Consider the following 129,946-nt stretch of genomic DNA (forward strand, 5'->3'; position numbering starts at 1 on the left):
TTGCACCCTGTACAGACAGGCACACACTGATAGGGAGACCCTCACCCAGGAAAAAAGGGTTTAACACAGAGACGGGACAGACTGCACTGGTCAGGAGCAGACAAGCATCCTGGCCAGCCCCTGCTTACCCTTAAAACCAAATTTTCCCACGCTTGTTCCTCCCCAGACCACTTCGCTCCCTCCTTATCCTCACCTTTGGATCCTCCTCAAAACCTCTCGTAATAAGTCTTGGGCAATCCCAACACGCTCATCCCCTGCACCTCATGATGAGTCGCCCACCCCTAAGCAGGGACCCCCTCGGTCTGTGTGATGTCCTGGAGATAGTCTGGGGAGGAGCCAGGGCAGGGAGTTTTTGGGTTCCTTCACTCGTGTATGTGGAGATGAGCCTTTTACCACCTAATCTAACAGGGCGGAGAGAGCAAGGGGTCAAAAACATGAGGGGAGAGGGAAAGGCGTAAGAAATTCTGGAGTTGACACCAATAAAACAGGGAAGAGCCCACTAGGCTGAGGTGATGAAGCTTTCAGGCCCACAGCCTCCTCCAGCAGCTAAGGGGAGCCAATGCAGCCTGTTGTAAAAAAGTCTAACGCTCACGACTGCGGAATTCGCATTGAGCCAGGGGATGTACTTCACTGTGCTGCACCATTTTCCCTTCAGTCCCCAGCCAGAACTCTCTGCATTCACCAGACTAGAAATGTTCCCTCCCTCCCTCCAGGGTTCCGTACCTCACCATTTTGCCAGCTTCTCACCCAAAAGCATCCCTGACAAACACCTGCAGAAACGAACAGCAGAGCATTGCAAATAAATGCTGTATAGCCTTAGAGGATAGTTCAGGCTTGCATAAAAAAGGCATCTTTCCCCAAGATACCACAATCATAGCAATTCCCTTTCCAAAGGCCAATTCTTTCAGCTCAGGTCTTCTCGAGTATCCCCTTGGATACACTCAGGCTCAAAATCGTGCTTCATTCTTCCTGGATCTGGAAATAAATGCCCTAAAACCAATTTCAAAATCAATCAGTAAAGATTTGAACTCCAGGCTCGGGTTTCCATCCCCTGGGTCTCTGCAGGGTGAAAGATCTCTGGGAGAGGATCCATACAGCGCCAAGCACCAACTTCCATCTCCACTAGGGGCTCTACGCCCTACTGTGGTTTGATAACGGTAACACTAGAGCAACAGAAGATTATATCCTAGCACTATAAAATCACTCTTCTTGATATGAGTGTGCTGATAATCCTCCAAGCCTATCTACAGTCTTTTTTCCGGTTCTTCCATCAGCAGCAGGACTAACAAAGCCCGGTTCCTTGTGTTCCCCAAGCCCTCTCGTGCAATACCTTCCCATGACCTTTTGCCCCTCTCCAGATCCCACCAAAATGTTCTGCCCCTTCTCTGTCTCTACCCTCCCACCCGGAGACTATACATGGCGTGACTGGTCGGAAGCCATGTGAATGCTGCTTGGGGAGGTCTGGAGACATCAAACAGACTCTGATGAATTTTCCCTCTAGTCCTCTATTCAGCTAATGGTTTTCAAAAATCTTAAAGAGCTGAAGCTGCTGAAACTTCTACCTCTCTGGGGAATTTGGCTAAAGGTGACAGAAAGTTCAAAACTTTTGGCAGAAAGCGGAATGGCTGGACGGATATAGCATGACTATATCCCTCAATTCTTTGGGAAACCAGATAATAAAACATACTGAGTTTCCAGAAGAGGCTATGAGAATACTCCTCCAAGAAGATGACTTCTTTTAAAATTTGGTCCAATCCCTCTGTAGGAGACAGTCTGTATGAAGGGAAAGGAGAGTGCCTGGTGCCTAACAGGTATAAGGGGCTGGAGAACGTGTAAGCAATGGGTGATGGCACTTGTGTCATTCTCAGCTGCCCTCCAATCCCAGCAAGCTGTGAGCGGCCAGCGTGCCTTACAGCAGCTCTTTAACTACGGGGGGGGGGCCAACAGCCGCGCTGCCCCCTCTCCTGGCCAGGTGTCACACAGATGGCTCTGCCATGGGTGCAGAAAACTGAGTGCAGTTGGGAACTTCAGCCTAAAATTACCGATGACTTATCCAGTTTCAGCCTTGCTCATAAACCAAAGCCACGCAGAGCCTCCTTTCCCATGCAGAGGGAACTCACAGTGAACAGGAAACTCTCCTGACCGAGAGGAAAAGAGATATGGACTCTCAGATCTCGACATCCCAGCCTGCTCCAGTTTGCACCCCTTTAGTCAGGAAGTTTGGGTGGAAGGTGCCTCGGACCCTCTTGTCTTCAAGGAGAGGATCCCATAAGTGCATCTCCTTTAAAATACAATTTTCAGTGGATTAGTGAATATTAGTTTACCCAGGCATGGTGATTAAACTAAGCCTGAATCAGTGATGCCTCCAGGGGAACCTAGAGAGAGGCTTATTTCTTCAGTTTTCTCCTCTTCCGTAAATTTCAGAGCAACCTCAGGAGAAATTAACACAAAAATACCTTCTCCTTATGTTCTGCTCTGTAGGGAAATACTTGGATTTCTGCAAGGTTTTTTTTCAAAAGATCTGTAAACAGATTTACCGCTGACCACAGCCAGATCTCTCTGTTGAAAAGCGAAAAACTAAAGACAGAAGGAGAGAAACCCAGGTGGGTCAGTTGGTGCAGCACGCCTCAGGTCAGCAACACTTCGCCCTGCCACGCACCAGTATAATCTTCTCGGAAACCTTCGTCCAGGCGACATCTTCACAGCACTTCAGATGTTTCACTTCTCCTTTTTTTTTTTAATTAACTACCTGTCTTTTAATTTTTTTTTCCTTGCTCTCAAGGATGCTGCACGATCCTATTTCCCTGCAGATTTGATGGAAACAGGGGCATACGCCACCTTCACATTTTCTGGATGAAGTGGAAGTGCGGCACCCAGCACCAGGCGGGGCACGGCAATACAAGTGTTTGGCTGCATATGAAATACATGTTCAGTAAAGAATGAGACTAATGAAGACGGCAGGACTCCGAGCGAGCACAAACCTTGCATGGTGTTGCCATCTTGGATTTTAAACCAAAATGTCAATTAAAGATTTGAATGAGGTCAACTGCAGTGACCGAGCTAACCGAGATGCAATCAATAGCAGGCTGACCTCTCCTACCCTTCTTCCCCCAAACCTCCTCTTCTTTTGTGTACACTTACTGCTCCTGGGGCGAAAAAGAAAAACGGAGATTAGCACTAATTAGTTCTTACTTAACACGGTTTTTAAATAGTTAACTCTTCTCTTTCCTGCTGGTTTTTAACATATGCACCACACCCTGTTTATGGTTGGTAGGGAAGGTTTTTAATGCTTTTAACATCCTCTTTTCGCAGGTCTTTTGCTAAAAGTTACAGAGAATGCCGTCTAAAGCAAGCTATAGGTGACACCATACAGTTAACGCTCACATGCAAGGAATACTCTTGAGGAAAGTTGTGATCCTGAAGGGCATCCCATGGGATATATTCTATAAATCAAATACGTCTAACAAAATCTATGGCTATTTTCTGCCTCCGTGCAACACACCATTCCCTAGAGAAGCTGGTACTCTGATGGCTGACAGCTAGGAGGAACAGGAATAACTGCAGGCTGCTGCCAACTCTGTCTCGGAAAGTCTGTAGGCTTTTACCACTGACTATCGGGAATATTTGCTTGATGGACAGTATGGGAATGGAACATAGAGAAATAAATGTTATATCCACTGATAAATACCAAAAACATCCATAAGCCAACAAAATGCTTTAAAAATGTGTAAATAAAATGCCTATGCGTTCGTGGTACTGTGTGCTGCTGTGCACATGCACGAATGTGTGTGTTGAATGCACACCCGGCAGTGAGGAGGATGCAGCTGAAGCTGAGTCTGTGTTGATCAGGGACTCTCTCTGCTGCCCGAGGAACTGGCTGCCAAATTACCTAGCTGCCCGTCACATAAACAAATGAATTTATATAAAAATAAATTTATATAGATGATATTTATAAGAGTAAGTTGAAGAGAAAGTCCTTATTGTTTGGCGGAGATGAGACGGTAGAGGCACACGGAGGAGCAAACCTGGCAACAGCCCTTCACGATGTAAACGGTGCAGGGATGGCAGGTGAGGTAGCGCCTGGGGACTGAAGGTGTTGCTGGGTGTAAGATAAACGCATTGCAGAGTGGAGCATTGGGCACACTGCTAAACACCAGGGATGGGTAACTACCCAGAGAACCAGAAAAATCATTTTCATAACAGCTTTATGGATTAGGATACTCTCAGGGGGTTTCAGGGTTGCCACTCTGTGCCCATTGTTGTGATCCTTGGGTTCTTCAATCCATCACAAAACATTTCCCCTACCTCCAAGCTCAGGCTTCATTTTAGTTTTTAAAACAGAACTCGGGTAAACGGAGCAACCTCACTCTCACCTCAGAATATTTTAGGTCTTGTCACGACCCCACAGACCAGCAGGAATCTTTGCGGAGGCAGATTTCAGCCCAGATTTTAAAATCGTTTACTTTGCTCCTGCTGCTTTTCATCTATTTTCTGTCCTCCTGGTGTGTATTTTTCTGTCCTGCTGGCTGTGGTGCTGCATACTAATCGAGCAATACTTGGCCCATCCCCAGAGGAAGTTGCGCGCAGGTTTACTGGGGAACAGAGGAGCGAGAAGGAATTTCAGCGCATCCAATCCCCCTCCCACCGATGGGATGCCTTCAGGTAACAGCAGATAATTTGACTCCAGCCATTTCCTATTGTACTGCTGCTGAAAGAGCACTACCGCCAAAGAAACATATCCAGCATCCTCTCTCTGATTATATATGTACTGCAAAAGCTTACAAAACTATAACGTTTGTGTGTTTCTTAAAGTGCTTAGAGATGGAGGCCTGTCCTGCTAAATCCCCTCTGCTTCTGATTCAGGCCGACAACCTGCAAATTTTGTCTCTTGCTGTAAACGCACGCGTGAGAAAGGCTGGGCTGATCTTCCAACGCAGATAGGAAGCGATTTCCTTCAGGAGGTGTAGGAAGAGTAGCAGGAGGTTATTTTCATTCTTCACGCGATTATTAGCCGCTCCTTAGCAGCACTAGTTTGGGGTTGCGTAGTACGCTTGGCGAGAGAAGCCTTTTGCCCCTCAATCATTTCCTTTCATTCCTCAGGCCGGTGCAAAGGTGATAAAGAGGCAGCCGCTCATATTCGGCTGAGCGGGCAAAGGAACGTATTTGGTGTTCCGGGTCAGATAACTACGAGCGGGTGGGTAAACCGCAAATTAGAAGCCGGTAAGGACTGTTCATTGTTATTTATCGTCGCCTCCCATGTCTCGGGGTGGGGAATCTTTCTCCCCCGGCTGGCAGCTCGGCGGGAGGAGCGGGAGCCGCCATCGGAGCGGCACTGCCGCCCTCTCTCGGCTCCGCGGGACGGAGAGACACTCCGAACCCTCCGCATTCCCAGCACAGGCAGCCACTGGCAAACAAACAAGGAAAAAACCAACCAACCAACCAAAACAAGCACAACAACAACGAAAAAGAATAAGAGAAAAAAGAGATGAAAGAAAGAAGAAAGAAGAAAGAAGAAAGAAGAAAGAAGAAAGAAGAAAGAAGAAAGAAGAAAGAAGGGAAGGGAAGGGAAGGGAAGGGAAGGGAAGGGAAGGGAAGGGAAGGGAAGGGAAGGGAAGGGAAGGGAAGGGAAGGGAAGGGGAAAAAGAGAAGGAAGAAGGAGAAGGAAGACAAATAAAAGAGAAGAAGAGCAGAAAAGAGAATAAAAGAAAAAAGAAGAAAAAAGAGAAAGGAGAAGGAGGAAGGAGAAGGAGGAATGGGAAGAAAGAAGAAAAAAGGGGGAGGGGGGAAAGAAAAAAAGGAAAAAGGGAAAAAAGAAGAAAATCAAGAAAAGAGAAAGAAGAAAAAAGGGGGGAAAAAAGGAAAAGAAAGAAAAAGAGTGTTATTCACTGAGGGGGTGGTCAAGCACTGGAACAAGCTCGCAGGGAAGTTGTCATGGCCCCATGCCTGTCGCTGTTCAATAAGCATTTGCACAACGCTCTTAGACACATGCTTTCACTCTTTGGTTGCCCTGTGCGGAGTCAGGAGTCGGACTCAATGACCGTCGTGGGTCCCCTTCAATTCAGCATATTCTACGATTCTAAGTACTAGTTCTAAAACTCAATTCAACTTCTAGTACTTGGAGGACAGGATCTCAAAGTACTATGCAAATGCTAACATTCAATTAAATGATAAAAGGAAAATATAAATTTGTCCTACCACAACCTTTCTCATTAGATATTTTTAAAGAGTATTACATTAAAACAAGGACAGGCTGTATTAACTACCAGCAACTAAATGGTATCAGACCTACCAATTCTTGCTTCTGGGGTGGGGAACATGTTATGCCATGCACTGTGCAATACGGCAACGTAGAAGACACGCAGGGAAGTGAAACAGAAAACATTATCTCCATTTCACAGGTTCAGAAGAGAGGCACAAGAAGACTAAAAAGAAGACACAAAGTCGCTTCTGCTCCGGACTGAGCTGGGGATATGGCACAAAACCATAAGCATTTTGATCTGCTCCAACACGGCATTTCAAAGAAGCAGGAGATGAGATGCGTCCAGATGTCTCTGTGCCATTATTGATGCAACATTTTGCCATTTGTACTGGTAGGGCTTCTGGAGGAACAAAGACTTTCCTCCTTCTGTCATAACTGCCCGGAGGTTCTCCTGACCTTTTTTTCCCCTTCCATTTTTCCAGGTGATTAAATTGCGCAGTCAGAAAGCATGACTATCATGCCAAGAAGCCAGCAATTTTAACACCACAAAAGGATAATTCCGTAATACTTCAGGCCATATTAGTTTCAGCACAGACTGACCCTCAGCCGGGGATGACAGAGCGCCAGCAGCTCCCAGCACAATGACTGACAGAACTGGGACATGGCAAATTGCACTTTCGAAGCCCCCAGCAGAACAAGAGCTAGGGGATAGGCTTTGCATTAAAAGCAGTCATGTACTATATCCTTAGTACAAGGGATAAAGTCGGACAGCCCATGACTACTTCCCTTATAAACCGTTTCGTTTGAAACATTTTCCACCCTCCTCTCATTCTTCCCCTTTGCTAGTCTGTAACAGACAGTTGTCTGTACTACCTGTGTAACATAACTTACATTCTTACACTATACTACAGATTTGTACTAAATTAAAGGCGTTTTGCTACCTGTGGATATCACATTAATTGAAAGAACAGCTTAGGGTGTGACATCTGTTGATGGGTGCGTAAAAAGGCTGCTTTCCCTCCCCTCAACTCCATGCTACAATTGACCCTCTGTACATCATTGTTGTATTGGAGGTCTCTGTACTGCATCCGTAAGGACTACGGCACAATTGAGGCACCCAAGCGTACAAGACTTTGACACCCCGCCGCTAAATCATTGCTCACATCTCAACTGACTGGTGCTTTGTAACTTTCCCAGCCTGTACATGCCTGGTGCTGCCCCAGCATGAGCAACTGGGACAGGTAAGATCCCATTCGGGAAAGAACCCAGGGTTAGCCAGAGCTTAGGTGAAACTTAGGTTGCCCCATGAGTTTTCCACCTGGGCAAAGAGGAACCTGCATTCCGTTTCTCAGCTTCAGGATGTTTCTGTATTTTTGCCAGCTACTATTTAGCTTTAAAAAAAAGACTAAGAAAAATAGTTGCTCCTGTACCCACAGGTCCCAGGAACTTCATGCTCTCTTCTCTGCTGCGTGGCTTCCCTATGCAGAGTTCCCCCATGGGATAATTCACAGCCTGAGGCAGAGAGGTCTCTCTTGGGAAGGAAGCTTGAACCCATCCAGAGCAAGAACTGAAGGGAGACCAACATTTCTTACTTTCCAGGACCTATAGGAAGCAACTGCTATTACAAAGACAGGTACGCTTATGCCTCCACCTTACAAAGTCTAGGGCAAGCTCCTAGTTTCAAGAGATCATTTATCTACTGAAGCGAATAGGCAATTTCCTCCTCTAGTCCCAAGTGAGCCCATCAGGAGAGGGGTGAAATACTTGACACCCAGCTTCCACCAGGCACTGTGGATATGACAGCAACACGTGGAATAGACGGCCTGGGTCTTCACTCCAGGAAATGAGGATTTGATAACCCAAACTCTCTTCTTCTGTCATTGCTATAGTGTGCTTGAGTGCTGGAGGCATGGTTAAACTCCGAGTTGTTGAATCCTGGTGACTCAGACTGTGTATGGTAAAACTAGTTTCCTGTTCCCATGTCCCGCTAAAAAAAAAAATCAGTACTCATTTCAGCTCATGCTGACAGCTGAGACTGTAAGTAATGTTAAACTATTTTTATTTTCAGAGTGTGCTTTGAACAGAGTAGCCTTAATTTAAGAATTATTTTAACAGTTCATTTCCTAAAAATAACTAAATCCCTCTTTCCAAACATTACATCCACACACAAGCTGACTCACAGCATGAAGTTTCACTGAAGCCGTGGCATGGTCACAGCTAATTCAATGCAGAAGTAATTATTTCAATTTACATAAAGACCACCCTCAGTGGGAAAAAAACACCAAAACCTACACAATAAAAATAAGGAAGAAAATTTGTAGGATTATCCAACAATCAGCCTAAAAGCATAGGCACTCTGGAGAAAGGATATTAATGTCTTTAATTCTTGAACGTCTGTAGAAAATTCTATAGCAGGGATGGAATTTTCTATTCCATTACATAGGATGATTGAAAATATATAAAGGTAATTTCAAAACTTATACTGGGTTTTGCTTACAGCATGGTCAAAAGAGACTATGATTTAACTGAGACTAGAATTTCAGACATACTTTTACATGTTTTTGTTGTTGCTCCCTGCAGGTCCACGCTGTATAGATCAGGTTATTTACAGATTAAGTGCCTGGAAACAGGAGGTTACAATATGTTCAAATATGTTCAAACGTGTTCAAAGTACGTTCAAAAACCTGGGATTAATTTTTTAACTTTTGCTAAGAGAATTAGTAAGACAGAGCACAATTTGCCCAACATCTATGGATCTGCTTGTAATTACTACTTTCTACTACAACTTCCAGTCTCCCATATGGGTTTCCATTGATCCACGACAATGGAAATGTCACTCCGGCTCAATACTGTTAAATGCCATTTTCAGAATAGGAAACGCAAGCTTTGAAGTGACCAATGAAATAGAGGAGTTATGTAGTTCAATATTTGATTTGCAGTTTGAGAGAACTGTTACAAATTCCTTTAAGCACTACAAAATGGGAAATACCGTGCACAAGGTGTAAGTTAATTTAAACCAGCTTTGCCATAATTATGTTACGCAGTTGACAAAGTTTTGATAGAATCAGTGATATAAAGGTCCCAAAGTAAAAAATAAAATAGTCACTACATAAATGATCACTTTAAAGTATGAGTTACACACTGTAAGAATCCTAGTATATCCATGATCATATATCGCTAAAGCATAACTTGATAAAGTTCTTTCATACATTCCTTGCCTCTCCTTTTCATCACAATGCCAAGCCTCCATTAGCTGTGCCTGCACTAACAGAGCCAGGAGACAGCGCAGGAGAAGCAATCAAGATTGGAGTAACAATAAAGGCACCAGATGCCACTGATGCCTCTTCCACACTTCAGTCCTCAGGCACCACAGCAGAACCAGGAACTCTCCTGAAACCAAGGTTTACTAGGAAAGACAGATTTGAAGAGGCACAGCCGCTCCCCTCAGTGATAAAAATAAAATGCTGCTACGTTATATTGTCAAATAAGCCTGTCAGATCAGAATTACATAGTGTTAATGTTAAGTTATTTTATTCTAGTTATACAGTCCTTTGGACAGACCACCTTCAAGTGTTCATTTAGCCTAGCACAGTTCTCGCTTAATTAATCCATAGAGTAAGTTCCTTACCAACAACTGTTTTAATGCAGTGTTAATGCAGGCCCCTAATTTAAGCTTCTGCCCCTCCATTTAAAAAATTATTTTTAAATATCATCGAAAGACAGCACTTGGATAACAAAAAGAACTCCCTACCCCCATACACACAGAAAGGATATAAAAACATGACAAATAAAGTTTTGGAATAGATTTTACTTGTAGAAAAGCAACATTCTAGCATCATTTCACAATAAAAAGGTAAGATCTGTTTGGCGTTATACAGACATCAACGCAGAGTGCAACAGGTAAAGGATACTGTAATAATCAGTATGAAAGGTATGAGATACACTGTTGTATTTAGCCAATTACACCTGGTGCCTCTTTGTGGATACTTTCTTAATTGCAGGTCCTGTCTGCTTCATACATGTCAGCAGTATATTTTGGAATATAAAAACTGGAAGTGTTAAAACACACCGAAATGTGTCTGCAAAAATCAAACCCAGGACCAATTTCTCATGAAATAATAATACCTCTACCAGATCACTGAAACAAATGGCACCCTGTATGTAAACTGTTTGTCCCATCATTCTACCCCCCTTCATATAAAAAAAGGAAAAAAATTGTCTTGATATAGAATATTGTTCCACCTTCTTGCTTCTGCATTCATGCAACTTCATTATCAGGTTTCCTTATCCAGGTATTAAACTGTAAAATGAACAGTTACTTATCGTGGGGCTTTTCCACCATCTTCAGTGCTAATCTTCCAACCATTAGCAAACTGTATATGGGGAAAAACACAGAATTAAACAACAATAAGAATAATTTGTCAATTCATTTTCAAATACTTCCCATGTAACAGGTGTACAGAAACAAAGCATATACACAAAATATGACTGATTCTATCTCATTTTAATTAAGCAAATAAGAAATCACACATATGAGGTTAAAAAAAAGAAGTGTATCGTGTTGTACCTGACACCAGCAATTAGCCCTGCAGGCATGAATTTTCCAGAGTTGTAAAATCTTGTTCCCATGACGGCAGTCAGTGTTCCAGATGTAACTTAAATGAGAGATTATACGGTCCAGTCAGCAGAGATTCATGTGAGTGAGAGAGATGTTACAATTCAAAACTAACAGAACAGAGAGAAGATGTAGTAACAAATAAAAGCGAAGTAAAAAGTGAAACAAGGTTATTTCATAAGATGGACTAAAAGAGTCAATAAATTGTGTAAACTTCGGAATGCCTCAGTATGTGAAGACTAAGTATTCTATATCAAGTTCTATCAGGCAATGCACTCCATATGGTTCTGCACAGACTGTTCTCAAATTTCTTTGTCAAAATGCTCTTCTTTGCCGTCTGGAAATAATCTATGCTACACAGCTCTGGAACTCACTCCTTCCCTGTGCACAGGCAAATCACTAAACCTGTGCACCTTCTCATAACGTTCTGAGAATTAACTAATTTGTGTTTGAAAGAGACTTTGAAAGGCAAGTGTGCTATATGTAAGTGCTAAGCATTACCAAGCCACTTCAGCCCTGCATCACCTTCATTAAGATCACAGAGTTAAAACTATTCACCCTGACCACTTGACATAGAGGCAGGAGCCACGCAGTTTCACCGAGCCAGTAAAATAGAAAGGGCAATCCCTGGAACACTGTATCTCAAAGAAAGACGGAATACCAAGAGAAAACATAGAAGAAAACATACTAATTAAATCCTTAGCCTTAGCATGCATCTGCTACTCAGTGGTAACAGCTACACATGAACATGTTCCAACCACTCCTACTTTCTACCATTGCTTCTGTGTGACGGCTGGTCCTGCAGGACCCAGCTCATCTTCAATCCTAGCCATGGCATCCTTTCTCCCGAACACCACCCTAAATATTGTCCTTAACAACGTCTAATAGTCTCATATAAGTAGATATGTAAAAGACTGAGACCATAGTCTAATACACAACACTTCAGTATTCAAATATATCAAGCTCTAATCAGTATCCAGTCTTCAAAATATGCACACACCACTAAATGTAATTTCGTCTAAGACAGCAGTAAAGCACGCCTCCTCCAAAAACTTTAAAGCTTGAAAAGGAGGAGGAAAAGACCCCATATGCTACTGAATTATAGAAACGTATCTGTCTCCTATTTGGGAAAATACTTGGTCTCACTCCAGCTAAGCTTTCTGTATTTGCAGTTGATCCCAGTTACTTAGGCTTGACCATGCATAGCTTTTGACCTCTCCAGTAGATACGCAAGCGAAAGTGGACTGCACTGTAGACAATGCTGAAATGCAGAGAAACACTGTGCCTTCCCCTTTCACTTCTGACTTTCGCATATCTAAGAGCTGTTACTGCTTCAGTGAACAAATGCTATAGTCAGCGGCAGCTCTTTAAGCACTGACCAAGCAGTGACTCTCCACAGTTAGCTTTAGGCATGTACAGGTTAAAGTGATAGGGGATAATCCTCCTAACTTGATCACAACCCTGAGCTCTATATAGTAAAAGGCAGAAAGATAAGACAAAAATTGCATTTTGGAGATTCGCACCATACTAAATACAAGTTTTTAAACACGAAATGCTTATTTGATTATTTTTTTTTGCTGAAGGATGTAAATTAATTGTATTTGGTTTATTTATTTCTTTTTAAACCATATAAGTTTCACTTTATCCTAACACACATATTCCTTCACAACCTGCAGGTTTTTTGATGTTCAGAAGACAAACCCTAACAATAAATAACAGGTATTTTTCTCTCCTGTTGTAGCAGAGGAACAAAACTGTAAGTTTGAACTATCACCCAAAGCACTTTATACGTCTTGCAAAAGGGAAGCAAGAACACAGTGAGAAATCGCTGAGTAAGACACATCAAAACAAGCAGTCTTTCATATGCATTCTCAATACATTATTTACAAAAATAATTAAATCATGCTAAAAATTCACATTCCAGGGAGAACACTGGAATTCAGCCACTAACAGAGATTTTCACTGAAACACAAGTTTAAAGACTGGATTAAAAATAGATTTATAACACCATCAGTTTACCTCTTCTGCAAAGACTTTCAGGGACTCATTTTAAGTATCCAGGGTTTTTTTTTTAGGGTAAATATAACCCTTTCTAATTAAAATTGTAAATTACTTACTCAGGGAAATCCAAATATTATTCGGATTCTGCGAAAGCTGATAGGCACCCAGTCCAGCCAAACTCCCAAAGAAAAGGCCGGCAGCTAGCGATGGCACACTACCTGAATAAGTAAAAGATAACACATTTATTAGAAGCTCATAAATAAACTTGCTCATTAGCTTATCTGTTTTGAAAAACACCAACAGTAACGAAAAATGGTCATTCATTGTTATAAGGCAGAATAGAGAAGATTTTTTTCTTTTAAGGTATTAAAACCACGCTGATCTGAACCAAGAGATGTGTTTAAATACTCTTTACAAGATACAAATAGCATTAGTATCTAATGCTTTAACTGCAAAGCCATTAACATATTTACGATGGAAAGAATAGAGAGAAAAACAAAAGAATTGGTGTTTTCTTTGTGCAGACCAAAGCATGTTGTTTCAACACAGCAATTCCAGAATTTCTTGAGAGGCAGTAAAGTAAAGGGATTAAATAGTAAGGGTTTAAGATTAGAATGAAAAAGGACATGTGAACTGAACTGGGCAGAAGAGCATTTAGACAAATAAGTAGTTGCCAAAGAAGAGAGAGGGCTCAAATAAGGGAGAGCATATCTCTTAAGCACACCTGAGATCTGATCCAAAGGTAACTGCAGACTTTGGAAGAAGATTCCCTGGACTTGCCTAATGTTGGGTCAAGTCCTCAGTATAAATGATAATCCCAAACTACCAGAAGATAAAGGATACTGCATCCAAATTGGTGATTTACAGATGACATCAAGTATCGAAGTGGCATGACCACTGCGAGTGGTGAATGCCCTCAATAAGGCTAATGGAGAATTCAGGACTTAATGCTACTGAGGGTGGTTCTTTATATATTCCATTTTTTAGGTCACGTTTAAAAGGACTTGAGATTGCAAAACTAAGCTGATAAAGATCTCTCAGTGTTACAGGAGGATAGCATATTGCTACCATAAAGTAATCAGTTTTCAGTCATCAACAAGGCAGCTGTAACATTGCTTCAGATCCTGCTTTTGGTATAAAAAGCAAGAGCTGAAGATGGTAGAAAGCACCAGATATTCTTGTACGTGTGCAAGGAAAAGATACACAGTCTAGTAAGTGGCTGCTCTGGACAGAATACACTTTAGTAACCAATATGTGGTAGCTACAATTCTTTGCACAAGGCTGAGAGCCAAGAAATGGCAATCATATCCTTGAATTTTACCTTAAGGCATTTTTTAAGCACATACTAGGACAACTACATCACCTCTGGTTCAGGAAGTTGCTGAGTCTCAAAACACTGAGACCCAGAGAACTCACTAAATAAAGAGAGAATATAAATAAATAAATCAATTTTTGCTTGCCCTGTTCTCATACTCTTCCAAAGGCACCTACTGCTGACCGCTGTCTGTGTGGGTAAACAGACCTGGTTGTAAAAGAACAGATCACCGCCTTAGCTTTATGGGTGAGAGTTCCATTTTCTTTCAGTTTCTCCACATTATTAGTAGGGATATGATTGCTTTTTTTTTTTTTAAATTTCCCTTAAGTCACCATACAAGTTCCTGTTCCCCTTCAAAAATCCTGTGACCTGGATTCCCTTGCCTCAGCATGACCATGTCCTCCCATCTGGGAACGGAGGATGAGAAAGATACCTACTATTTCACCATGGCTGCAGAGAAATGCGGATGCAATTAGTTACTTAAGTTCTCATTATGGTCCCTCCTGTCCTAAACTCCACTCACACCCCAAAGGATAAAGAAAGCCAGTAGAAAGCAGATAAGAACAGGCATTAGCATCTATGTAGTCAAATGCATTGGTAAGATTACTACCGACATCAGCAATGCCGGAATACACCTTCTTATCACAAATGCTAAGATGGCTTAGGGATTTTTGAAGCTGAAAGAGACAGTATTGCAGCAGGGATGAATCCACAATTCTGTCCGGAGGAGGGCAAACTCAGAAAAATGAAAGCACTAGGTCAGAGGGTAAGCTTATGATGCAGACACCAGAAAAGGAACAAGCTTAAAAACTGATTTGCATTATTCAGCTTGACTTGGAGAAAGGATCCTTCTGCAGCTTGCTGTATACTGTTACCATCAAACATTGAGAATAAATCTCCAAGGGAAAAAAAAAGATGACTTATGTCATTTGAACGTACAGAACACGTATTTAAAATAACAGGGGAAAAGCCCTTCTGAAGGAGACTTGCATCACTTCACCCAAAGAGCACAACACGGAGGCAGGATACCAGCACCCATCAGAAAGCAGACTGTGGGCTTATCAACCCAAAACAGCAGCTCAACGCAAAAAGCGCCACACCTCGACAGGAGCAAATTTATCAGCACATGGCACAAACTGATAAACTTTACATCTGCATGAACTCCGAGACAGGAGGCGTTCGTAAAAAGCTGCCCAGCTCACACAAACTTATTGGGGGGTGGGAGGGAAGCGAAGGATCTGCAAGCCCCTTCCCGTACCGTACCTGCTTTGGCATAGCCAATGATCCCTCCCGATGCCACCAGGGCGGCGTAGCCAAAGCCCAGCCAGTCCACGGCCATGCTGAAAACTGAAAGAGAAATCGGGGTGACCGTCGGTACCTCCGAATTTTTTAGGGAAAAATAACATTTTGCCGCGGGGGGGGGGGGGCTTTTCCACGAGGAAGGCCTCCCTAAAGTCTAAGCCCTAAACCCGCTAAACCCACTCCAAGAGATGAAACCCGATTTGTTGGGAATGCAGCCCTGGGGACGGCCCTCGGCGTCATCCGCCCGGGGAGGGTACCGGAGGGTACCCGCCCGGCACTCACCTGCGCCGCGGCCCCGCTCCACAGCAGCCCGGGGCGGAGCAGGCTGCGGAAGGGGAGGCGAGGGAGCAACGCGCCGCCCAAAGCTTCCCTTTTCCGGCTGTTCGGAGGGAAGAGAAAAAAACAAACCTCAAACAAACAACAACAACAACAACAAAAAACCCCAGCAGGCAGGGTAGGGTGCGTCCCGCAGCCCGGGGCTGGGGAGGAGAAAGCGTTGGTGCCTTCCCATCTCCCTGCGGGGTAACTCGCCCAGCCCCGGCGGGGGGCATCGGGGATGCACGGGCAAACCCGGGTGCCTACAGATCGGGAGAGGCTTCGGTGCTGGCGAGTTTTTGTGTGCTTGTTTTCAGTGAGGGACAAAGCTCCCTCATAACTGCATTCGTATGCACTCAATTCATCCTAATCCTTTACCAGAAGTGGGGGGATGTGGTGCACTTGAGAATTTGGGGTTGGTTTTTTTTGCGTGGCACGAGCTATAAGTTTGGGCAGCCGACAGGCTGCTTCTAGCTTTGATCGGTAATTCCAGTATAGCCCTTTTATGGAAGATGTAGAGGATTTTTATAATCTTCAAATTACAAGCACAGCTAGTGCAACAGAAAAAGGAGTCTTCTGCTGTAGAAATTACACAACAGTGGGAGCTGCAAAACATCTTGTAAAGAAATTGTTTTGCTTTTTTTTAATTGGGAAAAATGCAGAGAGATGTTTGTAACTGTCTACAAATAGAAACTCTTTCTTTTTTCAAGTGTTTTCTTCATTTAAATGGTGCTGCATGATTTATTCCAGTTGGCTATGCACTTACTTTCCACGGACATTTAATCATAGAGAAAGAACCAGCACTCCTCCAGCCAGGTCCCTGAGCTGAAGGGCTTCAGCATCTCTCCATAACACAAGGCACCAAACATAGGAGGCCTGTGCTTTCTGCAAAATGGAGCTTTCTCTAGCTGCATTTTGAATTTTCCCATCTTTATGAATTAGCCTAACAGTGAGAAAGTGGAGAGCAGCTTAATTCCCTTGTTGGCCTAAGTGGTATTTAAACCTATCTCCCTGAAAAGTGCCACAACCGACATGAATCTAAGCTATACTGGATGGAGTTCCCTTTTCTGTTCAAGCTGTGTAATGGCTATGAAGTTCCAGTTTCACTGGGCTCTGTTTTGTAATCCAGCACTGTGGTTCCCCAAGAGGGCAAGGAGGAAGAAGTCCGCAGCTGCCGGCGCTACAGAACTCACCTGGGGCCCAGCCGAGATGCTGCTTGCTGGCCTGTCCTTTCTTGCAGCTATGGCTCCGTCTACTCTACAGGTTTCAAGCATGCTCACCCTTCCTGACACACAAGAGCTTTCTCTCTGCTGACATCTCCTCTCTATCCGCACTGCTGCCTCTCCTCTATCATTCTAAGCAGTTCCCTAAGAACCAGAAGGAAAAATGTTCCGAAAAGGAAGATGTGCACAAGGAAATAACAAAAAAAAATTTGCCAAGTACTGCTTAGTAGCTGAGCATTCACTCAAGGTATAGAAAATATGAGTTCTCTCTGGACTTTTTTTGTATTTCACCTTAAAAGCTGTTAGGATTTGTCTTCTCTGTCTCCAGTTCACAAATTGTTCTGAGTCTTATGACATGCATAATTCTTTGTTACTGCACAGGAAGTTTAGATTTGTACAAATGTTGAATATTTACTTCTAAGTCTAAAACTTTGAACCAAAATTCCATGGAATTTCTTTTTAATTCTTAAAATTATGTGCAGACTGGATTTTTCCTGGTGCTCATGACAGCTTGCTTCTTTAATTATGATATTCTTGGCCATGAGCTCATGTATTTAAAAATTCAAACAATAAAAAGTGTTTTAGTAGTGGCAGCCGTTTTGTCGAGGACGTATGATAAGCACTATGAAAAGACATAACATTTATAAGTGAAAACACTTCACATGATTCCCTTATTTAAGCTTATACTTTGCAAGTCCTATATTTACCATAGGAGCCTGGTTATCAATTAAAAATCTGATTCGGTACCTTTCCTGACAAGTCTACAAACCATTTTCGGTCCTATATTATTTGCCTGTTTGTGTACACACACATTCAGGGTATTATTGAAGTTAAAAGCTGTGTAAGTTCAAAGTACAATTGAAATCCCTTGAATGTTGAATTAAACTGAGCTCGTATAAATCAACTATACTGAATATTCAGACAAGGCGTTGTGATCATTTATCTAAATAAGGGAAACAGTTACAGAAGATAAATACAGACACCCACCTCCAAGAGAATACTGCCACTGCCCCATGAACAATCTCATAACAGCACCAAGGATGCTCACACTGTTTCAGTGTCAGAACATACACAGAGATGATCTGGAGTTCTATCCTATTTTATATCCCTAAGACAGCCTGCATTCCTACCTCCAGATTTGGCTCAATCTTTTTGTATTTTCTCTGCCTTTCTCTTGCTACACAAATAAGAAGGAACCGATTATTACTAAAGTGAATCAGAATGAAGCATAATCCAATTACTCTTTGAAAACAGAAGAAATAATGACTATTGCAGTAGTGCAGAAAACAACATTAAAATGCCTTACTTTAAAAGAAATAAAGAGAACATTTAGTACAGCTATTTGACCTTGTTCTCTCCAGCTCAACTTTTTCTCCACTGTATATTTGCAGTTAAGACTTATGATAAAATCCTGTTCCCACTGACTGAGAACATCAGGAATTCAATTTTTGTTTAAGTGCAAAACAGATGGGTGACATTTTGTCAGCATGACAAACATTTCAAATGTTAGACTTTTTTCTTCTTTAACAATACAGCTCAGATCAAGAACTTGAAAAAATACTATGGGAAGAGGAAAGAGAAGGTAAAATCTTGTTGATACAAACTCTTCCACCTAAAAATATGTATCATATTCTGAACAAAGGATTTTTTCTGTTCTTTTACTGTAGATTTCAATCTTAAAAGCAAATGCTTTAAAAGGAATTAAATGCATGAAGCATGGACAAGGTAAAAAAACCCCAAACATTTTGCTTACAAAATCTACGTGTAACTCCATGTCAAGAACTAGAAAGTATGATTTTCTGCGAATGTATGAACTGAATGTGATCATCATATTTTAAGTAATTTAAACATATTCCTTCTTACAGTAAGAAAAGGCATCATGATAAAGGCAGATCATATTTTGAGTCAAATGAACAACTTTTCCACACTAAAATGAAGTGTACATATTTTTAATATGCATTTATGTGAGACAAAAATGTAACAGACAGATGCAGCTATTTTTATAATTTTATCTTGCTTTTTCAGAGCCAGTTAAAAGTGTATGCTATTGTTAATAGAAAAATATAAACATTACATGTTATGAATTTATTTTTGCCTCATTCAATTAGGAAAAGTTGCCATCTCTTTTGCTGCTTCCCAGAATAATCAGTTTATTAGGGTAAAAACATTCATTACTTTTAAACAACAGATCAGTTCGTAGGTATTTGTCCTGTCAGAGGTTTACATCGTTATAAAAACTACAGCAACACCGGTATTTACTTTTTATTCAGAAGAGAAAGTGACTGCCTTCATGCTGAGCTATTCTGTTTCTTTTTCTTCTTTTGCAATGGAGCTTCCAACTTTTGCTTCTTTGGAGTAATTTTTCTCTTTCTTTTTGCCATTTTATCACTTTTATCAGTCCAACAAACTTTGGTTTTCCTGAGTATTGATGATATTTCATCTTCATTTGCTGAAAAAAAGCAAGAAATTATTCACCCTGATATTTATGTCCAGTCTTTGTAGTCTAAAATGGCACAGAGACTTATTTGTATCTCATTTTAAAAAATGGGTTATAAATGATTTTTTTATTTACAGTGGAATGTACCATTTATGCTTGTTTTGTCTGTGATACAAAAATATCTAAAGATAAGTATGTAAATAGATTATAATACAGGAAAAAAACAGAAAAAAATATACTAAGCCAGACTAAGTTTGATACCTAATTTTGTTTATAGAAAACAGGACATGCAGTTCTATCAAACTGCTTATTCTTTTCTATCTGTCTCAAAAGCTTCACAGTGTCTTCCTCAGTATGTTATTCCAGTCGAGAGAAACAAAACTTTCATATAATAAAGAGAGGCTTATGTCCTCCAACATACATTCAGCCTTGAGGTACTACCAGGTTGGTAAGGATACCTGTATCACTTGCCAGTGTTATATCCACAGTTCTTCAAGATACCAAAACTTTTTCCAATCCATACAGTAAAAACCTCTCGCTTAGTATATTCCATTTCACAGTCACATCAACAACCGATAACACAGACAGTTCTATTACCTTGAGATGATGTTGCAGCTTTATCAGAATTTTGTTTCACTTCTGAAGCTTGGTCAAGCCATACTGCAAGACACGTCAGTCTAGCTTTGGTATTGACTTCACACAGTAAAGACGGCACACCTTTAATCTGAAGATAATATAGAAAAAGTATAATTAAACATTATTTTATTTCTGAAGTATATGAAGTGAGAAAGCATCTTACTGCCCACCTTTCACTTCATTTCTGGTGCCCAACAATGTTTAGAACCAGAGGCTGTATACAGGTTAGTGGTCACATTGTTTCAGTCCTGTTCCTGATACCATTCCTCAGCAGTGGTTTTACAAAAAAACTTCCAATAGCTTTAAGAACCTATATTGATAAGCAAGATCAGTGGGTTTCAGGCACATGGGGCTAACTTTAACCTGAGGAATAACTAGATGAATAATAGAGCCACAAAAAAAAATAAAAATTAATGGTTTCAGAAGTTTCTCCAGAGTAATAGGTATTTTTTGGTACAGCCAAAATAATTTCAATTCAGTTACTGCATCAGATTCCTTTTCTCTCTCATAAAGACAAGGCTACTGATTAAAAGTAATCTCTTCAGAGTGCGTTTCAAATTGCTTAACTGCAATTGTATCACTCGGCTCTGGGAATACTTGAGCAACTATCTTATTAGAGATATCAGGGTGTCCTGGTTTCAGATGGGATAGTTAATTTTCTCTCCACTGGCTGCTGTGTTTCAAATTTCGTATGGAAGGAACGTCAGTAATGCATATTGTTTTAGTTGTTGCTAGCTGATGTTTATACTATCCAAGGACTTTTTTCAGCTTCCCATAGAAGCTGAGTAGAAGCATAGACAGAACAATGGCAGGGCCAATGGAATATTCCGTACCATAGACATCATGCTCAGTATGTAAGTGGGGGTTGGCTGGGGAACAAGAATGCGCGACCACTGCTCAGGATGGGCTGGGCAACTGGTTCACCAGGTGGTGAGAGTGACTTGGGTTGTGTTAATTTATCTTGCATATTCTTTTACATTATTATTATTATTATTGTTGTTGTTATTTTGCTTTTTCTGTTATTGTTCTATTAAACTGTCTTTATCTCAACTCATGAAGTTTTTTTCCTTTCCTTTCCTGTCCTTTTCTCCCTCTTCTCCCTGCCCTTCTGGGGGAAAAGGGGAAGAACTGTGTGACTGGCTGCATGGTCCCAGCTGACGGCTGGGGTTAAACCACAACACAGGGGATAAAGTGTCACAAAAACATGTGCAGCATACCAGCATCAACTCATCAGAAACTACTTGTATTAGGATATTCTACCTCACAGAGCTGGACACAGCCGCCCACAGAGTTATACAAAGTTTTACAAAATTTTGCCTGCACAGGAAGAAAATCATACATTTGGTCAAAATAAAGACAATGTTACAGAAAAAGGTAAAGAGTTCCCTGATCACTATGTCAATCATGTGCAAGACAAACAGAAATTTGAGATGAATGCAAAAGAGGGATTTTCACTAATCAGTGGGGGTGAAATTAAAATGGGCAAATACAGATGAGATATATAAAGTGTATAAATGTTGAGAGATATTTATTTGAACTATTCCAAGATACTTGCAGTGGAATATTACTAGGCATTAAATTTAAAAAAATCTAATTGTGATTTTAAAAGACAAACCCCAGAGCAAACAATAAACATGGGAAACTTTAAAGGCAAGACGTGATTCCTTGTTGAACCGTGCTACTCAGAACTGTTTGAAAATACAGGAAATAAAAGTACCCAGTACTTTGTGTTCTAATTTTTCAGAAGGACAACTCTTTCTGCCTAGGTGAACAACCGCCCCACCCCCCAAACCATACAGTTTGTATTTTTAAGAGAGTAGCAACAGTCATCAACATTACAAAAATTAGCAGTCCTTACAACATATATAACTGATTAAAACAGTCATAAGTCTGGCCAGGTAGGTCTGAAGGGAAGCATGACTTTACATAAAGAGGAGATGAAATCTCCGTAACATCATCAGATTTTATAGTTTGTTTAAAAAAAAACACTACAAAGAGAAAAATATACAAGTGCACAAAAATATGTGCATAGACATATACATCTCTACTGCACATAACATAAGGAAAATCAAAACATCCAGATTTCAAGTAAAATTAATCCTTTATAAAAGAATTGTCTGCAGTTTTGGTTGTCTGATATTTTTCCATAAATGTAACAAGCAGTTTAATAGACCAACCTTATTAAGATCCAGATTCCACATTTTAATATAACCATCACTGGATGCAGTAACAATAACATTTTGTCCATCTCTTTCAAAACTATAGATATCTTTTATTCTGTGAAGAAAATGTAATACTTAATTACTTTACAGCATGGCAGTTCACTTCAGAACAGTAAGCTGACAGAAATTAAAGATGAATAGGCAACAGTCTAAAAATCAGTTTGAACAGAAAACCCACAAATGACAGGCAGGAACTTGGAACAGTAATCTATTTTGTGTGCTGTCATTTACAGTAAGAACACTTGCCTTTGCTAGGCTTGTTAGGATTCAATTCAGAATACTTTAATACTTTTAAGCACACACTATTAACCACATCAATGACATTTTAGCTAATGCTTTTGTGTTTGGATGAATTAAAAGCAGCATTTGGACAAATATTTGGTATTCCACAACAACAGAGAATATGTGATTACTCTCCTGTTGTCTGGACTGAGTACAATTGGTTTGTTTTATGTAAGCATTCTAAAAAGTCAGAATCTGTAAAAACTGGTTAAGCATTCTTTAGATGGTCTTTGCAGGAAAATACTGGTACCCAATTTCAGAAATGCACAGACCCATGAAGTGTGTACCTCTGTGTGTGTGTCTATTTTTACACACAGATATACACACTCTCTCTCTCATAAATTTAGAACTGTAATATTTCCAATTCTACCCCCTTGTTTCTATAACGTGCATGGACAGCACAGTACTTGTGCTCCTACTAAAAGCAAACAAGTCTGCCCCAAATTGTGACTTTAGTACATATATAAATGGCCTTTCACAATAAATTTCACTTTTTCACAAACCAAGACCAATAGTAAAATATGCTGAACATCACAACTCATTGAACTTCACTGAGTACTCAGCATTGCCATAAATATTTTAATAGTAAACAAATATAGAATACCTGTTTTCATGAGCTTTAAATTCACACAGGCATTTTTGAGAGTCACAGCTGTAGAACCTTATAATTTCATCATCTCCAGCTATGGCAAGGATAGAATTCTTGGAATGGGAAAAAAAAATGCAAGTGTGATTAATTTCACGTGTTTCAAACCAGTAAATTTCCCAGCACCTTTCTTTTTTGTACTTACTGTAATAAATCTAAGTGAAGAAATTCTCTTCTCTGTTGTGATAGTGCCAATGATTGAAGCTGTGTCAAGTTTGTAGATATCCACTTTATTCGTTATCACGGTCACATACTTCTCTCCATCGGGGGACCATTTAACTATGTGGGCATCTGTACACATTGATACATTTGTATCCACACGTACACAGGTTTTTTGCACTCTATATTGCATGAGAATCTAAAAGTAAGAATCTTTATAAGCTGTTAGACAGTGTTTTCTACCTGAACCTGAGAAAAATTCAGGAAATAATCCAATAACCTAGAATAAGCAAGTAAAACTATGCTCTTAAATGTTTAAAGGTATATAAAGAAAAACAAAACAAAACACATTTATTTAAATGTCCTGACAGCAAATTTCAAGGAAAAAAAAATCTTTAGTGTCACTATGTCTTCCTTTTGATAAATTATTATGGATATAAGCTTACATAGGCTTGCCTACGTGTGTAAAAAAGACATTGTGAAAGTTGCTTGCAATTAACTGACTTGTTGATTAATTCAGTCTACTTTTCTTTACAGAAAAAAATAAAACTATCTAATTTCACTTTTTTAGTGGATTTAAGCTGATCAACTCACTTTGCTTCAGGTTTTTGATAAAGGCTGATCGTCCTTCTACAAGATTCCAAGTTCTGAAAGACAACAATAGATAATGTGCATTCTGGTTAAAAACAGCACAGTGAAACTGAAGTCCTATGTGCTGACATGAGGCATCCAAAGAAAGCTTTTAAGCATCTCTATGAATTTTACTGCATTCTTAATGCAAGAGAAAATGATGACTTTATATATCGCTTGTTGAATTTGTGCTATTTAATTTATAAACCACTGTTTGCAATGCAGAGCTCAATACCAATTTGTGCTCTTAAAACAGCGTTTTTATATATTTGAAACATATATACAGCAACGTATACACACTCCAGTGAAAAATTACTTTTCTCACACTAAACAAAACCTGACAGCTTTCCGAAGTTTAAACAAATTGTGTTCCAAAATGCAAATGTATTTATACATCTACAATTGACTAAAGAGTCAGAGCACAACAATAAGCTAGGAACAGCAAGGACTATTTTTTAAATACTTTAAAATATTGCCGATACCTAGAACTTAAAAGACAAACCAATGGATCTTTGAACCATTTGATGTCCAAATAAGTTTATCAGTGTTACATGATCTAGTCTTAACACAGAACTGATGTTTGAACAATTTACTAAGAGTTACTGAATTACGATTCTCAGCATTGCTTCATCAGTTTCGACTCACCTTAATGTTTTATCTGTTCCTACCGACAAAGCTAATTTCCCAGAAGGATGAATAGAAAGAGATGTCACGTGCCCCCTGACAAAAATAAAACATCGTATTAGCCACATATATTATTTACAAGGAAAACAAACAGCAAAATGTACGTGAATATGCAGATTTAAGAAACTCACTTATGTGCCTTAATGGATTTCAGGCATTCCCATCTCTTTGTGTTCCAGATACAAATTAGTCCATCTTCAGCCCCACTTAGTAGATGCGAAGTACCATAGAACTCCAAACATGTTATTGTACCTAGAAACACAAACTAGAGCTATTAGCAATGTTGTACATTCTGAACAGTTATCACTGAGAGAACATACGAATTAACAAAGAAGCTTCTAGATAAAACATGCCAGCTACTATCCTAGCCTTGGGGAAATCCAAATTATTTCTTAAGCATTTCTTCACAAAACCCCCGAACTTTCTTGTTATATTCATTCACTGATGTGTTCTATCAGCCGCCCTATAGCCATACACGTCTGAACTCCATCTGGTCTGTTCCCTGAAATGGCAGTATTCCACCACTGTGGCACAGGTAACACAGAGCTTCTATCAGTGATAAGGAATGTTCCTATGTCAAAGCCCTGCTCTTGACACACAGATGAATTTAGTGCACGTGCTGCTTCCCACAAGCAATAGATTTATCATACGTGAGTTGAAGGCAGGTACCACGTTCAGTCTAGCTCCGGGTACTTCTTGGTTATCAGGAGAAAAAGGACAATTGGGGCTGAGCTACAAATGACCCCGCACGTTTATCTGGATGGCCATTAACCAACGTATTACACAGCTGTAATTCAGAAGGCACATAAAATGGTCATTGTACAAGGTTAACTCTTCTGGCAGCAGCAACCTGCTCTCACACACAAACTACCTCTTGTGTGGCCCATCAACATCTGTTACAGGACAAGGACATTGGGAAAGATGGTTGTTGGGAGTCAGCATGGTCTAGATAAACTGTTCTAGTAGAACAAAAATGGCTCACGAGCCATTTGTGGGCTGTAAGTTCTGAAACAGTTAAAACTAAAAATAATCAAAAGATGCAGCTATATTTGTGGGCTAACATTCCAAATTAATTTTGGATATTTATGCTCGAAAGCTTACCTTGATTGTAGCATCAGACCATCATGGCTGCAACAGCATCACTATTAAAGACTTATTAAAAAAATTTTCAATTTTCTTCTTGTGGCAAGGGCCAGTTTTTCTTTCAGCTATAAGTTTCCATCACTAATGCATTTTACAAAGAAAAGCTCCCTTACCATTGTGCTGCAGCAGGGCCCCATGTTCTATCTTCTTTTTCATGTCATAGATTTGGATTGTCTCATCCCTGCTCCCAGTGACCACATATCTGTTATTCACTGCTACTGCTGACAATGAGGCAGAGTGGGCATGATGTGTAAAATCAGGGACAACCGTCCAGGACTGTAAATGAAATGCAAAATAAACATTCAGCTTCGTCATCCTGTAATTTTATTTTATTTTTTTAATAAAGCAAAACTTGAAAAAGTAGAATGTGTGAAATGAAAGGAGTTATACTTAGCTAGAAGTTTAATGGGATCTTATTGAGTTAATGTGCTGTTAGGAGATTAGTCCGAACGATTTAAGTGTGCAAACCGCCTCTTGTAATCGGTGTTGGGGCTTAGATGAAGCCGTATGTGAGCAAGTACCAGCACAGAGAGAAACCTCATGGACAACGTAGGCGGATTCTCCCTTTTTCCACCATTGCAGGCTGGAGACACGCCTTCCACCTGGCTCCGGCCCCCCTCCCCCCGAAACAATGTGGCATCCATCCCCTGCGCAGCTGTTTATTCTCCGCTCCGCGCTGACCGTCTGAGAGAAACGAGCTGGCACCACAGCCCCCTCCCCCGCGCCCCGCTTCCCGGACCTCCAAGGATCCGCAGCTCCCGGTGGGCCCTTCCCGCCTGCCCGTCCCGGGGCAGCGGGGTGTCGGTGGGCTGCGCCGGCAGCGAGGGGCCGAGCCTGAGGCTGCGGGAGGCTGCCCCGCCCCCGCCGCGCTTTAAAAGCCCACCCGCCGCCCAGCCCCCGCCGCCAGCGCGGGGAGACGAGTCGGTGAGTACCGGGGCGCGCTCCTCTTCCTTTCAGGGCGGGCGGGCGTTAGGGTGCCGTTAACGGCCGCCGCGCGCATATTCCCTCCTTCCCTCGTTACCTCAGCGGGCCGAGCGGCGAACCCGAAGAGAACCTGCTCGTAGCAGCCCGCTACCAGCTCCATCCGCCCCGCCACGCACGGCGCCAGCTCGGGGGCCCTGCCGTCGTCCGTCCTCCGCCTTGCCTGCGCCGAAGCCCGCCGCGCTGGGTTGGGCTGGCTCCGCGGCTGGCGAGCGGCAGCGAACCTTCTCGGGGAGAGCCTGCGGCCTCCGCCGGGGAAGGAGGGACCGGCGGGGAAGGGGGTCGGCGAGGGCGCGGGCTCCGCGGGTCAGGCGCCGCGCCGGTCAGCCCGGGCGGGGGGGTCCTCACCAGGGCGGAAGCGGGGCTGGCGCCGCTGCTTATGGCGACGGGGAGGGTGAGAGGCGTTAGTGCCGGGCTCGGGGCGGTGGTGGGGGGGAATGGCGGTGACTGAGGCCGCGGTGTGGGCTCTGCCAGCGAGAAAGGGGGGTCTGAATCTGTTTACGGCGCAACGGGAGTGAAGGGGGGCCTGCCTTCTACCGGAGCCGCCGCCTCACGGGCGGTTGGGCCTGCGGGGCGGGGCGGCCGTTGGGCCGAAGCGCCCCCGCGCCCGGTGAGCCGTTGGTCAACGGCTCACCGGACGCGGGGGTGCTTCGGTCCAACGTCCCCGCTGCCGGCCGGGCGCCGAGGCCCTCAGGGCGCCTGCGGCCTTGTTTTATTTCGTCGTGTTTTTTTTTAATTTTTTTTTGGCCCTTATCGCGTAGTACAATAAACGGGAAGCGAGGCCTCGGCGCCAGCGCGGCCGCCGCGGAGGGCCGCGGCCGGGCGGGGCGCACTTCTTGCTGGGCGCCGTGGCTTTTCCCGTCGTGCCGAGTGGCTGATAAAAAAAAAAATAAAAATGCGTCACGGCGCGGTGTGGTTGCGGCTCGGGCCTTGAGGGCCTGATGGGCGGCTCGGCCGGGGTCACCGCGCCGGGAGATTTCCCCCAGCCCACCGGCCTGACCCGGCTCCTCTTGACAGCCTAGTTAATGCAGAAAGGGGGCGGCTTGTCCTGTGCTTGGGTTCGCGCGGGCGATTTTATTCGCAAATAGCTTACACCACTTGTGGGGGTTTTTTTGCCAGTACAAACATAATAATAAAAACATGGAATAAGCGGGTTGGTAAAATGCACGTGTAATCTAATTAAGGGGGTGTTTGAATTCCAGAGGTTAAAGGTGCCCCACTGCTTAAATGATAAACCAGCTGGGACTGTAGCTACACTTAAGGCAAGTGTGTGTGTAAAAAAAAAAAAAAAAAAAGTTGATATGTGATGTTCTAACTGCTTTTTAAATATTTTTTCTTTTCCTAGTGAAAACATCAAGAGGTGACAGTCAACATCAGATGGTGAAAGAGTATAAAAAGGCAGTTTCACATAGAAGTCTGTGATAACTGTGATTGAGAAACAGTTGCATCACTTGCCTTCTGATTGTTTCTTGCAATAAAACTGCTTTGTAGTGCATGCCATCTTCTGTTAAATCCGCACAAATACAGAGCGGTAAGTTTAAAAAAAAAAGCATTATGCATCTGTAAGCTCAAGAATTAGTATTTCAGTGCTTAGAGCACAGAGGAGTTTATGGTTATGGAAGAATTAATTTCCTCTTAAGGAAAGTAATGGTTGACTTGAACATCACTATGGATATTTCTATTAATAATGACCTCATTTAACAGGAAAAAATTGCTGCTGATAATTCTTTATAATGAGCACAGTTAGGTTTAATAAAAGGGCATATGCTAACCTTACTGATATATGCCTGTATTTAAGGGCTTGTTTGTACTTGACTACCTTTGTGGCTTCAGAATGAGCGTGGGGATGAAGTGCATAGTTATCCTGAATAACACCATGCATGGATGCTCTAATTATGGTATATGGCTCTCCTGTGTTAGGTTAGTCTAATCCATTTTCAGAAGTAGTGCTCTGAACTGTTCCCCTGTGTGGGCAAGCCTTTAAGGCATTACCAACACTCTGTATTTATTGTATTATGTGAATGTGGATTTGACTAGCCAGTATGTAAAACATTACATAAATTCTTGTATGGAAATGAGGATTAAAACTTCAGCACTAAGTGTGTGCATAAAAGGAGCAATGCTGGATGTAAAAAGTCAGCAGTGGTGAATGAACAGCTGCGTATAGGAGTAGATGTAAAATATTTTGCAAGTGAAGCTTTTCTGCACTGACTTATGTTGGTTGGATGACTAGGGGAAAAAAAGCTTAAAGTATATGAGACTTAACAAAGAGGTACATACCTCTTCAGGAAAGTGTGTCCGCTGATTTAGTGATAGCAGTAAAAGGTCGTTCGTTGTTGCTAACTCACTGGTAGTGAGGGAAACGTGTCTATGGAAGAGGCAAAAGAGTTCTCTTTTGAGAGAACCTAAGAAAAGATGCAGAGAAAGATCACATTTACTGTACATTCTTCCCCTTTTATTTCTCTTCTTTAGCACAGAGGAAGTACCACTGCTTGTTTTCAGCTGTGTAATCTGTGGTACATGCAAATCAACTTTCAATTTGGTTAAAAGGGGAGAAAGTAAGGGGTTGTACAAAACATACTGAGGCCTGTATCTTTGCCTTGTTTTTAACTATTTTGGAACATGGATCTTCTCAATTACTATGTAATGTGTAGGTATTTCAGAAATAAGTATAAGGTATAGATGACTTAAAAGCTCTCTGTAATTTTCTGGTGCTTTGGACAGTGGGAAAGCTTGTGGACTATTGAAGTTTAAGAAAGCGAAGATGACTTCTAATCATAATCCCATTGGCTATATGTCCTTTTTATCTCCATTGCTTTAGTAGTGACAAGTCAGAACTTAAATTTCTAAGATCTGAATTAATAATGTTAAAAACCTAAGGTAGGGTGAACATCTTTGAAAGTAACTAATCTCAAGGTTAAGATTCTTTATCTTCTTGTTCCTCCCCCACATCTTTCAGCTGAAGGAGTGCAATAAACTCAACCTGTGCAGCTGTCGTCTTCAAGAAAGACAGAAGAGAGTTTGAAGCATGGCAAGCCAGGTAAGATAATTTGGTCAGAAACTCAGGCTTGCAGTGCCTAAATGGATTCCAGAACCATACTCAGAATTCCTAGTAAATGTAAAGCTGAAATAGCTAGCTTTCTCTGAGTTGGGTATTCTTTTAGTCCTATGATTTCTTCCGGTAATGTGGTAATTGGTGGCTGTCCTCTGGACACTTAATTGTATCAACTGAAGCAGGTTGGGGGCATAACATTAAGCTTTGCAGTTTGGATTATTTGAGCATGAGTTCTTCTGAAGGACCTTGCACGTAACACTCTCTATAAGATGTATGTAGAGGTGTTCTAGAGGAAGAACATTAAAGCCTGCGTAAGTAAAAAATACTGCGAAATGCCATTCTTATTTTTGGAAATCCTCGTTCTTCAGAATCTTAAGTGAGGGAGGCAACCTGTGTTAATACAGCTGTTGTTTCCCTCCTCTTTTGTGTAGTTGACCCACTTCCTTTTTTCATGGTGTTTTTTGGGATTTTGGTTTTTCTTCTGTTTTTTTTTTTTTTGAGAGGCACTTTTTATGCCTCTCTTCCTGGCCTTCTGTCTGGGTGTGAGTTTTCCCTCAGCCAAGCTCTAGTGCCTGTTCCTGGTCTGCTTTCTCCTTATGTTCCATTAATCGGCCTCCTGTTGTTGTTCCTGGCCTGGGAGAGTGACTCACAGCTGGGTAGTGAGGAGAGGCATCTCACATAGGAGAAGAAGAATTCCTAGGTGAGGGGAGATAGGGACAGCTGAGATCCCCTCTAGGCAAGAGTGGTGATTTCCCTGCCTCTTCATCACTTGCACCGTGCTGCGGCAGGGTTTTTTTGAGTCCTGGAGCTCAAGTGGAACACAGTCCCATCATGAAGATAACTAACATCTAGGATTGGCCAACATCGAAGGGCTGTCTGCTTTTTCCCTAATTCCAAGAGGAAGCTGTCAATCCTTTAGCCAGCTTGACAAGTCAGGGGAATATGGCTGTTCATACAATCCTTTGGCTCTGTTATTTTTGCCAGGCGTTTTCCCCAGAGGCTGCTTTCCCTCATGGGAGGCGGAGGGAGAAATGGGACCCCAGGCTTCTTTCAAGGGCAAGGTGAATATGGGGAAATCACCTGTGGTGATGGGGAGTGGGAGGGAGGAATGTAAATGAGGCTAAATACTATAAAGGTGATTTTTTTTCTCCCAACAGGACTTAATGGCGAAAAAAAGAGAATGTCTCCAGGCCTACAGCTGGTGGAGAACACCACAGAAGAAACGGAAGAAAAAGAACAAAATAAAACCAGGAAGAATAGAGTTTGTCCCTAGTAGTAGCTCAGCCAGGTAAAGATCTTTTGGAAAGAGAAGCTCTGATGCCTTATCTGTTTAAGTTGATAGTGACCAGTGAGTGCCATGACTTACTTTTAAAATCCTGAAATAGCACGTCTGGTGCTTATACACTAAGTATCGCTTATGGAAATGTATTGCCAGTAGAGTAATGAAGGTCATTTTTGTAGTTCATCTCTCCCATAATCACTGAGAAGTGGTGGCAAGATATTGAACCGTGGCTGGAACTTGAGTTAATAGTTTTTGTTGGTATTCTTGTGCCCCATGCTCACCCCCCTGCCCTTCCCCTCCCCTCCGACAATTACTTATTTTAAAAAAACAACTTCTAAAAGTGTGGGGTTTTTTTTTTTATAAAATGGGTCTTTGAAATGCTTTTTTTACAAAAGTAATAGAATGGACCCAGAGAAATTGAGAACTTTATGCTGGATTGATGGCATTGCAGTTCTGTACATTACTTGCGCAGTTTTGCAGTTAGTAACTCTCTTCAGATTTCATCTCCTTATTTATACAGTGATAACTATCTCCTTATGTTAGGTATCTTACTATTGCAGTCAGCTACCTTAGTCTCAAACTTGACAATTGCTCTCTTTCATCTTTTTAAAGACCAGATTATTCAATATTTGTTGGGGAGCTTACTCCAGAAGTGGATGATTTCCAGCTCTATGACTATTTCCTAAAGAGGTACCCCTCATGTATTGACTGCAAAATAGCAACAGACCTGCTGGGATATTCCAGGTAATGCCTGTGAAAATTTGTAATGCTGTCAATATATTTGCTTCTATAAGTAATATATATAAGAGCTTGTGTTGGAATAGTTTCTGTATCTTCTTCAGAGGCAGGAAGAGAGATTAGTCTCTAGCATTACTTTTTTTTTAACAACACAAATCCTTGCATTTCTAAAACTTTCTGGTTAGTTAAGCAGTTAATGTGATAAGCTTCAATTTAGTCATATGCATATCTGCATGTAAGAAGTTAGACAGTGGGAGAAGGGAGTGCTGTGCACTAAAATCTGTGCTGCTGTGCTTACTTACAGCAGCATGTCCACTTAGTCATCTGCATTACTGAAGACAAAATAATTCCCTTTTTACATGTGTGAGAAAAGCAATAAGGCGTGGGAAGTCTTAGGGGGGTCAGGAGACTGAACCTATTAATACAAGTAAACAAAGCCTTGCAGAAGTTGCACTGGCAAGGCAGTGAGTCAAGCAGGGATGAGCAAGTTTGCTGTTCAAACAATACTGGCTGTCATAGACTAATTTGAGAAACTTAAAACGAGTATAAAAAGAATGTTAGTGCCAAACAGTGGTAGGAGTGGGTTGATACTAACTGATAAATTAACTGCTGTAAATGCAGAAATACGGAATCTGATGTCCCTGCCCATGGCAGGGGGGTTGGAAGTAGATGATCTTTAAGGTCCTTTCCAACCCTGACAATTCTATGATACTTAAGCAGATAGCCATTAAAATGTATTGTCTTGCTGTCTCTCAGCAAGTTACATCTTAGTGCTTATTAAAGAATGAGGTTTTGTGCTTCTGGCCCAAGTTTTTAATTTGGTGAAAACATCTTCCGTGCGTTTGCACATGCCAGAGAGGTTGCTTAGGTAATAGAAGCTATAGTAGCTGCTATCTTCTATTTTTGTAGAAGACAGAAATTGAATTCATTAGCTTTGTAACTGTTATGCATACTAGAATTTGTTTTTTCCCTTTTGAAAATTGTAGAGGGTATGCCTTTGTCAGATTTGGTGAGCAAGGTGATCAGATGAGGGCACTGCAAGACTGCCAGAATGCACCAGGTCTGGGGGGAAAACGAATCCGTCTGAGCATAGGAATTTCTAAAAGGTAACAAATGAGTTGTGCATTGATTCAGTAATTCTAAATAAATCAGATTCTTGTAGCTTTGCCTTTGTAAAGTCTGTGGCCCTTGCTAATAATGGCTGTACACACGATGCATTCTACAAAACCAAAAATACAGAAGCATTATGTTTTGACTCCCTGGATTCATCAACCTCTTTCAGGATTGCTGGCGGGAATCCAACTCTTGAGTCTAGCCAGAGAATGTAATTTGGGCTTAGCTGCTGTTGTAACCAGCCTTAATTCTTATAGTAGCCAAGCTGAGTGCATTCATAAATATTTTCCAGGATTGGGCCTGAAGAGACGGTAGAAGGGACAACAAGTGGGTTTGTATGCTAGGGAGCTTTTCTTCTAGACCTTTCTCTCTAGTTCAGGCAAGGTAGCACATAGCTAGTTTTACAGTAGGCTGGTGGAGGAGGAAAAGCCAAAGGAGATGTTACTGGGACAGTTTTAGAGTACAATTCTTTGCTTTTCAACATATTGGTGCAGCAGGCAATTCAAAGTTGATTGGCTTTGAGAGGGTTTTTTACTCTGCCGGCTCAGTTCCTTCAGTTATTTAAGGTAATTCAAGTCTCTGAACTTCAATCCCAAATTTCATAAACTCTGATCCAGGATACAGAAAAAATAGAACTTTAGATAAAACAATTTCAGTGTATTCATGAGGCTAGCTTGTATGGTCTGTTAAATAGTAAAAATAACAGCTTTTGTTTCTCTTTACCCTATATAATTCTGCAGATGTTGCCTCTCTGATTTAGAATGGAAATGCTCTTACCCAAGAGAGCACTGTCCAGAATTGCTCTAAATTATTTTGAAAACAAGAAGAGGTCACAAAGAAACAGGTTTCCTCACTTCTGCTACCAAGAAGGATGTAAACAGTATTTTCAGATTTTTCTTTTCTACAGAGATGTATGTAGGAGAGAAGTTGGAAGCAGGTGGCTTTGAGATGTCTAGTCATTTGTTTACTACAGTAGCAAGACAATAGAATACCTATTTACTAGAATATATGTGTAGCTTTACAGTAATAAAACAAATGGAATGTAGGTATTAAAATACACATCAGTAATCTATCTGTTTCTGAATGGCTGAGTACTACGCTCTCCTAGTGTCAAAACACCCAGCTGTCAGAGTAGTTAGTCACCAAGTTGTTTATATTGGAAACTCTATTTCTGAGCTCCTTCAGTTTGTGTTCTTGACAAAAAAGCTTAGATCTGACTTTTCTGTAATGAAGTGGAGGTGCAGACAAATCGGACTCTTGCAAACACAGGAGGTCTGCCTGTACATGATCAGTGTAGAAATGTCTAAGCATAGAGGATTTTTTGGAACGTGCAGCTGGGTTATATGAATGTATTTCATGTAGCGTATCTCTGTTTTAGTACAGATAACACTTGTGCATTGACTCTTGTCCTTCGTGTGAAGTTTTCCCTGAAAAAATCTACTCAGGAGAGGGAAGGTAGTGGAAACTAATCAACTGGCCCTTTGGTCTTAAGAACCAATGACTTTTGTCATTTTCCTACTGATTGGGCTTCATACTGAGTTATGGCAGTGCTGACTTCACCTGACAGCTATACTCTTGACAACTGTTGAATGCTTCATTGACTAAAAATATAGCAGGTGCAGGTAGACATGGCGAACTGGCAGGCAGTGTCAGATGCTCCTCTGAAACAGACAATCTGACTTCACTCTCTTGTTTCTGGAAATAAGGTTTCATATTAACCAAACAAATGATAGAAGGGATAATTAAGACTGAATGCATCTTTAAAGCAGCTGTGCTCGATAAATGTCTCTGGTCTTAATACATCTTTGTGCTCTGCTAAAAACTAATTTATCAGTAGCTTGCTTATACAGATAGCAAAACCACTCGAATACAGGCGCCATGGCTCAGGTTTAATCCAGAAATAGTTACTTTTGGTATTGGCCCAGGTGAGAGCATTTGCTTCTGTATAAACATGAGATCTTGTGCTTGACTTTGACTGTTGCTTAGGCAACTACTTAGAAAATCTTCCTTTTAAACTTTGAAGTGTGTAAACTGTCAAGTTGTTTAACTTCAGAACTGGGTTTACAGTTTATTGTACTCAAACTAACTGTATATAACTTTTCATGTTTCAGACTTAAAGCAGAATTCCAGCGGTACCAGTCGTACAACTATAATGATTATTACCAAGATTATCAGAACTACTACTCACAGTGGGGTTATGATCCTTATGCTGAGTACAACTACAGCTCCTATGCTCCCTATGACAGCATGCAAGCTGTTGGAGACTGCTCTTTAGGAGATGCTGTTATGGCTCCAGCTGTTTTTGAGGTAAAGATACTACACACTTCCTTTAAAGGAAAAAGGAACAGGGAACTACTGGAGTACTGTGTCCAGTTCTGGGCTCCCCAGTTCAAGAGGGACAGGGAACTACTGGAGCGAGTCCAGCGAAGGGCAACCAAGATGATTATGGGACTGGAGCACCTCCCTTATGAGGAAAGGCTGAAAGAGCTGGGACTCTTTAGCCTGGAGAAGAGAAGGTTGAGGGGGGACCTGATTAATGTTTACAAGTATCTAAAGGGTGGGTTTAAGGAGGACGGAGCCAGGCTCTTTTCAATGGTTCCCAGCGACAGGACAAGGGGCAATGGGCACAAGCTAGAACATAGGAAGTTCCGTTCAAATACACAGAAAAACTTCTTTGCAGTGAGGGTGACAGAGCACTGGAACAGGCTGCCCAGGGAGGTTGTGGAGTCCCCTTCTCTGGAGATTTTCAAGACCCGCCTGGATGCAGCCCTGAGGGATGTGCTTTAGGCAGTCCTGCTGTAGCAGGGGAGTTGGACTAGATGATTTCTAGAGGTCCCTTCCAACTCTGAAGATTCCGTGGGAAAAAAAAAAATCACAAATAATAAGTTATACAAGTCTCGTAAGTCAGAGCAAAAAGATGTCCTAAAACTGAAATCATGCTTTCTGCTTAGTGTGGAGGTTAGAATAGCAGGCTTCATTCAGAGGTATCTTTGATTTAAGTGCTTAAGTAGCGCCTCTGTAGAATTACAGGTTTATACACCATTATTTGTTCATATATGCCAAATTACAGTTTTGACAGCATAATTGTGTAGGCTTCCTCTCTTCCTGTTTTTCTGCTGTACTTTGCTTCAAGCAAATTAAAAAATTAGTGTAAGATAGTCTTATCTTAGATCACCCAACTTACAGATTGCAACTTCCAGAAGTCCCTTCCAACCTGAACTATACTACAATTTTCTTAAAAACAACCAACCAAAAGAACCCCCCCAAAACCACCACAACAACAAACCAAAAGACCCAACACAACCAACAAATAAACCCTCCCTGACAAACACAAAAATCCCCTCTCTTTTATGTAGTTGTGGGAGGAGGGAATGATTTGGGACTACAGACTTATTTTGGATTTGTGATGCTTTCTGAAATGGATTATGATGACACTTACAAGACTTTCTTTTCTCTTTGTTTTTTCCTCAGGAAACTGCAGCTATGACTGAAATCAATGATGACCTAATAACTGAAGGTAATGTTTCTATCCTGCAACTTGAATTTAGCCATACTTGTGTCCTTTAACAATACAAGCCAATGACTATTGGATGAAGGATATCTTGGAAATTCAGCTGATGTATTGGGATTCTCTATGGGTTACAGCTGAGATGAGACAGGATTTTAAAGCTGATAGTGTACACCATGTCAAGTAGAATGGGACACGCTTCACAGTAGGTTTCTTGTAACTCTGCCTTCATTCTCATTCCAAAATTTTCTAATACAGGATTTTTCATATCTTTTGTATTGATCCTGCTAAGCATATTCAGTGTTAAAGTCATTAATAGGCAAAAGCTTCATTTTCCAAACCCTGAGGTAAACGCTTATGTTGCGGATCCTAAAAGGAAGATTCAAGTTGTGCTGAATTGTTTGGCCTGGAAGGTTTGCAGATAGGTCCTTGCATAGAGACATCTCTTGTTAGTGTTCAGAAACATTATCCCGCATAACACGAATTGTAGTAAAAATGAATTAAATGTAATTTGGGAGAGTTTCATGGTTAGTTATTGTTAAATCTGCTCTTTATCTTGAAATACTAATATAATCCTAGCATTCTAATACACAAATTCCAAAAGAAGCAGGACTTTTCTGGTTTGTTAAAATTCTAGGTGAATAAACATCTTATTACATTTACTATTAAATCTATTAAATTTAGTTAAAACACATTTTATTAGTCATTTATGGCAGGTTTTTGTGTGCATGCCTCAAGACCTGACACTTGTACTTACCAGGCTTTTATTTTCAGATCCACAGCTTTACTTGGATGTTGATGAAATGAACAGACAATTTATGGAGACAAGTGAAGAACTCTATGATTCCCTCATGAATTGTCACTGGCAACCTCTGGATACGGTCACTTCTGACATCCCCCCTGCTATTTAAGTGTCTTATATAGCATGACCGTTATGACCAAGGTGCTAAAACTACATTTCTTCTACATTACTCTAGATCATAAGTTTTAAAGCACAATGATAGGTTGGATTTTTTTGCTATGCTTTTGACAGTTTCTGTAATCTTTTTTTTTTTGATCATCACTCTACTCTTGGAGCATCTTGAAATCATGTAAATATTCTAGAAATGTAAAGAGTTCAATGGGGTCTAAAGATAGACTTGCCTGTGTAAATAAAACTTTGTTTCTGCAAACCTGCCAGCAAGGGATTTTACTTACATATGTGAAGCATGTTCTCTTCTGGCTTGTGGAATTCAGCTGAGGCAGTAGGGGTATTTCATCTGTCTTTGGTATGGGCATCAGGAGAGTAGCGAAAACTAGCTCTCGTGGATTTCCAAGTTACCTAGGTAATCTTTTGCTCTCTTGGTATGCTTGCTTAGATTATCTGTGTACTTGGGAGAGACTCATGGGGTTTGTTATAGGAACGCTTGGGCCCACTCTTTCTCCTGCAGTCATCTGGTGCTAACTGTACTACTGTTGATCTGCTAGGTCAGCTAGAATTGCTTTATCAGTACGTTATTTTAAACACTTTCAGCTGCCATAGCTGCAAGCATTCCAAAGATTAAGGTTGATCCCTACTGACAATTTTATTCCTGCCCTTCTTACTGTTAGTCTTCTCAACAGACACTTTACAGCAAAGAAACCGGTGTAACATAATATGTGTTCTTAAACCTTAAACTCTTGTAAAAATAAATTTCTGGTTCAAAGGAGGAAAAATAACTCATCAGGAACAAAAAAAAAACTATCTTAGTAACAACTCTTCAACTAAGTTACGTCTCTAATTTGTTCACTCTTTGTGTTCAGGTGTTTTATGATGATGTTATAAAATTTCAGTAGGATGACAGTTTTCAGTATTAAAGGAGCTAGGGGAGATGGCAGTGTGGGAAGTTCTGCTTTAAGCTAGCAACTTCTGAGTGACTTCCTCTAAACTGTTCTCATCTTGAAAGGGTGATAGCATTTTTTCAGTCATAGGAACTACTTAAGCCCATGTGTATGAAAAAGTATTTACTACTTCATGTACATAATGATAAAATAAGTGAGGCTGGAAATGGAAAAATACTCTTCCAAGGAAAATAGCAGGACTTATCATAGCTAATAGCTGTGGAAGCTACTAAAGCTGGTCAAAACACTTTGGTACTGCCATGTGTGTTCTGGGGCCAATCTGAACCATAATTGCTATGATGGCAGATAGGAATAAAGTTCTCTGGCTCTTTTATGACTTAATGTAATTAAAGTGGTGATCATAACCTATATGCTATTCTTAAATTTAAAACAAATACTGTATTGCAGAGTGATGACTCGGCACCAGCAGGTCACTTCTGGCTGCTGACCAGAATCTCCCTCTTTTCTCTTCGCAGTGTAGTTTCAGATAGGAATATTTTCAAAGTTCCACCCATGAAATGCAGATGCTCTAAAACAGAAAAAGCTTTTGGAGTACTATAGGAAGTTCATTCTTCCTGGATTTTGTGCAGATGTACATGTAGGAAGAGATAGAAAGAAAACAACCCCCTCATCTAGGTGGGGGGAGTAGCATCATAGTTTTAGCAACTGTTCCCCTGCTTTGGGGAGAGCTAGTTGCAGGGCAGTTAGAAACATGGATTTCTTGGGTGAATGTTTCCCTTGTGTGAACTGGTGGGTCTTTGGAGGGTGATGATAGGGAGATTATTAATGTGAATGTGACAGACAGTGGAATAAATGAAGCAAATAAAATCTGGGTGGGAAAGGGGGTACCTGTGTGTATGTATGTAATTCTTTCAGGGGACTGCAGTAGGGAGAAAAATCAAGATACTAGATGCAGGCCCCTTGAATTTGGATGGGAGTGTTAATGCTTTGGAACTGTATGGGATTTGATGCCACTTCAGTTGTAGTGCATAGCTCAGGTGCTTGGTAGTACAAACTGGTCTGCTGAGCAAAGGGTTTTGTATCTAGCAAGTACCATCACTGCAAGCAGCAAGACAGCTTCCAGGTCTGTGCCTGGGTTATATCCTGCTCTGAAGTGGCTTGCATAGCATCACCTAACACTGTACTTAAGTTGCAGCAAGGAATTTGTGGAAACCTTTTGCTGTGTTATCAGTTAAAAATGTTATGCTAAGGATGGGCGTTGGCTCAGCAGAAATACTGTGGACTATCTGCTGATTTTTGGCATTCAGGAGGTTGATCAATGTGTGAAGTGTGTAATGAGGGGCCCATGTAGCTGTGTTTTCACTTAGTCTGACACTATTATCACCATGGTACATAAACCTCAAAAAAGCCACAGTCTGTAGCCACCCCATTTATGCAGATTTTACCTATTAACAAGGTCTTTGCATTGGAGGCTGTGTTCCCAACAGGCATGCACCTTCTGTTTTGGGCTTTAAAGTGCCTATGTATAGGGAAAACACTGTTTATGTAATGCAATGGAAGAGGTTGTTTGGGCCATTAGTTCTCCAAACCTGAGAAACATTGGGGGTGTATTTTCTTCCAGTCAATATACAAGAAAAACGAGGGAAGAGAGTGTGTTGATTGCGGCCCATGTGACACTTCTAAAATAGCTCTCTGACCTCTTTTTTCTGTCTCCTGAGCCTTACTAGCCAATTCCTCTTCCCAGTTAGGAGGGCATATGTGCGATCAAGGTGATGTGCACGTTCTTTACTGTGAAGGGATACCGACTGCAGGATTTCTTCCTATCGGTGTGTTCCCCGTGAATGCCAAATACAGGAGAAAGTGCGTGCATCAGAACTGTTAGAATGCATTGCTGAGGCTTTTTACTGAGTACTTAACAGTTGTTCTACAACTATCAGCCTGCATTAGCTAGCTTATGCAAAGATCTGAACGCATCATGCAGGTGCCTGCTGTCAGTTCTACAAAGGTCCGATTGCAGTGGGAGCATTTAAAAAAAAAAAAAGTCTTAGAAGCAACTTTTTCAACAAAATGATATTTCACTTTTTCCAGTTGTTTTGTCTCTGTTTTACCCAGCTGAAATGTAGTTGGTTTTTGGTTTTGTTTTTTTTTTTTTAAGCTTGATGAAGGTTTTTTTGCAAGAATATCTAGTATTGGTTTTAGAAACTCTTCATTGTGCCTAGCTGCAATAGATAGTGCCTTTACTCAAAACCTGATAATTTCTTCAAGAGTAGTAGTGGTTTTGTTTTCTATCACCTCTCTAAACAGAAAGGCTTTAGTAGGGTGGTATGAGGTGCTACTAATCCTGCAGTCAGTGAACAGGGAGAAAGAAACAGGCCAAAAAGGGTAGGGAGTACTTAAAAGGGTACAAAAAGGTTAAATAGTACTTAAGCCATGAATGTTTCTTTTTGCAGGGATGCTCTTGGACCAACAGCTTCTTTCTAGCGCTACCTCAAAGTAACTTGCAGATATAACTCACAGGGAAGATTGATCAAATGGTGATGATCCCTATCATTCTGCTGGATATATATATATTTGCCTTTTGTTTTGTCTCATTCTTAATAACATTTATTTAACTTCAGTGACTCATGTCAGTAGATGTTGTTTGACTACATCGACAAGTATTTCTGAGTCATGAGTGTCATTAAAGGCATGTCACCATATGGAAATTGTTCTAAATAAGTAAAATGGAAGTAAAATAAGTAAATAAAGCAGCACTTGAATTTACAGAGCAAACATAGTGTAGCTGCCTTTGACGCATACATTGAAGAAAAAATCATGTTTACAGGTTACCTTGATATCCTTAGCATGCATCAGAAAGAAGGTATCTTGTTTAAAATTTGCCCAGCTCTTACGTATCCAGTGCAGGAGTCATTTTAAATTTGCCCAGCTCTTATGTATCCAGTGCAGGAGCAATTTTAGTTCTCCACACAGGTGCTGTTTCAGAAGGCAGCATTATTACTGATGAATGAATGTTACCAAAGGGCATGGTTTATATCCCTTTCGAAGTTTTGCTCTTCCCATGATGGAAATACATCATGATACCCTTCTTTTCCCTCCCCTAAGGTGAAACTTAGCATGATTAGTTGTTTCTTGGACAGAGAGTTACCAGGTCAGGCTAAAATACTATTTTTCGTGTATTTTGAGTATTATATTGATGTAGATTTCTTTCGACAAGCATGTTGTAGAAACACAGCCTCACCCTAAAATTGGTCTGCAGATGTAACACACCAGCATATTACACAAGATGAGGTGGTTCCTGCAGGTGACTCCTAAATCCATGTGTTCCACATCCTGGAAGGGATCATCTATCACTGCAAGTCAGCCCACTGCATGAAAAGCTCTATTCACGGGGGTAGGGTAGGAGAGGAAGAGACTGTGGGAGTTCTGAAGGTGTGCAGTTCATGGGGAGAAATGCCTGGAAAGCAATTCCACTCTTCTGGGATTTTGGAAATGGTTATCTCCTTTAGATAACTATGAAAGCAGGACTAAGAAGTTGAGCAGGAGCAAGTCATGTAGGAGAGCTGGGAAGATACCAATGAGGTTAAAAAAAGCCATCATGAAACAAAGACTTGGCAGTACAATACTCCCCAGTAAAATTCCTTCTAAAAGCTGTTCCCTCTCCACTGTTCCTGCTGGTTTGCATTTCTTCGGGCCTTTAGAATCGTCCTTCCTGGTTTGAGTTCCCCCAAGCCCCTGTGCTTGATATACTCTTCCTTCAGATGCATGCTGTGACACGCTTTTATTTTTGGTGGAAGAAGTGCACGCTACATCACAGCTCTACCTACATCTCATTCTAATTAGTAATTTTTTAGTACATTGTTTTGGTTTTTTTAGGGTGAACATTTTTAATGACTTTACACAGGGAAGGTGGTTGTGAGTTTGTGGTCTGCTCCCATCATTCCCAGGGCAGATCAATGCTCTATGCAAGATGTAGAACCATAGATTTTTCTCAACTGTACTTCTAGTAGAATAATAATAAAAAGAGTCTAGAGAAACTTAAATACTTTACATTTCTAAAATTTGTAATAGTAATGCCCCCTTCCTCTTTGAGGAAGGAGCATCTATGTCGAAGCCTTTTTTCCCCCCACCTGCTACCCATCTGCCCAGAATGAGCGATGGCAAGTCCCTCAGGCCGTCGTTCCCAGCGCTTACGCAGCCCCAAAGTAGGGCTGCGACCCCAGGGCCGCTCTCCAGCTTTCCCGCCGCCATCCCCCACGCTGCCCCTCCCCGGCAGGGACGAGGGAACCCCCATCCCTCGGGGGGAGGGGACGACTCCCGTTACGCCCGGCACGGCGTAGGTAAGTCGTGCCTCCGGGGTCAGCGGAGCGCCCCAGGGAGGAGGCAGAGGAGCCCAGGGCCGTCACCGGCGCTCAACCCGGCGCGGCCTCCACCGTCACAAACCTCTGCTCCCGACCTTCCAGCCCGCACCGAGCCGCGCTCGCTTGCGGCCTCCCGGGGGCGGGTTTTTCCGCCCCCACGCCCGTCCCTTGGCGGGTGCCGGCCCTGCCCGCCGGGGGCCGCGGCCGCCTCAGCGTCGCCTCGCGGCCTGCTCCTGTCCCGCTTCCCCCCAGCGGGCGGTGCCCAAGCGCGCGGGGGCTGCCGGGAGGTCCCCGCTCTTCTGACGCAGCTCGCGCTCTTTAGTGACGCGCGGCCGCCCGGGCGGGCGCCGTGTGGTTGGTTGGCCGGCCGTGAGAGAGAGAGAGAGGGAGGGGGGGGAGGGGTGCGGCGGCTCGGCCGCGAGCGAGCTGAGCGGGCGGGCAGCGCGAGCGGGACTGGCCGGCGGGCGCCAGCCGGGAGCGGGCGGAGAGGGGACGTGAGAAGCAGCGCGCGCGCCCGCCCGCGAGAAAGAGGGAAAGAGCGCGAGCGAGCGCGCGCGCGGGGGGGGTGGCGGCGGCGGCGCGGCGGGGAGGGGCAGGCCGCGGAGCCCCCGCTCCAGGCCGCGCCGCGCGTGGCGGGCGGGAGGGAGCGGCGAGGAGGCCGGGCCGGGCCGGGCCCGGGACAGGCCGGACCCATCCCCGCGGGGGCAGCTGAAGGGCCGGATCCCAGCATGGCCTCGGGAGGCGGCGACGGTGGTGGCGGGGGGGGGGGTCGGCGGCGGGAAGATCCGGACCCGGCGGTACCACCTTGGCACCGCGAAGCCTCCCTATGCCCGGAGCAAGCAGGTGAGGCGCGGCGGCGGGAGGCTGCGGGTCACCCCCGGGCGGGCGGGAAGCCCTTTACTCGGTGCTCCCCCTCCTTCCTTTGGCGCCCCCTCAGCGGCGGGAGGCGGAGCCGCCCCTTCCCCCTCCCCCCCTCCACGTGCGAGGTTCTGGGCCGGGGTTTCCCGGTAGAACGGCCCGGGGGGGTTGGAAGGGTTTCCCGCCGGGGCCGTGGGGATTGTGGGATTTCCGGGAGCTCGCCCCGCTCCCGCCCCCGCCGGCAGTCCTGGGCCGCGGGGGGCTCCTCGCCTCCCTTTTGTCTCCCCCGCTCGGCAGGGAGCAAAGGCGGGAGGAGGAGGAGGCGGCAGGGAAGGGGTCGGTTCCCCTTCCCCCGCCGTGCGCCTCGCCGCCCCGCCGGTGGGGTGGGCCGGCTCCCTCGCCGCGGGGTGGTCGTTTTGTGTCTGGGCTGTCCCATCCCTTAAGGACCCCGGGGCCAGCACCAGAAAGAGCAATCTGTGCTGGCTGTCTGCATGCAGCCCTCTCGGGACCGCCCCCCCCCCGGTTAAATTGATGATGCTGGGTTGCCAAGTGTGAGTTACTCTTCGTATTTAAGTGCATCGCATCGAATATTTTGCTTTTCTTGACAAGTCTCAAATTGAAAGTGAGTTGGTGAGGGTGCTGTGTAAGTTTGGCATCTTCGATTGTTTGCTTTGTGTGTGGGGGTTTTTTTTGTTTGTTTGTTTGGTTGGTTTTTTTTTTTTTTTTTTGTATGATGCTGCATGCAGAACCCTCAGGTCTGCGTCTGGTAGTTTCTTCAGTCGCTTGCCCGTGCCTAAATGTGCTGATGCAGTGCAAGCGAAATGTAATTCATAAGGCGTTTGTTCTCCTTCATATTGTAGGATAGAGTAGATGCGTGACAAAAAAAAAAAACAAGCCAGTTTGTAAATTTCGACACAAAAATCCCATGCCGTTTACAGTGGCTGGAGGGAAAGAAGAAGAGATCTTTCCCAATTACTGTTTGCTAAAAAATTTCAAGGTGCCCAGAGACAGTGCTCTGGAAATGCCTTCCACGTGTATTTATGAACCTGAAGCTGACTGTTCAGCCAAAACCTGTACAATATTAAATTGGTAACATAAGCTAGGGGTTTGAATAGTATATGCAAAACTGAGGGAGTGTTACACATGAGTTGTTGCTCAATTAGTTTTTATTATTTTGGAAGTGCTATGCTTAGTCTTTTATATAGCATACTGATCAGTAGTGTTGTCCTTGTATAGCTAGCACAGTGATGCTTCATACAAAGGATCACTGCACTTAGAGAGCAAATGTTGAAAGCTCTTATGCGAATGGTAGAATAATGTTGAAATTACCACATTGCTTGTGTTCATACTGTGTAGATAACTGAAACCTTACACGTGAATTTAAAATAATTAGTGTAGATGGTTTTCTCACTCCTCTATTGTCTGTTGTCTCTGTGCGTTTTCCAGTAGGTTTATTTAAACAATGTGCCAAAGCAAACACGTGCTTGGGGATATCTGTGGGATTCTGCACAGAGAATGGATGCTGCAAATCGTAGATCAAATTAACAGTAATATATTGGGGAAAAATTGTAATGATTAAAAAAGTAGGTGAACTGACAGATGTCAGGCATGTGCATTTGTCATAATGGATAGCTTTTTAACCCTCTGCAGCTCTCTAACTTGCATTACATAAAAAGATGAGCTCTGGGTAGATAGCTAACTTCAATTGGAATTAATTGACAGGTGTTCATGTTTTCTCTATAATGTCCACTCTGCAGAAGTATTCTGTGGTTTGGTGTTAATTATCTCTCAGTAATGAGTTAGGAAAGACATGAAAATGCTTGGTACAATCCTGACATGAGGTTATACCTCTGATTCTGATCCCTCTCTCCCCTAACTATTATCAGTAAGTAGGTTCATAGAAGTATTTAAATAGAACTGTTCTAGGTGCTTGCGGTCAAAACTGAGGTCCTGAAAACACTCGGTCTCTTATCATCAAGCTCTGAAGGTGTCTAAGCACTGTACCCAGTGTAGCTAATAGCTTTAAAGATCCTAGGATATCAGATTTTTTTTTTTTTTCAATTTACATGAGAGGTGATTAACATGATGCCTGGCTCACGATTGTCTGCTTTCTGGATGTTGTTATTTTGCCACAGTCTCCTGGGGAGTTCAGTCAGGTGAGAATTCTCCAGTCACGCCCAATGTGTGCTGCAGAGTCAGTCTTCTATAAAGTACAGCGACAGCATTAGAAGACAGTTGGAAGAGGAGGTGCTGGTCCTGCTGCCGTTTAACAACTATTAGCTAAAGCATTTATCCAGAATGTGGTAGACCCTGCTTCAGATTCCTTTTTTTGCCTGGATGGATCAACCTACATCTTCCACTTTCCGCGCGAATATCCTAGTCTCCAAGCTGTGTGTTGTCTTCAGTTCTCCTGTCTGAAACTGTGTTACTATCCAGAAAAAGAATGCATGATTCACTTAGCCAGAAAGAGGATGTAGAAGAAGAAGATGCCCTCCAGGACTGGAGACATGCAGGCTCTGATCCTTGATTTCAGAAGTTACTTGGTTTATGTTAGATATTCCTTGGAGCAAACACGGAAAGCCTAATATTTCCTGCCCTTTTCTCCCCAAGTGCCTGATCATAACACTTTAAAGCCATGCTTCAATAGGTTTGTGTGTGTGGTTTTTTTTAAATCTAGAGCCTTTTTTTAAACCAGACTCAAATAGGAGAGGTGAACAGACGCTGTCTGGAAGAGAAGACTGATTTGCAGCTTGCATATTCTTCTGGAAGATGGAGGTATGGGTACAGATTCCCACACTAGTGAAGGAACTAAACCCTGGTATTTTCCCTTCTGAGCTACCATCCTGCCTTACAGAAAGCGCGCTGTCAGCAGCTATGTTATAAAACAAACTAACAAATAAAAAGTAGCAGCACTGCTAAGTAAAGATGGTGTAGACTCACCCATCATGAAGGTTTGTGGGTGGGAATCCTCAGAAAGAAAAGAGCTTTTTTGTATCTCTAGGTTGGGCATCCCGGGATTAGAATTGAGGAGTCCCTGCCCATTGACTGTGCTTTCCTGGTGGCTCAGCGTTGACAGGTCCACACTGAATGTGTTGACTTTAGATTATGCTGAGCTTAGCACGCTACCTGTTTACTCAGCTATCTCTTGGTGAAATACCTAGCCTCCTTCTGTACTGTGTAAGGAGCTTAGGCACTTGGGTTAAAATTACAGCTTCGAGAGCTAAGCACATGCAAGTGAGGGAGTTGTTGTGGCCAGCATCTGGGTTTCATCTCCTGGATGCGGCCCCAGTGCTTCTAAATGCTGGTTTGTCCTAGTCATTTAGGTAGACTGATGATTGGAATTACTAGTGTGGATGTGTTAATGGATGAGTGTTTACATTGTTGACTTATTAAACAGCTTGTAGTATAGTACCTGTATGTTCCTATTGTTAATTTTATGTTTAGTTTTGCGCTTGCGTGTGCACGCACGTGCTGGTTTGGCCTGGAATAGTGCTCTTCTCATCCAGGTAACATAGATATTTCAAAGATTCTGAATGTGACTTATAGGAGAAGAGAGTAAAATAACTTTTTTGGTTATTTTTTATTTGATAATTAACCATTCAAATGAAAGTGTCAGAGAACTTTGACCTTCCTGTACTTTTAAACTCATACAAGCAGGTTTAATCATGAGAAAAAACAATTATCTGAAAAGTCTTTATAACCTTCCCATAAACCTATATGTTTATGTTAAGCTTCCGCTTAGAGCTGTTTGATATAAGATATAATATTTGTAGATTGAAACTTCTGCTGGGGAGCGATACATTTTTGTTTTTTCTTACACTTGGACGTGCCTGTGCATATTTATAATGTAGATGTGCTACACTGATATACAAGGAAACAGTCCAAAGATGTTTTCCTTGATGAAACCAGCGTAAGTTTCTGCATGTTTGTAGTTGGTCTTGTGCTGATGTAGTTAGGATATTACCTGAAAGAGGGGACCAGAAGGCACATTGAAAGGCACATTTGCTGGTCCTGGTCATGAAAGCTCCTTTTGGATTGGTGAGTTTCACAAAGTCACTTGAGACATCAGGTAAGATTCTTCCCGGATGCAATAGCTACAGGATTGGGAACTTAAACTGTATGCAGCAATGCCTAAATCCTTACTTTGTCACCTGCTACTGTCTTGAAGGTAGGCCAATTGTAAACTATTTTTTGATGTATGCATGGGATTTTCTTGGTGGGCAGTGATTGCAGGCAGCAGGCAGAAGAAATCTTAAAAATCACCAGGTTTATTGTGGGAGGAAATTTTGAAACTCTCATGATAAAGAGTTCCTAGAGTATCATACTGAGTAATGTAAACTAGGTAATGTTTCATAAACCTAAAATGGGAAAATATTAATTAAAACCAATCTTTATTAAGAGTGTCTGTAGAGACCTTCACAAGTATAACTGTATTGGTTTAACTCCTGTAAATAGGATTGCACCTTGAAGCATGCTTAGGTGGTTGTATTTATACTTGTATGCGTTTCTGTGCTTGTTTTGGTTTAGTAGTAGGCTAGCACATTGAGCTAAAATGAATAGATTTGAGGAAATGCTTCATGTGTATTTAAAAATTTGTTTTAAAAGAATGGGCTAGTAGTTAACATCAGAGGTTCTGTCTCTGTCCCAGCAATATGAAAATGTCTTGGCAAAACAGATGTTTAAACGTGGTACTTGTCTTTCTACTGCTACTGTAAACAAAAACGTATGCTAGTTGGGAAGAACTTTTTAAAAGGAGATATTGACAGTTTTCTCTCGTTTAGGCTAACAGTACTGTCAGTGGTACAACAAATTGTAGAGGATGATTGCTATAGCATTTTATTAATATTTTGGGTTTTGTCTTTCAAAGTGTTGTCATGACAGCCTTGGAGGCTGTGAAGTATTGGAGAAAAACAATATTAGTGAGCGGTATCTTAGGAGAAGAAAAAAGCAGATGAAATAATTGACTGTGTTAGCTGGGACACTGCAAATTGCCTTTGGTTGCTGGCAGCACATCACTTCCTGAGAGTTATTTATTCCTCCAGTCAGTAATTAGAACCGGTTCGTGCTCCCCTGCCGCGGAGGAACTGAGCTGCTGCTGATTCTAAGGACTGTGAGAGGACAGAGTTCAAAATCTCTTTTGCATGCCTACGAAAATTTGAGCAGAGCTATTTCAGATCGGTGCAGGTGCGGGCTACCGTAGCATTGTGTAACAAATTCATAACACAGTGGGATGGCTGTCTCTGTGGGCAGCAGTGGGTGTTGTTTACCTGGGCTTTAGCAAGGCCCTCAACGCGGTCTCCCGTGTTATTCCCGTAGTCCAGTTGGTGAAATACGGACTTGTCACGTGGTCTGTAAAGTGGTTCGAAAATTAGCGGGACCGTTGGTCTCAAAGGGTTGTGATCAGCAGTACAAAGTTCCAGTGGTAGCTGATTGCTGATAGAGGCGCTCAGGGGTTGATATTTGGGCTGGTAATACTGTTACTTTTAATACTTTTACCAACAACCTGGGATGAAGGAATGGCATGCATCCTCAACAGGTTGCCAGATGATACCAGACTGGGGGAATGTCCACCCTATCGTATTATGAAGGATAGGGCTGCCATTGAGGCATCTTGACAGAAATGGGCTGCTAGGAACCTCTTAGTATTTGTCTTTATCAAACTTCAGGTCCTTCATCTGTGACAAAACAACCCCATGGACCTGCTGGACAGTAATCTGAACCTGAGTCAGCAGCATGCCCGTGAGGTGAAGAAGGCCAACTTCATACTGGGCGGTATTAGTAAGAATGTGGGAAGGATGTTGAGTGAGGTGGGTTTTCCCACTCTGTTCAGCACTTCTAGGCCTACATCTGGAGTGTTGTGTCAAATTTTGGCCTCTTCAATACAAAAATGTGTTGACATACTGGAGTGAGTCTAGTTGAGGGCCACCAAAATGATTAGGGGGCTGAGGCACGTGACTGAGAGAGCTGGATGTGTTCAGCTTAAGAAGAGCAAATACCTAACAAGAGTATAGAGAAGGTATAGTAAGGCTTTTCTGTCAATAGGAAAAGAGACAATGGACTCAAGTTGCAAAGATCGAAATTCCGATTTCATGTAACTGTGAGGATAGCCAACACGCTGGAAGAACCGCCCAGAGATGTCTCCATCCCCGGAGGTGCTCAAAACCCAGGTTGACACAGCCATGGGTAACCTGCTGTTCTTGGCGCTTCTCTGAGCAGGAGGTTGTAATAGGTGACTTCTTTGTGTGTGTGCGGTTCTGTCAGTGCTGCTGTTGGACCACAGAGCAGGCACAGACATGTGGTTTCAGCGTAAATGCCAATGTTACTCGAAGTTGGTAATCCTTTTGTCAGTCTATCCTCTTAATTCTGTCTTCAGGGCTGTGATGCTTTTTGAGGGAAGAAATAATGCTTCCATCTCACTGTTGCATTTTACCTAGAGTAAATTGCAAGGTTGCCTTGAAGAAAAGAATAGCTGAGAGGCTTTTCTCTAGGGGTGCTGTTTCCCAGACCATTTTTTAAAATGTTCTGGTTTTTTAGTGGTAGGTCATGTGATATGCTTTTCCATTTTTCTGATGTTAAATTGGAAAAATTCTGGATTTTTTGCTTTTTAATGTTCTGTGTAATCAATCCAGTATTTATTATATAGCTATTGTACATCTACAATATGTTGGTGATATTTATGCAGTCATGAGAGAAGGGGGAGATGTTCCTCAGTATACATTTCTTGGTATGTACTACTACCACGATATAATGAAAACTCTCCTCTGTGCTCTTTGTAACGTTCAGTATTAGTCCTCAACACCGAAGAATTATTAAGTGCCCACAATATTTTTTTAATTAAGAATTCTAGCCATTAAGCAGATTTTTTTTATTACTTGTTAGGGTATTAAATTACTTATCTGTGTGGTTTCATGAACTACCCTAAATTTGGCCATATTTCTTGTTTTCCCTTGTACAGATACCTTGTGCCAGGTATCTTCCCTTCTTGCCGCTACATTCCTTTATTATTTATTTTTTTATTTATTTTTATTTATAGTGCTGCTTAAAGGTCTTGACTTGCTTTGTCCTTATGCCTAAATGCTACAGGTATTATCTGCCTGTTACAGCTGTCTAATTGAAGGTACAATTTAAATGCACGTTTTAAGCCAAGGAGATGTTAATTTTGCTGACAGTTGAGCCACTTGAAGGTAGTGGTATTCACAGCTATTTGTCACCACCTCTGGTGGGAGACTGTTATACCGCAGCTTTGTTGGTGGAAGGGACAGGGTAAGTACTCTCTAAACGCCTATAAGCCAAGTCAGTTGGACCATCTTAAAATCGAGCGAAGGCAAGTATGAACTAGCTTGTTTGACTTTGCCTGAAGCAGAAGCAGTTTTGCAACTTGCTGATACAGTATTTGTCATTGTGGCTATTGTGGATTACTGTACAAAAATACTTATTAATTAAAAGATCTTGTCTATACTATGAGATTTGCTTTTCTTTGTTTTTGTTGGAAAGTTTGCAAATACATTCTCCTTCTTTTGACAAGAAAAGCCTTTAAATGTTTTTCCTTCCCTTTGTCTAGGAAACACACAGCACTAAAGCTTTCCTATCAGGGCAGTAATACTAATATTGCTGAGGGAGGAGTTTTCCTTTGAGTTTCTATAACTCATCTCATAATTGCATTTTGCATTTAATTACAGTGCCTTTGTGTGGGTTTGGCTTGGTTGTGACCACCATGGTTTTTTAAAGTAAGCATAAGCTCATCTTTATACTCACCTTTGCTGGGAAAAAATGTGTATGCCAGCACATGGGCACCAACATGCACTGAAGTTGTACAGCTACGGTTTTAGCACACACGCTAGCTTTGCAAATACCTGTGCCAGTAGAAAATTTTCTTTCTCCTTGCTGAAGTTGTTTATTATTGTCTCCATAGTTCAACTCTTGGAAGGAGTTGTGTGAGTGTGTCCTGGGGAACGCTGGCTGACTGTGGCTTTAGTTATGATTGTATTTTGAATCAGACTTTTTTTTTTTTTGAAGTAGGTGAGTCTCATGACTCCTTCCCCTGTTAGAGCTCAAGGTCTGGTGATCTCTGAGACTAAAGTAAACCAAGCAAAGAGTTAAACTGTTGAACTGGCGTTTTCTTTGAGACTGGATTACAGGTCTAGTGGGCACTGAAATATTTACGCTAACAAAATATTAAATTGGTGAGAGAAAACTATACCAGTATGCACAAGCCTGTAATACAGGTGCATTTGTAGTTCAAGTCATCCTGAGCTACGCAGATGTAAACAAGGTTTAAACTGCTTTAAATGTAACTGTATTAGGGAATTAACTGTGGTGCAACTAGATACTTGTTAAATTTAGCTATAATAGTGCACCTGTTCGAATGTCAGCCCTTAGTATTTGCTATTAAACTGACTTTACAGAGTTGTAGAATATATACAGATGTGTAGATGCCATTACCTTCAATCAAAAATAATCTCTGTGTGCAATGGTCATTTTTCATGTTACTGGTAAGAGAACAGTGTTTGGAGATATTGGTTATATGTTTGTGAGATGCTCTGGGTTCTGTCAGTTGAGCTGTGATGAAAAAATACGGCCAGGAAGACGCTGCTGCCTCTTTGTGACTGAAGACTACACCCTGCAGCGGAGGTTAGCCTACCTCGGCTTTATGGTTTCAGAATATTACCTTAAAATACCAAAGAGTATAACTATAGCCACTGCTGCTGCAGCTAAAGCAGCTGTGCCCGGGAGTCAGTGTTTACGTTTCTCATAGGCACCGATTCTTACTTTTTTTTTTTTTTTTTTAAATCAAGTCAAGAAGTGTGTGCAGCAGCATTAAATGTGTCCTATTTAAAATAATTGAGATTCTGCTGGTTTAGATGAATTGTGAGCTTAACTTTTATAGGCTGCACATTGTCTATGTATGACACTTAAAAAGTACGAAGGCTTTGAGTTTTGCTGGAATACCAGATCATCACAGAGAATAACTAAAGGTGATTCTTTGGTTACTTCATTTTAATTTACGTGTTCAAGACTGTGAATAAGATAACATTGAATGTGCAACAGGACTGACATGTATTTACAGTTTGTAGATCAGCATGGATAGAAAAGATATTTCAGAGGGATCATGAGAGTATTTTGCTATCTTTAAACATTTAATTCCACTCTTCTTGTTTGAAGATTGTGATTTACTTTGGAGTGCCGCTCCAAAGTGGCAGGAATGAAATTTTGTAGCAGTAAGTACTTAATTTTGTGAAATATGCTTGAAGTTATCTATAAAGCCTTGTTTACACTAGAAAGCATTGGACAGCGGGATGGACGTTGGCAAGCTGTGGGTTGCCCTTGAATGGTATTTAACCATTGCTCAGGAATTGTTGCAGAATTTGGCCTGCCCTTGCTTCTGTTTTACATACATACAATCTATAGCACTACTATGTGCTATAGATTAGCCTGTGACACCATGTTTGTTTGTGAGTGCTTTTAGGCAAAGTGGCACTGAAAATGTTTAGTTCATTGCTAGGAGTGTAGTATGTTATAGGAGGCAGCAAATTTGTAGTATGGGGTATGATACACCGAAGGCCTTTTTATGCAGAAAGTTCTTATTCGCCTTAAATGCAGGAGAGAGGAAGAGTTTTCCATTTCTATTATCAGTTAGGTTTGGTGATGCTGAAATACTGTAACAAATTGGGTCTTACTCTGGAGAGTATACCTGTAAATAAGACAGACAATTTTATGCCTAAACTGTGTCTTTAAATCCTAAATAAAAAAAAGTATGCTATCATGCTTTGCTAAATCTGATAACTTGTACTAATGGCCTTGGAAAGATCTGGTGCTATGGAAAACATATTTCTTGATCATTCTAATTTTGAAAACTTTAAACTTCTTGTCCATGCAGTTATGTCAGTTTGTTATCCTGATGCCATGTGGTTTTTTAGCTATTGTACTTAAGTAAAAATAATCGGTTTTGACTATAGGGTTCCCTTATAGGAGAAGAAAAATAGTCTGAGTAGCACTACAATTTATGTAATTCTACATACTGTCTATGAAACTTAGCTGCAGGCACACTGCCTGAGTGCGGCAGTCTTTCAATAAAAAATACTAACTGTACTTAAAGAGTCCCTTCTTAGATTAAGAAAGAACTCCCTTAAAACTGCTTGCAAGGTTGTAAGTGAAAGTAGTCTCCTTAATCTTAAGCTTTTTTGGTTTGGATGCTGATAGATTTCTGTCTCAAAAGTGTAACACTGAACGTGTGCTCAGTGATTTACGGCGCTGATCGCTGATGAGGATTAACTGGAGCCTAATGTAATGCTTCCTACAAGCAAGGAAGAAAGCTGCCTTGTGCTTCGTGTTCTCTTTTGTAATCTTGTCGCTGTATCAACTAAAGGTGTGGGCAAAACTTGAGATAAAACCATTCAGCATCGCAAGGATTTAACCTAGTAGGTTAGACACCGATTATTGGAGCATACGCTGGCTTTTTGCACGTAGATGGAAGTGATAATGATGGGTACAGATCTGCAAACAGTGCCAAGATGTAAAACAGCACCTGCATTTCCCGGGGATGTTTATTCTAAAGCTAACTAGACTAAGGAAAATAAGGCTCACTTCAAGCAATAAGAAGGAAATACACTGGCATCTGGAATCATAATCCCTTCTTCGTGATTTTTAGAAATAAATCTGAACTAGTTCACTTGCCTTAAATAAAACTGTTGTTTTTCAAATGTTACATAATTAATGACATTCTTGTAACATATTGTTCATATTAAGTCACAAGTTTTATTGTCTTTTTTCCTAAATGAAATATCAAGCTCTGCTGTCCTACGTCCAAACTGAAACCACTCCCTAAATAGCAAAAGCAGAGTTGGTTTATGCCAGTCTGAGTCTGTGCCGCTGCAAGAGACAATCATGTCGTGTTTCCATTTCTATCCCTGCTTTTTAATCAGCACCCGTGCAGCAACGTGGTGAGCTGGACCAGCGACCTGATGCCCCTGAAGGGGTAGTCCTCACTGTCACAGTCTATAGACAAATTTTTGGCTGGATCTATTTGATAGAGCCCTGATACAGTTAGTCACTTGGCTGCGCGTATGTTCTGGCGGCAGCACAGGGGAAGGGTGAGGTGGAGAGGAGACAGGGACAGTCTAATGGCAGTGCGGACACACAGAAGTTCTGTTTTTTCTGCCTCTCGTCCTGGCTGCCTGATCTTGCTCTCTCTCGGGCCAGTTCTGGTGCACTGAGCCAGTTGAACTCATTAGTCCAGCAGAGAAACATGTACTTTTTGCCAGATTAATGAATTCAGCTAGTACAGAGAGTAGCCTGCTACGCGCCAGAGCTGGCATGAGGTAGCTGTGGGGGACAGAGAAGAGCACAAAAATGCCTTTTTGATGGTTGGAAGTGGTCTGATTGATCTCCACTGTCTCGGTGAACTTCACCATTAGGTGCAGGTTTTCTTTTTAAGGACTTTACGGTTTCATATGTTTTAATAACCTGAACTTTGAAATGGGAAGCAAAGAAATGTCTGAGAGGCCTGGAGGTAAAACCTTGATGCTCTTCAGAGGTGTGCATACAGTGAAGTGGAAATCAGCTCTTTTATCCAGTTGTGTACTTTGCATCTCTGGCAAATTCATGTTGGTGTGTGACCTTTATATAATTTATATATCTAATTTTTTTTAGTATGCCCTGTGTTGTATAGTGGGATTTACTTAAGCCTCTCAGACTGAAATAAACTCAATTACAAAAATAGATCTTTTCCAGTAATGCAGCATTGCTGAGAAGTCTTGCCAACACATTTCCCCCCATGCTATGTGAAAGACCCTTAGGAGCTGGGAAAACTGTCCTATTCTGTAAATGTTTTTGGCCAAGAAATAGCCTGCTTCTAAGTTTGGAAGTCAAACTGTGACCATAATCTATTGATTTTTCTTTCTTTGAATAAATGGTATTTTAAAGTAGTAAATTACAACACGTGTTTGTTTACTGGTTAGTATTTCTATCCACGTATCTTTTGCTTAGAGTTGCATCTCAAGGCAATATGCCTTGAGTAACTGTAGTTACTGTTGCTGTGGTGTTTGTATACATAGACTTAGACATACCTAGCAGAGCTGCAGATACTTAGGACGATGCACAGAATTTGAAAAACTGTTGTAAATACCTATTCCTAAGCTACTGGATCTTTTCAGTGGAGTTTTGTTTTGTTCTGCTTTCCTGTTGATGTTTTAGGATGAGAATGGAATATGAGTGCATTTAAGATGAGCAGACAACTATCGGTACTGACAGCAGCTCTGAAACTGCTGAAATCAGTCAGTTAAGGACTAAAACACATTCACTGGCTAAAACGCTGCTACATGCAGTCAGGATTGCCTTGTGGCATCTTCTGCCCTTTCACAACAGCAAGTTTGGTGCCTCTGTGGCCTGTGGAAATGAGGAGTCAGGAGTGTTAAAGCTGCCTGCCAGCGCTGCTTCCTCTGCTCCCAACCTGGAGTTGGGAACTATAAGAGTTTTTGTCAGTAGTGTGTTCGGTGTATCTGTAGTGAATGAAGGTGTTCAGGAAGGGACTGGTACGTAATTGTGGCATGGGGAGATTGGGATCTGAGCAGTCTGCACAGATTTTGCTGGAGGAAATAAGCCTGTTAGAGTTGTCTTGTGCCGTGTCTTCTGTATTTCACCTCTGAAGATCTGTTTGCATCAATGAGAAGCGTGGGTATCCTCGTCAGCCTTCTGGAAGGATTAATGATGCCTGTGTGGGGAGATGGTAGCACCAGGGAACCTGGGATGGACAAGATACGGAGCTGGTGGTACAGGAGCAGTATAGGGAGAGAGTTCTGCTGCTGGCCGCATGGGCTTGCGTTGCACATACAGGGAGAGGAAAAGAGTGTTCAAACACCTGTGCTGAAGCTAAAGAATTAGAAAACTGGAAGTTAGTGTAAGATCACAGTGCGAGCTTTAAAGACAGTGTAAGGCATGACACTTTGCTGAAATGCCCTGGCAAGAATACAGCGTGTGCATGTTTAAAAGTGTAGTTGGTCAGTGGTACCTTAACTACCTGACTTGGACAGGACTCCAGCCATGGTGTTTTATTTATTGTCTTCCAGCTGTGATGGGCAGGTAGAAGATACCATGAGGAAACTTTCATTTTCTTGATCCCCACCCCCCTGGGTGAATGCATACCTGGAGTGTGGGGTTTACTTTAGGGGAGAGGTGTTTTTTCTTAGCAAGACCTCTGTTTGATGATGGCTCATTCATAATGCCTGTTCACAGTGCCTTTAATCAATATTTTCATTTTGCAGACAGAAAATGGAGGTGCATTTCTGTGTATTTTGCGTTTCCTTGCTTTGTCACTAAGCCAGCGGTATTCAGGAGCGTAAAACTCTGCTTCTTGTCTTCCACTGTGCCAAAGCCAGATGGAGCAGGCTATTAGTACTTGCTACAGTAGGGCTGCGCTGAGTGAGTTCCAGCTCCTGGATTGGTTTGGGAAGTTGTTACCCTGTGTTACCCAGCTTAATCTGAAAGTGCTGATGATGTGGAGAATGCTGGCAAGGCTGCCATATGCAAGAAATGGTCAAACCAGTCTGATTTTAGATATGGATGGTAAAATGTCATCTTGGTTAATTATTAGTCTAGCTAGATTCTCCAGTTAATCATTTGGATTACTAATGATTGGGTGTTTACTCTTGATGCCTGTGACTTCTTCCATCTTGAGTCTCGGGTGGCTTTCAGTCCTGGGAGGATTTCTTTAGAAGCGAATCATACAGGCCTGTTTTACAGCCAATAATATTTATTCTCTGATGAAAAAACTCTCTAGCAATACTGAACGCAGTAGTGCTTAGCTTTTTGGAAAGAGCATTGCCTTGGATGCAGTTTGTGTCCTGACCATTTGCTTATTTTGGCAAATTTTAACTCCTGTGAGTTCCTGATATGCCTTTATTCATAGCAGCAAAATATTTGCCCCAAAAAAGGGGGACAGTGTGCACAGGGAAAGGTGGAAATGAGGTGCTGGGGACAGAGTGAGCACTGCCCCTTTGCTTGTACCGTGCACTGAACTGCTAGTGAACTCTGGTATTGCATGCGGTTAGTAGTTTTTGTTGGAAAGCTGAGGCTTGGTAATGATGTAGAATAGCAGCAACATCCTGAGCATGGTGTACTTGTGTGCATCTTAGTGTGGTAATTGTGATGGATGTGTTTATTACGCTGTATTCTGTCTGGTTTAAGCTGTCCCTGGATATTTATTCTGTCTTTGTGCAAGTAGAAGATTAAATTACAGATCATTACAAAAAATGTCAAATTGTAAATTAAGATGACTTTCTTTCTGTAAACAGACTTTTTGTCTTCTACCTTCCCTTCCTTCTCTTTCCCCGCCCCTCTCTTAACTCGAGATTCAAGAGTGTCTAATCTGTTTGTAACTCCTGTAAGTTGGTGTTTGCATTATCGTGTATGAAGGACTTCAATAAGTGATACGGGCTTCTATTTTCATTTATGCGCTAATTTTTTAAAGAAAGTTGAATACAGCAGAGTTCTTGTTTCAGAATTGTTTACTAGACTGTAACTATTACATGTTCAAATAATATTCTCAATTTTCTACACCTGAGTGATAATTTTGACTAGAAAATTTTGTTGCCTAAACCTGGTACCTTGCCAGAGCCTTTGGTACATTTGTCAGCAACTGACAATGGAGTTCAACAAAAGTCTGTTTAACTCCTGTTACTTTGCAGTTTCCAAAGTATTGAAATTGCTGAGTTAGCTTTCAGGTTGCCTTGCAGCTCGCAGAGTTTAGCAGCTGGTTCCGTGGCTGCAGTCAGCGTAAGAGGGCTGGAGCTCCGTGCTGCAAGCGATCTGCTGCACAGGGTTGAGATTTGACAGGAAGGTGTGTTGAAATTTTGAGGTGCGTGGGGTTGTGATTTGACAGGAAGGTGTGTTGAAATTTTGAGGGCATGATGGGGAACAAGTGACTGCGTAGAACAAAATGGTAAATAAATATTTCTTAAACGTAGAATGTAAGCATTGCAGATGATTGGTAAATGTCAAAAGGGAAATGGCTTTTATGCATTCAGTAATTGCAGAATATTAAGGTTTGGAGATCCAAAACTTCAATACACCGTGAAATGAAATTTGATCAAAATAAATATATTTAATAGTCCTGTAGTGAGATGTCTGTTATTCAACTATAGCTGTTTCTTCCAGGATTTCTTTCAGGATACCCTGACTGTTCAGAGCATAACAGTGGGGTTTTTGATGCACATTGTCATTGCAGTTCAGCATTAGAAAAAATAGAAATATTTCAGTTCACTGATTTTAGCAGCTATTATGGTCATCACTGTCACTGTAGATAATTGCTGAGCTTCTGCTTTTGATGGTTTTTCAAGTGAAGGTGTTTAGAGCAAGAGTCCTCAAAAAAAGTACATACATTGGGAGTTATTTAGAAATAGAATTTCCTGATGACCTTGTGACTTGACAAGACTCTGGTGAACTTTGGCTGAAATTTCAGAATTTTGAACATTGCCAAGGTCACTGGACGGTGCAGAAACGGATAGGTTAGTAGTAAATCAATGTTAGGTGAGTTTTTTTGTCATGTGTGTCCCAGAAGTATAGAGATCCTATGTCAAGGATCAGCCCCCTCTGTCTTATTCTTGTACGGAATATTTGCTATCTAATGTCTGTCTTCAAGGTCTGTGTAAGGTTGCATCCCAGCAATGCTGTTGACTGTGTTTTGGTAATTAACAAGTGTTTTTTCTTTTAAGCAGGGAATCATTAGCAGAGTTACAGAATCAGTGAAAAACATTGTACCGGGATGGTTACAGAAGTATTTCAATAGAAGTGAAGATGAATGTGTAGATACAAATGAATCTACAAACCAGGAAGAGAGTCCAGTAAACTATCACCATGATTATGCAAATGAAGATACCATAGTGATTGATGGGAGAGTCACGCCTGAATCAGCAAGAATTAATTTAGAAGGTATGTGAAAAATTGTTTAGTTTTCTGGCCATCTGTATTTATTCACAGATTTCTAGTTTTGAATCTGAATTTCTAAGGGAAGCTGGAAGGAGCGTTTTGACAGAATTAAAAAGAAAAAAAAACCCAAAAAAACAACAAATCCCATAACCAAAAGACACCCCCCTCCCAAAACAAAATCAAAATGCCCCCCTCCCCCCTACCCCAACCAAACAAGAACTCCCCCAATAACTGTTTGTGAAACGTCTTAGCTTTAAACTGTAAACATAATTGTGAAAAATACTGGAGGTTGTCTTACAGCTCTTGGAAGTCATCAGTTAACTTCAGGTAGTCAATTAGCCAGGTGCAAAATATTGATAATATTAATTTGCAAATGTGCTGGGTTATGCTTTCTTTTTAAAAGGTCTGGAAAGAAAGTCTAACTAATTGCCTAAGGTAATAAAAACATTCATTTGTTTTGTTGTCCTCAAAACAAAAGACCAGATGCTGGAATGCCAGAGGAAAATTCCTTCTCATGTCCTGATTATTTTTTTTTTCCCCTTTGGGCTTCTTCAATCAATTTACAGTTTAATGGAGAACTGGGGAACTTTAGTTTATGATGTTATTCTTCTTGAAATATTTGGTAACATTAAGGTGTGTGCATGGCTAGTGTGGGGTCTTTGAAAACCTATTTGGACCCTTGTCAGAGAAGTTTGCAACCCCTTACTTAACTGTATAAAAGGTGAATCTGTGTTTTATATCTGTGCCTCTCACTGTTTCTGTTGTTCTCCCCTGTAAATTTACATATGCTCTCATTTGAGTTTCTTTTAAAGTAGCAGGTTTGCAGAATTTAATTTTTAATAACGAGAGAAGTTTTGTCTGAGCAGACGTACGTAACCATCTGTGTGGAAAGTCATTTGCTTGTGTTCTTGGCAGAATGAAAAGTAATGAGCAAATACCTTTGTCACCAATGTCATCTAATTGTAAATAAGGAGCTTTATTGCTTTCTGTGTAGCTGTAGCTTGAGAATCAGTTTGGATAAAGGAATAGAGAAGGTCTTCATGAACGAGGAACACATGTTGGCTTTCCTGAAGAACTGTGTGAAAGGACCTTTCAGTAAGAACAGCTGCACAGCAAACTTTCTAGCTCCAAGAAATCGGGAGCAGATGGGCACCCTAGAACCTTTAGTAGCTTGTGTTGCAGTCTGTGGCTATTGCAGACAATCTTTCTTGCTATAGCTAATAATAATTTTTTATTATTATTATTACTATTACAATTTTAGAAAGCCTGTTTCTTCAGCTCTGAGGTACCTATGTGCTATAGCCTATATTCCTTTGCTTGCCTGGACTTCAGCTTGATAACAGTTCTCTTTATCAAGAGAGTTCTGAAAATCTACCAGTGCTTTGGAGAACTAATTACTAGTACTGCAGTGGTTATGAAGATTGAACTAGCTAGTTTAATCTTCAGTGCAAATATCAAGAAGATAGTGACTCAAAATCATGTTCGTACCCGGAATCCCCGGGAGAGACTATGGACTTATGTGGTTATCAGGCAAGGTACCCATTAATAGCTGTTCTGTTTGTGTGGCAAGTTGGAGCTGTGAGACCACCTCTTGCAGGACACTGGCAACGTTTGCAGACCCTTTGGTTCAAAAGGAAGAAATGCCCATTTTGCAACTGAGGCTACGATGCTTACTTGTCCCTTGTGCCAAAATCTCAAAAGTTAATGGATAGGAAATAATGTTTTGCCTATAGCATGACCTGATATGATAGAATTTGGGAGGGGGGGACACGACACCAAAACAGACAAAAACCCCCCAAAATCTCTGCAAATACACATTTTTCATGTTATGTATTCATTTTACCATAATTTTTGATAGAAGATTATATAAACTGCAGAGTTGTCTGTAACTTGCCATGTAATCTCAAATTTTGGAAAGCTTATTGCAAGCCTTATCTACAGAAGACAGAATTTATAGATGTTTGATTTAGTGAAAGAGACAGTGTTAGAGCACTTGAGCATGGGGGTCAGAATTTGGTGTTCTAAAACCTCATAGTTAACTACTTCTTAATGCAACATTAATACGTAGTATTGCAAGCAGTGTTGCTGTTGTAATGAGTTAGATGAAACCCTATCTGGGTGAGGAAGAAGTTAAATTCGGCTTCTCTATTTTTGTGCTTAGAACTTGGCAATAGCCTGAGTGTTGATAGAAAACAGGTTTTGGCTTCTGTGAGCTTGCCTATTGGAAAGCTAATTGTCTCCCTGTTCTTGTTTAGAACCATCCACGAGTAGGTCTGCATTGAACTTCTCAGATGTGTTAACAAGGCCCTCTCTTCATCGGAGCCATTTGAACTGTACCATGTTGGATTCCACCGTACCACATTGTCAGCCCTCTACATCATCTTCACTTGGCATTGGCAGTCCTGGACTGTCTCTTGTAAAAGAAATAAAAGATTCTACCTCTCAGCATGATGATGATAACATCTCAACAACCAGTGGCTTCTCCTCTAGAGCATCTGATAAAGGTAACTTTCATGTTGTCTAATTGATTTTTTTCGATAACATGAAGTACTTTGATGCTTGAATATTCCACATTATCTTAGTAAATAAAGTAGGTGAATGTCAGCTTTGGATCTTAGAATTAAATTTCATTTTAGTATTTTAGAAGTATATAATCCTGTCACCTTTTTTGATATAACTGTGCTTTGGAATACATTTATGAGACCCTGATGTTACAAAGATTTGCTGCTGATAAACATACTTTTAGCTATAGGTTATCTGTAAATCTTGACCTGGGATAGTAGAAACTGAAGATGACTTGCTGTAGCTTGACAGCCAGGTTGAGAAGGAAGAGTGACTCGGAATATCTAACTGACAGCTAGTTAAATGTGAATAAATACAGGCAACAAATAGAAACAGAAGATGTTTTCGTGTGTTTTCACTAGGAGTCAATAAAGGAACTATTTTGACTGAACAAGTTTTGGGCTCATTTTTGGGCCTTTCTTGGTAGAAGGCAGCAGTTGTTAATACTGCCATGTCTTTTGCTGAATCCAGTAAGGAATGTACACCATTTTAAAGTAAAAAAAATAAATAAATAAACATCATATTGATGTAGATGGGGACCTAGGTGATCTCACCGAGAAAGGGCAAACAGAAGGTTTGCGTCTTTTTCTAGTCCCTCATACAATCAGAGATGGAGGCGTGCTCAGCAAGTTCTCTGGAGAACATATTTTTACAATTCAGAATGGCTATTGCCAGGGTTTGCAATATAACCTGACTTTTAACTAGAGTTTTCTGGTGTGTCTCCATAAAACATACATGGAAAATGGGTCATAAACTCTCTTAGTTCAGCCTTTGGGGAATTTTTCAGGTTTAAAACCTGTGCAATTTTGACCTATGCTGGCTTCCAGCCCTTTGCTGGTATAGGAAAAACTTTGTATCATTATAGATGCACTGGTGTTTATGCAGTTCCATTTTATTTTACCATGAAAGAAGAAAAAATAAAATTGCTCTTCATTGAAAGCACACTAACTTGTTGTGCATGCTTTGGAAAGATTACAGAAAGGTAATGTATTTGCAGTTCTGTGAACAGATTTCAAGTTCGGGGTTGATACTTGTTTTTCATACCATATGTGAAATTGATCTGTTTGAAGAACTCTAGAGTGCTGGAGAAATGAGTGTTAGGGGACTTTTTCATTCTGTGAGACTTATTTTTTTGGTATTAACTCTGGAGTTAGCGTGATCTTTAATGTTGAAGTTCCCTATGTACACAAGCCATTTACATATGGTGTGTGTCATTTTGGCAGATATCACAGTTTCAAAAAATACTTCAGCACCACTGCTCTGGTCCACAGAGGCTGAAAGATCTCATTCCCTCTCGCAGCATCCTGCAACTAGCTCTAAAAAACCTGCATTCAATTTATCTGCTTTTGGATCTCCCTCTCCTGTAAGTACTGCACAGTATGAATTTTAATCAATTTGAATGTGTAGCCATTTTACTAACCACTTATCATAATACCTTTCTGTAGTCACTTGGAAACACTTCTGTCTTTAAGACAAGCCAGCTTGGGGATTCTCCATTTTACCCTGGAAAGACCACTTATGGCGGTGCAGCTGCAGCAGCAAGGGAGACGAAAGCGCGAATTGCTCCTTATCAGGTATGAGAACAGTAGTGCAATGTGAGGGGAAAATGTAATTGAAATACAGAAGGGGTAGCACTGCCAAAAGAGCTATGAGCAGGGAGCTGAAAATGTGGCAACAGTTCCTATTTTGCCCTCTCAGCCAACAGCAGTAGAAAAGAACAATTTCTATTTAAATTCTTTTTTAACAGTTTATGTAGAAATACTTGTCATAATGCAGAAGAATGACAGTAGCATCCTAGAGTCTGGCTAGTTGTTTGTACTTGGGATTTCCTCTGTTGTCAAGTCTTTCAAAAAATTCAATCTTTCTGCTATTCCTTGCCTCCTCTTGACTGTATTATGTCAAAATAGCATGAATAAAAACAATGATGGCATAACTTTGAAAATTTGTATTTATAGTAGCAAAAGCTACCTGCCTGATGCTTGTCTGTAGATCTTACATGAGCATGTCTACACTCATGCTCTGAATACATTGTATAAAATGGTGCACGCTTTACTATAGTAGTATCTAAAAGGCAACTTTGCTGATCCTTTGCTCTTCTGTTACCTAGAGGGAGGCATGCAGTCCTAAATGCAATCTCAAGATAAACAATAAAATGCTTTCTATTTTAATATCATTCAGATAGCTCTTGAAAAGAGTTACTTGCCCCTAAGGGTTCTTCATGTTCTAAAATGAACCAGCAAATGAAAAATGCTGACAACTCTCAGTAGCTAGAGTTGAATCTAAAAGGCGGTCAATAAAATCTGGTTTGGTTGGAATGTGTTTAAATTAAAATGACCTTTAATAAAAAAAAATAAAAATCAAAAGTCAGAAGGAACTTTATTTAAGGCACTGGAAATGAGAGTTTGCTGGACCTATTCTGTCAGTCCATTTCCACCATGGAACAAGGGGAGCTACAAGTTCCTGAATTAGGGGAAGCGTTGAAAACTTGTGGTTTGTTCTGACTTGGCATTAAATCAAACTTCAGAACACTCAAAACTTCCTGTAAGCTAAGAGCCCTCTTTGGTCAGCTATTTTTATTTTTTACAAAATAAATGTGGATTATACTGAAAAGAGGAACCAAAATACTAGGCTTTTGAAGGAGAGACTAGCTTGTTTGTTGCTGCATGCTGTGGATTACAGTGAGTATTGCTTGTGTTTTTTACATGCTATATGCTCTGCTTCCTGTCTTCACATGGCAGCGTGGTAAGCGTGATGTGGTTACGTGAGGGGTTTAACAAAATAGAAAAAAAAGTCACACTGAAAGAAGTTTATTTGAATTATATTCAAGGTCATGTAGTGCAAATAAAACAGTTTAATTTTTCAGTGTAATATGCTTAGATCAGTTACAGTTCAGATCAGATATTTATCTTTTTAAGCAGAGTAAAAAAAATCTGCAGTCAACTGTAATCTTGGGGGAAGGGAGGAAATGAGAGAAGTAAAACTAGAAATTCCTGATGATGATGGTATACATTGGTTTTAAGATGGTACGCTAACACCATCATGAAACTCTGAAATCTGTTTTGCTACTGAAGGTACTTTCTGCAGCACAAGCCTTTGCTTCAGTTCTGTCTTCCTGATTACTGCTTCAGACACTCTACAGGCCTAACATCTTCCCTTTTATGACCTTTTACACTTAAGAGTTTCTTTTGTTACTTTATCCCGTGTGCAAGATGTGTGGGGCCCCACTTAAACTTCTATTAAGTCAGCAGAGTATATCATCTTCTTCATGGCTTGAATGCCCAGTGCATGCATTTTACACTGTCATCATGAGAGTACTGGTTATATCATCAGTGTGTAGCCATAGGGCACAAAATACATGCATGTTTAAATCAAAATCAAGCATCCAACATTTGCAATGCTAATTTTTCAGCCCCCAGTAAGAAGACAAATGAAAGCTAAACAAGCAAGTGTGCAATCCTATGGTGTGACAAGTTCCACAGCGCGACGCATCTTGCAGTCATTGGAGAAGATGTCAAGTCCTTTGGCGGTAAATGGCACTCTTTCTAATCTGTTTTATTTCGTGTGTTTGAAAAACATAGTAAATGTGCCAGTGTAGGATGAAGATCTTCCTTATGTAGTCTCCAGTTTGACTTTTATTTTTGCACTGTTTTTTCAACAGGATGCTAAAAGGATTCCGTCTTCTGTTTCTAGTCCAGTGTCTTCTGTAAGTTGATCACAAAACCCCTACCTTTTTCTGGGATGAAACCCTCTCTTAGGAAAAAAAATCATCCTCTAATATTTAGGCTTTTTTTCCCCCCTTAGCCTGTGGACAGGAGCGTGCTGAATATTACTAGCTTCCAATCCAGACGAAAACAGGTAAGAACCAGTAACATCTTAAGCTGAGATAGATAACTTTCTATGCTTTATACCTATTAGAAGAAGTGTCACAAACCTCAATGCAGCATACGTGTGAATTCAAGTTAATATTAGCATCATGTGAATTGTGGCTGCCTTGGCTGTGTGGAAATTGCTGAAAATATCTTTTCTACCCACACTAGATGAAGGACTGTGACGATTACTCAGGCTAAGAATTATATTATCTTTATGTGGTGGTGTCTTCATATGTCAATCAAGAACAACAACTCTAGAACACACAAAGTAGTTTTATCTTGTTCCGCAACTTGGGATTAAGTTGCACGTTAATCTTTCTGTTTAAGAAAGCTTTCTCTTGCAGAAATGATCAGAAATAGGACCATTTTGATTGAGTTATAGTACAGACCGCATGCAGATTTCCGTGTTCATTTTAAGCACAAAAAGAATACTTATGGTTTTTATTACTGCTAAAAGTAACGAGAAGGAAAATTGTTAAATGCTGTCACTTCTGTAACCTTATGTTCCTAAATTCCTGTTTGGAGGTAGCACTGAATTGGTGATAATGCTGTGGTAAATCATTATTTCCTTCATATTTGTTAAAAAAATCAAAACTAGTGATGTTCTTTAAAATAATTTTAATTTGGGCTATCAGTGAGTTTATTAAATTGTAAAACCCACAGATCAGGCAACCAAAGGAATAAAAATGTGGTTTTTCTTCCATGCAAACTTTTCATCTGCTGCTTTAATGAGAAAATAGAATGTTTCAAGAAGTTTCTATGCTAATCCCTTAATTGGAAATATAATTAATTTTACAGTCAATTCAGAGTTTACAAACATCTTGGATTTCCTGTACCATCTTTTGCCATATGCTAAATTACAAGAATGTTGAAAAGTAGAGCATATAATTCCTTTACCATAAATATTATCCAAATAATTGAAAACAAAGCTGGTATGGATTCTCAGTTAAATTGTGGAACTACACCTGTGATGAGGCATTAAGAATGATCTACCAGATTTGCAGTGCTGAGCCTGACGTCAGTCAGAAAGCGAATGTTGCACACAGCTGTCGCTGGGTAAAAAGTAGAGAAATTGTCTATTCATAATACTAGAATTCATAAAGTTTGGCAGGGGAGGATAGCCCTTGATGAGAAGGGGAGGGTTGTGTGTGCCAAGGAGAGGGTTGTGTGTTTTCCTGCTAAAGCCAAACGTATGTTTGACAGAACAGTTGAGCACTGAGACAAAACTTTTGCAGGTATTTTTTGTTGTACTTTTCTTGTTTCAAGGATCTACCAGACAGAATGGCTCTTAGTGTATTAAATATCTAACTGGATGACTTATTTTTTTCATTGTATGTTCCTGTCTAACTGATTTGATACCCTTCTACGATAGGGTCACCTGCCTAGTGGGTGAAGGGAAGGCGGCGGATGTAGTTTTCTAGATTTTAGTAAGGCTTTTGATACTGTCCGTCGCAGCATCCTTCTGGACAGCTTGTCCAGCTGTAGAATGAGCAGGTACACGGTGTGCTGGGTGAATAACTGACTGAACAGCAGGACACAAAGGGTTGTAGTTAATGGGGCTACATCTAGCTGGTGACCAGTCACCAGCGGTGTTCCTCAGGGATCGATTCTAGGGCCAGTCCTATTCAATATTTTTATCAATGATCTGGATGCAGGAGTTGAATGTAGCGTTAGCAAGTTTGCTGATGATACAAAACTGGGAGGTGCTGTTGACTCTCTCAAGGGACAAGAGGCCTCGCACAGAGATCTAGATAAATTGGAGCATTGGGCAATAATCAATGGCATGAAATCGTACAAGAACAAATGCCAGATATTCATCAATGACATAGACAGTGGGATCGAGTGCACCCTCAGCAGATTTGTAGACAACACCAAGTTGAGTGGTGTGGTTGACAGGCCTGAGGGACAGGATGCCGTACAGGGGGACCTGAACAAGCTCAAGAAGTGGGCCCATGTAAACCTCATGAGGTTCAACAAAGCCAAGTGCAAGGTCCTGCAGCTGGGTCAAGGCAACCCGCGGTATCAGTACAGGCTGGGCGGATGAAGGGATTGAGAGCAGCTCTGCAGAGAAGGACTTGGGTGTACTGGTGGATAAAAACCTGGGCATGAGCCAGCAATGTACGCTCACAGCCCAGAAAGCCAACCATATTTTGAGTTGTGTAACAAGAAAAGTGGTCAGCAGGTTGAGGGAGGTGATTCTGCCCCCCTACTCTGCTCTGGTGAGACCCCACCTGAAGTACTACGTCCAGCCTCTGGAGCCCCCAGCTCAAGAAAGATAGAGGCCTGGTGGAGCGGCTCCAGAGGAGGGGACACGAAGATGATCAGAGGGATGGAGCACCTCTCCTGTGAAGACAGGCTGAGGGAGGTGGGGTCGTTCAGCCGGGAGAAGAGAAGATGGGGAGACCTTATAGTGGCCTTCCAGTATCTGAAGGGGATAGCTGGAAGAGGGACAAGAAAGCTGGAGAGGGACTTTTTACAAGCTGTGGATGGCTCATCCCTGGAAGAGTGTTCAAGGCCAGGCTGGATGGGGGTTTGAGCAACCTGGTCAAGTGGGAGGTGTCTCTGCCCATGGCAGGGAGGTTGGAACTACATGATCTTTATGGTCGCTTCCAACCTAAACCATTCTATGATTCTTTACTGAGAGCATGGTCAAACACTGGAACAGACTTTCTAGAGAGGTGGTCGATGCTCCAAGCCTGTCAGTGTTTAAGAGGCATTTGGACAACGCCCTTAATACCATGCTTTATCTTTTGGTCAGCCCTGAAGTGGTCAGGCAGTTGGACTAGAAGATTGTTGTAGGTCCCTTCCAACTCAATTATTCTATTCCAGTTCCATTCTGTTTACATTTAAAAACAGCAGTGGGCCATCCTTCGCTCAGAATGGGTTTGTGAACTTAAATAAACCACATTTTACTCAAGATTTCAAACGAGTATAATAATTTTTAGAAAGAAGTACTTTTAGTCACTTTATAGATAAGTACAGCATGAATTTTATTACCGAGTTACCAAGATACCGTGAAATTAAAGCTGCATTGGAAACAGAGGTTTCTGTTGATGCTAACTTAAATAATAGCACGTATCGTAAGTCTGAGTCTTCTGCTCCTTAAGACTGCAGATGAAGCCTTTGGTAAATCTTGTAGCCTTTTAGTGTCTGTCTTGTTTCACCATTCAGTTAAGTCAGTTTTACAGAATGTACGGTGCTTTCTGTTAAAAATTAACTCTTGTCTGTGAAAATACTTTGACAAGGAAAGTTAAACCAAGAGTTTTAAGTCCATCTAATGCAAATCTAAACCATTAGAACATATTGTAATGAATGGAACTATTTTAAAATTATTGAACAACTTTTTTTTCTTTCTTTTTTTTTAAAATGTAACTTCAAAGGAGGAAAATGTAGGAAAAATGAAATCCAGAAGCCTATATAATTAGCTGCTTAACGCTTTGAATGTTAAATTAATGGGTTAAGCTAGTAAAAAAAAAAATAAAAATCACAATGTGGGCAGAGGAGAGGAAAAGATGTGAGCATATTATAGTAACATGAGTTATTTTGACATTATTAACATGAGTTATTTTGTCTATGAAGTTAACTGCCAAATTTTGAAAGAGGATTCAGTCAGACTTTGGCTACTTCTTTTGCTTTTTGGATTTCATAACTGGTTTTCTGGTGATGTCCCTCTGCAAGCTAAATGCTTTCAACACTTCCAAATCGTTTTCACCGGGTGCTGAGACTGATGGGAGGCTTATAGTTCTGTTACTTTTTTTTCATCAGTAAATGCTGTGGTAATTTGGGCGGGTTCAAGAATAAATTGTTTGCTACTTCGCTTTCAAAGATGGAATCGCAGCATCCACCTGTCCAGAAACTCGTGACACCAAAGGCAATCTCTCTGTCAGCGAGTCGGACCCAATATTTTAAACCATCTCTGACTCCAGCTACTGATTCCAGCAAAATTCAACAGAGGGTAGACATAAAGCACAAGGTAAATACATTTTCTGGTCCTTATCTGCCTGCTTTTTACAAGCTTGTAATGTCTCTAACCAATTATTCTACTAAGGTGCTCTTTCTTGGCAGAGTATCTATAGTATGTTTGAGGCAAGCATTAAGACATTGGGAATGATTGTGAAAGAGATACTTTGAGGTTTTATGGATCTAATTGTATTTTTGGAACAGTAAGTGGCTGGTGGTTATTTTCAGAACATGATGATGTGCTATTGGGTCAGGCTGTTCTCAGTGAAAGAATGTTAAAATACAGAAACAACATTTTCCTTTTCATATGCTCCTGAATGCAAAGCTGTTGCTGATGGAACAGGCTGATGTTGTGTATAAACTCTTTCAGGTGCGCTATGGGCTCCAAGTGAGATTTCTGGTAATACGCTTTATTACCTATTCTCATCATTTTGGTGTAGATGGAGTCCCTGATACGCTTTCCTTAAAACAATATTGGCATCTCTTTCAAAAAAAAAAAAAAAAAGAAAAAAAAAAAGAATAAAGTCACCCATGGTTCCAGTATCAATCTGAAAATAAAAATGACAGGTGTTAAATCTATGGGCTTTTTAGGCCGGAACTCAAAGTGGATAGTCATAGTAGTTAGGGAACAAGCTTAAGTAGACAAGGTATGTTTAGTGGTATAAATAAAAAAAACCCAACATAAAACATGAGTGGTTGTTTGTCTTTGCTTTATGTATAGTATTTAAATGCATTCAGATAAACGTTGAAGTAAATCAAACTTAACTTTGCAGGGCACGAGAGAGAAGAGTTTTCCTGCAGAACAGCAAGTAAAACCATCTGAAAGGTATGACAAATCTATTAATTTAAAACACTTGAAAGAAGAAAGCTCTCTCCTTTGTCACTACATTCTGCCTATCTGTCTTCTTTTGGAAGGACAGTAATGGTTCTCAGTAAAGGGAATGGAAAATATAGCGAAAAATTGTATTACGAGAGAGTTTAACCATTTATGCATCTTGATGTTCATTAGCGGGGCAGCTATTAGTTTCAGCTCTTTATTTAGTTGCTCGGAGTCTGAGAGCTTTGTCCTAAAGGAATTATTCTTTCTGAAAGATTCTGTATAAAGTGAAGTGGCTTACAGTTCAGGAGTGTATTTAGGTTTGTTTTTTTTTTTTTTAAAAAGAAAAAACCTGAAGGAAGGTAATTTTTTTAATGCTCCTTTCGTTGAGAAGTCACTTGTCTGCTCTGTGGGTTTGCATGAAAAACAGGAGTCCTTTAGAATCATCTGAGGCCAAATGCCAACTTGTCTCTAAAACACAAAATTCCAGGAGAGTTAATAATTGTATTTCTTCTTGAGGAGATTGTCTTGCTGTTACACTGCTTGCTTGGCATAGGTAGAATGACCTCACCTCCAGATAGTATTGATGGCTCTTCCTTTCTGGGCAACTAGTCTTTTGGGTGTGCTTGAATTAAAACACTTTGCATTCAAAAGATACCTTTTTTGGAGGATCCATCCTTTTCAAAGAACAGTAGCATGGAATTGTATTTTGTTGTCTCTGTGTTCATTTTCCAAGCAATTCTTATGTTGCCGTGGGCATTCTCTGGCTTGCAAAAAAAACCTCAAACCAACTCTTTGTTTTGGCATTTAATAGTTTGTCATCACAGCAACTACCTTTTCAGGGCTGTAAGAGATTGGGTCTAAGGTTTTTGGCATAGGTGCAAACAGATGTTAGGTTTTAATTGTGGGTTTTCAAACTGTTCTAAATTTTCTTTAGTAGAACTCCTTTCTTCTCCTGCATGTAGAAAGGAGATCCAGAAAACTGATTTTTATTTGGTTCACAAGTTTTATTGCCATGTTCTACTTCTGTCTGTAGAGTAGATGGTCCTTTTTTTAAAATTCTTTTATAAAGCCAGTCTCTGGTGCCGTGTTCTGGAGCAGGAACACAACATTGATAAGGGGCAGCTGGCCAGAGCGCCTTTGTGCAGTTAACGTGCAGTACTTGGGTACATCTCTGTTCAGCCTTCCAACGCTATTTAGTTTTTAAACCTGGGTCAGATTTGTAGGTTGGACTTACTTGCTTGAAGACAGAAGACTGTCTTTGCCTCTTAGAAGCTGACAGGTGTTAGCAGAAAAGAGGAATATGGGCTATTATAGGCAGTCTATAATTGTCTGAATACAGCTCTATTTTGACATAAGATTTTTTTTCAGAATTCAAATTGATTGTCAGTTTGGATTAGAGAAAAGTTTGAGCATATGGCCTTAAGGATCTGGCTTCCTCTCAGTGGTTACAGTGCTAAGCAGACTGTTTGCAAGTATCTGACAAGTTTAGACCAATTCTCTTCCTCAGTCTTCTGGAAACTTGACCTGGTGTCTTCCAGTGTGAACAAATGTACTTTTGTAATGGCTGACTGCTTGGCTGCAGGATAAGCTTTGATATGGTAATTTTTTCCAGGGATGCTTCATTTTGATGCCACGCTGCTTTTTATTGTTGTTATTCCTTTTTGTCTTGTTCACTTTTGTGTCAGGTGCGGTGTGGGTTTTTTTTGGGGGGGAGGTGTTTGTTTGTTTGAGGGTTTTGGTTTTTTTTTTTCTTTTTCTTTTCCCTTCCCACTTGGATTAGGAAATCTTTCTGGTTTGGATCTAGGCTTTTGTAATGAACAGAGAAATGCCTTTGTATGCCTTACAAAAGGGATCTGTGTTCATGTCTGAAAAGAGTTCTGGAATGTTGGCACACCCAAACACCTCTGCTGCTTCTGCTGATGGCCCCAGGAAAGCCAGAGCTGCTTCTGAAGCTTTTACTGTATTATCTTGCCACAGGAGTTTAAGCTTCTCTATTCCATAAGAGCTGTTGGCAGCATTTCATGTGCGCACACACACATGCTCGTGCTCTCTCTCTCTCCATATATATTTTTAGTTCTTCTTTTAGATCCCCTCAAAGATACATGCTCATCACAGAATCAGAGAACTGGCAGTCGAAATTTCCACTGTCTGGACTATTAAAAGGGAACATCAGAAAATAACAGTCTAAATCAGTTCTTCTATTTCAGTTCTTCTGGCTGAGTCATCATTCCTTTATGGATGTTGTGACTGTTTCTTATGTATGTCCTTCTCATTGCTGCTCTTATTAATGCAGCTTTTGCTGTTTAGAACATCAGATATTTACCAGCATTTAGCAACTCGTGAAACAGTTTTTTCTGATTCTGATTAGAAGGTCTCAGTTCTAGGACTAATAATGGCTATAAATAGCTTGAAACAGTTGATAAGTTGACTTTTTTATTTTTCCTTTTCTTTTTTTTTTTCCCCCCTTGCTCAACCTGTGTATTGTTGTTCTGTGCCAGCAATTTGACCTACCCTAAATTCGGTACTCCTGCATCCAATGGTCTGTCTTCAGGAGGAGTGGGTGTTGGCGGCGGCAAGATGAGAAGGGAAAGAGGAGTGCACTATGTATCAAAACCTGGACAAGAACAACAGGTAAGGGACTCAGGTTAATTGCTGTTACTGAGATTACTGAGGTAACGAGCTAAGTGTACAAATTTTATTGCTTCAGAGTAATTTATAATAACGCCACTTTGGTTCTGTGGGATTTTTGTTGTGGGTTTCAGGGCAGGCTCCAGTTTATTTATCTGTTTAAATGCCTCAACTTTGGTTTTATATTTTTGAAATCTAGTCATATTATCTTGGAGATGCTTCATACTGTGAAGTTTCTCAATAGCAGCTGAATGAATGAATTTTGGTGGAGGTTTGTAGAGATTTTATAAAGGAATGATGTTAGAAACAAGTGCCAAGTGAGTAAACCAAGTTATTTAATTTGTTATTTTATATTTAAGTCGTGTAGAAAGATACAGGCCAAGAGTCTGAAGCAGAAGACAGTGTTTTGCATGTCTGCTAATGATCATTCACAATTTTTGGCGCTTAATCAAACTCATTGTGAGAAGGGTTTTTTTCCTTGTTTTAATGGAAAAAGTCCATTTAATGAAACTATGGTCATGACTATGCCAAAGATTATTTTTCTGATTGGATGTTATGTAAGCTACCTATTGCTGGATCTTAAATACAGAAATTTTAAATCAGTCTTCTGGCTGATGCAAAGTGAAGAAATAGTAAATACTGGAAAATGTTTCTGTAACACAAATGGTCTGAATGTCAAGGTCCAATAGACTCTTCAAATCAAAACCGTGAAATAGATGTAAGCTGTAGGTTACATTAAATCTCTCTAGTACCAACTTTGGTCTCTGCTTAGGCACTTTGGGGTAGATCTTGGTACTACTGTGCAAATTGTGATTAGATTGGCAATTCCCATTTAAACCCTGACTAGTCTAATCTCGGTAATCAAATAGTTAAAGGGCAACAATAAGACCATAAGTTTTTAAGGTATACTGGCTTCTGAGTTTTAAATTTGCATCCTGATACATGACATAGACTAGATTTACCAGGGTATGATCTTTTATACTGCTAGTCAGGCTTGCTTTCTTGGCATTTTTTGGTTTGGGGTTTTTGGTACTCTAAGGAACCCACATACTTGAAACTTTTTTTTTTTTTCCAAGTTCACTGCAGTAGTGAGTTCAGAAACTTTGGCAATTGTCCTGCCTAAATTTTTAAAAGGAACGCTTTCCCATTTGTCTTGAGAGTGTACTCTTAGAAGGGATGAGAGAATAATTAGAAAGGATGATACTTCTCTAGACATTTAGTAACTAAAGTACAGAAAACAAAAATATATCTGATCTGTACCCCTCTGTTCTGCACAGGTAATGATCTTGAAGTAACTTTCAGTATTCTTACTGGGCAGGTGGTAAATGTAATATCATACAGAAACAGGCCTACCATAAATTAAAATAACCTGCAGACTGGGGTGGGGAGGTTGGGATTCCTTTTGAAAACTTGCTTTGTCTTAATCTATAGATATCTCTGTTATATTTAACTTAAGAAATTAAGGATGGGACAGGGTAGGAAAGTAGTAAGTCTTGTAAAAGAGAAAAACTAAAATTTACCACTTTTTTAAAGAAAGAGAAAAATTAAAATTTACAACAATTAAAATTTACACCTAGGAGGTGGAGGAACCAGTACTACCGAAAGTACCCCTACCCATCAGTACTGCATCGCTGCCTTCGTTCAACTTTAGTTTTCTTGGCAGTAGTTCTGTCTCATCATCACCAAGCACTGTTTCAACAGCAGTGATGAACAAGGTAAATCTTTGTTGTATATTGTGAATACGTTTTTAGGGTGAGTATACGTCTGCTTTGTTGCATGTGAACTTCTTCCCTGGTGCTCACCAAACTACCCAATGTTAGTTCATATCCCACTGAATAAATCAGTGTTGTATTCCAATGTGGAGGTGAGGGGAGGCAAAGTTTTTCACTCTGCCTCTGTCCATCTTATACATTGCAAACTTCTGGTTACATAATTGTATAACTGCTTCAAACGCTATGGAATTTTTGTCGGGATTTTATGCCAAGTTAAGTTATTAAATTAGAGGTAGCATTAATGGTCATATAAGCCTGGTGTAGAATGTGAGCCTAGGGTGCAGTAGTTGGAATATTATTGCAGTAAAATAAACATTCATTTGTTCCAGAGTACTTCAAATATTTTTGCATGTTTTGAAGTAATTATTTGCTTTAACTTGATGAGGTATATACTGAAGCTCTGACTACAATTGAGCCGAGTTAGTTTAAGGTTATTAAGATGCCTGGTCGGCTCTTCCATATATTTAATATATTTAGATCTAAGTAGCATCTCCAGTTTTATCTCTTGGTTTATGGGATTTGGTTTTGATGATACTGTACTACATGGTCGATCAGCAAGCTTCATTTTCTTTTATTGTAACTCTTATGTGTGGATTAGAAATAAATATCAAACATCAGATTTCCCAACTTCATCAGATTTCCCAACTTCACTGCAGAACGTCTGTTAGATAGTGAATTAGGTATTGTTTCACCAGGATGTTTTTCTTTTAGATACAAACCTTCATTCTTTTGAAAATACAGGTACAACCAGCAAGTAATGTTGGCAGTCCTGTGTTCAGATTTTCATCTCCAATTGTGAAATCTACTGAGGCGGAAGTGCTACCTCCGTTGTCTGTAAGTAAAATAAATAAAGCTCAACCTTTTTGCAAGCCTTTAGTAGAATATTGCAGAATAAAGCAGAATTGGCCCTGATAATGGGGAAAACGAATATATAGGTTTCTGGTTTACAGTTGTCATCCAGCACATATACCAAAAGTTTGAAGACTGGATTTCAGATTTTTATTTGTGCTTGAAATTTCATTATCAAAGTTTCTTTAGTTTCAGAATCTGAAAAATCTCTCTTTTTCGTAGCAGATTGGGTTTACATTTAGTGTTCCTGTTGTAAAATCAGCAGAGCTTTCTGGATCCAGTGATACACCAGTGACGTCCTTACTCACTCTAGGTAACAGAGATTTTAGCATTTCAGATCCGAAGTGCTGATTTTCTTTTTTGTATATTAAATAGTAAATCTGTCCTTTCTGAGCATATTAGCAATTCCAGGCAAAGTGTGTTTGTGACAGTTCTGCTTTTAACCAAATTGTAATTATAAACTGTTGTAAACAAAGTAGAATTTTGAAGGTTCTTACCTAAGAAGCATGAAAGTTCGAAATTCTTGTTTCTAGCAAATATATTCAAGTGTATTACTCTGTGAAAGGTGTTTTTTGTTTTGTGTTTAAAGATACCACCACTGTAAACAGCACCAGCAATAAGAAGGAAGAAAAAGAAGAATATGACGGCCTCTCCAAACCTGCAAAGGTCTTAAAGGAAGGAAGTGTGTTAGACATTCTAAAAAGCCCTGGTGAGATAATGAACTCCTTTTTAAAAGATATTGTGAAAAATACGCTAGCATATATCTACATTGATTTTTAAAAAACACTCCACCGCAACAACAAAAAATCCACTTTGTGTCATGGTTAATGCACTGCTGTAGCATTTTCTTTAGTATTTCCATATTGGTGGTTCTTGTTTTCTGTTAAAACTGGCACCTTTAAATAAGGAGTTGGCCTGTGTCCAGTGCATTTTGCACAAAGATTATAGATAATAATTGTTCTGTTGTCTTTATTTTTATTACTTAATACTCTGTCTGTGGGGAATACAATGTGGATTGCTGCTCCGAGTACCAACTGCTGTACAGCTACTAAAGTAAATGTGAGTCATCTACTATGGCAGAAATAGCTTTAGAAATTCGATTCGATTGGGCATGGTGTCTTAAAATGAAATTGGATTATTTCTAGTCCGTGATGGGTAGTCAGCTTTCAGTACTGTTTTTTTCACACTTGTATCTACCAGCGAAGATTTGTATTTAAAACTTTTTTGGAAATGAAGAGTTAAATCAAGCTTTAAATAAACGTTCTGTTGCGTCCCAGTGCAGCATATGAAATTTCATCCCTTTAGATAAGATTTCCATGGACTTCCTCTTGCAGTTAGTAGGAGTGTATAGTTGTAACCATTGGCACTTGGTTTAAATTTATGCTGTCTAGTATTATAAGTAACTTACGTGTAGTGAGGGTACTTCTTTATCAGTAACATCTCTTCCTGTTTATTTCTTTCCTAGGCTTCATGTCTGTGAAAACACACTCCTCTACATCTGCACAGCCTGTTACAAGCACAGTGGTCTATACGAGGCCTGCAATAAGTAGTTTTTCTGCAGGCAAAGACGCCTCTAAACAAGTATCCTCATTTTGGCAGTCTGACACACATGACCCATGTCTGCAAAACAAAACCACAGATGGCAAATGTGTAACATGTCAAGCTGCTAAAGTGTCAACAGTTGAGAGTACGAAACAGACGATAAGCTCGAGTCAATGTGTCACCTCAAAGGCAGCAGTCCCTGCAGCTGGGACGTTGGGCTTTGAAGACAAATTTAAAACAGCACCCAACACATGGGACTGTGACACCTGTCTGGTCCAAAACAAACCTGAAGCTACGAAATGTATAGCCTGTGAGACACCAAAGCCTGGAACAGGAGTAATGCCCGCTCTGACGTTGCCAGTGGTCACAGACAGCTCCGTGACAGTGACATCCTCCTCCAGCAGCACTGACACAACAGTCACTCTGGGGTTTGGAGACAAATTTAAGAAGCCAAAAGGCTCTTGGGACTGTGCAGTGTGCCTTGTATCAAATAAGGCAGAAGACAGCAAATGTGTAGCTTGTCAGTCTGAGAAACCAGGTGTGTTCTTCTCTTCTCTTTTTCTTATTTCAATCTCAGCCTCTGTGTGTTATTTACAGACTAAAATACATTGCATATAAAAAATACTTTCAGCAGCATGGCTGTATGCCAGACAGGATGGATTAGTGCCTGTCTGCAGGAATGGTTACAGGCACTTTAGAGGTTTCAGCCCAGATTCCAGCCTGTCACATGAATTGAACTGATTGTGAAATGTATTAGTACAGAGCTGAACTGAAGCAAACGTACCCTGCTTTGCAGATGGTGAGGAAAGATGACTAAACTGGATGCCTTAATTAACTTAAAACCAATTTGCTTATTTTTATTGGGGAAAAATGTAAACTCCGTAGAAAGAGTTAAAAATTACTGGTTTTTTCTGTTTCAAAACATAAGTCGAAACGGCATTTACAGAACAGGGCCAAAAATGTCTCCACTCAGCATTTGTGTGTAATTGAGCAGAGGTATGAAGCCAGATTTCAAGACAGTGCAGTCTTTAGTCATCTTAAGCTAAAACAGAACTGTATGTTCAGCTATAGCTATGGAGACCAGTGGTAGGTATCGTTCCAGAACGTGGAGAGGTGGGCACCTCCTTCAGTGCAGCGCTGGGTTGTTTCCCATTATATGTGATTGTAATTGATTTTGAGTGTGGTGACTGTATTGTTTTTAAAACACAAATAATTATTTCAGTGTTCATTTTCATTGGCTTTTAACATAATTTAATATACTATTATGTCAAAAAACACCGTTGCAAATGTATTCCCGGGGGGGGGGGGGGCGAATCCAAGATGGACTAGATTGTGCTTTTGTAATAATTCTGTACAATAGGAGTGAAATTTCTTCAGGTAAGATAATGCATTTCAGAGGGAGCTTATTCTCATGAACTTTCAACCTCAGAGTTGAAAAGTGCCAGATCAGCTGATACCTTTGAGACTCTAGCTGTTGTTGCAAGGAGGAATTTTGGAAATGTGAGAGGTTTGCCATGACCATCATGGTACAAAGAATTGCAGTTACATTACATCTGCCAAGGTGAAGAGTGAGGCAAGTAAAATGGAAGGACAAAAATTTTCTGGATGTGCTGTGGAAGAGAAGACCCATTCCTGTCTTTACATTTTTGCATTTGAGACATTATCTTCTGCCTCTTTCTTAAATGCCACTCTCAGTAGTTTAAAACTGTAGGTGAACGTGACAATTATGTGATGCCTTTGTGCCTTCTGGATGTCCACTTCAGTCCTCATGCTTACAGAGCTGAAGTTTTCTGTTGGGGTGCAGCATCAAGTGACATCTCTTCCTTTACCAGGGAGAAAAATCAGAAGGCAAGCGTTGTCTTTTGGGCCTTCTTATGGATATGCTTATATGCTGCTATTGAAGACAGCGTAGCTTGTAGTGAGCACAGAGTTGTGGGTTTAGAAGCTTTGAGTTCCCCTTGTTTGTTTTTATGTCACAATGTAGTTTTGAACGTGTCTGTCTTTGGGATTTGGTGATGAATCATTCTGGTACATTCTCAGCCTCACGTCACTTGACAGTGATCTTTAACTTAAGTGGTGCTAACTTTGACTACCGGTTACTTGTGTCACCGGAAATTCTTTTAGTAGTTTTAGTTGAGTATAGTACCTTTAATTTACGTCAGAATTAGGCTACATTGCTGTATTGTATGACCTGCAGTTGCTGTTTAAATGTCACTGGTTCAATTTGTGTGTAAAATCATGTGTAGATTATGGAGAAGAATCTAGGTGTTTTCTAGTTCACATTCTCAGATTGAGTTTGACTGAAATTAACTTGTAGTTTGATGGTTTGTTACTGTTACACTTGTCCACTTTGTAATTTAGTGAGCGTTTAAGAGTTTCTTAAGAAGTTCATGTTCGCTTTATCATTTAAGCAGGATGATTAACTATCTTGCTTATTTCTCAGGGAGTTCAGTGCCTGTGACCAGTAGCAGTGTTTCTACATTTTCTGCTTCTTCAGGAGGATTTCTGGATTTAGACAAATTCAAGAAGCCTGAAGGAAGCTGGGATTGTGAGGTCTGCTTGGTCCAAAACAAAGCAGAAGCCACAAAATGTGTAGCCTGTGAAAGTGCAAAGCCAGGCACAAAAGCAGAGCTCAAAGGTAATACTTACTGAGAAAAACAAGGGTGTGCATTCTGCAATTTATTTTTTGTGTTTTTTGTTTTTTAAGTACAATTGTTTTTCCTTTGAGGTATGGCAAAATTGTTCATTTTTCCTCTAGGAACATTGCTTACGTAAGGTAATGATGCGTCTGTGTTTCCACACCCTTTCCCCAGAAAAAGATTATGCTTTTTAGAGAAAAGCTTGTATTAATGACATAGCTGTGTTGTTCACTTGGAGTTTAGACTAAAAGCACGATCTTTCAAAGAAGCGAGCAGTATACTTTTCAAAGCCAGGTGGTGGATGGAAGAATACCATTGCAAAAAGGTGTATGTAGAGAGGAAGTGTGGAGTTTCCTTGCTTGTTTTGTCGTTTGTTTTGTTTGGGGTTTTTTTGAACAGTTTTGACTATGGGAAGTTCAGGACTAGAATCCAAGCCATGTAGCTAAAGCCTACAGGTATTACATCATACATTGCAAACTTAACGTTATTACTTGTTTCTGCAGGTTTTGGTACTCCTACTGGGTCCACAAATGCTGCAATGCCATCATTTACATTTGGTGTCCAGTCGTCCTCCTCTGAATCTTCTCATACATTAGGTAGCACAGGAAATTTTAAATTTGGAGAACAAGGAAGCTTCAAGTTCGGCGTTGCATCTGAACCTGCATCCTCCAACACTGTGACTGGGGGTTTTAAGTTTCCTACTAGTTCAGGGGACTTCAAATTTGGAGTTTCTTCCTCAGACTCTAAATCAGAAGACAGTAAAAAAGAAGGTAAAAGTAACAGTTTTACCTTTGGACTTCCATCTACAAGCAGTCAGGCTCCTTCAACATTTCAGTTTGGGACAGCGAGCCTGGGACAGCAGGAAAAGAAAGAGGAACAAGTTTTGGGAGGCTTTGGTTTTGGCACGAGTTCTACTTCTTCCGTAACTACCAATGAGAATAAAACCGGAGTCAGCAGCGGCTTCACTTTTGGAACTGTGGCAGAAAAGGAGGTAGCATCACCGGCTCTTGCATTTAAGAAGTCAGATGAGAAAAAGGATGAAACTCTTCCAACAAAGGGAGGCTTCTCTTTTGGCAGTGTGGAGTCTGCGCCTGCCTCACAGTTTGTTTTGGGAAGGACAGAAGAGAAACAGGACTCGGTCACTTCTGCGGCTCCATTGGCGTTTGGAAAGAAAGCTGACGATGAAGAGTTAAAGGCACAACCTATCTTTTCAGCTGGGACGGCTGAGCATACCAAAGAGGAGAGCACAGCAAAACCTATGTTCAATTTTAGTTTCGTCAAACCATCAGAGAAGGAAACAGAGCAGGCAAAGCCGTCTTTTACATTTGGGGCACAAACCAGTACTTCAGGTAGATGGAACATCTTTTGTCTTCTTTTGTCTGCTCGTGTCCATCGAATAATATCTCTGAAGCCATACTGCACAAAAATCAATGGGATCAGACACATTTATGTACTAGAACTTTAGAAAAGGCTTAATTACTACCTGCAGCCTGTCTTTAGTTCTAGTTGCTGGCGTGTAGACAATATGTAGCGAGTCCTTTTTACATTTCAATGAGTTTTAACACTAGGTCTAGACAAAAAAATCGCCACACCTTAAGGAACCTGTGTCGCTTCTCCTATGAGCATAGAAGTTGTATTGTCTCAGTGGTACCAGCACAGGTGGCGATAAAATCTGTGGTATGGTGGAGTATAAAGGCCTCATACTAGCATTGTTTTTCAAGGTAAAAGGGGATAAGAGAGGGGAATATCTTATTCCCATGTACTTGCCGCTATGCTGCAGGATGTACTGCTGTTTCTCTACTGCTACGAAGGTATAAAAATGACTTCATAGATACTACACAGTTTTGTGTTCCTTCAATTTGTTGAAAGTCTGCAGCGGAGGAATAAAGTTCTTCAGTGGTGATTGCTGTGTGGACGAATTCTATTTAAATTCTGTTAGTATGACTTGGCAGCTGTGTTTTAGAGAACAGAATTAGTTTCTAACTTCTGAAGTGATATGGATGAAGGACATCAGTAAGTAGCCCTGAATAAAAGCAGTACGTAGGGTTATACTGGTTTTAATCACAGTATTCTTAGGTTGAACTGCTACTGGACAGGTTTTTGGAGAATTGTGGGATTTGTGGGAGGGGAGATGGGTGGGTGGGCAGTTTTGAGGTTGGGTTTTTTGTTCGGTTGTTTTTTTACCTGCCCCATTCAGGAGTTTGGTTTAGTTGTTGAAATTCGATAAAGAACCTTGTGCAAAAAGGAAATTTTAACAACTGTTCTGAATGGTATAGTCCCTTAAAAATGGAGCAGAGGAAAAGGGAACATAACTGCTGGGGGGAAAAAAAAGTGGGAAATTGAAAACAAGATCACAATAATGAGAATTAGAGCAGCAGCTTAGGGAAAGCTGAAGAATGACTGACAGCTCTATTCTAAGTGTGTAAAACTGCACTCAGCACTTTCTCGCAATGGTCTTAATGGAGGGTTGTTCTCTGTTGCTCCTAAAAGCAGGTCTTGCAGGTGCTTAAGTTTGGAAGAGTTAGGCTGGAGGATGGTAAGTTTTGCTTGACTTAAAGCTGTAGGCACAGGGCTATGTTTTCAAACAAGCTACAAATGCACAGGTATCACTGTGTTTTTCAATACTCCATTGAGCAAAGCCATAAAGCTCTTACAGGTGATGGATGTTGAGCTGAAATTTTTGTTTGAAGAGTTCAGAAGTAGTGGTTAATACTGGTTCAGGCAATGATGGCCAGTGCTTGGTGTTTGTAACCAGTGAAGCTTTGACTGCAGTGGTATACTTGTTCTTCACAGTTCTTCCATTCCTTAAATTGTGGATGGCAGCAATCAGCACATTAAATTTGGATCTTAGGTAAACAACAGTAGCTGGGATAGTAGTTGAGGTGTCATTCAGGATTGTTCTTTGTACGGTGATTGAAACAGGCGTCTGTTTGCTGGACTTTGTCATTTCTGTGGTGGTTTATGTACTGTTCTTCTTTTCAGATCAAGGAGCAGCAAAGCCATCCTTCAGCTTCTTGAGCTCAAGTTCCTCCAGCACAGTCGTACCCACTACGTCAGCCAACAGCAGCAGTGTGTTTGGCAGCGCCATCTCTTCCTCAAATCCTCAGCCAGTTCCCGCTCCCTTTGTGTTTGGACAACCCAGCAACACTGTGAGCAGCTCTGTTTTTGGCAATTCTGCAGAACCTGCAGCATCTCAGTCATTTGGCTTCTCTCAAGAAAACAAACCAGCAACCACATCTTCCAGCACCGGCACGGCTCTTGCTTCATTTATTTTTGGTTCGGGAGCCAGCAGTACCAATGCAGCGAATTCAGGCTTTACCTTTGGAGCCACAACCACGTCAAGTTCAACAGGTACCTTTTAAATAGATGCTCTTCTCATTTTTCCCATTACATAGTGGGCCAAGGAAATACTGTTTCATGAGTATTTTACTTTAGAGAATGTGTAGGCCAAATGCATCTCACAGTATTGAAATATTGAGTATTTATATTCCATGATATAAATTGGGGCTCAGTTTTTTACAGTCTGGGAAATACAGTTTAAGAATGAACGGGCAGCAGAGTTGTTTTATGCAAATTCTTTACTGGATTTCAATTTGTATAGGAACTTCTCACCACGAGAATGATAGTTTCTTTCTTCTCACTATCAGTCCAGTGCTTATGGTTAGAAATCAATGAATTACAACTTTCCTGATTTTTCTCTTCCATACCTAAAACTCTGAGCTGTTGTAAATAATGTCAAGATTTGCAAAATCCTTCCTTTACAAGTTGTATAAACACAGTACCTCTACATGCAATTGCTGCTGCTTAAGGATTGGTTTCTAATAAGCATTATGGACAGTGTTTGTTAATTTTCTAGCCATTTAGAGAAGATAGAATCTATAAAAGTTTCATGTTTTATGTTCATTACCCCACCGCAGTAGGACACAAGGCTAAATCCACCAGTTCTGGTTGCCCTAGCAGTATGTTGGAAATAAGATTGAATCTGTGACGAAGAGACTTGATGTAGTTTGATTTGATTGATTAACCTGGTCATACAAAGAAATAAAATTTGCACACTTTTTTGTGTATCAGAAACAGAGAGAAAACAGTCCTGAATTATAACAACCAGCAAATCAATTTAACCTGCTTACAAATCAGTAACTTTCAGTGTCATTTCATTAGTGACACCATATTTCAAACATCTTCAGAAAGGCCGGGTTTTTTTTTTTAATGCAGAAGCCTATATTAACTTTTCCTGTGTATCTGTTCATCTTCTTGGAAAGAAAACCAGTCAGGCATTCCAAGTTATGGTGCAATAGAGGGTATTTTCTGTTGCATGAAGGCTGCTTAAATTGCACGAATAGTGCTGTTTAAAATGTCTCCTTTTGCATAGCAGATCTGCTGCGTATGTTCAGACGCGCTGCTCAGTCCCCTGTTTTCATTTTGTTATTTCTGCTGGCCGTGCAGAGCCGAAGCAGCTAAACAAATGAGCTTGTTGTCGGTTGATGTTACGTAGAGAATTGCTCCGCTAAAGCAAGTTTTTTGAGTACAGAGATCACTGCAAGCTTGATCTGGCCTTCTGAAGTTGGGCAGGGAGGGGGGCAGTTGCTGACAAGAAAGATTCACGTTCTCCTGATCCTAATAAATCAGGAGCTGTATTTTGCGTGTTTGAAAAATACAATTTGAATTAATATTCTCTGTGTGTGATATAAACAGCTTTTAGTAAATACAAATTACAGTGTACTGTTTGCAGGAATCCATTTTTAGAACATTAATGCAGCAACCTGAGTCTAGACAGCCGATGTGTTTGAGATTTAATTTTGACTCTGATAAACATGGCATTTCTCATGTTATTTGCACAAAAAGGCACAATTCCTGTTATGGCTGACATAGTATTTATTTTATATACTCACATAATTAGTTTGAAATTAAGATGAGTATTCAGCTACCAGACATGGGGGTAGCTGGGAAACATGAGGTTTTAGAGCCTTTGTTTCTAGATTCGTTCTTGTGGAGGGAAAAAAACCCCTACGTATACTGACATTTCTCGTCTGTTCCCCAAGGGTCGTCCTCTTCGTTTCTGTTTGGCCCTGGGCCTCCAGCGCCTGCTGCCGGCCCAGCATTTGGCGCCAGTCAGCCACCAGCATTTGGCCAGAGCCAAGGGTCCAGCCAGCCAAGCGCTCCAAGTTTTGGATCGCTGTCGACAACGCTGTTTTCGGCTGGCGCTCAGCCTGCTCCTCCTGCCTTCGGCTCGGTGACGAGCAGCACTCAGCCCTCCATGTTCGGACAGCAAGCGACCCAACAGCCAGGGTTTGGCTCTGGTACACCCAGTGCTGGTGAGTGCCGACCGTCCTCTTCCCTTTTCGTCTCAAAGATTATAGGTTGGGTTTTTTTGTTTGTTTTGGTTTGGTTTTTTTTCATGAAGTGCACCTTAAATTATATGGAGAAAAAAGGTTTCTGCCTTGAGCACACATTTAAGAATTACCCTCCATAAAAATAATGGGTACAGGATTAAGTCATTTGTGTCTCGCTCCTGACTGTGGAGGATGTGCCATAGGTTTGCCGGCTTCACAATAAGCCTTCTCCACGAGAGACTTAGCAGATATGGAGGTTGCACCCCTACCACTAAATATTGGGGTTTCTTTTCTCGAGACATGTAGTGGTCAAAAGGATGTGTTGAAAACCACGGAGTATTCACTGGTAAGATGGTACAAACCAGAATGGCAGAAGCACTGCAAAATTACTATTTTGGGATTTGTTAAGAGTTATTCTTAGTTACCTGACTTCGTTACCAGGCTTCTGCAATTTATTTGGATTGGGGGCTTTGTTGTGTAAGACTATAGTCAGAATTATTTATAAGCATTTATGGGGTAAGACTTTATGTAAAGTTCTTTTTACTGATGAAGTATAAAATACTGTGGGAAGGGGGCAGAGAACGATCCTTATAATTGAAGTGTAAAAGAAGACCTGTTCTACACTAGTAATTATTAAAAAGCACACTGCTAGAACATACGTACTTGGTATCATCACATTAAATACTTGAAGGGAAAAGCGTCCTCTTTTCCTCTCAGAAGCTTTACCTCTAGTTAGCCTCCATTAAAAGTAACCGACATTTTTGTACTAATCAGTAGATCAGCTGGCACACCATGTTAGTCAGTCAGTCTTTCATTAATCAGGTAGCAGTTTAAAGATAAAAAATCTCCCTGGATTGTCCGTGTGGTTTATCAGTTACTTCGATGGTAGGGTTTTTATTTTTTTTTAAGATGAGGTGCTGTGTTAGCACATTAAGTGAAAGAGATCAACTTTCATTTAGATCGACTAGTCGATCTAAATGAGATCAACTGCATGAACACAAGGAAGCTTACTTAAATGTAAATCTCCATGATTCAGTGCTATAATTTAAGACTTTATTAATAAACTTCAGTATGCACAGGTATAAACTTAATGGTGGTACAGAAGTTAGCAAACAATTAATTATCAGCGTGCCAGCAGTGTTAGTTCAAGAATCCCCTCATGATTCTCTATTAAAGTGAATGAATTCTTCTATGTACCATTCCCGTAGTAATCTGGCACTTCTGGTGCACCCCCCTGCCCCAACTTCGTTGTCTCGAGTGACCTGTAAAAAAATTCATTAGATAGTGGGAAGAACGTGAGGATTTTGCTGGAAAGGATGAACTCAACTGTCAACTTTCTTACTCCCTTCTGCTTCCACCCCATCTTCCCAGGTTCTGTATTCCAGTTTGGAAGTAATACGTCTAACTTCAACTTTCCAAATAACCCCAGCGTATTTACTTTTGGTGCAGATCCTCCTGCACCGGCACAGCCTTCTGGCTCTTCGGGATTTTCGTTCAGCCAGCCTCCAGCATTTACAGTGGGGTAAGAGACCATATCCGAATTTCACTTGAGCTTCGGGTAATATCAGTGGACAGTGTTCAGCCTCTGCTGCTGTTAAATCATGAGGTGTTCAGATGAACCTTGGAGTCTGAAACTAAATTGGGCATCCTTCCTTGCATTAGCCTGACTGGCTAACTAAGCAACAGTATCTTTAAAAGGAGCCTAGTTGTCAGGAATATCACACATCAACGTAAGTGAAATTGTCTTGTTCTTGAAAGGTAAGATCCCTATCTAGCCATTACGCTGCTATTTACCTTCTGAATAAGAGAGGTTTAATTGCTTTTGGTTTCTGGAACTCTCTTCCTCCCGTTCATCATATGCCATTTGTTGCCAGCTGATAACTAGCGAGACAAGACTATGAAAGAGTTGTTCTGGAATATCTACTCAGTGCTGCTACTGAATTTTCAGCTACACTGTCCTAAACTCTGAACTACTAATTTCTTTTGATAGGACTAACGGAAAAAATGTTTTCTCTGCCTCTGGATCTTCAGTTTCTGGTCGGAAGATAAAGACTGCAGTTAGACGTAGAAAATAATCGCCTGATTGGTAAAGCAACTTTGGAAGCAGCTACTACCCTGCATTGTTCAGTTGTTGGGATCGTACCTCATGCTGGGTTAGCTGAAGTCAGATCTGCCTAAAGGAATATAAAACTCCGCTGCCCTTTCCTTCCCTTCCCTCTCCCCGGTTAGATTTTTTTTTTTTTTTTTGGTAACGAATAGAGTTGGCAACTGGGCCGTTCTCAAGCAAAACTATTTTAGACTCCAGCAAGTTACTTCTTTCACTGACTCGGCATGGTCTGGCTATAGCCGTGAGTTAGAGCCTGCACAGTGAATGGCTTGTACAATACCTCTTCATCTGCACCACTATGTGCGCTCATCTGCGTTTACTGACGCCTCGAAATTGTAATTATATCAGCGAGGGATGCTGTATAGAGTAGAGAATGTTGATAACGAATGATTTCTATGCTGAGTTTGTGCTGGTGTATGTGTGAAGTGAGTGAGTTTGGGTGTATCGTGCACTAAAATTTTCTGATAGAGGAAGACTGATTAAAGGATGATCCATGCTAAGGACTTGTTAGATCTGTAGTTCTTCATTTAATAATTATATGCTATTTCTATATTTTCATTCTTACAGCCCTTTATCACCTGTCTCGCCTTTGTTATTTTATTATGAAACATGTGTAAATACAATTTTGTTTCTCTATGTACTTTTTTGGCATAACAAATCTGTGAAATTGAAATTTTAATTTTGTGTGTTACGGCCATTTTTGTTTAGTATTGTCTCAGATTTTATGTAAATCCCATTATTCAAAGTTGCCTAAATCCATTTAGAAAATCTTTAAAATTGGGAATTCTTAAAGTAAGTTTATTGGCTTTTCTGATCCATTTTTGTTTGGACCAAAAACCAGTATTGTACAAAGTATTAAGTATATATTTTTATATTTACTGAAATGGACTGTGGTGACTTTGGATAATAAGGAAAAGTTTAATATTAAAGCCATGTTTATTACAGTATAATTAACATGTTAAACCATGGGATAAATGCCATCAATAAAAAATACGAAATATTGTCTGGCAGTTTTAACTCTCCACAAAGGCATGTGCAGCTGTAACTGTACGAGATGATGCACTCAAGTTGAGTGATGTCACAGGCTTTCTCCAACCTCTGCTTTTTGACAGTGACATTGATGCTCATTTTAGAGGATCTTAAACTCTCCTTCCTAACAGAGAACCTCTAACTAATTTAAGATCCTCTAAAATGAGCATCAATGTCACTGTCTTAAGGTTGGAGCTATACATCAGCTGTCTAGCTGCAATGGTTGCAGTTAATTTTTATAGAGCTATTTGAAAAAAAAAAAGCTAACAAGAGGAGAAAGTACACCCCATCATAAATGAGTAATTTGGGATTTTTTTCCACTTCTGTAGCAGTTAAAAGAGCTCGTAGAGAACATTGTTCTAGTAAAATGAGAGGAAGTGCTCTTGTTCATTTGGGAACTGCAGCTGAACTTCTACTAAGCCACAGCATTCGGTTTATGGTTGAGACCTAATTGCTCACTACAGCTAGAACTGAAAGGACCTGCATAAATTCCAGAAGCTTTAAATGTCTTCAGCCGTGTTGCTGAGGTTTTTTGCCAGTGCTTCTGCCCTTCACCCCAATGCTGCTCAGCACTTGTACAGCTACAGGTGCTGGTAATACAAAATGAGATACTCTTCTCCTCATGAACTACACCTGACAGGAGGACAAAGGCTAACTTTTGTTTCCATGAGTCTTAAATGGGTAGAGCTCTAATGACTGTTCCTGTAAGTAGAAAATAGTCAGCAATGTGTAAGCTGCTGTCAGACAGTCACCTCCTGCCACTGTTGCTGTGGAGGGATTATATGCAATTATGTGTTTCCAGATGCCTGAATCAGAGAAATGCCACAAATCTCACTTCTTTTCCTTAGCTCTATCACCTGCCAAATACTCATCCTACAAACAGGGGAAAAAAAGCTGCATCTTCAATGGAACTTGCATAAGAGAGAAACTAACAGCTAGTGTTTACAACAGTATAATGTATATGTATTTCCATGGGACAGGCTCTGTGTTCTTCAATTGTAATTTTCTTCTTTACCTGCCGTGGAAGGAGGGGGTGGTATTTTTCTACAGAGTAAGAGATGCTTTCCCTTATACCTGAATTGGCAGGAATAAGCTTTTAGTCCCTGGTGTTGCTTTTCCCTTCCTCCCCCTGTCTTGAATCCTAGTTTCTAGGTCACGGCTACAGTAAATAGAACAAAAGTTCTTTTTATACTCACACTGAAATTGTAAATAGGCAACACTCACCCTAGAAGGGACTTCAGTTAGTTCTGACAGCCTTAGCTTATGTCAAGCTGACAGCCACGCTTGAGCTTTTAACTTCAATACTTAATTCAACAGTGCAATTCTGTGAAAGAACAGTTAAGTGATATCTCTGAAGTTCTGTTTCAGCTAAATATCTTCAAGTGGTCTAACAGCCTCAGAAGTGCTGCATTCAGACCGCCCAAAATATCACTGTAAATGAAGATGAGAACGCATACACAGAATGCATAAATAGAACACCACCACTTACCAAACTAAAATACTGCAGAACGGTAACACATTACTGATCAAGTTATTTCACCAGAAGAGAAGACAGATAACCAAGCTCTCAAACATTTCTATTGTCAACCTCCAAAACTGAAGGTAAGGTAAGAACTTCAGCCACAGAGTTGGTATAGTTATTGTTAAGGGAAGAATGCACGGAAACTGGGCTATAGAATTCCAAACTCTTACTCAAATTTTAATGAAACATTAACATTGTTGCTTATATTCCTTTCCCAAGATACTAACAAGATAAGAATAAACAAATTATCAAAGCTATGTAATCATGCAAAATACTGGGCTTCTTTATTCAGTATTTAAGTTATTCTGAATATACAAACAGTTAGCCAGAATTATAGAGAAAATAACCAGTATTTGTACTTCCATAGATTTACACCCATAACACATTTCAGTTAATGTTTTCTGCATGCTCCTGAAACACATTCAGTTGTTTTGCTTGGCATTATATGCAAGGAATAGACAAGTGCTTTCACTCCAAAGAGAAGCAAAAAAGTTACCTTCCATTAGCATGATCTGTACCGTTCACAGCTCCAAAATTATTTACACACGCCAATTCACTAACACTGCAGTGTAACAGACCCTTCCCAGAGAAAAAGCAGCTCTTACTTCACCTCTTTATTGGCTCTGACATGTGAAATAAGTGGAAATGCTTAAGACAGGCATGCAAAAAACTTTTCACATCAATGTTCTGATAAAATACTTGAAGAGGTGAGGGGAATATGATCTGTGAAGCAATAGGAAGGACATGATAAACACTGCTCATCTCTTTCTACACACGTGGCAATTTAATTAACATGATTTGCCCTACTGTCTAATACTGCAGTTCTCTTCCTCTCAGAGTTTATCATATGACTTAGGCAACTGCTTGGAAAACAACTTGATTTTCTAGTTACCTGCCAACATCCAAAACTGCAGGAGCAACATTTCTTCTAAGGTGGAGTATTTCTAGGTATCTGCTTTCTGCAGACTGACGAGCAGAACAGCTCCTTTCTGCAGTTAATACAACCACTTTCCTTCTCACCAATCGGATGTTAATACTTCCAGATTTAATACATATTTTTTCTCTCAAACTTCTTTGGCATTTATGAAAACTCCAATGCTTTGAAGGTAGCTGCTGGCATCATACCGGAGTAAAACATTTTCTTTAGCTTCTGAATCAGTTCCCATTTCATTTGGGCAAAAGATTCGGATAGACACCTCAATCTCAGTTTTGGGGTAGGTCTTTGTTCACTGGGGGTGGGAGGGGATGTTCAAAACCAGTCTGGAAACCTCATCTTTTGGTATCATCTGACTCCGTTTCTTCTTACCACAATAGTCCCTGCTACAATATCATAGGCTGTTCTGTTATGCTGGAAAAACAGCAGTGTAATAAATGCAGGAAAAAATGAAGCAATAGAAAAATTCTTGATCAAAGCTCGTATTGTGGACCTGAAATGAGAATAAAACGTTCAGTGCCGTATTTTCACTTTTCTGCTTAAATTAGTAGGTAGTTTACGTTCAAGTTTAGTGCCTCAGTTTTACACAGCAGAAAAATCCATCTCCAGAGTTCAGAGGAGACTGTTTTATCAGCTAGCCTGAAAAACGTTCACATGATTGAATAATTGCTATTTTATTCTTAGTTCACAGAATGTAACAATAGCTCTTGCAATCTAATTATTGCAAAGGCCACTAATAAAGAAATGGTGTATTTCCTTCCAAATCACAGGCTTTCCACACTGTTAACCTGAAAGCAACGAGACTGAGCTAAGAGCACTTACGTTGTCATACTGACATTAGAAGATGGAATGACTAACACACGGCTGGGCGCAATAAGTACAGATGTATCGCATGTCACAACGCGCAGTCCAAGCAAGAATTTCCCTGGGGTTGCTCCACCTGCTCCCCAAATACAGATTATCTGTAAAAGAAAAGTTATTTCAGTTCCACACAACAGCGTGTTGTTTACTGGTCGAGCAAACTTGGTTTTCATCAAAACTATGTGACCGTCATAAGATTCAACATAATCCAAAATACTGTAAAGAGGATTTACTTCATAGGCCAATGGTGGCAGAATTTTTTTCAACATTTATTCAACAACTGACAACTGTCGATTACAGAAGTTAATGTTTATGAGTAGTTACCTCATAGAAGCAGACCAACAACCTGTAGATGAGAGCTACTATCATCATTTTCTGCAAATCTTCCATGGACGTATCTTCATCTATTTCTTCTATTATGTAATGCATGGCAAATTTGGAGATATCCCTGTATAAAATAAGACTGAATTTTAAAACCACCTTTCTCCCAATACCAATGTTACCCCTTTAACACTAGAATTCATTCCTTCAGTTCTGGTATTAGTCGAAGAACAAAAGCTCCTTGGCTTCTCCGATACTAAACAGGCCATTAAAATTCAGAACACTAGGTTTCCTTCTGAGTTGCTGCCTAGTTTGTTTTGTCTTTTTCATTATGAAAAGATCATTCTTTATTACCACTTTTGCACAATGGTGTCCCTGGGTAGCGAGCTGCAAAATTGTTCTGAAAATTCTCGCGCTTCTTGGGAGATAAACAAGAGATTCTACGTGTAATCTAACTCTACATAAATGGAAGTCATCTAAGTCTTCTTATAGGAACTCTCAAGGAAAAATAAAAGGCGGCACTCTTCTCTCTAAATGCAAGGGAGAGCTGTCCTCCCTTGCATGATCAGGGTTCCTCATTCTCACTAGTCTTTACTGCTCACAGTACTCGTCTAAAGGCAGACACTTTGGTATGCCAGAGGAAGTTTATAACTTAAAGCAACTGAAACCTTCAGCCGTTTACCCTATCAAAGATAGCAAGTGGCAACTGCATATTTTCACAAGATAAACGTTACAGATTTAACATTCTTATCTGATACCTGGAATGGACATACTTGCAACATGTATTTAGGCAAGGACTGTAAGAAAAGATCAGGTTTGTGACCACCTGAGGAACCTGAACAGAGGTAAATCTATGGGACTTAATGTCCCCAGATGCATCCCAGAGTCCTAAGGGAATTGGCTGATGTAGTTGCCAAGCCACTCCATGATATTTGAAAAGTTACAGCAGTCGGGTGAAGTCCCCGGTGACTGGAAAAAGGGAAACATTGCACACACTTTTACCTGTCAGCCTCACCTCTGTGCCTTGGAAGATCATGGAACAGATCATCCTAGAAGCTATGCTAAAGCACATGGAGGACAGGGAAGTGATTCAAGACAGCCAGCACGGCTTCACCAAGGGCAAGTCCTGCCTGACCAACCTAGTGCCCTTCTATGATGGAGTAACTATATCAGTGGACAAGGCAAGAGCTATGAATGTCATTTGTCTATCTATCTTCTGTAAGGCCTCTGACACAGTCCCCCACAACTTCCTTGGGTTTGACGGGTGGACTGTTTGGTGAATGAGGAATTGGCTGGATGGTCGCATCCAGAGGGTTACTGGTCAATGGCTCAATGTCCAGATGGAGATCAGTGACGAGCGGTGTCCCTCAGGGGTCAGTATGGGGACCGGTATTGTTTAATATTTTCATCAATGACATAGACAGTGGCACCAAGTGCACCCTCAGCAGGTTTGCAGACAACACTAAGCTGAGCAGTGCAGTTGACACACCTGAGGGATGGGATGTCATCCAGAGGGACCTGGACAAGCTCAAGAAGTGGGTCCATGTGAACCTTATGAGGCTCACAAGGCCAAGTGCAAGGTCCTGCACCTGGGTCAGGGCAACCCTCAGTTGCATTACCCCAACAGGCTGGGGAATGAAGGGACTGAGAGCAGCCCTGCACAGAACACCCAGGGGTACTGGCAGATGAAAAGCTGGACATGAGACGACAATATGCGCTCACAGCTCAAGAGGCCAACCGTATCCTGGGCTGCATCAAAAGAAGCGTGGCCAGCAGGTTGCTCTGCTCTGGTGAGACCCCACCTGGAATACCGCGTCCAGCTCTGGGGCCCTCAGCAAAGGAAGGACACAGACCTGTTGGAGCAGGTCCAGAGGAGGGTCACAAAAACAATCAGAGGCCTGGAGCACCTCCCCTGTGAGGACAGGCTGAGAGAGTTGGGGTTGTTCAGCCTGGAGAAGAGAAGGCTCCAGGGAGACCTTATAACAGCCTTCCAGTACTTAAAAGGGGCTTAGAAAAAAGATGGGAACAAACTTTTTATCTGGGCCTGTTGCAATAGGACAAGGGTTAATGGTTTTAAACTCAAAGAAAGTAGATTTAGACTAGATAGAAGGAAGAAATTCTCTACTTATGAGGGTGGTGAGACGCTGTAACAGGTTGCCCAGAGAGGTGGCAGATGTCCCATCCCTGGAAACATTCAAGGTCACGTTGGATGGGGCTCTGAGTAACCTGAGATACATTGAAGATGTCCCTGCTCGTTGCAGGGGGGCTGGACTAGATGACCTTTTAAGGTCTCTTCTAACCCAAACTATTCTATGATTTTCACTCACGCATCTAAGTGAGAATTACTAGTCACAGAGAAATGTGCAGTTCTACTTTGAAACAGTCCCATCTATCTTTGTACTACCTGCCCTCCTTTTTATTCACACTTTAGGATTGGAAAGATAAGGAATTAATAAAATAGTGTGGCACAACCTGTGTTTCCCTTCAATACAAGCCTGGCCTGAAGGCTCTTTCCTGAGCCTGTGAGGATGTATTTTTTTCATGACAACTCCTCAGCCTAAACTCAGCCACACCACATCTCACTAGCAAATGTTTCTCTGGAGTTACCTGCAAGCAACTTACTGGCTTTTGCAAAAGTAGTGATATTGAATATACTGTAAATTAATTCAAAAAGATTCTCTCTCTTTCCATTACCTTCGCTACTTTACAGAAACGATATACATACAGTTGGTCCCCATCTTTCCAGTACTTCGTTTTCTACCATTGTCAGGCTACTTAAAGCAAGACGGAAATACAAGCTGTTGGGTTAGAGTTTGAGGTTTTGGCAACTGAACAGAACTGAGAGTTTGGCATTTTAATTGCATGCTTATCTGAACAAAAACCACTGATCCTTTACATTGACATATTTATTGCTTTGGATTTGACTCTCTTCCACACACCTTTCAAGCAGCAGTTTAAGGTGCCTGAAAGATGTTATCTGCATAGTATCAGTTTACAGTCAGTCAACATTTGGAAGGTTCTTTAGCAGAAAACTTGGATTCTGAAGTGTGTTTGTACAGTAATGGATTTACTGACTGCACCAAACTCTTATCTTCTAATCAGACTGAAATATTTGATTACACCAACCCAAAGCAGAGGAACTAAATGAGCTACAGAATAAAATACCTACAGTTAAAGCAGGAGATAAAAAAAGAAACAGCCGTTGAGGTAAATTATTACATCTGAATATAAAATGTGAAATGAAGAATCTTTCAGTCTAGTGTATAGCTGATACAGGCGATGCTTAATCATACTTTTTAAGAAACCCAACTTATGCCCAGTAAAGACTGCAGCATGGTAGCATTCCTAGCAATCAGGCTGTATTTTGAAAGTACGCACATATCTGACGTGCAGGATCTGAAGTAATTTTTTTGTTGTGGGTTAGCGTTATTTTGGCCACAAATCTAAAACACAGCACCACAGGAGATGCTATGAAGAAAGTTAACTCCATCCCAGCCAGATCCAGTACATTTTTAAACGCTGTTTAAAAAACAAATTTGTCAATGTTTTTCCTTTGAAATTTTTAGAGGACTTTTAAAAAATCTTGCTATTGCCTCCCAAAAATAAGACTGCAAGTCTAATATATCCTTAGGAAGGCGTTTGTGAGCCTATGAACAAATTCTTTGTTTCCATCGCTGACCCCAAATTAGAAAGTGTTTAAAAAGAGGTTAACCTAGTGGTGCTTTTTCCTCAACTTTTGACAGTTACTAAGTGCCAGCATATTCATAAGCATACCATATATACATCATGACACCTCAAAGAGCATGAAGAGCTTAAAGCTGTATACAATAAAGCTTTAAAGTATTCAACTTACTTTATTCCACTGAGGTGCATAATACTTAAAACAATGGTTGCCTTTATAAAGAACAGAATAAAAAAGTCCACCATCTCGGCTATGAACCTGTGTGCCAGCGAAGGGATAATGAACTCCCGACCTGTAACAGAAATAGTTAACATTACCTTACCCAGATTTTACTGCACTAACACAACGTTAACACTATCATCTAAGAACATTTCACATTAACGTCACTGCAAGAACATTATCAAGATCTTGATCTCAGGTCACATCTTCGAGAAAACTTCTAAAAGTGTATGAATAAAAAGTGATCTGATTTATTTAAATCAAGTTATAAGAAACTTCTTAAACTAAATCAAACTTTCAGAACTCCGAGTCCACTCATAATTAGCATTACAAGCAAAGTCCCACCCCACTTAAGAACTGAAGTACTTTGAAGATGTATCAATTTTTGTGTTCTTTTGTTTAGAACACCTTCATAGAGAAAGATTTCAGTAAATCTGAGAGCTCAAGTAAAAGGAAAAAAGGAAAATTAGATCTTAGATCTACCACAACCTTTCTATTGCTTATCAGCAAGGCTTCCGTATGTACTAGGTACCAGCTCTCTAAAAGTAAAACACAGACTATTCTTTGGCAAATCAGACTCAAAAATAGAAGCAGATGAAAATACTGGTCATACCTGGCATAAACATTCCTATAGACATGTTATTATAATAAAATGCAATTTGTTGCCCTACCACAAGCCAGAAATGTAACACATTTCTCCTATTTAGTTGACCAAGTGCAAATGGGGGCAAAATAAGTAGTCACAGTTACAAGTTTTTGTTGCTAAGGTACCTCAGATGATTAAAGCAAAGAAAATATTACAGAGTGTCTTAGAAAGTTTCCAAGAAATAGTGTTGGAAAATAATTTCATCTGAACCCATCTACCCCTCTTTATTTCCCAAACAAAAAACATGACTACTCACATGAAACCAGCAAGGACTTGCATCAAGACTTCATTTAGAAATACCCAAGTACCGCTAGATCTAACTCATGGAAAATAGTGACTGTGTTTGTTAGCGTTTCTGAGAATGCCAACCCTCATGCACAGGGAAAGGAGAAAAGGAAAGGGGAATCATTCACCTCTCCATTCTGAAAAAATATCATCAAATTTTACTTAGAATAAGCCTCCACAGTTCAACTGCTGAGAGTGATAATGCCAGTCCTGGTCTCACAAGCTGTGCAAGCGAAGCTGAAAGCCCATGACACTTAGGTGCTTTTTAAATGGGGCAAGAATAATCAAGCAGTGATTAGGTAAGAGCAAGTCCTTATTTAATGCACCTCAGTTTATTTATTCCATACCTGTTTCACTAATAACTCTGCACTGATACTATCGCGTAGCACCACTGTTACATAAATAATACTAAAATGGATTCAATTCTCATTGTCACAGCACGTCTAAAGTTGTCAACTAAATTCTAATTAAACATTCTTCAACTAAGGCAGAAGGGAGCATAGCCAGCCTCCCCAATCCTGGCTTCAGCATACAGCGCCAGATAAAGACTGTTCATTTGCCCTGTTAAAAGGAACACATTTGCTGAAGTCAGTAGCACAGTTTCATTTTAATACATTAGACTCAACGACTGAGTAATGAAGAAGCTAAATGGGGCTAAGAAAATAAGTACTCAAATTATGTTAAACTCCATTACATTAAGAAACCTTGGCAACCCTCACACTAGTGCGGTTCCACTGCAGTGATTTGACATGTTCCTCCTTTCAAAATTCCACTATTTTGCCAGGGGCTACTATTTGTATGTCAGAGACAGCCAAATGCAACACGCATCCATCTCAGCTCGAAGTCTAGGATCTTACATTAAACTAGCAATAACGACAGGTTTGCACTAGTCAGCCAGGCAGAGCAGCTGAGACTTGAGCACACTTTTCACTCTCCTGTTCCCAGTACAAGAGGAATAATCTCCTGCAGTAAGGCAGGGAGGGGTGAGAGGAGGAAGCCTCTTAAATCACAATGACTCTTAAATCATAAAGAGCCTGCTGCTGCCCAGGATGCTGCTGCTATTGGTGCTTCGACACACACCCAGCAGGCAGACTGAACTGGAAGAGGCAGCTACCAATTCCACTTTTTGACATCCTAGTTTAAAATCTGCAACATTAGCATAAACTGTCACTTATTTCAGCTTACGTAAGCAGGCTGGGCTAGTAAACTGCAGCGGCGTAGGGACAGATACACGATCCGCCCTGCCAAGCCTGCCATGTGGGCAATAATCTCCAGCAGCAAAAAAGGAGCTGTAATCGCTTTAGCTGTTCCGGACATATCCACCTGCAATCTGGAGCCAAAGCACTGGCACAACAGCCTATGTTTATAATTGTATCATATCACTATACCACATACAGAGCTCTCTTAAGAAGGCTGGGTGTTGCAACAGTATTTACCGTTCAAAATAACCACGTTCCCCAGCATTAAGTGCTTTTTATGCCATAAATTACCTTTAACCTACGGGAATTAGTTCCTGAAGAACTAGGTAAAAACCTAAGAATCATTCCAGTCTAGTCTTTGTCCATATCCTGTTTTTCAATGACTGGCAGTATCTGTTTATAAGTAATCTATAACTCAGAATTGGGGCACAATTAAAGAAAACACGACCTTGTGTTACAGCCTTGTTTAAACAACGTCTGCTCAAAACCACAAGGAAGAAGCAAGTTCAGAAGCTAGATTCCCTTCCCTTCAAAAGAAAGATGAAGCAACCAAAACCATCCTCCCCTCACACCCAGCCACCGAGCTTATAAATAATGCTACAGATCAGTAATGCTGTACTTTGCCCTGCAGAAAGAAAGATCTGGCTTTCCTCCAAAGTCCTTTCGCAGTGTTCCGCTCCACAGGTTTCTACCATTACTCAAGGTGCTACCAAACACTGAGGGCATGTCAGTCACCCAGGCGCTCCTTGACTCATTAAGAAATGTTTGTGTGCTCAAGGTTTTATCCCTGATGCGGTCAGACCGAGTTTGCCTTACTCTCGAGCAAAAATAAACAGCAGCAGCACTATGCACGGTCTTCAATATCTACAGCCATAACAGACTTCTGCTTATCCCAGGTCCTGACCCTCACTTGTTGAACGCGAGTGAGTTTTTTGTTCCCTGCTTCAATTTCACTGCATGATATTATTTGAGCACCAAGAGCCCACTAAGACCAACGAAGTTAGTTTACATCATCCAAACGGGCTACTTATAAAGCTAGCTGCATTACAAGCCTGCGACCCCGAGAGTTAAGTTTCCTGGGGAAAAATAAACTCCTTCACATACATGTAAACACCTTACAAGCACTGCAATTATAAGCCGCGCAGGCAAGTTAACCCTCTCAAAACCTGCTTACGGACTGAAGGTCTGGACTGACACACTCGGTGTCTGGGCTGCCGCCTCTTGCGAGGCAGAGCCCCACGCCCGGATCTGCAGCCCGCACAAGCGCGGTGACCACCCTCCCCCCGCAGCTTCCTTCCCCAGACACCGCTTCCCAAAACTGCGGCGGAGGCCGAAGGAGCTGCGGGGACGAGGCCTCCGCTCCCGGCCCCCCGACCTTCCCGCACGGCGGCGGCGAACCAGGCCCCCGGCCACTGCCAGCCGCCTCCCCACGGACGTGCCGAGGGGCCGCCCCCTTTCCCCCCTACGCCAAGCGACCCACACCGGCCCCCGACCCCCACTCACCCGCCGGCCGCCCCGTCTCCCTGGGGGCGCCGCTGCCGCTGGTGCCGGCGGCGCTGCTGGAGGCCGCCCTGGACGCGGGGGTCAACCTGCCCGCCGCTCCCGGCCAAGCCGGGGCGGCGGCGGCGGTGGCAGCCGCGGTGCGGGGCCCCGGCCCAGCGGCGGCGGCCGTGTGGGCTGGCGCCGGAGGGAAAAGATAGAAGGGGCTGTAGTAGGCGGCAGCGGCGGCCGCCCCCGGCGGCGGGGAGGGAGGAGGGGGCGGCGGCGGCGCGGCGACGCGAGGGGTGCCGGCGGCGGCGGCGGCGGCGAGGAGGGCGGGCAGGCAGCCCTGCCAGCTGAGGTACCCGCAGTACGAGTCCCACAGCCACTGGTGCACCCGCCGCGCGTACTCCGCCGCGCTCAGCGGCTTCGCCCCGCCGCCCTCGCCCCCAACGGCCACCGCAGGGGAGCGCGGCGGTGCAGGCGCGGCGGTGGCGGCCGCCTCCTCTCCGGCGACGCTGTCGCCCTCCGCCATCGCTGCCGCCCCAGCGCCGGTCCGGCCGCCGCCCGGCTCCGCCATCTCCTCCATCCCCGCTGACACCCAGCGCCGTCCCACACCGCGCATGCGCCGAGGAGACGCCTCGCCTCTCCCACTTACCGCGGGGGGGAGCAGGCAAAAACTAGGCGGAGTCCTTCGGGCACCCGGCCTGGCAGGGAGCGTACCACTGCCGGGCAAACCCCTTTCTGCCGTTAGGCTTCCCCCTCCCATGAGATGGTATCGCCCAGCGTCGAGGCACGGACGCCGCCTGCCCTGGGCCGTTCCAAGCGCTCTGGAGGTGGGGGAAGAGCCGAGGGCCTGAGCGCGGCGCAGCCCGAGAGGTTTCCCGGCGGCAGCGTATGCGCGGAACGCACGTAGCTTTTCCCTTAGCATGAAGAGCGGGGCTCCCCGGTTCCTCCCGCAGCCGCCCCGGATGCAGCGCCGGGGGGCTGCGATCCCCTCAGCAGGAGCTGGGCCCCGACGCGCGCCGGGAGGTAGCCGGCCTTCTCCTCAGGCCGAGCCCTCGGCCCTGGTTTCGTAGCCGGAGCCGCAGCAGCGGGAGCCGGGCGGCCTCGGGCGGTGGGCACGTTGCGGTGAAGTCTGTGGGGAGAGGGAGTCTCCATCTCCCGTGCGGGTCCTGCTGTCCATAACGCACCTCAGGGGACGCTGAGGGGCCGGAGTGTCAACTCCCCTCTCTCGCATTTCCCATCCCTTCATCCGACTTCTGAATTTGGCCCGGGTCACAGATTTATTGCTCTCAGTAGGCTGTGGTAGATGGGGTCATAAACCCAAGTGGGCAATAAGGCATGGCCATGCTGCTGAGCAGATGCAGCCGCACAAAATTCTCTGTCCTCCCCCTTACTGCCACCTGCGATGGCAGGTGCTCTTTGTGACCTCCAGCAACTTTCTAAACACTTCCTCTTTGCTAGTAGGAAGTGGGTTGAAATTGTTTTGAGAGAGAAAAGGTGTTAAACTGCTCTTTTTCTTGTGTACTTCTACACAATCTGATTTTGTCTAAATGTCGCTGTCTTCTCCCATCTCTTCTTTTTTATCTTTTCCCCTGTCACGTTCATCTTCTTCCTGTGCAAAAATGCTGAACAAAGAACCAGGAGCCCTGCAGCAAGTTTAAAACACAGTTATCCAAATTAATTTTTAATATTTACAGTTCTTGTGTACTATTAAGCATCCCAACCAGACCACAAGTTCCGTATAACAAATGTTAACATAACTCCATACTGAATGACCTAGTAATACATACTCTTAAAATGGAGCGTTTCCCATTTTTAACACAGCAAATAGCACAGCTGAAGAAAACCCAGAAGTTTCTCCCTCTGTTAGACTAAAACATACAAGTTACTTTCCCATGTAACCCTAATTCATTTCAACTGAAGTAGTTTCTGCAGTGTGAATCTCTCATACAGACAAGCCGAGGTGAACTGACAAAGTGCTTAGCAAATAACCTATACCACCTTAATTATAAATGCAGTTACATTAGGAACTTGCACTTACTATGTAGATAGATACTGTTCTAATTACCCTGGCATGTGTTTTGTAACATAGACCTCGGTGAAATCAACATGGGTAAATTATTTGGAAAACATAGCATGTTTTAGCATGATTTGGAAGGACAATGCAGAATCAAAGAAATAAAGAAGGCAGACAATTTGTGTGTGTGTGTATGTGCAGCTACAGGTTTTGCAAGCCAGATCAGATCTTAAGGTACAATTACAAAATCGCACAGGCTTCATATAATGCTGCCAGTCACATGTAAATTTTAGGGCCACCAGCAACATTACACAGGCATAACCAGTTAGAACTCTATGCGATTATGCTGGGTACTCAAGGTGAACCCGAGTCACGAACAGCAGAGAACAGAGGAGTAAGAGGTAACGGAGGCAATGTAATATTTCTTCATTCACAGTTTTTTTCGGGCGTTAGTTTTTCGTTCTCCTGCCTTAAAAAAATAACCCACAAAAGACCCATGAATTCTGCAAGCATTCAGATTATTCTATTCTGTGATGCATGTGGTAAAAGAGATGCTGTAACAAGACTTGCCAGTGGTAGGGAACTCACAGTTTAGGCTTTTGGTGACGAAGGCTCTTGTTTCATTGCTGTGTCAGATGGCCACATGTGTTATGGGAGTACTTATGATCTTCTGCAGCACTGATATCTCCCTACTTTGCTTTCTCTTGTGAGCAGTGTCAGAAAGGGAGATAATCTTGGGTAGTTCATTGTACTGATTGATGAAAATAAGTGGTTGAATGCCTTGACAGTTAAATATCCTCTTCTCTAGAAATGAGATTTAGGCAAGAAGAAATGTTTTGAATTAGATCAAAGGAGGGAGGTAAGCACCTAAAAGCTGATATTGCAATAGTTAAGGTTTAAGGGGAATCTTGAATCCCATCTTAAGCTCTTTAAGTGTAGGTAATGCTGAAAAGCCCAGTCTGTCACTCTTGAGTGGGGAGTCTTTTGTAGTCACTAGGAAGTAGTAGAACACTTCTGCTGTAAATCTAGCTGTTGTTCAGAGGTATGGAGATATATCTTTGCTCATTTTCAATTCTAGCGTCTTGTTTTCAAGGCAGGGTTTAAAACAATTTTTAAAACCAAGGAATTGCTGAAGCATTCATCTAGATGTTTGAAACTGAAATTAAATACCTTCCTTTGCTTGGGAGATGCAAATCACATCTCCTGTATCGTGCTGAAGTGTTCTAATAATGGGAGCTCTTTTTGAAGAGTCCTTGGATGAGAGTTGTTGGACATTAATCAACAGCAACCTCTTGTCATTCGAAAGTGGTTAATTATTATTGTGCCCAGCAGCCTACGTATATTCATGCTATTTAGAATTTGTATCAAGTATGTTCATGTACAGAGTGAAATTAAATGCAAATGTTGGTTAAAAAGATTCTCCATTACTTAAACACACAGACTGAGTTACCAAAGAGTGAGAACTTTACCCCTTGTTGGGGCAAGCAGACAGGTACAGAACATGAAACTTGAGCCAAAAACTAAATGTGGACATTTACATAAGTATAAAGTAAACCACATTGTATTTCAGTGTAGAAAAATGGCACAACTGTCTCCCAAATTGTATCAATTTAGGCTTTCACTCTGAAACTAATCTGATTCATCCAGCTGAGGATTTTGAAGGAGAGAGTGGCTCTCAGAGCTATCATGGTCCACTGAGAGGCATTCTCTTTCTCATAGATGCAACTTCAGGTGTAATCCAGACAGAAAACAGAGTCCTACTGGTCACAGTTGATAAAAAGGCCATAGCAAATCAGCTAGAGAAAAATGAACTCTTCCACTTTATCTTAGGGTACATAGATTTTTAGTGTGGTTGCCTGTTTACCAGTACTGTCTGTTTTGGGAGTTGTGTGTAAATAACTTTATTTGCCTGTTACCTTGACCTGGTTTGAATGAAGAGTAACCGGAAAACGACTTTACTCAGCAGTGTTGCACTCGGAAGCCTTGCCAGTTAACTAATTATCACATTCTTAGGTATTTCCAGAGAGGAAGTATGAGTGTGCCTCTGTTGAAGCAGCACTGGAGCTCAGGGTTTGGAGTAGAACAGTCTTTGGTGGTCAGCAGTGATCAGGTAGGGTCCTGGGCATGCAGCAAGGCTTAGGGAAGCAGGGTTAGGCCTAGAAGATCACCACTGAGTTTTGGGTGGTGGAGTAGAGAGTGTTCTCTGTTCTTCTACAAAAGTTTGTCACCCAAAAAGATTTTTCAGGATTATTTCAACTATAAAGAGGAAGCAGGTTCTTGTTCTCTGGTAGTCAGAACATTCCTTGGGGAGTGTTATTTATGATTTTTATCTAATGACTGCTTCATATGTCAGGGGCCTGTTTATAGGCACCTTCTGAGGGCAGCAGCTACTTCTGGGCAATATTTTCACAGCAGTGGGTCCAGATCACATCCAGCAGGGTAACTGAATCTGTCTTGTATGTTTTTGATGACTGCTCTGCTTGCTAGCATATGGTGTAATGGAGTGAACATTGCCTCCATTATCTGGAGGCAGCTGCTTCCACATTTTGAGGACCCCAGCTGAACAGCACATCAGGAGAGTGCACTAAGGGTGCTTACTGAGTTGAGCCCCTGAAAGATTTCAAGTGGACAAATGCTTGATCTCTGGGAAAGAAACGTGATGCAGAGGTTTATGGACATGCATATAGTACAGTAACAGTGAAGGAACTCATGCAGATCCAGATACATTGAGGACTCAGAAAAGAGTAAGGACAAGAATGGTTTGTCTGGATAATAACTGTGGCACAGGGAAGCCTTTGCAAGTGTCTAATTCCCTAGGACATTAAAAAGATTCCTGGTTTTCTAATGCAGACTTGAAATTACTTACTCCTTTATCTTCAATAGCTCTGTTAAATATTTCTTTTAAGTTCAATCATTTTTTTTAAAATCTGATTTTAATGGAAATATGCTTAGCGGTGTTCAAAAAAACAAAAGATCAAATTAATGATTAGTAACAAATAGTTTTTTTCTTCTTCCTTGTTCATCCCAATCAAACCTTCTCCTTTTACCAAGATCATAATTTCAAAATCAAACTAATAGTTAAGCGTTTTTACAGCGACTTTTAGAGTGTAGAATTTCCCAGTTCTTTGACAAACAGTATACGCGTCCTTTGTAAATATTGTAGTCCAGCATTTTTTCATTAATAGTAAGAGCTTGCAAAGGCCTGGGCCTCAGCTGGTTTCTGCCATCTGGTGGATACATTGAGTCAATACCTCAATGCTTCTAATTTCCACTAATTCTTAGTAACTGATACTCTAAATAACTAAGCAAGTATCACAGAACCACAGAAGGGTTGAGGTTGGCAAGGACCTCTGGAGGTCATCTGGTCCAACCCCCTGCTCAAGAAGGGCTGCCAAGAGCTAGTTGCCCAGGACCATGTCCCTGCGGCTTTTGAATGTCTCCAAGGAGGGAGACTCCACAACCTCGCTGGGCAACCTGTGCCAGTGCTTGGTCACCCTCACAGTGAAAAAGTGTTTCCTGATGTTCAGAGAGAACCTCTTGTGTTTCAGTTTGTGCCTGTTGCCTCTGGTCCTGTCACTGGGCACCACTGAGGAGAGCCTGGCTCTGTCCTCTTCGCACTCTCCCTTCAGGTATTTATAGACATTAACAGATCTTCCCTGAGCCTTCTTTTCTCCAGGCTGAACAACCCCAGCTCTCTCAGCGTTTCCTCCTGGGAGAGTTGCTCCATTCCATCATCCTCATGGCCCTTTGCTGGTCTCTCTTCAGTATGTCCATGTCTCTCTTACACTGAGGAGCCCAGAACTGGACACAGCACTCCAGATGCGGCCTCACTACTGCTGAATAGAGGGGAAGGATCACCTCCCTCGACCTGCTGGCAATGCTTCTCCTTATGCAGCCCAGGGGGCTGCATCAGCCTTCTTTGCTGCAGGGGTGCATCACTGGCTCATGTTCAGTTTGGTGTCCACCAGGGCCCCCAGGTCGTTTCCCGCCAAGCTGCTCTCCAGTTGGGCAGCCCCCAGCATATACTGGCTCGTAGGGGGGTTGTACCCCAGGTGCAGGACTTTGCAGCTCCCCTTGTCGAATTTCATGAGATACTTGTACAGAGTACTTCATAAATACTTTTACAGAGGTTCTATTAAGGAAAGTATGAGATCTGTTGAAGCTTTTCATAGGCAAAAGCTTATTACATTTGGACACTTCGTAAAAAATCTCCTTCTCTTTTACATGTATTTTACTAGCTGATTGACAGCATCTGTACTGGTGGATATTTGACCTATGCAGGTTTATAAAAATGAACTGGCTGGTTACACCATACACATTTGTTCCATATCAATATATGTACCAAATGCACTGGTTTTTGTTTCGACAGTTGCAACTGATTTAGAGCATAACCACAATTTTAGTGCAGAGTGGAGCTGAAATCAAGGGGCATATCTTGTGTGATAGCATGCAGTAAAAATAAATGAATAGTACCTCAGGGATGCTCAGCATTTAGCAGTTTAGCATTAAACACAAATCAAGCTTGCTGCTGAAGACGTGGACACAACTGGTCATGGTTGGGATGATTATTCGTCAAATCATCATTCTGCAGCTTGTTGACTATTTCTACCTCAAGATATACTTGCTTTTTCAGAAAATGAGTTTTTAACCTTTAATTGTACACAAATTCATGTAGGGTAGAATCAGAACATTGGATTTATCTTGTTTATTTAGCACTCCTTTATATTTTTGAAGTTAAAGATAGGTTGCAGGGAAAGAACAGTCCAGCCTACTGGAAATGTCTGACAAGTATTTTTTCTGAGGACCAGAACTGACAAAAGCTGGTTATAGATTTTTTTTGTCACATGGCTTTACTAAGAGTATTGGATGAAAGCTATTTGCGTAGTTTAAAAGTCTCTTTCCTATTCCTCTGGTGCCCAATAATGCATGGACTTGGTAGCCTTTTCTCCAGTCAAAGCAATTAGCTTATGTCTGTCCATGCAAGGCCTTCTTCCTTATCTTTTAAATCTCTGACCTCTGACAAAGTTCTCAGGTGTGTTCAGACTGTCAGGCACGCACTGTTACTGCGTAAGACTTCTTCCTGTTAAGAAACCAGTCGAAAAATGTATTTGGGTCTTGCACATGGCAGGAACACGAGTGTTAGGGAGAAGGTCTAGCCACAAGGGACTTTGCTTTCAAACGTTTAAAAGAAAAATCAGACCAGCCTTCTCACAGTTTATTTTTGAGGGGGGAGTTGAATCCCTAGGAGGAACTAAAATACTTTGCGTGTATAGTGATTCAGAGCTGTCTCGCTGCTTTCTGTTTATCATCAAGCATTTGGTAGTTGGTTTGTGTCATACCTCCAAAGGATTAAGTGGCTTCCTGTTGCTGCGTAATGACTTGATCCCTATGTGATGCTAGATGAACACAAGAGTCGGTATTTCAGGTCAGAATGCTCCAGAATGAGATTATTTTATGGAAAAATTATGATTATGATTTAAGGATTAAACAATCCTTCAACAATCCTTTTATCGTGACAAGTATGTGATGCCTCTTTTTCAGATAGGAAGCACACCCAAGTGAAATATGGAGTGGACCGCTCGTGGTTTGTTAACACAGGAGGGACACATCCAAAGCCATATAGGGAAACAATAGGAAAAGCTAAAAATAGAAGGCAAACCTTATAAACTTGCACCAGGTCATGATCATCTCCCTAGACATAATCTCTGGAAGATACAGGTGTACCTAGAAGTGAGAATCATGAAAAGCTCAATTCTCTGGCTGTCACAGAAGTTATATGCAAGAAATTTCAGGTGTATCTGCTAGCATGCAGAATACCCACTATTCACTGTCAGGTGGATTATGGCAGCAAAAGTCATAATATTTAATGAAATGGGAGAAGGAGCTAATTTTTCTCAGTCAAGCTTTTGAATCAGCATTTAAGAAGGAGAAAGCATATAGGACAAACACTGCAATGGAGCAAGCTCTGAACAACTTTGTATTTAAAGAAGTACATTTTCCTTTTTATTTCATAAGAAGTTTACTGTTGAAAAAATGGTATGTATTAAAGCAAACACATTATACACATAGATTAAACATCAGATAGCAAAACCTTACGGAATGAGCACTACTGGTTGTATTATATAGGGTTTACTATCAAAGATACGCTTAAAAACCCTCAAGAATTAATGTACTTTCAAGGTAAATTAGGCACAAAATTTAGCTTGTAACTAGCTCTGCAAGCATCTCACTGTGATTTCACTGTTACAAAGTATTACAAGTGATCAAAAACATAAGCTGACTTTTTAAATTTTTAAAATTTTATTTGTACTATGTGCTGAAATAGTACAAATGTATACAACACTCCACCTTTGTTAAAAAAGCATGTATAATAGGGACTATAAAGTAGAATCAAAGGGCTAAACAGGAAATCACCCCTTTATTTGGGCTCAGAATTAGTATGACATAAATCTATGGCTTTGCTTTGTGGACATATTTGAGATGGAGTAAGTCCTACAAACATGGGGAAGAAACAGGAAGATGTTTTTAATGAAAATACAATACAATTGCTACAATAGCAATATTTTAAAGGAACATTATTAGTAAGGAAACTAGCTGGTATCTGACATATATGCCTCCCTCAGTTTTCTGAATAGGATGAAAGATACAATGTGAAATTTTAAAGAATGAGAGATTGTCTTAAAAAAAAAAAAAAAAGGAAAAAAAGAAATCCAAGGAGCAAAAATCCTTCAAGTGATTTGCTGCAAGGTTTTAGCTTAGATGAGGCTTTAGCTTAGAAAGAATCACTAATTTGCAAGAAATGAGAGGGCAACAGTAAGTCTGTGGACCATAATAAAATCTTACCTCACAGAAAACATAGGGATCTTCTAAATATACACATTAGAAAAGTGTTTGATTAAAATACCAGATTTTTTTTTATCTTCCATTAGCAAAATGTATTGCTGAAAGTTGTCCTTTTTTGCTTGTTTAAAACAAACCCCGTTATGATTGCCACAGAACTACAAGGAATTGCGTACTTTCTACGGGTACATTTTTACTGCATCATACAAGAATTGCTTAATAGGTAAAAATAACCATCTTAAAGTCTTAATGCTGTTTTTGATTAGCAGTAACAGAAAAAGGAATGCACTGAAGCAAGATGATAACAAAGTGTAGCATGCAGTATTTTGGCTTAACGTATACAGTATTTCAAACCAATGATGTTACTGGAGGGTGGGGGTTTTAATCCATTACATTCACATGACATCATTTAGAATTAAAATTGCATGTGAAGGCAAACTGTGTGGAAACGTGAAAAATACTGGGATGCCTAACAAAAGCGTGCCAGATGTGTTATTGTTTCTAGCATGCAGAGCTAATGCTTGAAGGCCTATCACAGCAGTATGAACTACTGCTACTTCTAGTTCTTTACATTACTGCTTTGTCTATGCTGGCTGTGGTCTGGTCACGGTCAGCAAGTGCTGTATGGCATTAGGAAGTTAACCCACAATCTCTGCAGGTTCAGTGACCAACTTAGATCCATCCCATGCTGTCTTGAACTGTTCAGGAACCGGAAATTCTTTCTGGTAAGAAACAAAAGCAACAATGATGGTTAAATAAGCAGCGGATACGTCATGAAAACTGGTGGAATACTATTAGTGCTGCATGACCGAGAAAGCATTGATAGCTCAGACATGCCAGGATTAGAGAGAAGCCTTCTTCATTACCCTAGGAAGCTATTTCACAATGCCACACAGGAAAAAGCCTTATTGCTACCCAGTTTCAAATAGCCTTGGTATGGTACTACTTTGCAATAATCCCTCTCACACCATTATTTGCAACAACTAAGTAAATAAGCCCCATGTCAGAAATGACTTTAGATTCCATCAGTGTCTGGGTTGGAAGACAGTAGAAAGGATTTAGATGTGGAGATTGAGTGAGGAGACTAAATTTAAGGACGAAAGCAATATTATAATATGGAAGAATTAAAAAAAAATCCTATCATTTTAAGTGTGATACACTTCAAAAGACTCAGCGTCCCTTGTGGGGTACACAAAACGAAGCAGAACATCAAAGAAAGTCTCCTTCCATTCTGTGTATTTGGTGAAAGGATGGGAGATGTTGGATCTTTCTCTGTTCCCAGTAAAACAAAAAAGATGTGAAGAGTTTTTTCATTCAGACCTCAAAATGGTGTTTTGATAGCCAGTAATTTCAGATGATATGGTGATTTGACGCGAGACTGATCAAAAGGACCTTTTTTTTTTTTAAGGTGAATATGCATCCACTGAAAATCATTCCCTTTTTAGTTAACCCGAAGCTGGGCATCCAGCAGTCACTTTTGGAAATGTGGAACATGAGAATTCTCTTGTCACATATATTCTTTTATAAAGCCTAAACCCCTTTACCATACAAAATTCCAGCCCAAAGGATTAGCCAGAAATTTAAGTTCTGTCTATGGCCATTCAGTGCAATTTCAACACTGCTCAGTTGAGGAAACTAGGAAACTGTTAACGAGTGTGCTTTGCCTGCATGATCCCTTACTAGCGTGTGAAGTGACAGAGCACGACTTCAGTAGAAATGCCGATGGGCTTAGTATGAAAATCTTACTAGAACAAAAAAGGAGACAGGAAAATGCACAAGTGGCTTTTAAGGATATATGTTGAAAGTACTAGAAAGTACTACAGATGCTACCCATGTATCAACAGCTTTAGAAAAAACAAGTATATTATATTATATTATTTCATCTGTAGTAGTAGTATATTTATCTTAGTTTTAACAACATCATTTTCAGGTTTGAGTGCTCTTGTGTGAAGGGAGTTTCTCTGGGAAATTATGTTTAGATATCAAAAAAGAAAATTAAATGGACAGGAGACTAAGCCATTATCTATCAAAATGGAAAGAAATAATGTCACGTCTGGTCTTTGAAATAACCTTGTGCTCCCCAAAATAAGGAGTTCTTCCTGCACTGATAGCTGAGATATCAGTACATAGAAATTCCATTGTTTTGGATCATTTTTTGGTGATGTAATGTGTGTGGTATGTTAGTTTCTTTCCTAGCAGTTTAAATGCTGTTAGCTACCAAGACTAGTGGGGAAGGGGGAGGAAAGCTTTAAAAATATCTCACTCACATAATCACCATCTTGGGGGATGAGGATGTTCATCTCGGATGACTTGGCACTCACAATCTCACAATCTAATGATTCTTCACTGAGGTAGATGTGGCAGCCTTCTGTTTTGTTAATAGATATGGTTGGCACTTTCCCCATCACCTGCAAAATATAATCTACTTAGTATCAAATCTTAAAATGCACACAAAGATACCGTTAATGTAAGTCCTCATTGCCTGCCAGGTCTAATTTTGGCCACCAGCATCTGATCTGTGTGTCAGCTGCCTGCATGATGCTTGTATTTGATTTGTGAGACACTGTGAAAATTTTCAGTGGTGGTTACAAAGATCTATATACAACGGCAAACTTATACAGCAGGCTTTTAATACACAGTTTGATGAAAGTGCATCCCTGATTCTCTCTAATTTCAGTGACACTTTTGTTCTGATATTTAGGCGGTGTTCACCTTGTTCAACAGTGAGAACTGGTTAAGAAATCAAACGTGTCAACTCCAAACCAGTAAGGGCAAATGAAAGGTCCCAGCATACAGTAGTACTCAACAAGTGATTTGTAATACACCCTGAAGGCTTCAAAGTTCTTCCCGGTTTTACAGTGTACAATAGGAAAGGGGTTTTATCCCCTTCAGGCAAGCTACGTTTCTAAAAAAGCACAGAGATCAATTTAATTTAAAGGTACTTCTTATGTCACTTTAAAAGCAAGCACGTAATTTACTTGAGCGGAGAAAGGGTAATCTTCTCTTGTTTACAATTCTACAGATTAAAAGATTTCCTCATGGCTAACTGGCTGGCTCACTGGTTGTCAGTAAAAATTCCTCCTGCTCCTCCTGCCCTCTCTAGCAGGGACAGCAATACACTCTGGCCAGTGCATCAAAAGGACAGAGGTTATTCTGAGCCATAAAACAGTAACAAGATGTGACGGACATGTACTTGATAATGAAAGAGTGTCTCTCGTCATTCAAGCTAAGCATGTATTTTCAGCTTCAGTTCCTTAAATGTGACAGCAAACAAAGAGCAAGTGGTCTGTCCTCTTGCATCCCACCCTGATCCTGAAGTCTGATCTGTGTACTGGATCAATGCATCTTAAACTGATCTTTCTTTAGTGGGTTCTCATGCAATAGAGAACAAAAGGAGGGTGTGTTTAACAAATTTTGCAAACATCTGGCAAAAAACCCCAAAAACCACCGAGAGAAAGGAGAGCCAAGCAATATGGCAATGAAGTCACTATTTACAGCAAAAACGGTAGGATGAATTTACTGACATGTGTTGCATTAACATATCATGTATTTGCAAATTATAAGCTCAGGTCTTCAAAATACTGAGAATATTGAGGTGCTCAGCACTTGGCATACTGAAACCCTGCTGAAGCTGCCTGATTCAAGCAGCGTATAGCATATAGCCAGACTCTACCTTCTGAAGTGGAACTCCACTCTGCTCCATGGCATAGAAGACTTATGCAATATTCATAGAACCTGCTTAATCAAAAGAATTTTAATTCTTGGAAAAGATGTTTCCCCTTTATCTGGGTATTAACAAGCTGTGGTTTCACTGTTCATTACATATGAATTTTTCAGCTTTTCTGAATAGTTGTAGAGGTAATGATAAAAATAATCTAGTTACTTAAAAAAGACCCCACTCAAATAAATACCTGGGATCTTTTTCTTTAATGAACTGTCTCTGCCATAAGAAGACACGTAGCCATCATGAATAAAACTGCAGAAGATGATGCACAGCTGGCAGCAATGTCAGTCACTTGCATGAGGTTCAAAACATAAAAAACCATCTTGCTATTATTCCCTGTGGTGGCTGTGACCAGTATTTCTGAAGCATGGAGCAGGATTATCTACACTTGATGTCATACAGCAGGCACAGCCTTTTAAGCAAAAGACCTCACCTTGCTTGAAGACTGGCAGTTTAATATAATTTGATTAACATTTCTTAAAATAATACATCCTAAAGTCCTTTCTTGAGACTAGGTCGTGTCTGTTGGACACAACCCAGTACTAGAGCATGCATAGTTAGACCTCTTTGGAAAGCGATGAATGAAGTACGTAAATGTCAGGCAGACTGTCTGTATTTTAAGGGGGCAAGTGTCCCCAGTAGAGAGGGCAATATATTGATTTAAAATACATCTCTCTTCTTTTCACAAGAACCACAAGGAAGGTGATCTCTGATGAAGCTTTGCTTACTGGTTATCAAAGACAAAACCAGCAGAGGCTCACAGCCCATTTGTAGGCAAGCGGTGACTACATTACTTACTCACGTAATGTGCCACATCGCTGGCAGGGGAGACTTTTGAAATCCCAGCACCTACTTCCACTTTATGTCATTAAGTTGGCTTTTGACAGTCTATTTGAACATTTCCATTGAGAAAATATGAAAAAAAAAAGAAATAACTATTTTCTGGGCTTAGAAATCAGTTAGCTAACTGCCAGAATTTGTTCCATAAGCACTGCTGAACTTTCAGGTCCTAGGAGCTGTTTACCATGAAAGCTAGAAAATTACGGCCAGAAGTAATAGTTCTTACAGCGTATAGATCACTCAGCTTCTCTGGAACCAGAAGGGACTGGGCTAAGGGAGTTTTGTTCAGGGATGCTCAGTAGTTTTCATAGGCATTTTCTAAATACGTCAGCAGAATTTAGTGCATATAAAGATATATTTGGATGTATCAATCTCTTATTTTTGTTGTGCTCCCGTGAGTTTTTAAAATCTCTTGTAGCTACATGTTGGGCTTTCTTCCCCTGCTTGTTCCCTGTCTATCTTTGTTTTTCATATAGATATTTACCTGAATCTGAATATCCCTGGAATTGATCACTTCCACGATTCCCACAACGTTGTCAAACACAAGGCCAAACTTTTTACAGTTGTCTAAAATAAAAGCAACCATAAATAAGACAGGCAAGATAAAAGCAAATATACACATATCTGCTACATTAACTAAAAAAATTCCCAGTCTTGCACTGCATAGCTGAGTAGCTTTGCTCACGTGATCAATCCATTAAAGCGAATGGAATGATTCAGATGCATTATTAATCACATAAGCCAGTATTTTCTTAAAGCCCAGCTGAATGTCTACTCACCAATAGTAATTGAATTGATTTTTCCTTTTATCTGAAGTGTAGATTTGTTACACTTAAAAATGTAGGCCACTTGCTTGAGTTCAGTATTGTTAATGACCAGGTCATTCTTATCCTCTTGATATTCCTATTTCAAAAGAAAGTTTATTTAATTGGTTGTCTTTAACTAACAGTCAGACAGAGTTTAGTACAACTTATCCTCGAGTCATTGCATCTTCAGTTACAACAGAGCAGTATCCTTCCTGTGGCTTAAAACTCTAATCTGCTTGCTGATCGGATATATCACCTAATTCACCCTTAGATGACGCATGTATATTTTAGAGCTGCAGAAATGAAGAACTTAGCACAGACCATGACAATGCCTATTAATTTTGTCGCAAAGACACTACGCTCACAACAATTTAAAAATGCAGTCACAAAACTGTTGCTTGGCTCCCACCCAATTGAGAACGGCACCTTGAGGAACGGAGCAAGTTTTTGTTCCCCCAAATGTTATTTAATGTTCTATGCAGTGTGTTATGAATAGATGCAGGCATTACCATACGCAATAAGGAGTAATAGGTGAAGAAATTTCATTTCATTATGAAGCATGGGAGGACATTTACATTCTGTGGATGTCAGGAAAGACTAAGGATCCACAAGGAAAGTTCCAGGTACTGTAACTCCAAGGCAACATAACACAACCAAATGGTGACTGCACCTTATGCAAACTCAACTCCACACTAATGACTGTGTATATAACCTTCTGTATGACTAAACCACATGTTGTTTCCTTTGTCTTTTAACCAACAGAGTCACATGAATTTTCACTCATAGATTCTTTGGTATATGCCTACATAAATTAACTCCCAAACTTTAAACAAATCTATCTTTTCCATCTGTAGATTGAGCAAAAGGAAAACACTTCTCTACTTCTAAGTGTGGGAGACATGCTTGCCTGGAATGTCTGATGAAAAATAAATGTACCATTCCATTGGCTAACAAAGCTGGAGAAATACTGTGATAATACTGTTATCTCTCACTCACATAAATGGTCTGCAAGGAGGGATTTTAATTGGAGTTCTCCACCGGACTTGTTTCTGGGGGATTGTCTAATTTTGCAAGGAATTTATATGCTGGTTCTGACATTCTCCATTTCAGATGAATTAGTATATGATTCTCAGAGACAAATGAATTAACTTTAGATGCTACAGTATTGTAAAAGCTAAACTGTAGCAAGGCAAAGAAGTGCAAGACTCAGCCCATTTTAGTTGCAACTTTGATTTGTTGCACCTTGATCATGGACAGCCTTTTATGAGACATTTCAGTGCTCAGCCTGGTTATCGATGTGCAGGGTGGAATTCAGAGGTGTGACTGGAACTCACCACTCTCCACTTCTTTCCCTCTAGCTCCAGGACAGGGGCATGGCTCTGCTGCGGGGAATTCTTGGGAGAGGTGGGACTTGGAGTATGGCTTTTTGTCGGAGAACGAACAGATGGACATTGGGCACGTAGGCTGGGGTTCTTGTGAGTCTTCTGGTCATCAGACACATGTCGAAGCCCTAAAAAAAAAAAAGGGTGTTTATGAAAGAGAGTCAGTTTTCCAGTCCTAAGGGTTCATAGTTAAGCAGGAAAGGTTCATTTGTCATTGTGTTAAATTATTCTGTGAATTTACATTTTTTATTTCCTCAAAGTTTGCCTGGGTAACGACCTAAAGTGTAACTGCCTACATATATTTAGCAGTTCGTATAAAACCTCTTTTAGTGTGGAAGGGCTATCTTAGTATCTTTAACAGGAAATGCCACAATGTCTTCTAGTCCCTCTCTGTCTGTAGCACACTCTGAGAGCTTGTTATGTCATATTTTTCCATCCATAAAAATGGTATTATTTTTCTAATTTATGACAATATTTGACCTATCCCTGCAGCATTAAAGGAAGGCAGATATATTAATCTTATGTATTTAAGCTAACAACCATCCACTTTAATTACAGCTGTCCAGTATTAATACAAACAGCTTTATTACTGTACTCCACGCTGAGCTGTAAGCCATGCCTTTTCACCTAATGTAACACATTTTGACACAGTTTGGTACACTGAATGTGAATCAGAAAGAGGATAAATTTTTATTGCAATTGCAACTAAGATGTTCACCAGCTACTTGTGACTGAAGATGTCCAGCTTGGCTGCCTTAAATTTAAAAGAGTACCTCTACGTAAATGGTGGGAATTTCAAGTATGCTGACCATATTTGGGTGCTGTTGCTTCTAAAGGAGGTTTTGGTATGCAGTCTCATCCATCAGACTCAGTGCAAGCCTCAGAAAGATCTGAGCTGCTTAAATGTAACTTAAAAAGAGTAGTGGAAGTTGGGTTAATGCATATAGCAGCTCTTGATGTAGTTTGACTCATGGACTAAAATTTGATTTCTTTTCTTCTGACCTTTGGTAATTGCCTCTCCCTGGTTAAGCTGTGCAAATAGGGCTGAGCGAGATGCAGTTCCTTCATCCTTTACGGTTTCTGTGTCAAAGATGGGAGGAGGTCCAGGTGGTGGCGGTGGTGGTGGCGGTGGTGGGGAGAGGCATGACCCGCTTGTTAGAACAGATCGCATAGACATGGGTGATGCAACAGGACCCTGTTTGAGATAGATAGATGGAAATTATTTTACACAGAGTGTTTCAAGGAACATTGTATTATGGTAACTCTTATTTATTAACATCCTGGAATGCTGTGAGTTTGAGTGACTCTAGGCAGCCATAGGCTCAGAAGAATTTCTGGCACCATACTATGAATCTTTCCCTGCATCAAAGCAGGCAAGGCTGGAAAGACTGACAGTCCACAGCGCTACCTTACTGCAGAACTACTCCACCTAGAATACTTCTCTCAAATGCCTGTCAAGAGTGATACTAAAAATTTTAAATAGTAAAGATTCCATAATTTATTCCAGTGTTTATTTACCTTAAAGGGAAAATGCCGCCTTTTTTTCAGATACCAAATTCAGTTAGTCGTAGCTTGGTGTGCATTCAGAAACATACAGAAAATGTTTTGATCTAACACAAATAACTGGGAAGGTCATGAACTGTCAGTTAGACATATGCAACTTGCTAAATTGTATGCAAGATCTAAAATGCTATTCTTTGGACTGTTCTAATCATCTGCAAAGATTCAAATTACAGCAAAATGTAAAACTATGGTGATTCAGGCCTCTTATTTCTGAAATTCAGTATTTGAGGTTTTAGTTCAATTTCTCAAATTCTTTTTTATTTTTTTTCAATTGCAGGAAACTGTGTGGCAGTTTCAATTGCTGTGGCACACAAGTTATGAGTGAGGGGGGCTTGGTTAAGTAAGTAATCTGATCTTTCTTTCAGTTTGCATAATCAAAAGTACATATTTTCATCTGAATTATAATGCTTACACAGAATATTATCAGACAGACAGAAAATACTAATAATAATCTAATTAAAATTTTATGCATCCTAATAGATGTTATATAGAATCTGAGAAACCGAGAATGACTTTTTCTGTCTTGCCACTGAGTGTCACTCTGATCCCACCTCTCTGCAGCAGAGCTGAGACTGTTTTAAAAGAACCATTGTGAAAAATTAGTTTGGTTCTGATTAATTTAGGTTCCTATACAGATATTGTGCATTGCACCAGCATATATTTATTAGGTGGGCAGATACAATGGGAAAATTACAGGAAAAATTACAGAGTCACAGCTCCTCTAATTGGCTGCCTTTGTTAAGAGATACAGGTTGTTAAAAGTGCATCCCTAGTAATCAATACTGGAAACAGATATTGCTTAGCTGGACTCAGAGGATATTTTTAAAGATTTATGATGCCACTCTGTTCTGCTTTCCACTAAACTGAAACAGCAAACATCTGGTTCAGGCATTTCACGTGGGTGAGAACTGTAGCAATTTTTAAAAAAGTAAACTTATTCTGGCCTATAATCCCAAACTGATAACGGGAAAGGGGTTGAGGTGCAAATGCTCTTCTTTTTTACCTCTTCAGACATACTTTTTTTTTTAAAGAAAAAAAAGCCTGGCACATAGGTGTAAGAAACTACATTCAAACCTCTTAGTCATTATGACCCTAATTAGAGTAGTATGGAAAGGGAATCACACAGAATCACAGAATGGTTCAGGTTGGAAGGGACCTTAAAGATCATGTAGTTCCAACCCCCCCTGCCACGGGCAGGGACACCTCCCACTAGACCAGGCTGCTCAAAGCCTCATCCAGCCTGGCCTTGAACACTTCCAGGGATGGGGCATCCACAACTTCTCTGGGCAACCTGTTCCAGTGTCTCACCACCCTCACAGTAAAGAATTTATTCCTGATAGTTAACCTCTTAATGTACACCCTCTATTGGCACGTGCATCGTCTGCATATAAGTACTGTTGCATTTGAAGGAGCTGTTTACGGAATATGTTAGCGATTAATACATAGCAAAATTCTTTGTCATATTAGTGACAGTAAAACCGCATTGCACATAAAAGACTGTTGAATCCCCAATGCTCGGGTGAGTAATGAAACTGATGTAGTGGTACAGTTTGATTGTTTCTGAAAGGATCCGAGATCTCTTAAGGGAACGAGCTCTCTTCTGTGCTATTAAATCTTTTTGATCAAGTGTAAACAAATGAGAAGAATCCCCTTTTGGAATTGATTATCATGTATTGTCAAGATATACCGGAACTGATAGGGACTGCTTTTAGAGACATTTCTTTGTTGCATGGATACATTTAACTCAGAGCGTTTCTGCTTACATACTTTGTAGTTATAGGTTATTGTTTTAGGCTGGGGACAACTTCTTCACTGGGCCCTCAATATACTATGCTTGTCTTCCTGCCTCTGCTAATAGCAGTAATGTTACCTGCAGCAGACTCAGCACAACTGTGAATTATAATAAAAAAAAAAGAATGTAAGTGGATTTAGTGGCACAATCAGTTGTTGCTGCCTGAGGTGCAGTAGAGATCTTCCCTTTCTAATGCTTGCAACCATAGCAACTGAATCCACTATGTCCTGGTTATCCAGAATTAAGAGCATTACATTTGCAGGGCTTTTTAAAATACTCAGATACCCAGAAATGGCACTCACCTTTCCTAGTGCAGTGTGAACATGGAGTTATGAATTATGTATGCTTTATGGGAGGAGATTAATAGTAGTAGTGGTAGTGGTTCATAATTTGTAGTCTGAGATAAAAACCTGTCTTCCCAAATTCCAGACTGACATCTGATTTCCCAAACATACCTTATTGCTTCCACCTGCATAAATACAGCGCTGTGATTTTCCAGAAACTTGTGTGTGTAAGACTCATATGTTCATTTGGAATTAACACCAATTAAATTCTGCAAAGGCTGCAAACATGTATTAGAGAAAAAAAGATGTAGAAGTTGTCCAGACATTCTGCGTACAACACAGAGTGGTGGGTCCCTCTGCCAGTCTCTTTGCTTAAAGTGTCAAGCTGAAGGCCATCACAGATCATGCAGGAGACCCCAGGCTCAAATGGTGCTGCTGGGTAGTGCATCAAAGGCAGTTTCCCAAATGGCAACAAAAGTATGGGTGTGCCTATGTAACGGAGGTGGAAGCAAAACTCCCAGGGCTTTATCTGTGGAACGGAATGATCTCTCTCCCAGAACTCTGAAAGAACTACCTCGTGAAAGTGCAGACAAAAAGGAACGATTTAAAATACATCAATCAAGTTTGGACATGGTTTTGTAATACAAGACTGGAGAAATTAGGAGCATTTTTCCATTCTAGAGCAACACTGATGAAAAGACAAGTCTAGTCAAAAATCTCAATCCTTTACCTGAGGATTAAAGACATTCTAGTCCTTTGAGTCTCAAAAGTAGGAAAAAAAAATTACCCCTTGTCCTCATGCTGCCCATCTGCCTCCTCTTTTCTTTACAAGCCTGGTCCCTCAACCAAAGTCAGTGGCTCTCTTCACTGAGCTCCAAAGATTATGTGTTAGATCTAATTAAGAACACAGGAGCTGTCACAAGGTCTCTTAATTTTGTGCAGTCACAGATATAAGAGATGGATTGAACCTTTGTTGTTAACTTTTCTCCTGCATGACAAATTCTTGTCTAGTTTATGACCTGAGTTACAGCTACACAAGCTAACAGATATTGTATCATGGTATTTTCAATTATGTCTGAACATCTATGGCCATTCTGGAAACCGCAAACAATTGCAATCATAAATTAAGCCAGGCAAAACTGAAGGACAAATCAAAGGAAAAAAGGTCGCTAAAATACAGGGAGGGACTGACTGCTCCACTGCAGATCTACCATCTTGCGCCATGGACACATCCAGCAAGACAATCCCCCATTGAAACTGAACAGCATGGAAAAGACAGACAAGTCTCACTAATGAGGAGGTGTACAGAGACTTGCTGTAAAGAGGGGCTCCGTCTCACTCTGTCTTTTGTCTTCTTTTCTTTGCCATTTTGATTTACCTGACTGGCTCATGGAAACTCTAACAAGGGGACAGAAAGCACAAAAGCAAACTGGAAACGCAGAAAACACTTTGCACTTCTTGCATTCCCTGCATGCTGATGAAAAGGGCAGTTTTAAAATCACTCTAGTGAAGAGGTTCACATTCTTTTTGATAATTTTGACCTCTATTAATACGTACACCTCCAAGTTACCAACCTAAGTATCTGGAAATTGGTTTGCTTTCCTTAGTCACCCTTGCAAGATCACTTAGACCCTCAGGCTCTACAATATTTCTGAACCAGACTCTTAAACTGTTCTGGTATATGGCAATACTTGTGCACAGTCCTATCCAATTTCAACTAAAGCGCCCTTCACAAAGTCCATTCATTTCTGTTCTGTATAGGGTGGTGTTTGTGAGAGCTGCTGGGAATAAAATAGCATGTTATGTGCCCGCAAAAGTTCATCTATCCTAAAGCAGCAGGTGCTTACCAGCATTGCTATTTGCAAACAACTCTTCAGATTAACTCCAAGCAGATGTTAACAACAGCGTATCTTTACACAAAGAGTATTAAGAGCCATTTTGGACTAGCAAAGGCGGTTATTTGCAAGCCGCCTTTCTTCCTCTTTTATTTCAGCTGTTTGTCCCCGTAACAGCTGCTGTTCTCAGTGCTGTGGTGTCTATAGACATCACGTCAAGTTATGCTGATAGACGACTGTTGCCATTAACATGTTGGCGTGGCCATTTTTCCATCATTTTTCCATCACTTGCAAATACGCTCCTTGTAAGAATTATCAGGGCAATAGATAGCTTCAGCCTTACTTTGTGAAAATGTAACACAAAAATATGCCATTAACTTCTAATCTGCTAGCTTCGTATCATAGTGAACTTCACGTGCTTTAAAACTTGCTCTTGGAGCTTTGTGAAATGGGGGAAAATGTAGTTCTCTGAGTAAGGTCCTATGAAGAACAGGAGATGTGAGCCCTGCAGCCTTGTAGTAACAGCTCTCTAGGGGATGGAACATTCCAGAAATTTCCTCCCAGGGAAAAAAATTGTCTTCAGCCTCCAACTACCATGATCTGAATGGGGTGACAGGAACGGGTCAGGGTTTGCTCCTTGCTGGATAGCCCAGAGCCATCTGCAGAGAGGCCCAAGGACCTCCCATTGACTGTGGGTCAGGGGCTTCCTCTAGTGACAGTGTCCGGAGCTGCTCATGGAGCTGGGTCTGATAAATGTGTATTATCACTGGGTGAGGGTTTGCAGGATTGCAGTACAGCCTCAAAGTATGTTGTGTTTCTACCTTTATATTGTAGGACTGGCAGAAGGGTGAGGTACTCTTTCTTTTTCTCCTTGCTGGCTACCTAACTGGCTCACTGGAAGAAAGAAATGACTGTTTATGTTGAGGCAGCTGGCTGGTTAAAATTCATCTACGTTGAATCTCATTTAATTCCCTTGAAATTACAGTAGAGTTCAGTGAAGCCCTTTGCTTCTGAGGAGCTGGGCCTTGTTACAGCACGTTTCTCCTAAAGGCTTCCCCTGGAGCACAGGGCAATGAACAGTCTTGTTAGAGAAATAAAATGCTGTTCGTACGTAACTCAAGTGCTCTGGATGCCATACTGTCAGTAATTTTTGGTGGCTATATGCAGCTTGACATGTCTTTAGGTCTAAACCCAGCTACTGAGAGACAGTAAGAATTTCTTTTTATGTCTTACCACAGATGTTACTATTTCCTGAGCCATTCTTGCTGAACGGTTCCCTGGGTTAGCCTCCCATGTCACTGTTACTATATTTGTAGTACCGTGGCAGCAAGGAGCCCTAGTCAGAGGCTCGTATCTCTGGGGATACGAGGGGCTTACGTGCCAGGCCCTGTATAAACACCCACAGCGTTCTGCTGTGTTTATCCAGCTTTAGGCTGACACAGTGCAGCACCGAAACTCGGGGGAACAAAGTTCTTGTGGTGGGAACCTGCTGTGGAGGATTTGAATGAACCCACATTTTTTGTGGCTGCAATGGTTGTTTTTACTTAGGAGAAACAGATTATGAACATCTACGTAATACATAAAATAAATTATATATGCATGTGTATAATATATAGTGCCTATTTTATTAGTCTTTCATATTAAGATATAAGTATTTATTTGCAGCTAAGGCAACAGGTGGCTTAGATAAAGGCATAAAATCCCTTCCTTAATTTATTGAAAAGCCGCCTTTTCATGGCAGCAGATAAACAGGAATCCTAATGGGGACTACATTCCTCTCAAAAAAAAAGAAAGATATCCCTGTTTTCTCCCCCTCCCCCTTTAGAGTAATCCTAGTTTCACACCTAAAATGATTTCAGCATTCTGTATTGTTCTTTCCATACATATGCACAGCCGAAGACAAGAATCATGAAGCTCAAAAGATCATGTATCAGCCTCCGGGAACAGGTGGACTGTGACTCAGGGGCACAGAGCTCTTGTTAAGGTGTTTTTTGTGTAAAAGTAGCTTAGCACAACAGTTCTATTACCTACCTTATTTAAGCCACCTGTCTGCAGGGGGTTATGCTGCCCTGAGATCTGCAATTTACTAGATGAAACAGCTGACTGACAGGGCCTGTAATCTTTGTGAGTTAAAACACAAAACAGCAAAAAACAGGCCAGCCTCTTTTCTTGTTACTGGGTCTCAGCAGAATTATTTATCCGTTGAGTTTGCAAACGAGTTTGCAAACTTTGAAGCCCCTTTTAATACACTTCTGCCATTTATCACCTGTTCAGGACTTAAAATGGTGCTTACATCTTCACAGTTGCCCAAACAGAAATGTTTTATGCAGCCATTTCTTATTTGAGAACTGTATGCTAATGTAATTGTCAACAAGTAACTTGTTCCCACAGGCACATTAAACCATCTTTTACTTACATAAATATTCAGTCAAAAAGAAGACCAATCCCTTTAGCAATACATATATAGTAAAGTTTTAACAGATGTACCTTTTCCTTTTTAATCCATTTTACATACTTTCCATTTTCTTTTTCCTTTGTCTTTTCCACTGGAACTAGGTTGCATTATGTTACCAGACAGGTTGCGTTTGACAGCTGTTGTCAAACAAGCCTCTCCCAGGTTCTCCCTTAACATGACTGAATGGTGTTTGGACACTGATGTTAAAAGGACACTGTTGATATCCAGTAAAGACAAATATTGTCAGCCATTGTTGGAATAAGGGAGTAAAACTACTTTCTTTCAACGCGATATGGATGTAATTGAGGCAGTCTCCACCAAGGAGGCAACTATTGCAGAGTTGCCAGGATGGCCAGTTTCGAAATTGACAGTGTACCAAAAACTGAACTATGTTCTCTGAGAAAGAAACAGTTAGATTAAAGGATGCAAATTTTCCAACAAAAAAATACCAAGAAATAGGGAAAGGGAAGGGAAGAAAAAGGACTGAAAAGGGACAGAAAAGGAGAGGAAAGGCTATGACTGAGAAAAGTTGAGCACTCTGAAAATGTTTACATCTTATCCAAGACACAGGCATTTAAATCAGTGTATCTATGCTGCTCTTAGTTCTATCTGAATGAGGCCTCTGGGATTGTAGTTGTGGCTGTGGCTGGAATTTGGCACTACAGTTTTGACCTTTAGCTTTAGTGAAGTGGCTCAGACGATGGCTTCTTGATAAGTGGGTCAAACTAAACACGGCATAGAAGAGATACTGGAAAGATAATAGGAGGCTTTTGCCTGCAGAAGTTAGTCTTTTGCAGCTTGCTGACCTCAATATGTGGAGAGACAATATATTACAGGAAAACGTTTTGACGGTACAGGAGAGAGGCAGGGCCATTTTGTAAGAAAATGTCTGGAGGTGATTCTTTTAGACAAGAATGAAATGGCCAAAGTCTGTACTTAGCCTACGATAATTGTGCTTGATCAGGCTAATGTCAGAATTACGATGGCTCTTCACAGTGTGGAGCCTGTGGAGAATTTCAACTTTCAAAGAGCATTTTAAGAAACTATCTAATGACTTGTAAATATTTTTTTAAATTATATTTAATGAAAAAAAGATTTGATGATACTGTATTGGCTTCAATGGGAACAGGATATAAATAAATCTCGACTGCTTGTAAAGATGCAGACTTCCTCCTAAGAATTTGTTTTGATTTGTAAATGGCGGGGGGACATCTGTCACTTGAGTGAAATTCTGTGTTAGAAACTAAACACTGTAATGAAATTCACTACTAGTTAGTAAATATTTCCTGTTTGCAAATAATCCTACTGGAAAAATTTGTCCTAAATGACTGTTGTATATGAAGAATAAAAATTTAACTGCAGATCCACCTTCAATTGAGAGAACTATTCAAGACAATTATTCTTGACCAAGATTTGTTTCTTAACACTTGTTTGATGTACAGGAAAACTACAGCAATCTCTCATTATTACTGGTTGTTTGCTTGCTGCAAAGTTAACCTGCAGAAACAGGAGCAGAAGTTTCACTTCCCCCATCTTACTCATGCAGTCCTTGTAGCAAACAAACTTTTATTAGGCATTCTCGTGAGCTTATATTACAACTGTTCATTTCCTTGCCTCACCAAAAAAAAATAGAGAGGGAAGAAAGAGCCATGCTTCAGTGAAATCCCTTATTTAGGTGAAAAAAAAAGAAAAAAGGGCACTTGCTGTTTATCAGTAAGAACTGTAAAAAGACATAGGTTACTGCCATGCTGTAGATTTCAAGTCAGAAAGTTATAGCAAGCAAAAATTACAGTTGCTGCATGGGTAAAATGCTACACTGGGCATTTAAAACATTTCATTATAAACAACAGCTTTTGCGTAAGATTCATTGACATCTGAGAATGTCCTATCTGGTATCAGATTAAAACTTGCAAATCTCCATTAGGTTGGTAATTGCTATTATCCTCTTTGTCAGGACGGCTAAATGGAGATGTAGTGAATATAGTGCACTGCTACTCACCACAGGGTATGTGGGGCAGAAGAAGGCTCGCACTTTACATTCAAAAAAATGCACTACAAAATTACACTTTTAAGGAAATACTGTAGATCCACCTGACTTCCACTGACAAACATATTTTCCCTGACAATCAATTAATGAAAATTAATACTTCAGATCATGATGAAAATACAGAGTAGAACATTTTACTCTCTGGGACAATCCTGCTCACAAACATACGTACTTTAAATATGCACTTTTCGACTGTGAGCACAGTACCAACAAATATCCTAACCGTATCCATCCTGTCTTGAAATGCCTGCAATTTATATAGGGTCCGGTTTTGCATCACCATTCCACATGGGTAGCAAAACAGGCTACACAAAGGTCTCAAGGTCCTTAATTCCTGTGATTTCTTGGCTTTCTCCTCACACAGTCCAATGCATTTCAATAGGTTGCCCTCAAGGAGTAAAATATTGTCACACGTCTTGGCAGAACCAGAGCCAAAGTGAATAAGGAGAGAGAATTGTGTCACATCCAAAAATCTGTAAGCACCTGTTTTTATCACAAATTTATTATAAAGCTGATAGATGTGACTGTTATTGTCAGAGCTGACTGCTTAGCCATTATTTCAACCTTTTGTACCTGTTTTAGTGTCTGTCTTCTAATTTATTAAGACATTTATTTCTCTTTCCTCTGAAGTGTCTGCCTGTGTGCTTACTGCCAGAGCCAGGAAGACTTTACTGTATGCACCAGCGATCTGTTCCAAGGTTGGTGGCAGCTGCCCTGCGCAGCTTGATGGAAGGGTGCAGGGGGGGCTGGAAAACGGCAAGGCTTTGTGATACTGCCATGGCACGTGGCCAGAAATGTGTGCACCACAGTACGCAGTATCTATAGGTAAAGGGGCCAGCTGCCCGCGAAAATACGCGTCCCCTCCTTTTTGGAAACCCAAGCGTGGTCTGATCTAGGCTGATGCTCCTGAGGTTTTGTTGCAGTTCAGGCTATGAGAATACAGCTCTGAGAGAAGCAGTAGTCAATGCCCTCCCTGAGTCTTCAGTCTCTTTAGAAATACTCAAATGTGTTACTTAATAGCTTTTTATATAAAGCTTCAAGCATTGCTTTGTTGACTTCTGCAGATATGAAGGTTAAATTATCAGTATAACGTACTTTTAAATATGTACTTAGGCCAAAAACTTCCTCTCTTTCTCGCTCCCTCCATAATAAAACAGTATTTCTATATCGACATCTCCCTTTCATAAATGTGCCACTTTCTTAATGCTTTTTCCTTTTTTCCTTTTACGCATATAAGTGGAAGCTGCTGTGTGCAATGATTAACAACTGCGTCTGGAATATATCTACAGCTTTTATATATATCAGAGTTCTTTCTGTCTGGGCCTTGATTCTGCAGACCTTTATGCTTAACTTCACACAGCATGAATTTGTGATTTTCATCCTCACTTTAAAATGTATAACAAAAACCAAATTATCACTTGAGTAACACATTGCTTTCTTGAATGTATTTGTTACCAAGCTTCATAGAAGTATTTATTAAACAACGTGCTAACTTACTGGATTCTAATTTCCTTACGCTCACATGAAGTAAAACTTTAAAAAATTATACATCCATAAAAATGTGTTTGTAATTTAATCTTTCTGACACACATGATATGAATGATAATTTAAATGAGCCATATTTCCAAGACAGCTTTCGTATCGGAGTGATATCCAAAGTGAGTGAAATCAATATGTCAGATGCAGTAATGGGCACATCTCTCATGATGGAATGAGCACTGTTGGCAGGAAATTATGCTTAATATGAATAAACAAGTCACATCTAGATTGTATTCAGCAATTTCCTGCTCAACTAAGGAAAGGGAAACAGAAAGATGTGATGGCTGAGCTTAAGACTAGTCAAATATAATCTGCAATTGCTACACCTCTGAGTAAGATTACCAGCACTCCCAGCACTGAGACTTCCTCCTGTTTGATCAAATGGCTATAACAGATCTTTATCTTATAACCCTATTTCCATACTTGTGAAGTGCCGTTAAAGGTGAAGATGATTCTTTCTCTGTATTAACAAAGCTAAATTTGCCCCAGATTCTTAGACTATTTCTGCTAAAAGTACTACAATTTCTTTTCCTTATCTAATAATAATTGTAAAATCATTAGCTCTTCTCACATTCACTGATTAAAACAGAATAGGCTGTAGCAAGCATGAAATTTTGTACTAAATTAAGGAAGAGAATCATGTTTAATATTTTAAATTTTTGCTACAGAAACCTACAAAGCAGCAGATAATTCCAGTCTTCTAATTTATCATGTTTAAACATTTTTGCATTGCTTCAAACTAAGAAGTCCACACAGATCATGGTCTCTCCTGTGTTTGAACTTGCACTTGAATACTTGAGTACTGTGAGGCCTTGTACAATGTCTAATGAAGGGTGTGAAGAGAAAGTTGCATAGTCTGTCGCTGAGCACAAGTAGCATACATTCTCTTACATGGTTATCGCTTCCATGCAGGGGGAGATAAAGCAACTTTTCCAGGTACCATAGAATCATAGAACGGTTTTGGTTAGAAGGGACCTTTAAAGATCACCTAGTCCAATGTCCCTGCCATAGGCTGAGACATCTTTTACTAGACCAGGTTGCTCAAAGCCCCATCCAGTCTGGCCTTGAACACTTCCAATGATGGGGCATCCACAACTTCTCTAGGCAACCTGTTCCGGTGTCTCACCACCCTCATAATAAAAGATTTCTTCCTTATATCCAATCTAAATCTACCCTCTTTCAGTTTAAAACTGTTGCCCCTTGTCCTGTCACTACAAGCCCTGTTAAAGTCTTTCCCTGACCTTCTTATAAACGCCCTTTATAAACTGAAAGGCTGCCATAAGGTCTCTCTGAAGCCTTCTCTTCTCCAGGCTGAACAACCTCAATTCCCTCAGCCTTTCTTCATAGGTGAGGTGTTCCAGCCCTTTTTCCACATTAAGATCCATTCCATCCAAAAGCTTTACTTCATTTCCCTATATTCCTGAGTTCTTACAATGATTTGGTCTGGGAATTAAATTGCCTGGTGGCCTACATTAGTCCTTTGAATAGTCATTCGATTTTTTAAAGAAGTATTTGCTTATACTGAAGAAATCATAAACTTGGTGTGAAAGACTGCGTGTGCACGTGTGTAAGTGCACTGATAAGTTTAGGAGATGATAACAGCAAAGAGCTGGCTGATTATATTTTTAATGTACTTCAGAAATTCTCCTAACCTGGTCATAAACATGAGCACATTATTAGAATAATATAGAACATTTCAACTGTGTAGACAGTGGACATAAACTCTTACTTTTATACCCAACAGAAAATTAATTCTTCATGTTTATACCTCTTTTAGAGAACAATATTCATTGCCATCATCTTGCTATGTATCTCAGATGTAACACAAAGATCTTTATATAAATACATAGAGAGTGTAAATAGTTATGCATAGTTATATTTACTCTCCTTATCTATATGTATTTAAAAAATTATTTGTGTATGTATAAAATACCAGTTTTATAAAGCTAGCTATCTATGAAGTAATAAATTGGTAAGTATCCCTTGTGTTTCTTTTTCCTGTTATTAAATATCTCTCTTTGTTCAGATTCTTTCCACCATTCTTTGCCTTTCCCTGCCATGTTCCCCCAATTTTCTTTGTCTAACACGTCCTTTAAATTTTTAGTGTTTGTTTTTGTTCCTGCTTTCTACCGTAGCAGGCCTCAAGAATTGTTTCTGCCTCTCCTCACCATTTGCAGCTGGGGGTTATGGCTATAATCATCCTAAATAATTCTTCCCTCTTCCTCAAAATGTGTACCACAATGGCCTGACTACTTTCTCCACCTGCCTTTCAAACTTTTATCGGCTTGGTGGGGAAGTCCATGGACCATGACTTCTGTTCCTGGCCTGGATATTTATTTTTCCTGAGCTAATGACTGCATTAAAAGTCAAATTGGTTACTGGCGTTTTATGGTTCTTCATGAAGAAGCAAAGAGTACTTACAGTTTTACTCCAGGTGAGACCTGTGGTATGATGCTCTTTGATATAAGCTTGAAGCTCAGACCAGATATTCAGATATGACTTCACCCAATCAACATGGCGTGCATCACTGTAAAAACAGAGACAATATTTATATGTGTGAATGTTTGTACTTAGAAACAGAAAGCATTGTTACTCTTGCTTAAAGTAGGTAAAACCCAACATCTGCCTTAAAGCCATAGACAAATCAGTTGGCAGCCGGCCAGCCAGCCCAGTGCTAAAAATACTAAGGCCTGCTACGCTGGAAAGCTTTTAGATCCTTCCAGAGGATAAACTAGGGCAAATGATGCCTGTAGCAGAGAGTGATTCCTGCTGGAAGGGTGTGTCGTCATCCTGGTCTGGCTCAAAGTCAACCGAAGAAGCACTGGAAGTATGGAGCGCTAATGGAGCTGTGCAGCAGCTACCCAGACTCAGTCTCAGGGTGCTGAATTTTAGAAAATTAAATATCCATGGGTTCTGTAAGATATTCTAGCTTCCAAGTTCAAATGTAGCCAAGATAGTACTGGATCATGTTATAGTCACCAGACTGAAATATTTATACATCAAGAATTTTTAAAGTACAAGTTGGCTCTGGAATCATTATTTGGAAGCCTTAGTCTTCCAATTGGACAGTACATGAAAACAAGAAATATGCTGAGAGAGAGAAACTGCTTGTAA

General features: G+C 40.9%; 6 protein-coding genes across 13 annotated transcripts in view; 2 read left to right on the top strand and 4 right to left on the bottom strand.

Annotated features, from left to right (window-relative positions):
* Nucleotides 1-9,987: 9,987 nt before the first annotated feature.
* LOC128906223 (transmembrane protein 14C-like) lies at nucleotides 9,988-17,036 on the bottom strand. Of its 2 annotated transcripts, none has more exons than XM_054193216.1 (6): nucleotides 16,941-17,036; nucleotides 15,715-15,811; nucleotides 15,394-15,477; nucleotides 12,932-13,033; nucleotides 10,767-10,854; nucleotides 9,988-10,572 (listed from the first exon to the last, which is right to left on the bottom strand). In XM_054193216.1, exons 1-6 carry the CDS (start codon nucleotides 17,019-17,021, stop codon nucleotides 10,515-10,517), a joined length of 510 nt encoding a protein of 169 aa, XP_054049191.1. In that variant the 5' UTR covers nucleotides 17,022-17,036; the 3' UTR covers nucleotides 9,988-10,514. The 2 variants fall into 2 exon arrangements, with proteins under 2 accessions (XP_054049191.1, XP_054049192.1); XM_054193217.1 differs by lacking the exon at nucleotides 16,941-17,036 and adding an exon at nucleotides 16,514-16,549.
* Nucleotides 17,037-18,903: 1,867 nt separating this feature from the next.
* On the bottom strand, nucleotides 18,904-27,068 carry PAK1IP1 (PAK1 interacting protein 1). 4 transcript variants are annotated; one of them, XM_054193207.1, is made up of 10 exons: nucleotides 26,831-27,068; nucleotides 25,923-26,085; nucleotides 24,798-24,918; nucleotides 24,628-24,702; nucleotides 23,947-23,999; nucleotides 23,339-23,484; nucleotides 23,152-23,249; nucleotides 22,221-22,320; nucleotides 20,005-20,131; nucleotides 18,904-19,419 (listed from the first exon to the last, which is right to left on the bottom strand). In XM_054193207.1, exons 1-10 carry the CDS (start codon nucleotides 26,891-26,893, stop codon nucleotides 19,259-19,261), a joined length of 1,107 nt encoding a protein of 368 aa, XP_054049182.1. In that variant the 5' UTR covers nucleotides 26,894-27,068; the 3' UTR covers nucleotides 18,904-19,258. The 4 variants fall into 4 exon arrangements, with proteins under 4 accessions (XP_054049182.1, XP_054049184.1, XP_054049183.1 ...); XM_054193209.1 differs by having other exon boundaries at nucleotides 26,742-26,847; XM_054193208.1 differs by lacking the exon at nucleotides 26,831-27,068 and adding an exon at nucleotides 26,549-26,663.
* A 1,113-nt stretch (nucleotides 27,069-28,181) lies between these two features.
* Nucleotides 28,182-42,347, top strand: LOC128906222 (tRNA selenocysteine 1-associated protein 1-like). 4 transcript variants are annotated; one of them, XM_054193212.1, is made up of 10 exons: nucleotides 28,240-28,321; nucleotides 29,750-29,830; nucleotides 30,830-30,906; nucleotides 31,003-31,133; nucleotides 31,740-31,871; nucleotides 32,852-32,971; nucleotides 35,090-35,285; nucleotides 36,450-36,495; nucleotides 37,261-37,429; nucleotides 40,758-42,347. In XM_054193212.1, the coding sequence occupies exons 3-9, from the start codon at nucleotides 30,877-30,879 to the stop codon at nucleotides 37,395-37,397; spliced, it is 792 nt and encodes a 263-aa protein (XP_054049187.1). In that variant the 5' UTR covers nucleotides 28,240-28,321; nucleotides 29,750-29,830; nucleotides 30,830-30,876; the 3' UTR covers nucleotides 37,398-37,429; nucleotides 40,758-42,347. The 4 variants fall into 4 exon arrangements, with proteins under 4 accessions (XP_054049188.1, XP_054049187.1, XP_054049186.1 ...); XM_054193211.1 differs by lacking the exon at nucleotides 40,758-42,347 and having other exon boundaries at nucleotides 37,261-37,658; XM_054193213.1 differs by lacking the exons at nucleotides 30,830-30,906; nucleotides 40,758-42,347 and having other exon boundaries at nucleotides 28,182-28,321; nucleotides 37,261-37,658.
* Nucleotides 42,348-43,378: 1,031 nt separating this feature from the next.
* On the top strand, nucleotides 43,379-87,665 carry NUP153 (nucleoporin 153). The gene is given in 23 exon segments (XM_054193203.1): nucleotides 43,379-43,429; nucleotides 43,431-43,508; nucleotides 59,234-59,447; nucleotides 61,700-61,948; nucleotides 63,230-63,369; nucleotides 63,452-63,580; nucleotides 65,416-65,532; nucleotides 65,665-65,709; nucleotides 65,808-65,861; nucleotides 69,702-69,848; nucleotides 70,609-70,661; nucleotides 73,154-73,286; nucleotides 74,861-74,998; nucleotides 75,797-75,889; nucleotides 76,127-76,217; nucleotides 76,494-76,613; nucleotides 77,370-77,984; nucleotides 79,890-80,084; nucleotides 80,589-81,434; nucleotides 83,068-83,436; nucleotides 85,128-85,400; nucleotides 86,790-86,940; nucleotides 87,409-87,665. Coding segments are annotated over 23 exon segments (4,371 nt in total). The 5' UTR covers nucleotides 43,379-43,393; the 3' UTR covers nucleotides 87,494-87,665.
* A 2,562-nt stretch (nucleotides 87,666-90,227) lies between these two features.
* FAM8A1 (family with sequence similarity 8 member A1) lies at nucleotides 90,228-100,342 on the bottom strand. Its single transcript, XM_054193205.1, has 5 exons — nucleotides 99,727-100,342; nucleotides 96,046-96,166; nucleotides 92,196-92,319; nucleotides 91,833-91,972; nucleotides 90,228-91,503 (listed from the first exon to the last, which is right to left on the bottom strand). The coding sequence occupies exons 1-5, from the start codon at nucleotides 100,325-100,327 to the stop codon at nucleotides 91,359-91,361; spliced, it is 1,131 nt and encodes a 376-aa protein (XP_054049180.1). The 5' UTR covers nucleotides 100,328-100,342; the 3' UTR covers nucleotides 90,228-91,358.
* Nucleotides 100,343-107,699: 7,357 nt separating this feature from the next.
* The window catches only part of CAP2 (cyclase associated actin cytoskeleton regulatory protein 2), a 69,607-nt gene continuing 47,360 nt past the window's right edge, over nucleotides 107,700-129,946 (bottom strand). Inside the window, exons 7-13 of the mRNA XM_054193204.1 lie at nucleotides 129,254-129,359; nucleotides 116,320-116,512; nucleotides 115,270-115,445; nucleotides 113,909-114,032; nucleotides 113,614-113,696; nucleotides 110,833-110,973; nucleotides 107,700-109,287 (exon numbers count right to left, since the gene is read on the bottom strand). Coding sequence (XP_054049179.1) covers nucleotides 109,204-109,287; nucleotides 110,833-110,973; nucleotides 113,614-113,696; nucleotides 113,909-114,032; nucleotides 115,270-115,445; nucleotides 116,320-116,512; nucleotides 129,254-129,359 — 907 coding nt within the window. The 3' untranslated portion in view covers nucleotides 107,700-109,203. The remainder of the gene's footprint in view (nucleotides 109,288-110,832; nucleotides 110,974-113,613; nucleotides 113,697-113,908; nucleotides 114,033-115,269; nucleotides 115,446-116,319; nucleotides 116,513-129,253; nucleotides 129,360-129,946) is intronic.

Source organism: Rissa tridactyla, chromosome 2 (genome assembly GCF_028500815.1).
Source record: "Rissa tridactyla isolate bRisTri1 chromosome 2, bRisTri1.patW.cur.20221130, whole genome shotgun sequence".
NCBI lineage: Eukaryota > Metazoa > Chordata > Aves > Charadriiformes > Laridae > Rissa > Rissa tridactyla.

What these genes read in the sequence shown, in the direction of transcription:
- LOC128906223 (XM_054193216.1), bottom strand. Translation starts at nt 17,021, where the DNA reads ATGCTTGAAACCTGTAGAGTAGACGGAGCCATAGCTGCAAGAAAGGAC. An exon ending in GGAGCGGGGCCGCGGCGCAG is followed by an intron (nt 15,478 to 15,714) that starts GTGAGTGCCGGG and finishes TTTCTCTTTCAG; the next exon opens with TTTTCAGCATGGCCGTGGAC. An exon ending in TAATATTTGGATTTCCCTGA is followed by an intron (nt 10,855 to 12,931) that starts GTAAGTAATTTA and finishes CTCTCATTTAAG; the next exon opens with TTACATCTGGAACACTGACT.
- PAK1IP1 (XM_054193207.1), bottom strand. Translation starts at nt 26,893, where the DNA reads ATGGAGCTGGTAGCGGGCTGCTACGAGCAGGTTCTCTTCGGGTTCGCC. An exon ending in AAATCCATTAAGGCACATAA is followed by an intron (nt 24,703 to 24,797) that starts GTGAGTTTCTTA and finishes TATTTTTGTCAG; the next exon opens with GGGGCACGTGACATCTCTTT. An exon ending in CTTCACTTAGATTTATTACA is followed by an intron (nt 23,250 to 23,338) that starts GTAAGTACAAAA and finishes TCCCATTCCAAG; the next exon opens with AATTCTATCCTTGCCATAGC.
- LOC128906222 (XM_054193212.1), top strand. Translation starts at nt 30,877, where the DNA reads ATGGGACCCCAGGCTTCTTTCAAGGGCAAG. An exon ending in AGGCTTCTTTCAAGGGCAAG is followed by an intron (nt 30,907 to 31,002) that starts GTGAATATGGGG and finishes TTCTCCCAACAG; the next exon opens with GACTTAATGGCGAAAAAAAG. An exon ending in AGCATAGGAATTTCTAAAAG is followed by an intron (nt 32,972 to 35,089) that starts GTAACAAATGAG and finishes TTCATGTTTCAG; the next exon opens with ACTTAAAGCAGAATTCCAGC.
- FAM8A1 (XM_054193205.1), bottom strand. Translation starts at nt 100,327, where the DNA reads ATGCGCGGTGTGGGACGGCGCTGGGTGTCAGCGGGGATGGAGGAGATG. An exon ending in TGTTGGTCTGCTTCTATGAG is followed by an intron (nt 91,973 to 92,195) that starts GTAACTACTCAT and finishes TTTCTTTTACAG; the next exon opens with ATAATCTGTATTTGGGGAGC. An exon ending in TCTAATGTCAGTATGACAAC is followed by an intron (nt 91,504 to 91,832) that starts GTAAGTGCTCTT and finishes TTCTCATTTCAG; the next exon opens with GTCCACAATACGAGCTTTGA.